Below are 144,179 nucleotides of genomic sequence, written 5' to 3' on the forward strand. Positions count from 1 at the left end.
GATGATGATGATGACGATGATGACAGTATTAGTAAAAATCAAGGTCTCTAGAAATAATTACTGTCACTTATTGAGAGTTTTGCATACATTGTTTCATTCAATCCTTGCACTATTTTATGAGGAAGCTGCCATTTGTATCTCCATTTTACAGATGTGGAAATTGGGGCTCAGGAGGAAGAAGCAACTAGTCCAAAAATCACACTACTGGAAAGTTGTGTAAATGATTCAAATTAAGAGTGTCTGATTCCAAAGTGTGTCCACCTAACCTCTATGTTACAGTGCTTCTTTCCAGAACTAGGGTAAGGGGTAGGCCTGCCAGGTCACAGGGCACTGAGTTACGACTGAAATAAGTAAGTAATATGATGTCAAGCGATTCAGGTTTCACATGTGCTCCTTATGTAACGGACAAAATTAGGTTGGGTGTGCTCCTGCCAAAAGGACAGTTGGAATGAAGGAAAGTAATTTTCTATAGTAAACAACCCATCTCTGTGGTGCATGTTTGCCACACATATGTTTAGTTCTGGTCAGTTAAAAGTCATCAGTCAGCCGAAATTCTGAAATTATCCCTCATAGAATGCTGCTTATCAGAAATGGGAGATTTGTTTTTATTATCTAAGTTGAAAACCCTTTATAATTTTCAAGCAGTCTGGTTCAGAATAATGTAAAAGAGAGAATTTTAGAAAAGTATAATATTTTACTTTTAGTATATTAATTCTACTTTGTTAAATGGAAATAAATAAATCTGTTAACTTTTTTTATTAAGAGAAAATCATTTTAATCTCATATTTAAATAAAAGTTATAAAAGTTGAGACAATATTTAAAGATTATCAGTTTGACAGAACACCAAATTATAAGCCAGTTTGGGAGTGATGGTGGTGGTGGTCTAGCCTTATCTATACAGCTGCGTGCACGTGTGTGTGTGTGTGTGTGTGTGTGTGCGCGCGCGCGTGTGTGTGTATAAAAGGGAGATATTTTTGGTGGAATTTCAAAGTCACAGAGGTAGAGAAACAGTCTCTTGACTGAGGAGATTTTGATGAGTAATAGTTTGGTCAATAAGATGGAGGCTTTTGAAGGATGTCTTCGAGTATCTAACTTAAGTTAGAATTGATTTAAGGTGAAAATTTCAGGAAGAATATTCAAGAAAGTGTTAACATTAGTTATCCTTAGGGAGTGAGGATAAAGAGTGTGGAGAGTGGTCAGAAGATATTTCCTGTTCACTTAATATCTTTTTGTCTAATTAAAAAATTTTTTTTCATGAGAATATATTTTATAATAAAAATAAAACAAAAGAAGACATAACATAAAGAACTAATTCAGGGAACAGCTAGAAGTGGGCATATGTTTTCAAGCAGGAAAACAACATAATTAGATATATTATATAATTTTGGCAGCTAGTTTTAGATTATAAGGAAAAGTCAATATGGAGAGAGCAGAATCAAGAGGTCAGTTGTTAGTATAATCTTGGAATAAGACATTATGTAATGACTTCTAAGCCAAGTATAATTTGTAGACAATATTCTAAAGCCCATGTGGAGGATCCACATTTTCTTCACATCAGAGTATTTAAAATAAAATGATTCAAAGCAATCATAATTTAACTTTGATATGACTGCACTAGAGGGAGTTACATTTTAATTAATAGATTAAATAAAATAATCTATAGGTAAACATATTCTCGGAGTAAAAGTAGGGGATAGACTATGAAAGGAAAAAATTAAGAAGAATATATATATCTTTCTGAATTACAAATAAATAAAAATGTACGAGTAACAGATGACAGAATTTTGCATTAGATTTTTTTTTTTTTCCCTGTGAATCAACCAGGTTTGATGGTGGCAGCACTGAATTTTTTGCTTTTTGTCATTTTAAGCATTTATTTACAGTTTAGTACAATTTAAACAGCATTTCATTAAGCAAGACTAATTCCTGAGAGTATTACCTTAGCCCATTAGCTTCCAGACAGTCAGTAATTCCTGTGACATATCTTGGGATGAGATCATTATTATTACCATTGTTATTTTTATCAATTAAGTTCATTTAAAAAAAATGTATGTAGTTTTAACACTGGATATTTTCTTTCCGAAACATATTTTTTAGTATCTGTGTGTTAGTGATTTCTTGCTTTGCCCATGTTTCCATAGACCCTCTGGCTACCACTGACGCTAAGCTAAATTCTCTAGGTTTAATTCTCATGGTTAACACAAAATTAGAAACAGCTTTTCCAAAGTATCCTGATAGGATATTTCAGTTTCTGTAATTTTTCTATATTGGGAATTCTGAAACAATCTCTAAAGGTCACATGACTAACTTCAGAAGTACAGGGTGGGATTTCGCAAAGGCTCTGAATTTGGCATTTCTTGTTTACAAGAATTGTTGCCACTGATGAATATGGTGGTTGTTTAGTCACAGTTCTGCAGAAGGAAAGGCCCGGCTTGACTATAATGGAAAGAGCAGATGTCACCAGAATACAGTGGCAAACGTCAAAATGAGGGCTTTGGCTGGCAGGGAGTGGTCTGTCCATTACCACTTTCCAACACTTTTGGAATTAGAGACAGAAAGAAAACTCATGAAACAACTGCGAAAATTATAAATAACCCCAAAAGGTAAATGAAAGATAGTGCTTGAAAATTCCAGGCTGCCCCATGAAAGTAGGAATTGATATTACAGATCTTATGGACCACAATGGAGAACACGAATGGGCGGGAGAGTTAGAGAAAAAGAGTTCTGACATGTTTGAATGCCAAAGATTTTTAAAGTTGATCTCTTTTGGCCTGGTAAGATTTTATGCATTTTTCTCATTCCAACCCAGAGGTCTGAGGATTAGTGGATGTTTCTACCAGCCTGGAACTCATGTGGTGAAGAGAATGTATGCATGTGACAGTGAAAAAGTGAATGAATAAAGACAAAAGGCTTCTTTTCAAGAATAAAATAAAAATTATCATTAATTTGGGTCCAGTGCTTCAAAATAATGTTAAATTAGTTTACTTAAAATGTTCTGTTTATGTACTCTAAATATGGCCATTTTCATCTCAGAGTTGCTTTTAATGCTACTTGCTTTTCAGAATCCTTAATCAGATAGGGTTTAACTGTTCAGGAGAATAGGACCTGAGCCCTATTCCAAATTGGTCTATATAGGGAACTAGCTGTTCATTAAAATAATAATAATATTAATAAAGGATTAGTAGCTATTTGGATGTTTGGATACTAAATTTATATGGGACTAATTCATTTATATCATTTTTTTTTAACCTACACACTTTATTGATAAGAAGGAAAATACATTCATTGGAATAGCTCAGAAGCATGCAATGGAGAAATTGGAGAAGACAGAGAAGTTCCTTCTGTTTCCAGTATTTGTTAAAAATTTACCTTCAAGCGAACACAGTACTAGCCGAACAGGATCGTAAGTTCTATTAATGATGGGCTTTTCATTACCATAGATATGCTTTTGCAATTTTCCTGGATTTCTGCTCCAGGGTCACATGGTAAGTCAATAGTAGTTATAAACCTCTCAGCATTGTGATCAATACCTTTGGCTGACGTAATCTAGATCTCTGGTGTAATTTACAACAAAGGACAGTTTGGGCAAGCCTCTATTTTATTACCTTCAATTCACCAACTGAAATATTTCACTGGTTTATGACTGAACTTATTTCCAATTTTTGATAGAGATTTAAAATAGTCCTGAATAAAAATGTCAAATATAAGAAGGGAAAAATATTTTTATGGAATTAAAAGGAATAAGCATTTCTTCTTTGGGGGGGCATAATGTCTGCACATCTTTCTCCTGAAGTTGTCTAAAGCACCACAAACGTGAATGATGTGTGACTGTGTGGATATCTGTTCATGTCATCAGACGAATTACAATACTAATAAAGTATTCCTTATCTTCCAAACACACAGCATATAACTAAAACAATATTGTACTTACTCTACTTTTTCCTAACTCTGAATAATCACTAACCATCCATTTGGGTAAAACAAGGGACAGTAATAATCTCTAGATACGAATACTGAGCATTGTGTCTCCTATCATTGTTCTTTTGTACAATTTTCCTATAATTTAGATGGACTGTTTCCCCCTGCCCCATGCCACGTTGTTTATATTCTAGGTCTGAAGGCTAAACAAGAAAAAAGGAAACTAAATTGGAGAGGTGATTAAAGGATAGTAGGGAGTTTAAAGAAAGAAGAAGGGATGGAGGTATTCTTCAGGGGTCCTGCACTAAAAGAAAAGGTGCCACCATCTTGTCATTGTCTTGTCATCATTCTCATCCCCCACTTCACTGCCATATCAATACTCAAGGATGAGGTGGAATCACAGCTCTGTTTCTACTGTATAAAGCAGATATGAAGTAAAGGATGGGATGAGGATTTGATTTTAAATATCTATCAGGTCCCTTTCAGTCAACTACAGGCTTGGATTTCCCTTTCAGTCAACTACAGGCTGCCTTTACATGGCTCATATTGTCTAAAACTAAAGACGATAATATCACAATGATTGAGCAATTATGTTGTGCCAGATGCTTTTATGCACTAATTTTTCATCCTCAAATAAGTTTGTGAAGTAAACAAGATTAACTTATTTGACAGATGAAGAAACTTAGGTTGACAGAGGTCCAGTATTTTCCCCAAAGTAAGTCAGAGTTTGATCTATTTGACAAGAGTCTTAACTTTGCTATGTTAAACTGTGATGCTCTCTCTGATTTCAAACTATATCACAAAACTATAGAAATCAAATCAGTATGGTTTTGGCATAAAAACAGACACACAGATCAATGAAACAGAATGGAGAGCCCAGAAATAAACACTTGTGTATATAGTCAATTAATATACAACAATGGAGTCAAGAATATACCATAGAGAAAGGACAGTCTTCAATAAATAGTGTTGGGAAAACATGCAAAAGAATAGAACTCGACCACTATTTTATACCATCTACAAAAATTAACTCAAAATGGATTAAAGACTTGAATGTTAAGATCTGAAACCATAAAACTCCGAGAAGAAAACATAGGTGATAAGCTCCTTGCAATGTCTTGGTAATGATTTTTTGAGTCTGATATGAAGCAAAGGCAACAAAAGCAAATAAGCAAGTAGGACTACAACAAACTAAAAAGCTTCTGCACAACAAAGGAAACCACCAACAAAATGAAAAGGAAAACTACAGAATGGGAAAAAATATTTGCAAATCATATATCTGATAAGGAGTTAATATCTAAAACATAGAAATAACTCAAAAACTCAATAGCAAAAATATATATATATATGTGATTAAAAATGGGCAGAAGATCTGAATAGACATCTTTTCCAAAGAAGACATATAAATGACCAATAGGTACATGAAAAGATGTTCAGCATCATTAATCATCAGAGAAATGCAAATTGAAACCATAATGAGATATCATTTTACACCTGTTAAATGACTATTGTTGAAAAGACAAGAGTAACAAATGGTGGGAATGTAGAGAAAAGGGAACCCTTGTGCACTGTTGATGGGAATGTAAATGGTGCAGCCAGTGTGGAAAACAGTGTGGAGCTTCCTTAAAAAATTAAAAATAGCACTCCCACATGATTCAGAAGTTCCACTTCTGGTTGTTTATCCAAAGAAAAAGAAAACATGAACTCAAAAGGAGCAAATAAACAAGTAGGACTACATCAAGTATATATGTAACGATATATGGATGTTTACTGAAGCATTATTTACAATAGCCAAGATCTAGAAACAACCTAAATGTCCACTGAGATGAATGGAAGGAAAACGTGGTATATTTTTATGATAGAATATTATTCAGCCATAAAAAAGGAAATGTTTCCATTTGTGACAATATGGATGGACTGAGAGGGCATTATGCTAAGTGAAATAAGTCAGACAAAGAAATACTGTATGATTTCACTTATATGTAAAAAAAAAATCCAAACCAAACTTGTGAATACAAAGAACAGATTGGTGGTAGCCAGAGGCAGGGGATAAGGGGATGGGGGAAGAAGGTGAAGGGGATCAGAGGTACGAATTTTGTTACAAATTGTGATGCTTCCATTACATTTCTTGGGGTAGGAGAAACTGTTTATTTTTAAATTCTCATTACCTAGCACAGTACCTGACATACATAGATGCTCAATAGATATTAATTGAATTAAATGAAATACTAATGTATTTATTTTATATAATACTAACTTGTTTTCTGAACTAGATCAGGTAAATTAACAACACGAGATGTCACCATTCAAACATTTGAATGGTGCTTATTCAAGTTTTATATCCCTTCTCCATATTTCTTTAAGGATGCAACCTGCTGTGTAGGTGAGAGAGCAAAAATATAATTGATGCCTACATTATGAAGTAAAAAGTCCTGTGGTAATTAAAAATCCAGAGCACTAAGCTAAACTTTGCAAAGGATTATTTTTTATTCCTGTCTCCCTAGAAAGGTCCCCCCTCCCCATGTCAGTGTTCATCAAACATCATGGAAGCTACATATGTAATAACTCTCTGTGGTGGCTTAAAGTGTTTGAGGATAATAAAATCCTGTTTCAGTTCAGCAATTACTTGAGAATCTATCAAAGTGCCAGATATTAGAGGTGTAAAGATGACAGGTCCTCATCCTCCAGAGACATGAAGTCTGACTGAACTTCCTATGAACATGCATCTTCTTGGCTGGGAGGGAGTTTGGCTGAATTCTCTCTCAGTAAAGAATCAGCCCCCACTGTATTTTATAGGTGTCAATTTAAACTTGTGCATTTTTTTTCTTATCAGATTGCTCCAAAGGGCCACATGATTTCAAGATGATTGAAATATCACCTTTGAATTCTCTTACCATTACAAGAATATTCATGGACATAACTTGAAGGTGGTTTTCTAGTAACTCGGGGCTCTGAGAGGTGGGATCCTGTGTAGTTGGAAAGGGTAGTTTTTATGGTGATAAGAAGGCCTCTCTCCTCCAACTCCCAAGTAGACATCTGTGCCAACTGCGGGGTTACAGGTCCATTGCCATATCCTCTGGTCCAAGGATGCACCATGCTGGAGGAAAGCATCATGCTAAAGTAGGAGCCAGGTACTCTAGCAGTTGAAAGATTGTCAGAAAAATGCAGGTAATTTGAGAACTCAGGACGAACCACTCTAGAAAGACAGACTTTCTGAGATTCAGAGATACAAATCCTTTTAGCTGCCCATGCATTAACTTGACTAAAGCTCTCATAAATGGATGCTCTTGATGCAGCCAGGTGAAATAAATCATAGGCTTCCTGCCATTATGTAAATGATAGTAATCAAGCATGACTAGCAATAACTAACTCTTAGTATACAAGATGATACATTATTTTATTTTAATTGTATGATTTATTACAACAACTATTAACATACAAAGTACCATTCAGCTCGACTGCAGGTATAGGCAGTGACAAGTATCTAATTCTTAGAAGATTCACTCCCACAATCAGTCCAGACACATTAACCTAAGGACACATTTATAAATAGCAAACATGATTTTCACATTGCAGCTTTCTCAAGCATATATACAGGTGTGTAGTCTTGTCAATGGGTTGTTTCCACAAGTTCTTTCTGTTCTTGATGCATTCATTCCCCTGATATCAGTAGAGATATTTCTTTCTGCAGAGGAGATTTATTTGTCATCCACCATTTACAACACTGTGTGAATTGGTATTACTCTTTACACTTCTGAAATAGTAACCTTTGAATTGGAACATCTCTGCAGTACAATTCCTTGCATTTTCTGGTAAGTTCCCCTACGTCAAACAACTTTTGGTTGTAATCACTCTCTTGCAACAACAGCCCAACTCTACTATTGGGTTTCAGTGTAACACACACTCTTATAGCTTGCTGTGTTAACCTTTGGCTTCAAGTCCTGATGATGTAATGAGGGTGGGATGTACTGGCAATCAGTATATTTCCTTATCACAATTTACAGCCATTTAAAATCATGCCATTATTAATCCAAGTCTGACATACCTTTTCTGAAATGTTCACAGTGCAGTATTTTTATGGCCTAACAAAAGTTTTCTATCATTAAAAATAAACATTTTTATAAAAATATAATACTTTAAATGTTTATATAGACAAAACCAGTTAGAGTATCCTGTGCCACATGCACTATACAGTAGTAAGCACAAAACCTCACAAAACAAAATATCACAAAAGTCCTGCCCAGAATAATTGTTCATTCAGGTGAAATGGACAGAACTGTCAATTGCCTTTTTTCCCTAAAATAGTTTTGCTTACACAGAACATGTCCTAATGCAAAACTGGGCTCCCCAAAAGTTTTATTGTCTCCACCTATTTGTTGGATAGGAAGCTGCCACCTGAGAGAGAGGCTAATATTTCCAGTCCATAGATCGTTTCTTTGTTCTATATATGAGCTGTGATTGGAACCAATGAACCTTTCATCAGATGTAGTCTGCTTTAAAAATATGCTAAGTTACCTTTAAAAACACTTATTATCACAAAGTACTTGTTTTATTCTCAGTTGTCATTAAAAAAAAAATACAGACAAAACATCTAAATATCCACATTCATTAGATCAGAACAGAATCATTTGCAAACTGTTGATTTTAAAATGACAATTAAACATTTCATTGTGACTAAAAACTGTTATGAAAATCTTAATGTTGTCTATGTACAATATGTAAATGTCCTTATTAAATTATGAACACATTTCTGTCCTGCTGTTTTGAAATGTTAACTCCATTGCCTATAGATATTTCTCCAATAAAAGGAATGTATATGTAAAAATTTAAAAGAGAATGTTTGCCTAATGGGCAAATGACAACATCAGTAATGAAAAACATTAGTGACCATACAATGTATAAAAGCTCTTTGAACACTTGAATTCTAAAGGAGTAGCCTGGTCCCAGGGCTGCCTTTTTTTGTCCTGGACGTTGCCACTTCTGAATTTTCTGTGATCAAGAAGCCCTTAAAATTCAATGCCTCAGTTTCCTGTATGAAATCAGGCAGGATCCTGATTTTTAAAAATTTCAACCCAGAATTCAGGTTTTGGCCTGAATTCGATAGGAGCGTCATCACAGCTGCAGGGTTGCCATTGGTCACCGGCCTGTGGGACCAAGCTTCTGGCTCTGATGCTTTGTCAGTTGAGAAATTCCTTAGAATCTGGTCATTTTAAATAACGATATTAGGTCCTATAATAGTGCAATTTTGGCAAAAGCAAAAAATATCTTGTGGCCTGTCAATGGCCAGGCAGTGAAAAAAAATATCAGAAAAAGTGTAGACCGTTGTTTGGAAAGTTCTACGAAGTTTCTCAGAAGGGGGCTGGCGGTGTATCCATCCATCATGTGTCTCCCTCACCATCAACGTTATCTTGTGATGACAACAGCGAAGGGTACGGAGCGACACATTTGACATTCACATACGTAGCGTTTACATGGACGTAGTGCTCCCCAATGAAAGTAGAGAATATGGCTGATATCCTGGAGACCAGTTCAGCAAAGGATGGACGCAGTTCAGCTTTAGGGTGCCAGCATTTTAGCATCACTTCATACCTGTTTCAGAAATAAAAACAAATGTTGTGAGAGACACTTTGAAGGAAAGCATTTCTGTAAAAGTAAAGAATATAAGAGCTGCAGAAGATTCTGTCGGAATTCCTACTTACAAGGGATCTGGGCAGTATTCGGGTTGTAAGAGCCTTCTGCCTTGCAACAAGTAAACTGTTATATCAAAGGTGTTGACGTCAGGATACGGTGGTGCTCCTCTTGTCATCAGTTCCCAGAGGAGTACGCCAAAGGACCACTAGTCAAACAAGGGAAGGGAGAATCCAGGTAAGACGCATGTCCACGCAAACATGAAAGGTGATCGGTACGTCTTGGTGACTAAACTTGGCTTAGTATATTCAATACTCGTGCTGTTTTGAGCAAAAATTTCCTTAAAGGCAATTAGTAAGCTATATATTTTGTGATTTGTTTAAACTAGAATTAGATAAAGTCTAGATTGTAAGTAAATGTAAAGTTCCAAAAAGAATATCTGAGGCCCACATGATGAAGATTTCATCTGTATTTAGTAGAGTAGGATTTCGAAGTTCTCTCTTGTAGGATCAAATCATTAACAGGTTGCTATCCTTCTCTTTTTCAATAGTTTCGCTACAATTTTAGATTATTTTTAAAAGAAGAAGACAAATGAGTGCTCCAAAATTTAAATCTGTGGGATTTCCAAATGATTGTAAGTAGTGTTTAAGAAATGTAACCATATCTAAAAGTTAATGTTAAAGAGGTCTAAATTGATATAAGTAAAAATTCATATTAAAAATTAGAAATAATAAAACTGCTAGGCAACAAGGCTCTCTATTGAAAACTAATTTCAATAAAATAACTAATTTGAAAATATTAAAGGAGGAGATTAATATAAAACAGCTGTATCAATTAATATAAAACTTTATAGGGAGATTGCAGGGATACGGAGAGATTAAGTGACTTGTTAAAAATCCCCCAATGAGTCTGAATTCACACTGGGATGAACATTTAAGAGTTCTTGGCTCTTGGATCTTGCTTGGTCTACTGAACCTCACCGAATATGCAATTTCTTGATTTAAAGCACTCTGCTTGGAATACATTAAGTCATATATTATCTCCTCCTGGAGATGTGCCAAGGTGAGAATGACACAAAGAGAATAAGTCAGCATGTACAGGTCAGTCACTTCTGGGAAGAGGACCTAGGAAGTCAGTTCTTGCTTAGCAACACTTCCAGGACAGTCAGAAGGGGTGGGGTGGGAATGAGGCCCTGAGAAAAGAAGCTTGGAGGAGGAAGAGAATACAGACTAGCCAGGTGGGGTAGGAGAACAGAACATTGTTCTGAACAGAACATTGAGAAGCAAATGTAGCTTGTAATATTTAGTAAGAAGGAGAATAAAGTACGCCTTTGAACACTGCAGCCTAAAGAAAGAAACTAGGTAGATTTTGTAATTGCTAATAAAAATCTCCATTGATGGCTCTTTCCCTTTGTCCAAGTGCAAGAAACCTGCAAGATCTTGATCCAAACAGAAAACAAACTCTTTCCCAGGTGGGAACTAGATAACTTTGGTGTCTTCTGTAGCCTTTAAAAATCAGAGTTTTCAAAGCCTGAAAATCATGAGTCACTTTTGACAACTTAATTGAGATAACCTTCGAGTTCCAGAATTTTCATTAAAATTTAAACCAATGTAACAAGTATTTGCTGACCTTTGATGGCACAAATTACTAGATAAGCCCCAAAGTTGATTTAACAAGGTTAATAGCATTATGTAATTAACTGTCATATAGAACAATATAATATAATAACTGTAATATAGAGCAATAATAGAAAAGAGGTACAAATGCTGTGAAAAGTCAAAAAGATAATTGTGGGGTACTGAGAAGGCTTCAGGAAGAAAGTGACAGTAAAATGGGTCTTGAAGAATGGGCAGAATTTGTTTTACAGGTACATGTAATATGAGCACAGACAGAGTGCTTTGGATGGAGGGAGTGGGCCCAGGGGCGATGGTACACGTGTTTTTATTGACCCGTAAGTACAGTAGGTCACTCTGTTTGGTGTATGGCCTAGGTAACGGGAAGAGAAATAGAAAGGGGACATGCTGTGGTGTTTGTGAATGTTGAAAGTGGGTTAAACTGAAATTGATGGGACACGATTGGAGTTGAGCTCCAGGAGATTGCATCTGTAAACACTATGCTTTATACAAATAGGAGAGGACGATCCACAAGGCAGAGGCCAGTTAGGAGGTTTCTGAACAAGAGGTGAGGGGTGCTGCTGCATGCTGGCAACATGGGATCCTATGAGACTGAACTCCTGAATTAGGGTGGTGGGAGAAGGTACGTGTCATATAAGGAACTGGGCACGGGCATCATGCCCTTAAAGAAAGATTATCTTATCTAATCCTTAAATAACCCTGTTACGACCCTGTAACGTAACTGGTTTTATAGACACTTTAAGGATGAGGAAATCAAAGTTCTGAGAGGCTGATTACCTACCTGATCGGGTCTCCCTAACCAATAGCCTAGGCTATAGGTTTGTCTGGAGGCAAATTCACCAAAAAGGGGACAGAGTTGGGTAAATTTCTGAGCAACAATTTGGATTCAGAGGACTCATGGGACAGAAGAGGTGAAGGAGGGCAGTTTCCAGGAGAAGCACTGTATTGCCTGCATTCTAAACTCTCTTCAACAACTTTGGACTGACAGGACAATAGGGGAGGGGCAGCAAAGAAGAATGATGCTGACCAAGAGAGGTTGGGGGTGGGGGAGATGTGAGGAGAGAGAAAGAGGAAGGTGGTAAGCAGTGCATGTACATCAAGATGACGGGAGCAAGTCAGTTTTAGTTTCAAGACAAGAAAGGTCTACTATTCACACATGCTGTGTTAACGGTCAAGCCATTTCTGAACACCTGAGCACCAGAAGTGAGCTTATCTGAAAACTCTCTGCTTAACTTTATCAAAGGTGAAGATCAAAGCAGTCGTTACATGTGAGAGACTGTTATAAGCTATATACAAAATGATAGAAAGGGTCGCTGTTGAGGTAAGCAAGGAAAAGACAGAGCTGAAGTTGATTATTCAAGAGTAGGTAAACTGGGGTGCAACACAATTTGTGAAAACCACGATTGATAAAAAATGGATAACTTGATAAAGTTTTATCAATTGGTAAATTGATAAATTTTCAATAAAATTAACTTCTACTCTTTGAAACATACCAGTAAAATAATGAAAGGATAAATATATTTGCCTTTAGAAAAATATATTTGCAAAAAGATGCATCTGATAACATATACCCATATCCAAAATATATAAATAATCCAGGAATAAAAAAATAAACAACCCAACAAACATCCCCTAGAAAATAAATTCTAAGCCTTAAAATATTGGGCAAGAATTTAAGTAGACACTTAAGAGAGGTATAAAGATGGCAAAAAAGCACATAAAAAGATGCTCAACATCATTAGTCATTAGAGAAATACAGATTAAAAAGAAAACAAGGTATCATTACAACCTATTCAAATGGCTGAAACCCCCAAAACTGATAATGGCAAATGCTGAACAAATGAAACTTATACATTACTGGTAGGAATATAAAATAGTACAGCTTGTGTGAAAAAACAGGTGGCAGTTTCTCATAAAGTAAAACATACACTTACCTTACAACCCAGTAATCCTACTTCTAGATATTTACCCAAAAGAAATAAAAATTATGTTCACATAAAAACCTTTAAGCAAATGTTAAGGCCATTATAATTACATATAAATAATTGCCTAGAGCTGGAAAGAACCCAAATGTCCTTCAGATGGTAAATGGATAAACAAAATGTGGTACATTTGTATGATACTACTTAGAAATAAAAAGGAATAAATTACTCTGCAATGGAAAACATTAAAAATAGAATCACCATATGATCCAGCAATCGCACTTTTGGGTATATAATCAAAAGATTTGAAAACAGGATCTTGAAAAGATATTTGCACACCTGTGTTCATAGCAACATTATTCCAACAGTCAAGAGATGGAAGCAACCTAATTGTTCATCAAGAGATGAACATATAAAGCAAGTGTGGTAGATATACACAATGGAATATTATTTAGCCTTAAAAAAGAAATAAAGTCCATTGTATGCTATGACATGGGTGAGTCTTGAAGACATTGTACTGAGTGAAATAAGCCAGTCACAAAAAGAGAAATAATACATGATTCTACTACATGAAGTATCTAAAGTAGCTAAACTCTTAGAAACAGAAAGTTGAATGGTGGTTGCCCAAGAGGCTGGGGGAGGGGAAATGGGGAGTCATTCAGTGGCTACAGAACTTCAGTTTTGCAAGATGAAGAAGTTCTAGAGATCTATTGCACAACAATGTGCATATTGTTAACATTCATGCACTGACACTTAAAAATGGTTAACATGGTCAATTTTATGTTTTTTGTTTGTTTGTTTTTTTACCACACGAAATAAAAAAGATATGAACTACTGATATATTGATACTAATGACACAGCATGGATGACTCTCAAGGGCATTACGTGAAGTGAAAGGAGAGAGACTCAAAGGCTACTTACTGTAAGATTCTACTTAGATGATATTCTAGAAAAGGTAAAACTATAGAGACAGAAAACAGACCAGTGGTTTCCAGGTCCTGGGGATAGCATAGAGCTTGACCACAAAGGAGTACTAGGGCATTTTCTGGAATGATGGAAGTGTTCCACATCTTGCTTGTGGTGCTGGTGCGTTCTTTAAAACTTGAAGAACTTTACACCAAAAAGTTTGAAGAGTTGGTAAACTGCATAATGGAGATACTATTAATAGAAATAAAGAAGTGAGAAACTGAGAGTTGGAAGGAAAGAATTTGACCTCAAACATGGCAAATTTGTGATGCTGATGAGAACATCCAGAAAGAGAGATTCAGAGGTGGTTGTTGATGGGAATGGTTGAAATGACTAGGGAGGCCCACACTGGGAGGGAGACTAAAATCCTGGGAGATAGTTGCATGTAGGATGTGAGAGAAGGAAGAGAAGCCATTGAGGGTAGAAGACACACAACTGAGAAGCAAGAGGTAAACCAAATGGTGCAGTGTCCCAGAAATCAAAGGAGGAGGAAATTTCAAGAAGGAAGGAGTGGTCAACTGAGTTAATGCTGCAGAATGAAGCTGGCTGAACCACTGAGAAGTCATAATGACTTTAATGAAAGCAGGTGTACTAAGTATGAAACACTGTACGGTACTGGGTATGAGTAATTTCAAGTGTAGTGACACCTCCATTTTGTTTGAATGGGCTTGAAGAGTATCCAGACTTTAGCCAAACTCCATCTGGGCACTTGCAACAAAGTGGACCTTTTTACCAGCAGGCAAGTTTTTATGTGTAGATCTTAATATACATATAGCTTATCACGTGCTTTTGGAAATGTTCCATGTCAACATTCAAAAGATTGTGCTATCCTGGAAATAAAAAATTTATGCAAATTTATCCATGCAATCAATAACCATTTGCTAAAGCAGCACTGTGTATGGATTACTCAGGTTCACCCTTTATGTAGTACAACATCCTGTCTTCCAAGGAGAGGGAGACATAGTACTACATAGCTATAAATTTCCAGTCAAGTATTTGAGTGAGGGTTGATCTGTGAGAAGTGTTAGCCAACATGTGGTATATGTAAATTTGTGGAGGTAGGTGTGTGTTTGTATGGGTAGGTGGCTGGGTGGCAGCCTTGTCAAAAAGCTCAGGATCCTAACTCTTGCCTTGAACATCCAAAATTTCATCAGACTTTTTTTGCTTTGTTTTAACAGCTTTCATGATGTAAAATATATGTATCATAAAATTCATCAATCGTAAGTATATACTTGATAATGTTTACTAAATTTATATAGTTGTGCAGCCAGCAACACGATTCAGTTTTAGGTTGATTCCAATACCCCAGAAAGTTTCCTCATGCCCATTTCTAGTCAATTTCACTCACACCTTCAGCCCAGGCTCTACTGTTTACTGCCTCTTCAGTTTTGCATCTTTCTAGAAATTTTACATAAGTGGAATCATTCAACAGATAATCTTTTAAGTCTGCCTTCTTCCACTTAATGTTTTTGAGGTTCATCCACATTGTAGTGTGTATCAGTAGTTCTTTGCTAAATGGTATTATTCCAATGTATATAAATATATGCCACACTGTGTTTAGCCATTCACCCACTGATGGACATTAGGGCTGCTCCTGGGTTTTGGCTGTTATGAGTAGTACTACTGTGAATATTTAGGTACAAGTCTGTGTGAGTGTATATTTTCATGTGTTTATTAGCTAACTTATCATACGCCTCTTTGGTAAAATGTCTATTCAAATCTTTTGACTATTTAAAAAAATTAGGCATTCTGTCTTCTTGTTGGGTTATAAGAGTTGGTTCTGGCTCTTAATGTTAGTCTAACAGTTAAGTTTGAATGAACAGTATGCACTTTGAGGATGGGTTAATTCTCCCTATCTTATACTCCTACCTGCCATCATCACAAACATGTCCCCAGCCTACCTCTCTAGTATCCTCTTCTTTCATCTCTTCCAGAACTTTCAGGATCAGAATTGCAGGCATTACACTCTACCATGTGCTATCACATTCTCTTCTTGCTCTAACCCACCCTGAAGTCCATTTCTCCATCACGTCCTGTGGTAGAGTTATTTATTGAAATTAAACTCCCTAGCACCCTCAGCTTGTTTTCTAATCTCTCTCCCACTTTATCGTAACTGAAACTTGGCTTTCACCTGATGATCACAATTTCTTTGAAACTCTTACCAATAGAGGCCATACCTCTCCCTCTTGACTCACACAAAGGAGAGTAAGATGGCTTCTGCTTCCCAATGCCACATTTAAGTCCCTGTCCTTGTTATCTCTCGATAGCTACCAAAGCTTTCTCTTTTGAAGTCTATGTTCTCCATTAGCATTATTTTCTGCCTACTTTGTTCACTGATATCACAGGTTTGTGCTTTTTCCTTTTTCAAGTTGTTATCCTCAAGGACAGAAATGTCAATGTCTCTCTATGTGCAGATAGCATAGTCCTCTTGACTTATTACTTGCATGTAGAATAAGTGTGCTCTCTAGTTCAGTCAAAACCCAGGCCCCTCAGCATACTCTAGACCTCTGACACTGCTCAGCTTCTAAGACCCTCCTTGTGCACTGAACAGCAGTGGACCCTGTCAAGCATCCCGTTTCTTCTTGAAACGTTATCTTCTCTGGCTTTCATGATGGTCTCTTCTCCTGGATCTCCTACCTCTTTGCTTTTCTCCCTCACTTCGTATATGTAGATTCTCTCAAATAATTGCTTTCAGACTCTTAAAAGCATATTTCCAAACTTGACCACTGTCATGGACTGAATTCAGTCCTTCCCAAATTCATAGGTCATAGCTCTAACTCTCTGTGTGAGGGTATTAGCAAGCAGGGCTTTGGGTAGATAATTAGGTTCAGATGAGATGAGATTAGTGCCTTTATAGGCAGACACCAGAGAGCTTGCTCTTGCCCTCTCCTTCAGAGGAGGACACAGTGAGCAGGTGGCCATGTCAAGTCGGGAGAAGGGCTCTCCCAGAACTGGACCATGCTGGCACCCTGATCTTGACCTTCCAGCTTCCAGAACTGTGAGAAATAACTGTGTGTTGTTTAAGCCACCTAGTCCATTGTACTTTGTCATGGCTGCCCAAGCTGACTAACTCAATGAAAGAGGCTGTATAAGCTGCAGAGTGCCTGGCCAACCTCTCTGCCTGGATGTCCTACACTCAAGTCAAACTCAATACGTTCAAAGCTCAACTTCGTATTTTTCCTCCTAAACCAGCCTTTGCTCCTGAGCTTCACATATTTGTTTCTGCACTAGTGTATAACTTGCTTACCTTTAACTTTTATCAATTTCTTGCTGAATATTGTTGATTCTACCTCCAAAGTACCTTTCTTTCCATCTCCTTTTCCATTCTTACAGTTTCTATATTACTTCAAGTTCTGCCTCTTACTTTGTCTTTCTGTATTTAACTCCCCCAAATCATTTCACAGAATGAAGGAAGACTGTAGTTTAATCTGATTATACTTTTTAACATGGCCAGAGAATAAATGACAGACTCCCTAGCTTGCTTTCCAAGGGTCTAAATGATCTATTATGAATATATTTTTCTCAATTTATTCTCATAACTCCTCGTTGTGCCCTCCATTTCTGCTAAATCACCCATTATTTACTGTTTACTTAGAACTTTAAAGGTGGGTCTACTTTCCTGCTCCCTTGCCTCACCTGGATTGGTATTTATTTAATTGCCATTCCATTCTCCTTTAAGGCCCATTTTAAGCACCATCCGTCCTACCAGGTGGCAGGGCAGTGTGGCTGTCCAGGTCGATGTCTTTCCTACCCTTTGTACTCAGGTTCATGCCTCTTGCAGCTTGATTTGTGAGCGGAAGATGATCTTTGCAGATAAAGGAGAGTGTGTTCTAACTAGGTGCAAGAACAACGTCTTCACTGCTAAACCTGCCTCGGTTATAGCTTCCAGCTCTCTCAAGGTGGAATTCTTGTTGCCATGAATGATCAATGAATGGCTGGGCTAATCCCAGTGTAATCTGTGTGACAGTTTTTGATGGACAATGCCTCTTCTTCTCTGCTGAGTTAAAGCTCCTGGAGGATAGCATCCTCCTGGTTCAGCACTGGGCTTCGTAAGGATCCAGCATGGTATACTGCTGGACAAATGCTTTTCAATAAATGAATTTATGAAAACATACTATGGGTATCTGTTAGAAAATCAATCCATTTTTACTTATAAAGAAAACTGAATTAGTGGTGTTAAAGGTCTCATTTCTTAAAACTAGTAAGTAGCCATAAAACTACTAAAAAAGTTGGGTATTAAAGTAATGCAGGAACAGGTCAGGGGTGGTCAGTACATTACCACATCTGACTTGGTGGTAAACTTCTGAGTCTGCAGACTCTCTAAGGCCATCCACTTCACTGGCAGTTTTGCACCTGTTTTGTTGTGTACACTGTAGTATTCTTTGTCATACATGTCTCTGGCAAGACCAAAATCAGCAACCTTGACAGTGAATTTTTCATCCAGCCTACAGAAAGGACAAAAATTATTACTGGGCTGAAACAGAATAATTTACAGTGATGCTGCATACCTATCGATTAGAACAAACGACTTCAGTATTTGAAATCCATAAATCCATAACTTCTGCAGAGAGGGCTTCCTCTGGTCTCAATTGACTAACACTAAATTACAATGATATTCTTTAATAAAAATGCTTAACATTTACATTGCAAATTCAACAGGTCAAGGAAAGAGATCATGAATGATGTGGTGTAAGAAAATTCATTTGCTTTAGTAGATCTGGAGAAATAGTGAAACTGGCTCCTCTCTCTCCCAGCTTTCTTTGGTTGCTAAGTCAAGTATGCCAACTGACTAACCAGAGCAATTGCCAAGATTCACTTCTCAACTAATTAGCAGTACTTAGTGTAATGGGGGAGACATGCCAGGGACTGTTATTTTGCTTTTTCATTCTCAAATGAGCTAGGTTAGTACACAAAACTCATATATTCCACCACTGAGGTAATACAGAAACAGAATACATATTTAAGCATCTAAGGAAAACATCGAGGTTTTTCTCCCTGAGGCTATGTACCCCTTTGTTTAAGCTGGCTTTTATGTTGTTACATTGACCAAAACCAAGGTAGGAAATTAATAGCACAGTTCTCATTCACACATACCGTAAGTCATGAATCAGTGCTATGCAAGGGAAAGCACTGGATCAATTACAAACTGTTGACTGCTGTATTACACAGCCCAGGCAGCCAGACACAAAGTTCTTTTGTATATTCATTCCCAAATACCATTTTTGGTAGGGCTTCTACAGGCTTGACTTCAAATCCACTCTCGGGGAAGTGACAATATGTTGGTATTTGTGTTACCAGCCCTCTCCTTTACATTGTAAAAGGCTGAAGATCAAATTCTACCTCCCAACACTAATGCAGTGTGAAACCGCAACATGGGGCGGGGCTACTTTTGGGAAGGACAAAGGAAAACAAAAGCACACAACAGCTGTTAAGACCCCCCTCTTGAGAATCCCTTTTAAATTCTCCATTTGATAAAGCCTGAAAGCCACCTACATCTCCAGTGCTTACATATCTATTTAAAACTCCAATGGAAATAAAGAGCTTTTGCAGAAGAAGAGAAAACATCCTCACTAGCCTTAAACAGTAGGAAAAAGATTCCTCTTTGTCACTGAATTTGGTTTGCAGGAAAAGAGATTCTCATACTTACATACAGTTTCTTGCAGCCAAGTCTCTGTGGACAAACTTTTTGCTTGCAAGATATTTCATGCCTTTGGCTACTTGAAGACCAAAGCCAATAAGATCTTTGACAGTTGGATTCTGCAAAGGGAATTGGAAATGCATAAACTAACTATCGACTGTTTTAGCTAGGACCTCAGAATTCTGAAATGTTTATAAGAATTGATCTTGTTTATAAGAATAACTTGTGCCCTGTTGATAACAGCAATTACTTAAGTATCTACTGTTAGCAAAGCACCTGGCTAGATGTTTTTATACATTTTGACTAATCCTTATACACTTCTGTAAGGCAGTTTATACAAGCTCCATTTTTCAGATGGGGACTTGGAGGTGTTTTAAAATGTAGGTTTTATTATTATTCAGGTATGTTGAGGCCCATTGATGGGAGAATATTACCATTGAAAAGGCAGTTTGCTAAAATTCTCAGGAAGAGGGGGTCTGCCCCGCCATGCAAACCCACATAGGGAAGCACTGCAGTTGGTCAGGTCTCAGAGAGAGCCTTCACTGTGGTTTCTGTGGAAATGAAAGGGTAAGGCAGGTTAAGCAGGTTTAGAATTGGCTAGTTTGAATGATTTTAACTGCGAGCTTCAGAGTGTAAGGGCTGCCCCTGGCTGTCTGGTACTGACACTTCGGTGGTTAGGGCAGGAGGAGATGTTTGGGATCTGGGTTCTGTATTAGTTGGTTTGCATGCTCTTCGAAAGTAAGGTGTATACCATCTCTGGAAATCTGCTAGTTCTGGGGAGGGCAGTCCCCTCAGAGCCAGCAAGGCCCCAAGAGTCAGAGCATCAGAAGTACAGGGTTAATGCAGGAAGTTCAGAGAGAAATAAAGCACCTCAAACCACTTAGATGGTAAATGGCGGATGAGAATTTTAACCTAAACCCTGTAGGCTCCAAAGCCCACACTGCAGTGAAGCCAACCATACCAGAAGCCCTCCTAGTGGTACTGAGCACCAGCTTACAACTCCAGGGCCTGGTCCCACACGGAGATCAGGAAACCTCATTCTTCAGAAGCTCCACACACAAACTTGGGTGGACAGAGGAATGTCTTTAGTAACTGTAAGAACTATAACTGAAATTGCACAGATGTTACTGTGGCCAGCAGCTCTACCGACCCCTGGCCATCAGGAACAGGGTATCTCTTCTTCAGCAGACACTGGAGTTTGTGAGCCTAAGAGGCAGACAATGGGGACCCTGTAAGGACGGGCCGCAGCTCTGCCTAACGCTCACAGCATGTTGACGGGCCAGTTCTTTGCATTTTAGGATTCTCTTCAAGATACATCTATATCAGTGGTTCATCAGTACGGGCTCCTCGAGTTATAAAAGGCCATAGCACTGCATAATAAGATATTTCTATCGTGCTTTAACCCTGGGCGAATGCGAATAACACCCTAGAGAAGGTAGCATATCCAACCAGATGAGCTTAGCAGGGTAATGACAGGAGACAAAGTGAAAAAGTGGGATCTGTCAAGGTAGCTTTGTGCTTTGTAAGGTAAATTCACCCAATTTGCAAATATTCCCTGCCAGACAGCATTTTATTCTTTTGGGTGAACACAAAATATTACTTTATCATTCCGGGGTTTATTTCCTCTGAAAAACTGGTCCCATGTTTTTGATCAAGAGTAAAGCTACTTCATGAACTCCCACATGGGCCTGAACACAGTAGATAAGAAGAAGGAGCCTGAGGCCATCTGTAACTTCAGTTTTGGGGACTCCATTCTTCGCCTGTTCACTGTTTAGGTCCTGGCATAAATGTCAGTAAGAAAACTCTCACTCGCAGGAACCTGAGAACCTCTTTTGTAACCCTGAGCTGGCTTATAGTGAGTTCATCAGTTAGTAAGCTTGGTAATATACTTACATGAGTCTCATTTCTAATGAAATTTCGAAGATCTCCATGTTTCATATAAGGTAGGACCACCAGTGGGGACCCCTCACTTCGAAGGCAGATTCCCAAGAGTGAGAGGACATTGGGATGACTAAAATCTTTCATGATGATTCCTTCAGTCAGAAATTGGGAAACTTCTCCTATGTCAGTGATTCCTGAGAAATCCGACATAGAGACATTGATTTCAGTATGGAGCAATGAAGACTTCGTCATGTTCAGATAGGGAGAGCAATGGAATGTAAAACCCTTAGGGCCCCATCTTGTCCTGACGCCTCATCCTCAGAGTGCTTTTTTACAGTACACCTGAGTGAATGATGTCACCCTTCACTGAACCTTTGAGTCACCATCTACACCTATTTTTGTAAGAGAGAGTTTAGCAATCAGTTTGTCTTGGTATAGAACAACAGTTCGTCTCATACAGAAAAAGGAGAGGAAATCCATTCGTATAATGATTGTGTGGGGCGGGGGTTGACAACCTTTTTGTGAAGAGCCAGACAGTAAATATTTTTTGGCTTTATAGGCCATATAATTTCTGTTTCTGCAAATACTCAACTCTGCATTGCGGTAAGTGGCTAAGCCTCAATTAACATTTTTTAAGAAAATAGACAGCAGGCCACAGTTTTCTGATCCCTAAACTGTGAGGATTTGAAGACCGATGGTTGTTATATATCTAAGTAGACTTTTTTGGTTTCTAATAATTTCTAATTATTTCCAGAATCCCGAGGGCTGGACACTAGTCAGCATCAATGAAGAGATAAAACCTTTAATTTACATATGTGACTAGTATCAGTATCACTGATGCTATCCTTTTACAGATGCAACACACTCTGAAATCTGGAGGTCCATAGAGATCAACATACACGAGGGACAGAGAAAGATTTCTTGGCATTAGACTTGTTCTTGGTGCAACTGGCAGGGGGACTCTCTCATGAGGCAAACTGATTGACAATCATACTTAATCCATCACAGTTCTATATAACTGTCCCTTTAATTACCTCATAGTCAGACTTCCAACAAAATCAGCCATGTAGAACACTGCTCAGCATGGAGATTTAGGTGTAAAAATAGGATGAAATAGTTCTGACAATGATGCATCTGGCAGAACAAACTTTTACTTGGGCATTTAAAGCTTATTAATTCCAATATAAATTTTTAATATAGTTGGTTAACATTTTTCAGGATAGTGCAAATTATGAGTATAAATTTGGACATTTAGAAAAGGCAAGAACACTGACGTGACATGTGAGACCTGTCAGCAAAGGTGGAGCCAGGAAAAAAGACAATGATTTATGGCTCAGTTATGGCTTTGGGTCATCGGTAAAGTCTTAGTTTATGTTTGGAAGCATTCCCTATTTCTTAAACAGAGTATGCATTTCATTTAAAAAATATTTTCTCAATAATTACTAAAATTAATAAATGTTGTAGCATTAAAGGGGGAGCGGTTGAGTTTCATTTGTTTAGGAAGTTCGTTTATGTGCAATATGTTATTCCCCAAAAATGTGGATAAATGAGGTATTACCAGATTTTCAATTTTTCAAGTCTCTGCCAGCATATTTTTCTCCTGTTTGTGTTGTTTCACTTTTTATCTTTTTAATAGAAGTTGTGGTTAAATAATAATTATAGTAATGCCGCTGGGTAAAATGAGTCATTACTATTGTATGTGCCAACATGCTTCCAATAGTTTCCACAAATGTCATTTGCAAAACAAATATTATAATCCAAACACAGTTAAATGATACTCAGCTCATCCAAGAGCCTCGTTTGTCTTATATTCTAATTTATGAGGGCTCAGAGGGATAATTTTTGAGGATATATTTCAGTAAGAATTTAGACCAAAATTTCAGGATTAGATCCATAATTGTAGCAGTAGCTATTCCCCCCCCCCCCAAGGAGAAGTGTAAATCAACATTTTATTATGAACTATTAGTCTGAAAACCACAAAAGCATACTCCACTGTTAAGTAAAATGTAACTTACTATTCAATGATTTCACAGCACAGTGAATTTTCTTGTCGTCACTGTCCAACAAAGTCCCATGATATACGCACCCAAAATGTCCTACACGAAAGAGAGAACTTGGTTAGTGCTGCATTACTTTTAATTAGTAATAATTATTTATTAAGCCTTTTATGTTCTTCATTTCCTTATTTTCTACATGACAAAAAAAGTACATTGTTTATTCTACTTTTGATTAACAGTATCACTGTGTATGTGTGTGTTTGTGAACATATGTAGATGTAATACATTTTTCCCAAAGATATAACCAATGATTATTTAACACACGGTAAATAACTTAGATGATACAACTGTTAATAAGGCTAATATAATAAAATAGTCAACAGGTGAAAACAGAAGTAACGTTTGCCTCATAAAAAAATTTATTATTTTTAAGGATCAAACAGTATCTTTTAAATATGAAAATAAAGTTTTGCCTACATAAAAAAATGCAATAAAATAAACTGAAATGAAATAAAAATGTTACTATTAGAAATAAGATTAGCATTATAGAATAAGGATTTCCCCCCTTAGTCACCAGTTAATATGTAATCCAGGTTGGCTGAAGCTGAAAGGAAAATGCCCAAATGAAGCAGACTCACTCTGAGTCATTACATCCAGTTCTCTCCGGGTCTAGCCACATTGCTTTCCCAATAGTTGCCTTTCATCCAGTGGCAATAATTTTCCCCAGAGGTGCCAAACTCCTGATAGCTGTGTAAGTCATTCATTAATTAATTCCTCTAGCTAGCCAAGACTCCCTGAATGCCTTGTATGTGAGTGTCAGGTATTAGTCCACCCTCTACTAATGAAAAGATGGATAACATAAACCCTATGCTCTCAAGGGCTCACATTCTACTGGGGAAAACATCCATAAATAATAGTTAATGTTTATAGAATTATTAATGATTATTACTCCAGAAGAAAAACAACTGTCATTTTAGCACCTTTCATAATAACAAATAAAAAAATTCTAATTTTATAATGTGTAGAATTAGTACATAATTAGTGAGGCCACACACCCTAAAACTGGTGCGCTTACTGAAATTTATAGGCTGGTAACAGAAACTGTAGATTACTCTAATGCGAAACATGTCATTAACTGTGAAGCTGCTATTAGGGAAGGGGAGCCGGCTAATGATTAAAATCTGCAGTATGTTCATACAAGGCAAGTCGTCCCATCAGCTTCTTCTACATCATTTTGGCAGATGCCTGTGCTTCTTCTTGCAGCACATATTGAACAAAAGGGATCAGAGGCCACACAGTATTAAAGGTAAAAGCTTTTTAGAAAAAAGGGAAGAGTGGAGTTCATTTCCTGACTTCTGGTTGGTTTCTTTTCCTGATCACTATTTCCTCCAATACTGTGTATGCTAGCTAGCTATTATTGCTGCTCTTTCTGGCTTATTACAAATATTCATTCTGCTTTGTATAAGGAAATTGGAGTGCACTATAGAGATGATATATGTTGTTTCAGATCAGGAGAATGCTGTAAATTCTCTGTCTTCTGATGATGTCCACCAGGGTACAAACTGCTATAAACCAGGACTTCACAAAGTTAGTCATTGTTTTCAGAGTAAAGAAAGACTTGGAGGAGATGTGAATAAAAATATTGGAACATAAAAGAATGATGTTTTAGAAGGAAGTAAAAGGTATCCTTCAAGAAATTATAGTTGTCATTGTGAAAAAGGCGAGGAAGGAATGTGATTTATTTCTAGTATGTCTGGGAGATTATCAAACTGGCTCCAGGTACAGGGGCAAATCCCTATGGGATATGATTCGCAGGCCTGTTTTTATGCAGAACAGAAATCAAGTACGCTTATTATCAATGCTCTGTCAGTTGCTTTTACCATTGTCTAAGTTCCTAATCTGTAAATGCGGAAGATAAAATGCTTACTGGAAAATGGTATTTAACAAAAAGCTGAGTGGAAATACTTACCTCTTCCTATGACTTCATTGAAATGCACAATCAGGCTACTGGGCCCAATCACTACGTGCTGGACTGCCTGAACCAGCTCTGGATTTAGAGCGCTGAGGTCAATGTGGACAGTATTTTGCAGTAATGGGCTGGATATATCAGAGTCCCCACCAGTTAGGATGGGGGATAGGTCCATCAGAGGATACTGCACTTGTCTGCATGATCCGTTCTGAGATGAGTTAGGAAACTGGTCTGCAAGATAAAGCAAAATTATTAGAAAACAATAGTAAAACCTCACTTAGTGTGGTCTGCACCAGGGATAGCAAAGCGAATTAATAATAAAACCTAACACTTAAAATTAAAATAAAAATGATAGTTTTATCACTGAATGAGGTTAGGAAGAACCTTTACAAAGGAACTGGTTTAATAAAAATAGTAAGTTGGAAAAAAGTATTGCCATACACACAAACACGCAAATGTTTTAAAAAAATATTTATAGATTTTCTTTTAAATAGACTAAACATTAACTTTAACAGCCTGTTTACTCTATTTCCTTAGACATTTCTCTTTTTATATATTACAAAAAGCCATGTTTGAGGTTTATTTTTAATATACTGTATTTTTAAGAATGCGAAGCACAAAAGTAGTCAGCCTAGCGTTTATTAATGAAATTAGTATTACTCAAAACAAAGAAAAATATGCATAATGAAGTATTTTAAACAAATATGATTAGAAATATATGATGGTTACAATTTCAGAACAGAAAGGTTTCACATTAGCAGTAACTTCTCGATTATGTGATAATGACAGCAGATTTAGTGTTATTGCTGTTTAGAGAAGGCAAATTAGAATGAGGTTAGTGTGCCATCCCCATTGCTAAGTTGAGGGCACTTGCAAAGGGATCAGCATTCCTGTATAAGTTGTTCTTTACAACCAAAGCCCTGTAAGAGCCTCAGGCAAGGTTCTCTTCCACAAAGTGATTTTTTTTTTTTTCATTTTAGGGGTAAAAAATTGTGGAGTCGAGAATAAATTTCTTAATACCAAATAGAACAGAGAAGCCACCAGTTGCTTTCCCTTTTCTACTGGGAATCTATATATGTTAGAGAGAAGGCATCATGCCTACAGCAACAGACCTGAAGAGAAACCAGGCAGTGTAGGACAATATTAGCATATAGGGAAAGGGGAGAGGGTTATGTGGGGGATCCCCACTGGTACCAAAAGACAGTACTGTTTGTTTGAAAATGAGCAGGAAAATCAGAATTTGAGACATGGGCATAAAAGGAAAGTTGATAGTAACCTGACTATTCCAAACCCCACTTAAGCATTTTTAGTATTTTCTCCATTGGATAGTTTCATTAATAACAAAATCAATTTGGCTGGAGAAGTAAATCTCAATAGTGGTTCAGAAAAGCTGCTGGGCCACCTACAGTTACTGTACTCATTATTTGTACATGAGAGAGACGCAACCTTAAAGGAAGGATGTAGAATATCAGAATACTTGAAATGTTGGATGGGTAAGAAGAAGAGAGCCTAGCTGGCTGCCTATTCTTTTAATCCCTGAAACAAATTCTTCGAACCCTTCCCACAGGAGGGAAATGTAAATGAGTCTCTATAAACTCAGTTCCTTCACCTTTACTTCCCAAACCTTTTCTCCTGGAGGTGGGGAGATGTAGGGAAATCCTTGGTGAGATGGGGTGAAAAGTCCTCTGGCATAGAAATTCTACTGGCCCGTGGGTTAAGCTCAGACATGTGCACAAACCATTTAAACCGTTAACGTGTGATTCTGGTGTAACACTACAGAGCATTCTGGGACTTCATGAAAGACAGATGAGGAGGCTGTCCCCAGCAGACAGAGAAAACCTCTGTAGTTGCTTCTTCCTTAGGTGCTGGCTGTGCATTTCTTTTTTCCCCTCTGGGTGAGCTGTTTTAGTCTATTTTACTGTTCCATGTCTCCTAGGAGCAAGTTCAGTGTAGGAAAGAGAAACTCAAACTTCTTAGCAATGATGACAGGGGTTTGGTGAGTAATGAGGTTAAAAGAAGAGTAAGTAAGCTTTAAACAAATTTGTGAATTTTAATGATCTCAGATTAGAGCTATTAAATGTGAATATAGATAATAAAAGCTTTAAATTTCAAAATTGTAAACTGGATTTGATTTGTTCATGTTGTTAAGGGCATGAATTTTTAAAGATGAATGGAGTCTGGTGGGCAAAGACAATATTTATGTGTATCCCTATTGAACTAATATAAAGTTCAAAAAATAAGAGGCAGTAAGTGTTAAAAAAAAAAAAAAGTTAAAATGTTACATGCCTCTTTGCTCTTGTACTTATTTTGAGGAACAATTTCTAAGTTTTCCAGTATCCTCAACTATCTGTGACTCATTTTATTTGTCCAATGGTAAATATTCAACCAGGGAAATGCTTGTATTTGACTCATGTCCTGTAACTTCTAAAGATAATGGAACAGATATAATGTAGACATTTTGGTTTTACCAGGAGATTTTAAATAAAACAATGTGAAATGCTCTGGTTAACTTGACCATTATTAGGCCTAGTGTTTTGCAAAGCAGATGATGCTAACCTCTCCTTTTAAAATAGCATTACTGGATAAGACTCAAAATATATTAAAGTCCTGGAATGCTGTGGGTGAAAGGCTGTTTACTAACAGTTCATTGAGAATCCTTCAAAGAAGTCCTAAAGGTGTAATTTAAATATGTGAGGATCAACATTCTGAGATAAAAAAATGTAGCGGTGCCAACTTATATTTAAATAAATATAAGTTTTGTATCTTAACTCTTCTTGGGTTGTTAAAGAGAGCATCACATTTTTTAAAGACTCTAAAAATCTAATTCATATATGAAGGAGTTCATTTAAAAATAAGAGCCCTGTAATCCTGTGTCAATTTAAGTATTTCTTTGAGTAAATACTTTTTTATATTTTTATAAAAATATAAATGCAAAATCAAAAAATAAACATCAATGCCACAACCCACTGAGGTATATGTATGGGTATTTCTCAGAACAATAAACTGAAATATACCTTCTGGAAAAGTAGCTCGGTAGTCTACAGATTCATTTGAAACCATTTCTGTAGTTGGGCTTACACTTCGGGCACTTACAAGCCTATCCAAATGAGGAGTGTATACTCTTGCATCATAGCGAACTAATTCACTGCCCAGATCTTAAAACAGAGAGAGAGAAAGAGCTCGTTAAAGACTTGGCTATCACGGGTCCCAGCAGACTTTGACCGAGTGACGAGAATTTATGGGTTTTATGGATTGCACATATGACAGAGCACATGAATTTATGACAATTTTAAACGGTAATGATTGTATTCTTAAATTAATTTCTTAAAACAATTAAAAAATTGTACCTTTAATTTGTTTTCTCCTTTTCAGCCACAGGAAAAGCCCAAGTAATAATAAGAGTATTATTGATATTGAGACAACACCAACAATCAATCCTGTGAAATTCTGATGTGGTTGAACTATAACTTTTCCAAGGACAGTTGAAGACACTGCTTGCTTCCACTAAAAATGACAAAAAAAGCCAGAATTTAGCTGGCTATTTTAGATAGATATAAAATACACTACACAGGTTGAATCAGTCTCTCTGGGCTCAAAATACCATCTGGTTATTACTGTTCTAGTAGTGGCATGATTGCCTTCAGAGTAATAAGACACTTCTCAATTCTGCTTCAGTGTTTGAATAGTTAGGGGCTACTGATCTCTGAAGTACTTACATGATACTCAGCTGTTTGTACTTGTAACTAGGTATTAGTGAAAAAAAAGGACAGATAAGAAACAGTCTCTGATCTCGAGGAACTGAAGTATAGAAGTGGAGACAAATACATAAACAGATAATTATAATACAATGTGATATGACCCATAGACGTGTAGATAAATGGTAAGAAACACCTACAATAGGGCGTAAATTCTGTCCGGAGGGTGAGATAGAGGCCAAAGGAAAATTCCTATAAGAAGTAAATAATCATATTATTATGGGTTAATAAGATCTCAAAATATTTTAATTTCAGTTTTGATACACAGAAGAAATCTTTGAGGCCCTTTCCAGCTCTCACATGGCATAATTTTGAGGATTTATGGTCCTTCTGAATTCCAAATTCTGATCTCATAATTTGGCCATAAATTTCCAATTTTTTTTTTTTGTAGTTTTCCATTTCATTACTTTTTAGAAGACTTCAGGAAACCTTTAAAAAGCACTAATTCTTGGATAAACAAAATGTGATATATCTGTACAATGGAATATTCAGCCTTAAGAAGTAATGAAGTTCTGACACATGCTACAATATGGATAAACCTTGAAAACATGCGAAGTAAAATAAGCCAGACATATAAAAAACACATATAAATATTATATGATTCCACTATGTGAAATATCTAGGCTAAACGTATTCATAAAGACAGGAAGTAGATGAGAAACTACCGGGGGCTGGAGAGAGGAAGGAATGTGAAGGTACTGCTTAATGGTTTCAGAGTTCTGTTTGGGGTGATAAAAAAGTTTTCGATTTATATAGTGGTGATAGTCGCACAACATTGTGAATGTAATTAATGCTATTGAATTGTTCATTAAAAAATAGTTAAAATGATAAATTTTATGATATGTATTTTACTACAAATTAAAAGATAATAATGTAATATACCCCAAACCAGTGAACTGTACATTTTAATGTGTTAATTGTCTGGTATGTGAGTTAATCTCAATTAAGCTCTTCAAGAAAAAAAAAAAGAATGAAAAATAATCACTCACTCAAGTTATCTGATTTAGCTGTCTACATGAAGAAGTTATTGTAAAATAGTTTAATTTCTATTTTACTTTGTTCAGCGTATACATATTCTTTTACTGCTGAGGCCCATGCATTTGAGATCACTGTAGAAGGAAGGAGTATGTTGGCCCTGGCCTCTTGTGGTGGTGTGAGGTAGAATAAGGGGTAATCCTGAATGTGTCCTCACCCCTCCTGAGAATTATAGTAAATTTTGGCAAGAGTGTGACACGATGGTGAGGGAATGTTGCTAGGAAGGACTTTTGAGATCTATCCTCTCAAGTTTAGGAAGGAGACAGTGCAACAAAAAACTCACTATTTCTAAAATAACAACTAAGAATCAAGGCTTAGCTGATGAGCCAAAGCCAACACATAAATGAGCTTTAATGATTTATTTAAAGCCTGCAAGTGACATAATTACACTGGCATCTTTATTTACATTATAAGAGGGATGCAGGAATCCCACCTCTATATTTAGCTCGCTGTTCAATTTCAGCAGGTCATTGGGGACTGTACATGAAACAGCTTCAGAATGTGAGTATATATTCTCACAGCTCTTATTTCCAACTTTTAACACTTCACCTTTAACTGCTTCAGGGTCAATGTCATTTCCCTGGAAGGAAAAAAAAAGAGGTTGTTAACACTTCATAGTTTTGGAAGAATGCTAACAATTGTGAAGGAATATAAATATACTGCAAACACAGGCCATGTTGTTTGCCAAGGCACATGACAGTCAGTTTATGATACTCATTTTCATGGGAATTTAGATGGTTGAAAGAGAGCATGACCATTTCAGGGCACTAATTAGTCAGGAATCACAGCACACAGCTTTTCTATCAAATTGGATTTAAGAGAAAAGGAAAGAGAGTCTTGGTTCACATCCTAACATCGAATGACCTCTTACCCATAATCACCTTATTAATGTTTCAGCAGGTATTGATGGTTGGCAAAAAAGGAAGCAATTTAGAGCTTTAGTTGTGCTGCCTATTGCTGCCTACTGCAGGAAACTCGGCTTTGGCTTCACTTTCAGAATCATAATGACAGTCTTACAAAATACTGATGCCTGGGTCCCATCTCCAGAGATTCTGGTTTAATTCATCTATGTTAACACATTCCATTTCTGTTTGAGTGGGGCAGTTTCTTTTCATTCCTCTTGCACAGTTAAATGCTATACATAAAATGAATTCATTTTTAAAGAAATTCCTGTAAGATGCCATGTGACCCTTGTTATAATTTGAGAGCATGATTACATTATTTTGAAGATTTTAAAAAAATTATTCAATTTGATATACTTAGTTAACTGGTTACCATTAGGCATTTATGAAATATTAATGTTTTATTGAAGAAAGCAATAATTAGCCTTGTGAGAGAAGTGAAAACGGGGAAACAATTTCTCATATCAACACTTAATAAGTACAGTTATTTATTAAAAAGCCATTATTTGGAGGAAAGATTTATTAAAACATACTACTACTTCTCTTATGGACAAAGAGCAGCCAGTAATAACTACGGCACTGCTACTTTGTTTTAAATGATCTTTAATACTTGGCAAACTGCTTTTACATACATTGTCTCATATGGATCTTAATAGACTGGTAGGTCAGATGTGATTCTGTGGAAAAGAGCTAGAAGAAAATACTTCTTTCTAACATGAATCTGGAGTTCAAGAAAAAATAGGATTTAACTGTGCGAGAGGGATAAAAGAAACTGCCCCACTCAAACACAAAAGGAATGTGTTAACATAGGTGGACAAATCCTATCCTTATGATATTTCTAGAGGCAGTATGTGTACTCCATTGAATCAGGTCTGCCACACGGGGCTATTTAACATAGAAGCACATAAATCTGATAGGTCACTTTGGGGCTTCAAATGACAACTTGTTGGTTAGGTCTGAGGAGGGCCAAAGCACTCACTCACATATTGGAGAGAATTCAGGAAATGACAAAGAGATTAAAGAGCTGGAGGGCTTGATTTATGAGGGAGTGACTACAATGTGTCCTGTTTGCTTAGATAATAACAAAAGATGGGGGAAGGGATAGACATTCTGCATTTACATTCCCAAGACTCCTTCTAGGCTCAGGGTCTCCTGGATATGGCATAGAGGCTTCTCTAAAACAAAAGCAGATCACAGAGCCATCTAACTGAACCTATTTTCATTTGTGCCTTCCAAGGAACACATGATAAGCAGTGACTAACAGAAGAGATTACTATTTGCTTTGTATGTTTAGTAATTATATTAAAGTGATACTGGCAGCCCACTGCTACTATATAACAGAGGGGCCTGAGTCAGAAAGCATATAAATGAAATATAGGCTACTTTTTATCATTTAAAATAAATACAGCATTATGGAGCCGTGGGGAAAAAGGTATAATATGTTTAATATTTTTATTTACTTTCTCATTATTTAATATTAAGTATTATTAAATAGAAGAAAATATCTATAAAATTGGCTCAGTTCTTCAGTCATTGAAATGGCAATTATATCAGTTTTTAAATAAAGCAACACAGAAGAAACTTGCGGTCTTTCATCCTTTATACACAAAGAGCAATTTAGAGGTATAATTATCTGATTTTATCCTGTAAGGACACCCTCCTAAGGCAGGTATTATTGCTATTCCTGCTTTACACATTGAGCAATAAGGTTCAAGACAGGACTTGGTCATGAAGCAAATTAAAATTGATACAAAATCTCCCTACCATCTCTTTTGTGTAAGATACATTTGTTTTTACTGAGAATCTTATAAAGATGAATAAGAGTTGCTTTCTTTCACTGTTATGTTAAAATGAATACTTTTCTAAACTAAAAACTAATTACTCCTAATGTGTTATATCAGGATGTTCCTTGTTCCCCTTCCTCCCTAACTCTGGTCAGGTGTTACACATGTTTCTGTCTAGGATTCAGGTCCAGGGATCCATATCTGAGCTGGTTACAGAACACAGAAATTGGCTCACAGTCTTATGGGAGCTCCCTTATAGGTAACTAACTGCTTTCCTCTTGCTGCTTTTAAGATACTTCTTTCTTTGTCTTTAACCTTTGGCATTTTAATTTTGATGTGTCTTGGCCTCTTTTGGTTCATCTTCTTTAGGACTCTTTGCAGTTCCTGGGCTTGTATGTTTATTTCCTTTCCCAGGTTAGGGAAATAGTTTTTAATTCCTTGCTCTTTCTCTTCTTCTGGTACCCCTAAGATGCAAATGTTGGCATTTTTGATGTTGTCCCAGAGGCCCTTTAAACTATTTGAATTATTTTGGATTCTTTTTTCTTGTTGCTGTTCTGATTGGGTATTTTCTGCTATCTTATCTTTCAAATCGCTGATCTGATCCTTTGCTTCATATACCTACTGTTGATTCCCTCTAATGTATCCTTCATTTGTTACTGTATTCTTCATTTTGACTGGTTCTTTTTTTCTGTGGTCTATCTCTATTTTTATGTTCTCTATCTCTTTGTGAAGTTCTCACTGAGATCATTGAGCATCTTGATAACCCGTGTTTTGAAATCTGGATCTACTAGATCGCTTGTTTCTATTTTGTTTAGTTCTTCTTCAGGAGCTTTGCTCGGTTCTTTGATGTAGACATGTTTCTTTGTCTATTTTGGCTGCTTCCTTGTGTTCATTTCTATGTTTTAGGTAGAGTTGATATGTCTCCTGGTCTCAGTAGAGTGGCCTTATGTATTAGGTGTTCTGTGGGGCCCAGAGGCACAGTCTCCCTAGTCACCTGAGCTGGGTGCTCAAGGTGTGCTTCTTGTGTGGGTTGTGTGTGCCCTCCTGCTTGGTTACTGTCTGCATATCAGTGGGTGGGATTGACCCTTGGGCTGATTGGTTGTGAGAACTGGCTGTGACTACAGTGGAGGAGTTGTTGTGCATGAGCTAACCCTATGGAGTAAGATTCACTTTAGCAGGGCTCAGATGCCTGCCCTGGCTATTTTTTAGGTGTGTTGTTTGTAGAGGTGGTTGGGTGGTGTTCTGGTGTGGTCTGAAGCTGGCCACCAGGTGTTTGGTTCTGGGGTCTCTTGGGAGGGGCTTTGTTGCCAGCCAAGGTCAACTGCTGCCTGTGCCCTGCCTAGGGTCACTTGGTATGAGTTACAAAGTGATGTGCAGATGACTGCTAGTTTTGTTGAGCTCGGAGTTGCCTGGGAGGGGCTAAACTGTGAATTGAGGCTAGCTACCACTAGTGCCAGACTTGGGGATGCTTAGCAAGAGGTACAGGGCATGCTGAGGCCAGACACTGCATGTTTGGGAGTTGTGAACCTTTGAGAGATTTTAGGGAAGTCTAGTGCTTGAGCCAAGACAGGTATGGAAAAGCCACTGAAAGTAGTTTCGGTGGGCCCATAAGTTGGATGGGGTGTGGTCTCAGGGAATTACCAGGGCTGGGTGTATGGTGTTAGCCAGGCTGATGGAGACTCAGTTATGGTATCTACATGCTGGGTGAGGGGAGGGCTCAACAAAGGAACAATGTTTCTGCCAGCACTTCTCTCTGGAAGAAAGCTGCCCCTCCAGCTCTTGCCCTGAAGCCAGACAGCTCAATTTTTTCCTGTGTGTTCCTGGAGCCTTTAGAGCTATTGCTGCAGTGCTGAAGCTCAGAGCAGGCAATTCTGTCAGAGAGGAGGTCCAAGTGTGGGCCCTTTGAGAGGAATGCCTGGGACTCCAACAGCTCACCTTGTCACTTGGTCACAATCTCCACTGGTTGATTTTCATAGCCAGAGTAATGGGACTTCTCTTCCTGCCACTGGAACACTGAGCTGGGGAGCCTGGTGTAAGACTAGGACTCCTCAGTGGAACCTCTGCAGTCAAGATAACCCTCCTGATTTTCAATTGTCACAAAAGTGTGTGAAATCAGCCTGTTTCCCATCTCTGCCTCTCCTACTAGTCTCCACATAGTTTCTTTTTTATATTCTTATTTAGAGAACTTCTGTTTAGCCAGACTTTAGGCAATTCCTAATGATGACTGTCCTTTAGTTTAATTGTAATATTGACATTGTCATGAGAGGGGGGCAAGCACAGTGTTTACCTTTTCTGCCACATTGATCTAAACTTTAGTCTCTGAAAATTTTTTAAAAACAGAATGCATGTTAACATGTACAGGGAAATACTGGTATGCAATTACCATCAATAGAAATAGGTCTTGACACTGGGCCAAATGATCTCTAAGAAAAGAGCCCTTCACCTCTATCCTGCCTGAAGATAGAATTGGCCTCACAGTGGTTGTGGCTGGTATTGGACCTATAATTGCAGGTAAATTAGTTAAAAGTGGGGAAGAAGACAATCTCTGGCTGGCTTTGGGCGGAATAGACTGGGTTAGCTCAGAACTATGCTCCTTTCTAGATACTTCTTATGCCTAGACACCGACGCAGGGCTCTCCCTAACCTCCCAACCTTTGTTTTTGTGCTCACAGTGTCACAACCCAAGTCCAGGCCTTAACTGATCTTCCTGCCTCCTTTTTCCTGTTTTAGCTGACTTCTCCAGACTGGCTTCTGAAGCATCTCTATTACCATATATATCAGTATAAGAGATAAGATAACCCCCCAGGGCAGTGTCAGGAAGTCCCTGTTCCAGCATTAAATACTGTACTTCTCTTTCCATAAAATATGCTCATACACAAAAAATCCATGTAAGATATTTAGGAAAAAATGTAGGGCTTCTTTAAACAGAATTGATTTTTTAGCTATTTGTAGAGTTTAGAGCTATTTAACTTAAAGCACTTTTCTATCATGTGATAGAAAAGTTTCTCTATTATAAAAGATATTTTAGTACACATTAAGTGAAAGTTAATATGAAAATTCTTGTAATTTAGTGGAAAAACCAAATTTGGAATCAAGAAACTTGAATGAGTCCTAGTTCTGCTATTTGCCCTCTAGGTGACACACAAAAAATCACGTAATCTTTTTAAACCTTTGTTTAGTTATCTATAAATGGGGATAATCATTACTGACCTCTCTAACCTCATAGGTCAATCTCAGGTGAAATAAGATGTATCAAAGTACTGTGTTAACTACAATTCCACACAAATGTGAGCTGCCTTTGACATAAACATTATACCCTAATGTGTACTCTTTAAGAGATATCTACTTCTGATGACCATTGTCCACCATTGGTGCAGGCTGCCTTGAAGCCTTGGTCATAAACTAGGCTTCCCATATTGATGGGAGTTTCTGATTTGTTCTGAGGAGTGACTGATCCTTGGTCTCTATTACATTCTCTGGATCCAAACATGGCTGACCCTCTTGGCCACGGTGTAGTCACTGGGCCACTGCTGACTGAGGTGGTTTTCTCAACTAGAGCTGGAAAGTATCACAGTCTCTTTCTAGCCAAGGAATTCTTGTATGCATGAATTCTGAGGAGCATGAACTCTTCCTGGCAATAAGGAGCAAATCTCACTCCAAACACATGATTCTCCCCATAGTGCTTTCATTGATGGAATGAATACAAACATACTTCACACTCATATTTTAAACGGTAATTGAATAAGCACAACATGAAATAAAATGGTATTCTTTCTTTTGATAAGAACAGTCTACTGCTTGTCTAGAAAAGGTCTTTTCTTTTTTCATGCTTTGCTTTCCTTTGTTTCTGCCCTGAGACAAAGGTTTTAATGTGATCAACTTTAGAGATTGATAAAGGGTTTAGCTGCTGTCACACAAATATTCTTTTATACCTTGCTTTTCCTCTTCTGTATAAGCAAAATGAAAAGACTGAATCATAATACCAAAATACTCCCCCTAAACTAGTCGCTTTTCCCCCAAATTGCCACTCTGTAACATGACAGGTGTTATACACTCATTAGAGAAAGGAGTCATTCTGTATACGGGCAAAAGAAGACAGTATTTTGTGTCTGTTTCCAGAGGTCCCTTGGACCGTGTTGGAAATAGCATTGAAAGGCTGAGGATGATGTCAAATCATGTTTTTCTCAGTCCAATAATTTTGTAGGACACTGAAAAATGGGTACTTAATTTACAGAAAAAGTTTTCTCTATATAAGACTGCTTGGAAGGGTAGATAAAGAACCATTTATTTCTAGTTCTTCCATCACAGATACAGGAATGGAAAAATAGAGTTTATCTAGGCGTAAAAATACTTGCTAATAAACCTTTATTTTTATCAAGAAAAACCAAATGGAATCTTTCAAATGGCAAACACAGTAATTGTTGAAAGCAAAAGGTCACACTAGATTAGTTTTATTGAAAAAAAAAAAGAAGAGATAAAAGTCTTTTTCCCTTTCTAAAACTAATTAAAGAAGGAGATGAAAGAACTTTGCTGTGGTAGACACGCTGCTCATTGAAGCTGGCTTCCATTTAATTTCATGCTGGGCTTGCTTAATTACCTTACAAAACACACTTGTGAGATTAGTAAACTTGTATGAGTATGAATGTATGCATGAGTTTGGCTGTAGATAAAATCTTGTTGAAAAGAAAAAAATTTCAGTAAAGATGATCTATGAGATCTTATTTATTATATCTAAACAACAGATACTTTTATCTAAATGATACACTATCTAAACAAGGACAAACTGCTTCGTATTTGTTCATAATTGCACCCAAAGTATCTTTTAGGAGAAAAAAATTCTGATTGTTTAAAACAATATGTTGAAGAATAAATATTTTTCTCTTTCTAGTGAAAGGTTATAGATAATTAAAGTCTGGATAATTTGCCTGTTTTATTACTATTTGAAGTAAAAATGATTGAAGCAATATGAGAGCTATATTCTAGTCTCTGTTCTGCTGTTATTTCATCATTTGCTAAACCATTTAAATTATCTGGACTTTAGTATTTTTTGTTTGCAACAGGCTGGGGTAGAAAAGATGATCTGTTATTCTCCAATTGAACTATATTTAGAGGCTAATATATTCCTAAGGTAGAGGAAACCCAGCTCCATTTATAAACTAACTTAGAGATGACCACACCCAGACACAAAATTCCAAGTATTACAAGGAAGTACAGAACTATAATTGATGCATTTATTTTCATGGCTCTTACCTTTTATCTTATAATGAACACACTTAGGTGTTCAGGAAAATATATACATATCAGCAGGATAACTGTATCACAGGCAGCCTGTTTAATGGATTTGTGTCTCGCATTTGCTATTTCTTAAATATATACACAATAAAGAGTTGTTAAATGCTTCATTAAAAAGCAGTCCATGATTATACTTACCTTTTAGTCTTATGTCAATAAGATGTGTTTTTCGGAGCTTAGATATTTGCTGATGTAGTATAAGACCAATCAAGTACAAAAATTCTATTCACATAGCTATACAGTCAATTAAGTGCTAGCTGATGATTTAAGAGAGCATTTTAAGCATTTCTTACCTTAATTTCCAGTTTGTTTTCATTGCCTATTGAGATCATCACTGGCTTTTCAAGAGGCTTAAACACAGGATTATGTACATAAATGAGATCAAAGTATTTGGAATGGATCCCATCTAACATGAAAAAGGCTTTGGTTTTCAGAGGGAGTTGCAGATTCAGCTGTTGTAGTGAAGGAGTTGTACAGCAGATTATCTCTGAATTAGAGCGATGTTGACATGCCTATATCAAGACACAGTTATTCACTGTAAACAAAATATAGCTTGACAACATCAATAGCAACTTTCACATTTCATGGTTTCAATCAATTGAAAGATATAATTTTTGAAAAATAATCTGCATTTAATTTCCTAATGTTGAAGAACACATTTCTGGAAGCACGAGATACAAAATTATCTAGACAGTGTAGTCTTCAAAGAAACACAGAGCTTCACCTCCCTGGAGTAAGCTACATTGATTTATCTGAAGCTGGCTCACCCTCTATCACTTTATTTTCCTTAAGGAGATAGGACAGTCACCTGGAAGGACTATGAAACAGCTATGGCAGAGTGGGAGCTGAATTTTATGCTATTAGAAGTCCTTATTCACTTCCTAGCTTTAAACCAAGCTATGAGAATCAGGGCAAAACCTTTACTTGGAGACTCAGTTTCCTCATTTAGGAAGTAAAATTAAAATGTCATTAACAATGTGAGATATTACATGGTAGAGTGCTTTGTTAACTGCCAAGTACCATAAGGTTCACGTTATAATTAACTATGTTGCTAGGTCATTTCGTTAACATATTTTAAGCTATCAATTACTGAGTGCTGGGTTCTGTGCAAAATACTTTGCAACGTTGATCTCATTTAACTCTCACAACAATCCTGTAAAGTAGGTGCTATGATTACCCACATTTTACGGATGAAGAAACTGAGCTTTTTGAGCTTACATCATCAGACTAGGCCACACAGCTTTCAGTGACAGAGTATGGAACATAAATCTTAGGTCACTGGCTCCAAAATTCAGTGTCTTAACTCCCACACTGTATATATTGCTTCTTCCTCACTCTGTAGTCTATGTTGGTAAATCTCTTACTATACTCTCTATATTTACAAAGTCTCTGCTATTATTATTTTATGCTCTTTCATCTCTCATTTCAAATATTCTTCTTTGGAATTCTGATTTATGGAAGTTTGGAAAATGTGGTTTCCTCTTGATTGTGCTCAGACTACACCAGCAACACAGAGTGGCGCGGTTAGGGTTAAATGGTTGTGCTTTTTTCCCCAAGGAAAAGACAAACAAGGAACAACATCCCTTAGATTTCCTTTTCTTTGACAAGTAGAGCTGGAGATAAAACAATTACTTATGCCACAATAGAAAAAAGACTCAGGATATACATAAAAAGCACAAACAAAATTTGAGTATTTGACACTTTCTTTTAAAAATAATTTTAAAAATTATCCTATATTTTAAATGTGTATTTTAAATTTTAAAGTGTATGCTGTGCAGATTAAAAAATAATACATAGGTATAATATGAATAAATGTCACTTAGTTTTATAACAAATTCATATTATAACACTAAAAGCGATTTATTCCTATCATCTTGAAAAATTAAAATGATCAATTTTACTGCCATCACAATAATTCTCTACATATATATAACAAGAAATTTGAAAACTATACAATAAACTTCTGGCTTCTGAGACATAACACACATAATGAATTAATAAAAGTTTTATTGAGAAGGTGATTAGTGTTTTTATTTTTAAGGATTTGGGTTTATTGGACTTAAAGGATTGTGGCTGGATGATTATATAATGAATTCCTTAAATAATCATGGTCAGTTTTAAACTCTACAAGCAGCAGGAAACATGGAAGGAATATGTGTCTCTTGATGAGATAGTTTCCACACACAATAGTCAAACAGATCCACCAAACTTTTCATTTTTGTCCAATTTTAATGCATAGCTCTATTGTACTAATATATTTGTGGCTAAAACAATAGAAGTTTACATTTATGGATATATGAACAGATAAAATTTTTATCTTCTACCATTGTTTGAATCTTTCTTGGGAAATACCACTTTTATGTCTCACATCTAGGAGATTTTAATAAATATTTGGTTACAAATGAATGAAGAAAGCCAAGAGGTGTTCTGTATATTGTTATAATACTGGTGAGAGAGAAGGAAGAAAATTTAGCTATTTTTTTTTAATAACTCAAGCTTGGTGAGAATTAGATAAACTAATAATTTCTCATATCTCTACTTTAAAAAATCATATGCCAACACCAAAGAGGTTACTGTTATTCTTATTTGGATAATAAAACAATGTTATACTTCGTTGTGGAGAACTTGTCCTTTAAATTAATAGCAGTGGTATTCTAACTTTGTTTGTGGCCATGTATGGGGATTGGTTTCAAAGCTCTCTACTTCATACAGTGACTCCCCAGAGTACAATCTCTCAGGAATATGATAAAAATCTAATAATACTCTTTAGAGGTGATGCAATGTGGCTGATTGAGAAGGTCAAGAAAAATCTCATTTGAGGTGACCTTATTGTTTGGTGATTTGGCTTGACATTTTTAGCCCCAAATTGGTTTTTGTAATTAAAGAACACTGTGACCTTAGTCTTCTAGAAATATTGGATGGGTAATCTAAAAGAAAGTACTGTAATTCAATCTGTCACCTTCCTAGTCGAGACCCTGCTTGAGAAGGGCCACTGAGAACTTTCATTCTAAGTTGAGTGGATGAGTCCAACTAGATTATGGTATTTTATATTAGAGAAAAACAACAATAATATACAATCTTTGTAAATAACTCCAATCTTCCTAAGGTCTAAACTAAAACCATCATTTTAATGTGACCTATATAAATGTTAGAGCATAAAACAGGTCAATCACTTTCAAGCAGGCATTTCGTTAAATTTTGATTGACCTTGCAAATAAAAGAAGAAAAGATGGAGAAACACCAAAGAACATACACACTCTAGGACATAACAAGTACTCTAATGCTCTTTCTCATTACTTGATAACATTATAACAAAGGGACAAGAAGAATGGGAAAAAGTGGATGCAAGAAAACATTGTGTGCCTGCCGCTTAGAAAGACAAGGATGCTCCTTCAAGAGCAAACACTTTACTCATGGGTTTTATTTGAGCAAAAGGGTCGATGTTCTATGGTGCATTAAGAAAAGGGGGGTGAGGGAATATAATGAACTGAATATTTATGTTCTCCCTCTGAAATTCATATGCTGGAACCTTAATCCCCAATGCGAAGGTACCTGAAGGTAGGGCCTCTGGGAGGTACTTAAGTCATGAAGGTGGCATTCTCACTAGTGTCTTTATAAAAGTAGACATAAAATAGCATGCTTCCTCTTTCTCTACTCTGTTTGAGGTTTCAATGAGAAGATGGCCTTCTGAAAATGAGGATGACACTCAGATCTGCTGGCATCTTCATCTTGGACTTCCCAGCCTCCAAACTAAGAAATAAATTTGTTTTTTATAAGCCACTCAGTCTATGGTATTTTTGTTAAAGCACCCCAAAAATACCAAGACAGGAAATGATGTGGTTTTTATGTGCACTGTCTTCAAAAACACTGTCTCAAGTTGGTAATCATCATTTATCTTAACATATGTGTGTATGTGTTGTTTTTTATAATGTTAGCCTCAGACTAGATAATTTTAGTTGCTGAATAAAAAAACACTATTTGACCTACACCACAAGGAAGGTAACTAACAAATGTTAAAGGCGAATGAAAATGTCCTCTGAACCGTGAAAGCCGGGGGTAGAGGCAGAGATGCAGAAATTTAAGCACAACCATCACTCAAAGGACTTACCACTGTAAAGTTCCTTTCTGCTTCACGCACATTTATCACCATCCTCAGGACACTAACGGAATTTAGGTTTTTTCCAACACCTGTTATTGTGCTCCCACCACTGGCAAAATAAAAACAGAAAAATAGTAATACTGAGAGATTCTTTTCCTACCAAGTACTTTGAGAGAGAAGTTCAATTAAATCACATGTAGTGATTGCAAGTTTTAGCCATGGCCAAAGTCTTCTTGGGAAACAATTTATTTAACTTGAAAATATTTCATAAGTTGAAGAAATGCATTTGTCTTTTTATTCATCAAATAAGCAAAAGAAATATTTTTTCTCTCTGAAAAAAAAATACAAAGAAAAACAAACTATAGACTGACAGAATTAAAGGAAACAAGGCAGATTGAACTGAGTCCAATGAGATATTGATTCAAAGGGACTCTAGTACAGGGAAAAGCTGTGTGTAAAGCAGGCAGGGCAATAATGCACTGAGGAATGGGGGGAAAAAGGGTGATTCTACTTTTGGGCACTAAGGTTATTAGTATAGAATCAACATGTACAGAATATAAGTACATAAATAGTAGAATGTCATATTAAACTGTTTTACTGAAATCCATTCACAATGTAAGAGAATAAGATTCTTGGCACAAACTAGTACTGATAAAGTCAAACTGCACTCAGAACTAGAATGCACTCTTTACTCCTGAACTGGAAAGGCAGCCTTCAAAAAAATGCAACAGCATCAAAGCTGGAGATAGATCCTCATTTCCTCTTGACTATTTGACAGCCAAGTTATCCTTATGTTTGTTATTTTCTTCTATCTATTAGAAGGTTTACTTACCTAATAAAAGATTTGGTTGGATGAATTTCATAGACAATGGGGTCTTCCCGGTAACTGAAGCTGGTAGTCTCTCGGTTGGCTAAGTCAATTTTCAATTTAATAGGAAACTCAGTTGGAGTGGTTTGGGCTGGGGTATAACATTCAAGAATACTATCTGACACACTGTACCAAAAAAAAAAAAAAAAAAAGAAGAAGAAGAAAACGTACCTTAGCTTTTAAAGATACACATATTTAAAAATTATATCCATAAATCAAAAGGATATCACTCAATGGCTCCTAAATGGAAATTTTCTGATGTGGTCTAGAAAAAAAGCTCTTTTAATGTAGGTTGTTTACATTTGACTAGATTTCAAACTTAGTTTTGTTTGGGCTCCTTGGCATCAACACATTTAAGAAATTTTAAGGTATCCTTTTGGCATATGATTAAACTGAGCTCTTCTGACTCCAAGAAGCAAAAATATATCTTCCCTCCAAATCCATTCTCCCCTGTTTCTCACCTCCTCAAAATGATTTAATCTAATTGTAAATGTTGATGGAAATGTTTATTTTAATTTATTGTCAATTATCAGAATCTCACAGGTCATAGTATAGCTAGGATACTAATATATAATAGGAGAGAAGTGAATGGAAAGATAAAACTTAAAAACAGAATCAATAAACAATGAGAAGGATAGAAAAATGAGCAAAAGGGAGTAGATGGTTTGGGAAGGAAGAAATTTTATCAGGAAGAGAGTAAATGATAAATATCTTGACTTTTCACCATAAAAAAAGAATATTTTTGTCTTGATTTATTAGATTCTATATTAATGCGACATGACTGATGCAATGAAAAATAAATTTACAACACCTTTTCAAAGTACATGTTTTTCCGCCAACTGAAATGTGTCTAGAATTCCCACTGTTTAGGTACTTTCCAGTTAAAGTAAGTAAAGTGCCACCAGTCTTGGGACCATAACTTGGAGAAATACTTGTTATTATAGGATCCTGAATGAGAGATAAAAACAAAACAAAACAAAAGTAACTTGTTAATTTTATAATTTTAAGTAGATTAACAATTAAATATCCCACTTAATGAGATAAGCAATGCTTAGACCTACCACATAAGAAAATATACTATATTGCGCTGTCCCTCGACCATTTGAAATAATTATGGACATATTGAAATGCTCATTCATTGCAGGACCAACTGTGCATTTCAATCTGAAACAAAACAAAACAAAACAAAGTTTAATATGTTACAAATGCAAAGGCATTTTCTGGTTTGGCTGTTTTATATGAGGGGAACTTGACTCCAAATCGTGAACTGACCACTCTGACTAGCAAGCAGAGTTTTGTGGTAAGCATTAGGGCTGAAAGTTGTATAACTCTATTTCTATACTATTAATACTAAATTTCATATTGACTGTATTGTATTATTTATACAGACAAAACAGGAAATGTTCAAACTCATCAATGTAGACCTCGTCAATTGCAAAGTTCATAATCTAGGTCTAATTTTATAAAATGGTAGGCATAATATGTGGCGTACTTAACAAACGGTATGTCAACAGCATATAAAACCACAGCTGATACATGTAAGTCAAATCTCTTCATTCGAGTATGTCAATAGGGAACAGTTCCGTGGTTTTACTTGTCATATGTTTATTGAAATTACTTAAAAAATAATGAACTTGTGATAGGTTTTCTATAGGATTATTTTGAATAATCTTATAATCTTAAAACAGTAAAATATAATTTATTTTATTAAATAACTTTTTAAAGAAATGTTTCACTTTAACGGGTTCTAATTTACTCATGCAGTGAGTAAGAACTTACAAGGTAGATTTCCAGAATGAATTTGTCTTGCTATTAAGCTAAAGAAGCATGACATTAATGGATGTTTTGGTCTCAGTAAAAATGAATCGATTTTGACCTTTGTGTAAACTTGAAAGGTCTACTAGGCATAAAATAACCACTTGATAGTCTAGGTCCAAGCATAAAACTTTAAATGTCTGGTTGTTGTTATCACATGATAGCTAAAAATTTCTGGATTCTATTATGGGATTCAGATCTTATAAAAGGTATGTATAGAATATAGTAGAACAGGTCTTGGATCAGGAAAGCTAAGTTCAAAGGCTTGTTCTGCTCTTACTCTCTGGATTACCCTTGCTAAGCTACACTTTACCTCTCTAAACTTCAGGACCCACCTTTGTAAAATAGGAATGGTGTTGCTATCTCCTGGAATTTGGGGATGGCTAAATGAGATATACTCCTTACACTACACTGCTTATAAATATCAGTGAATGTAAATTTCAACTCACCAAAAAAATGTCCCAAAAATGTGATTCAGTTGCTCCATCACATTTCTGAGGTTTAAAAAGTCGATATAGAAGAGAAGATCTATACTCAGCTATTTACTGATTTTTAATAGAAAAGGCCATTAGATAATATAATTGAAGCCTATAAAGGTGGGGTGACCCCAACCAGTGCTTTCAAGGGTACTCAACTTCTGATGAGTTGCTATAAAAATGGCTGAAAAGTACTATACGCCAAATTCTTCACCTAGGTAATAACATCTTTCTCACTCATCAATCCTGGTAGTAAATAGGTAGTAAAACAAAGCAAAACAAATCCACAAAAGATGTGATAGGCCAAGACTCTTTCTAGTTTAAGAAATTAACTTTTAGGAAAAATTTTTAATAGCATTCATTTAAAAACAAAACTTGTCTTCCAACCACACCCCAACAAAGCATTTAAAAATCCTTACGTATTTGTTGTACTCTCACTTAAGGTCAAGGTGCAGCTCTCATTTCCAAGGAGAATTCTGGTTTTCTTTAAATCAAATTTATTATTCCTCCTGAATCCAAAGTCCCAGCCACATATGGTCAGCACTGTCCCTCCTTCCAGAGGGGCACTAGTTGGGAAAACCTACAAAGGACAACAAAGAACTTAAAAATCCCAATATATTATTTTTCATATGTGTTGAAAACAAAAAAATACCTATCCTTAAATAGTCTGAAATTTTACTCTCCCATTACCTAAAAAAAATTGAATTTTCCCGAAAGGAATAATGGTCACAAATTTCAGAGAATCTGGAACAAATATTAAAACTATCTGAAAGCAAACATTAAAACTATCTGTACAAGCCCAGGAAGTACAGAGTCCCAAACAAGATGAACCCAAAGGGGTCCACCCAGATACACCATAATTAAACTGCTGAAGGTTAAAGGCAAAACAAGAATCTTAAAAAGCAGAAAGAGAAAAGCAGTTAGTTATCTATAAGGGAGCTCCCACAAGACAATCAGCTGATTTCTCAACAGAAACTTCGCAGGCCAGATGAGATTGGCACAAAATATTCAAAATGATAGAAAGCAAAGATCTACAACTGAGATGTCTTTATTCGGCAAGGCTATCACTTAGAATTGAAGAACAGATAAAGATCTTTCCAGACAAGAAAAAGCTTAAGGAGTTTATCACCACCAAGCCAGTATTTTAAGAAATGGTAGAGGAACTTCTTTAATAAGAAGGTAAAAACTATAATATATTAAAATGGCAATAACTACATATCTATCAACAATTATTTTAAATGTAAATGCTCCAATCAAAAGACATAGGGTGGCCAAATGGATAAGAAAACAAGACCCATACATATGCTGCTTATAAGAGACTCATTTCAGATTGAAAGACACACAGACTGAAAGTAAAGGGATGGAAAAAGATATTTCAATGTAAACAAATAAACGAAAAAGATGGGGGTAGAAATACTCATGTCAGATAGAATAGACTTTAAAAGAAATGCTTTAATGAAATGATCACCAGATTAAGTCTAGTTAATATCCATTACCATTAAAAAAAAGACTTTAATAAGAGACAAAGAAGGACCCAGTAATCTCGATTCTGAATATTTATCCAAAGGAACCCAAAACAAAACTCGGAAAGGGCATATATGTGCATCCATATAATGCTCATTGCAGCATTATTTACAACAGCCAAGATATGGAGGCAACTTTTGTGTCCATTAATAGATAAATGAATAAAGAAGAAATGGCACATATGTATATATATAATGGAATATTACTCAGACATCAAAAAAGAATGAAATCTTGACATTTGCAATAACATGGATGGACCTAGAGAGTGTTGTGCTGAATGTAGTGAGACAGAGGACAAATGCCATATGATTTCACTTACATGTGGAATCTAAAGAACAAAATAAATGAACAAAAGAAACAGAAACAAACTCACAGATACAAAGAATATTTTGATGGTTGCCAGATAGGAGGCGAGTTGAGGGGATGATTGAAAAAGGGATTAAGAAGTACAATTAGTAGTTAGAAAATAGTCATGGGGATGTAAAGTAGAGCCTAAAGAATAGAGTCAATAATAACGTAATAGCTATGGAGTCACATGGGTATTAGATTTATTGGAGTGATCACTTTGTAAGTTATATAAATGTGTAATCTCTATGTTGTCCACCTGAAACTAATATAATATTGTATACTAACTGAAATTGAAAAATAAAAAAATTACTAAAAAAAAACCTATCTGACATGCTGATGAAACAAGTTGTTTTCAGGAGATCCAGAGATGAGATAGAGAGCAGATTCATCTTGGGTGTGAATGAAGGGTCTTCTTGGGCCACTCTGAAATGAATTTGTCTTCTAGGAAACTCCTGAGCTGAGGAAGACATACTCTAGACGCAGATTTCTACATGCTTGTAACTCTGATTATAGCTCCTTCATGGGCCTCCATATCACACTCTGCCCCAAACTCCTTCACGAGCCCTAGAAGCTAAGCTCCAACATAAGTCTTGCTTGTGTACCAGATGGGTGTGTGTGCTACATTCTTGAGAAGAAAGTCACATGGTAAAAATACCAGCAGCTTTCATAATATCAAACATATAGATGGTATTCAATACATATCTGCCATTCATTCATTATTTATAAATCATCTAGTATGTGCCAGACAGCAACATGTGAATAAGTAAATCTATTTTTTTATATTTGTTAATTCACATTTATTGATTTGCAATTATTTCTTTAAATATGGTCACTATTCGATATATACCAGTTGATACCATTTAATACACTCAATATATTATTGCTATTAGAAAGAGATAAAAACAGAACTGGAGAGAACCCCAATATGATCTTGTAACTGCACCCAGCACTTACAGCCTTTTCTTTGTTTCGAGCTGCTTTTGCCTAGATAATGGCATTGTGACTCACTTGGTCTTTTTTCCCTCTGCCCTTATCCTTCCATCTTTGTACGCCTACTCCCTTAACCATTAAGCCTTAAGACATAAGATTAGGGCCACTGTCAAATATTTTAAGACTGAAGCCTCAGGCCTATCTATCAGGAAGACAGTAACTCAGTTGCACTAAGGATAACATCTTGGCTTTAGGTGTGTTTCAGCCCCATACCCATCCAGGAAGAACAGCCCCACAGGACCAGGACAGGACGGGGGACCAGGACTGGATGGGATAGTGCCATGGCTGATTCCAGAACTGGACATGATGATGAATTATTCCATCCCTGTTTAATCAGCAGCACCCACAACTAAACTCCTTCAATTTCCATGACTGAGGATTTTCCCCCTAAATAATCCATTCCCTGGAGACACCTGGGGGTGGGGTATCAGGTCTTTGAGTGGTAGCTCACCTGTGTCTCTGGGACTTGCAGCTCTTGAAGCCTTACTTTCTTTGCAGCAAAACCTGTACCTATCTCACTGACTTGCACGCAGGCAGATGAACTCCTTGCTCCGATAACAATCAGTATTATAGTACTGTTTCTAATTATCTCCCTTGGCAATATTTTACATCTCATTTCTAGGCTTGGACCCTCTCCCCCTTGTTCAATGTTAAATAAGTAATAGGTTCATTTTATCATTGCAGGTTCAGTTTTGGTGTGTTAGAAGCAAAATTTGGAATTATTAATAAAACTGCTAACTGTAAGATAGCATTAGACTCTTAGGAAGTCTATAAGACAAAGATTATTAGACTATAACTATTAAAACAAAACAAATTTCCAAGTTAAAAATAAGCTTCTCTTCAGCAGCTCTGTGACAATTGAGAAAGGAAATGCTCTTTTGGGGGGACATATTGTAAATTGTGCTGTAAAGCACAATGGTGGGAAAACAGCCCCGCTATAGACACAAACACCAGTAAAGGTATTTGTTTAAGGCTGGTTAGTGAAAGTCTAAAACTGTTCTTTCGTAATTTAGAAGAGCTTTTAGCAAAATTCAAATTTGCAAAGGTTCCCATCCCTCCCAAGTAAACAGTCGCAAACCAAAGCCTTAACTTATCCTTGTTTACCAAACCTCTTCAAAATCTTAGCTCAGTGCTTTAATAATAGCTATTTTTCCCATTAAGATCCATTATGCAGTCATGCCTTTCATGAAAACTTACCTCGTCTATGTCTAACCAAATGAGAACTGCTAGGAAAAAAAATATATTTATTATTATGTTAGAAATCCAGCAGAAGAATGAGACACCTAACCCTTCCAGACTATTCAGCCTGAGGCGGTCACATAGCTGCTGTTCTTTCTTTTAAAGAGGAAGTTTCCCCATAGAAAATAGCTGCCTAAGGCCTGATCCCACTGGCTAGAACCCCTTCTCTATGTAAAAACTGAAGTCTGTCACTCTACATTGTCACTTTCTACATAAGGTAAAGGGACCGGGTGATGCTTTGACAAAAGACACTGAGAGGTGTTCAGCTGGTGCACTGGCAACAGAAATAGCCGCCATAAAATCTCAGCTAGACCATCAGGTTTCAAAAGACTGACTCTACCTAGCTTTTTTCTCTAGACTGAAACACTAGAGGGGGACATCTAGGATTTCCCGTAGTTTATGGGGGTCATGTTTTCTCTTCCAGGGGAAAAGGAAGGAAGCAGAATTGGACTGCACACCTTTGGACAGAACCAACAATAGCTGGCACATTGAATTATCCTGAAGGGCAGAAAGACTCTGCAGGAAGGAATTGAGTGTCTGGCACAATTCAACAGCGGCTGGGTCTCCCACCTGTCTGGACTGGGGAGAAATAGCCACAAAAGTAGCTATCACCTCTAATAGGTGAAAATGCTTTAAATGGTCATGTTTTCAAACCTCATCATGCTAATACATAAGGAATCTAGAAATGACAAAAAAACTTGGAAAATTAAAATTTGAAATGTATCATAGTAACATAAGAAATGAACAATAAGGGAATCGGGTTAAGGAGTATATAAGGAAAACAACAACAACAAAACTTGGAAAACTAAAATTTGCCTCTTCAATAGGAAAAAAGTCACAAATATATTGGTGGTAGTGTATTGCCTGTATGATCCCTCCACCCACAAGATATTGTTCTTGCTTCTTATCTGAGTCTTCTGATCAATTAATAAACTGTTTTATTGTCTCACTGGTACTGAATTCAATCTGACAAGATATGACAATTTTATTTTGATAAATTCAGAATACATTGGAAAGTGCTCTCCCTTTGCAGAAGCATTTCTTATTGCTCTTTAAGATCAGATAACACAGTTTGAAACAAAATAATGGGCTTGCAATCTTGAAATCTCTCATATGCGGAAATGCAAAGAATTTCAGCCACTGAACATCACGTACCTTGAAAAACAGGTTAACTTACATTTACCAGAAAGTGAAACTTTATACATTAGCTGGGTTTTGTACCTATAGAGTTTAAGACAGATAAGAAAAAGATGAGTAATCTGTCTTATTTTTTGACAGTATGCTGAATGTCACGCTCTGGTGCAGCATGAAATCTTCCTAACAACGATGAACTGAAAGGGGTTTATGGGCTAAGCTGCAGTACTTTTTTTCTAACCATATAAACCGCACCTCCCCGACTGGTGCATGACACAATGCAACCATTTAAAATTGCCAACTAGAGTGCTGGAGGTAGGAAAGGTGAGAGAGGAGGAAGATTCAAACATTACGAGAGATTTCCTGGCTCCAGAAAATTCTGAAATATTTACTCTGTTTTTACCCATTTTAATATAGCTTTCATGACAAATAAAAAGAAGCACATGGGTCAAAATTCGATGTTTCAAATGTACAGGTTCTCAATCTGCTCTTTATTTAAAACACAAGCTTGGATATATTTGAAATAAAGTTGTGATTTAACTGTGCACACACACACACACACACACACACACACACTCCTCATATCTCTTTCATGGAATAGCTGAGCTCAGCTTTCTAGTGTCTCAGATTGCCAAGGCTGCGTGTTTAAAAAAGCATTAAATTGCATGTGGTTTTAAAAGTATATTAAAGAACAACAAAAAAAAAGGGTATATGAACACTATAGTACAGATTTAAATTTGTTTTCATACCATCTTCTAGTTTATTCTCTGGCCAATTAAGCTAAGTCTTAATACTTGTGTCACACCCAACAGAACATAATTTTGTTTAAAACCCAGTCACCCAGCGCAAATCTTGTCCCAAACCGTAACTAAATGAAAACAGCCATGCGCTTGGGGGTGGTTCCTGTTCTGACTTGTACACTCTATTTACTTGGGCTCGAGTCAGGCGACTGAGACCTTTAACTTGAATCTTTCACAAGAACCATTTACTAAAGTCCAAATGCTCTACAATGCAGACAGAGAAAATACACACTGGGTCCTTAACAGGGAAGCAAAATACGTTTGGATCAAGACTTTTTAAAAACTGCCAGGGAGATTTTCATAGTGCCAAATGTATGCTTAAGCAAGTAAGGCAACAGGGAGAGACTGTGGCTACAATATCAGGGCTTAGGTCCACTGCAAGAAGCTAAGTTCTCTAATGGCAGGAGGCACTTCTGTTGCGTTCAGGACTAGAAGAGTGCCTCCTGTGTAGTATGCACTCAATAAATATTTTTGGAATAAATTAAAAAACAAAACGCTTCACAGAGTACAGACGTTAGTATAGCTGCACCTTGATGGCTCTTCCAGGAACTTTGAGAGAAGGTGCAAGCCACCCATGGGTGTTGACTTGCCTTCCACACTGCTCTGGCAAGTAACTTCTTATCTGTGACAAGATGAGGCCACTGTCTAGGCATCAGACAGGAAGAAACCTTTTGTCCTGTCTGCCGCAGCACTGCTGGGATCTCTAGCTTGCAGAGTTCAGGTTAAGGCTCTAGGTTATGCCATGAGCAGTCTCTGTCTTTGGTGGAGGCTCACTTCCGGGCAGCTGGTAGATAAAGGGGGTAGTGAGGAACCATAGAAGGGGTGAGTCATGAGGCAATAGGTCCTAGTGTGAGGACAGGGGGAGCCATGCTGCTTGTTAGCCACCACTCTTTTATTCATATAGCACTAAGGAAGAGCAATTAATTAGCAAGGAGAGAATCTGCTTAGAGAGTGTGAGGCAAGCACTTTAGGTGCAGGATTCAGGACGTGTGGCCAGACGCCACCCCAAAGGAAACACCAGGAGGCAGATAGGCCTTTCTTTGGCTGATGTCTCACAGATAAATCAGTAACCTGACTTATGATTTTTTTTTTAATGGAATATGTGTTTACCAAAAAACATATTGATAGTTGCCAGAGATTCCTACCTCGTAGATTGTAGGACGACAGATGTCCTGAGTCCAGCTTCCACTGGGGCATTCCTCCAATCGCACACATTTGTTATGGCACCAGCCACACTGCACGAAGGGAGGGGCAGAGAGACACTGACTGCAGGACTGGAAATGCTCACAGCCCAAGCCATTCAGTGGGATCTTGGTGATCTGTGAAGAAAAATGATAGGGAGGGCTTCTAGAAGGTTTCTTGTTTGTTTGTTAAATAAAAACTAAATACATCAAAGATACATGTAAATATGATTTTACAATATTTACTAGAGAAAGCACCTAGGTGTGCAAATCATGTAATAATAAGTGATAAAATTTTAAAAATCAAATTCCTTTCTTCCCTCTACTGTTGGCATGATAGAAGTTAGCATTGTCCTGAAATTCTAGAGGTTCTATTAAGAAGAAACATTTCGCTCTGTCTGAGACAATTTTAAAATAATAAGAGAATATAATTTAAGCAGCTGGAAAAAACACTGGGAAATTCTAAGTAAGTTTACATATCATTCTGCATCAAGATGCACTTCCTTCTCTCGAAGAGAAGGGGTTACCGGCTGGCATATGCATTTTTAGATTTATCTGCCTGCACTAGAGTTCTTCCCTTAGGACTGCAATTCTAATTCTGTGTGTTTGTTTTTTTCATTGAGAAATATAGGACAAAAGGATCTCCCTTAGGTCCAATTTTCCTTGAATAAAAATTTAACTTGATTTCAGAAGATCTCTGAAATACTCAAGGAAGAACTTGATAGAGGAGAGGTGAATCCAAGATAAAGAAGTTAAAATAGAGTCACGTGACACTGGTTATAAATATCCACAAATACCTCCTTGTGCAAACAAGGCTTACCTTCTTTCCAGTGACAACCAGTGTGTAGCCATTTTGGTTTAAAGGGTGCTCCACAATTACTTCAGGAGACACAGGGTGGGAATCCAGGCGAAAATTCACATGAGGGGTTGATGATCCTGATCGAGAAACCACAACCTGGCAAACAAAACAGAAAACACCTCTGTTCCAACAAGGTCAGTTTAAATATAAGTGGAAAATACGGAAGATAATGGTAATAATAGATAAGGAGAGTTTGTGAGTGTCTGAACTAAAGGGCCAACAGTTTATCTTATGTAAATCAATACGGCATCTTCTAATCTCCTGTCTTGAAGACAATTCATCTGAACCCCCAAGACAGATGTTTCCTATGATCTTTTAATGGTGTCTAGAGGAGGGGATCTTCCAGTCGATCAGCCAGTACGTACAGACAAATCCTCACGATTGTACTGGGAACTGGAGGACCCAACACTCTCTCCCGAACAGAAGACCTCACTTATGTTCCAAGAATTCTGGATTATTTTCTAATCTATCCTTCTGAATCTCCTCACCAGGCAGCTTCCCTTGACGTAATGGAAAGTGTAGTGGATGGGATTCTGGAGACCTGGATCTAGTTCCAGCATTGCTACTCTTAAGCCATATTTATTGATCTTTTGAGGTCAAAATAGGCCCTTGGCTACTTTGAAATGATGGGTTGTCATTTTTACAAACCATTGTCCAACCACATGGAATCACTTGGGTTATAAATAAAGTTCTGCCTCTTAGCTTGGTTTTATAATAAGGTCTAATGGTTTTAACAATGCTTTGGAAACGAGATTTAATAACTGGTGTCGTTCTTGCTCTCAGGTATTTCTAATTTGGGATACTTCTCAGTTAGATAGTTTCCATCTGTTCTGTTGCAAAACTCAGTAATAATGAAGTCCGGGGGTAAAATCAGGATGACTATCTGAGATGAACACTGTCTTTAGAATACATATGACGTAGTATTAAATAATGTACTTGAAACTTATTTGATTTTATAAACCAATGCCACCCCACTGATTTTAATAAAAAACAAGAATGGTGCTCAGAGAGATTTTCATTCTTAAACGGAGAAACAGGAGGCTGAGCACAGCTCTGGGCTTGAAATTGACTTTGTGAAATTTCCCTACATCCCAAATACCCTTTTAGGTTGCATTGCAAGTGTATCTATTTGCCATGGGTATGAAATCACAGGATAAGCATGGGTATCTGAGAGATTAGGATTAAATAATCACTCCTTTTATTACCTCAGCTTTCTCATCCATTAAATGGAAATGAAAATCACAAGACTATATTACTGCTTAGTACCCTAACAATGTCGCACACAACATGTAAATGTTCTGGGGAATCAGTAGTAAATTTTTTTTTAATACAATAAAGGAGGCAAGTAGCCCGAAACAACTTGGGAAAAGTCCCAAAGCACCTAATTTGCTCCCAGAGAATGAATTGTTGATAGAGAAACTAACTAAGTTCTTATAGAGGCAAAGAAATTAAACATCATGACTTTTTTCCCTAACATCTGTTTTACCCCAAATATTTAAAACATCTCTGTTAAGCAGGGTGATGGTCTTTGCACAGAAGTTAAATGATGAATCAAAGATCATCTGGTCAGGATGGAAAAGGGTGGAAACTATTGTTATTCCTAAATTAGGGCCAAATAGGTATTCGTGACTTTTGCAGGCAAAGTAAAAAGAAGTTCATTTACCAGTCCTACCTCCCTCAGGGTGCTGGATATCAGCAGAGTATCAGGACATCAGACTACTAAACCCTCTATCCCAATTATCCAGATTTCAGTTATCCAATTTTTCCATCTTAACTCACTTCTGGTGCTCTCCGCCTCTTGTTTTTCCTAAACCCTACCCCCTTTTCTCATAGTTTCCTGATTGCTGCCAATTATTTCGAATTACAAAGATTAAAAACCAATCAACCAACCAACCAACCAACAAGCCAGCAGAAAAACTTCTATTATACATGAGTCAAAAACAAAACACAAGTCTCTCTCAATTCCCTGACTCTGTTCTCTGCCTCCTTCTGTGCTTTCCACTTCACTGAAGATTATTAATCCCTATTAACTCTGCTACAGATATTTGCATTTTGAGTCCAACTCTCTTGCATCTTCCATTCTATTCAGACCTGCTACACAATAATTACCTGCTAGTACCCTTTTTCTCCTGTCTTCTTGCTCTTTTTAATATATTTTCCTGCATCCATAATAAGCAATCTCTTCTTAATAACTAGGTCATCATCTTTGACTTTATCAAATATCTGAAGCCCATCCAAATATTCGTTTCCCAGAAAGGATTAAACTTTCTCTTTTTCTAAAGAGGTTTTTGTACCTCTGGAATGTGGATGGATTGATTTGGTGCATTCCCTGACTTTTCGTCTGGAGAGCATTAGATATATACATATGTATACATATATGTGTGTATATATATGCATATATATGTGTGTATGTATGTGTGTGTATATATATATGTATGTATGTATGTAAGGAGGGATCTGAATTTACTTAATTTTGTTTTCAATTAAGCTGTTTTATATATATCACTCTCATAATAGTTAACTGAGCCAGGCATTGTGCTAAGTACCTTATATGGATATTTCATTTACTCCTTACAATAATCCTGCAAGGTAGGTACGATTATTTCCCACAAAGAAAATACAACAGAGAATTTTAGCTGGAAAGTACAAGGAGCTTTATCTAATACTTGAATCCATGTGCTTGACCTCTTCTTAAACACTCAACTGCTACACTCTTGGAGCACCAGAGTAAATACCAATAAAAAGTTTCAACTCTGAGCTCCTAAGAGCCACTTGAGAGTCAAAGCATTAAAATAAATTTCACAATATATTTGCCTTGCCAAATACTCCTTGTTTTAGTAATACTGGCTGCACAAGTTAAGTGTGCCTAAGGAGAAAGACTCCACATCTAAATTATTTCCGAGGGCATGAGGATTCAAATGTTACTAGCCCAGCTGGCAAGCTCTACTTATGAGCTAGGATGAGTGTGGCTTGGTAGAGAAAATGGGATGAACCAGAGAAGACAGGAAGGCTGTGTGGAAAAGTGAGATAAGTGTTTGGAATTTTGAGCAGAGGTCATATTACAGAAGCAAATACCTTTTTAGTTGATCATTAGCCCTTTCTCTGCAGGGATACCTACAGCTATAAAACGCCAAGAATGCTTTTCTGTTAATTTCTCACTTTCTCTAACTGCCTGTCTAAATAGAGTAACCACTTTTAACTCTCAATACACCCCTGAAGCAATGTTTGCAAGAAATTAGGAGTTCCTTTTCATTGTCATAGAGATAGTTCTAGGGACAGAACTGAATCTAGCATCTAAATTTAATTCTTATGAAAAATCACCTGGCAATCGTAAGTCAATTAGTATAAAACTGAAGACAGGCAATTACCTTTTGAGTTTCTATTGTGTTGACAACTTCAGTGTTTAGCTCTCAAAATGTTTTCCTTTAATGCTCTTGAAAATATAAGACTAATACGTTTTTATAGCTGTGACCTCAAATTATCTAGGACAGGATATGGGGAGGAATGTGTGTACAAATAAAATAAAACCTTTGTGGCTAGGCCCCAAAATTCAAAAGTCTGAACAAAGTAACTTTGTGTGATATATACAAGTACATATAGACTAGATCCTCTCATCTCGCACATAAGACTCGTTTTTAATTAAACTGTTTCAGAATTTAATTTCCTTTAAGAGTGGTGAATGCAATTTAACATAAAATATTTGTATGTGGCTTTCTGTCTAGTCTCCCCATTTTTTAATAAAAGTGGACAATTCAGCTGTTTTTAGTATATTCACAGATTTGTACAACTAGTTTTGGAACATTTTCATTACCCCAGCCAAAACCCCATATCCCTCAGCCATCTTCCTCCCATCTTCTTGTGTCCTCTAGTCCCTGGCAACCATTAACCTACTTTATATCTCTACAGATTTTTCTATTCTGGATATTTCATATAAGTGGACTTCTACAACATGTGGTGTTTCATATCTGACTTCTTTCACTTAACATAATGTTTTCAAGGTTCATCCATGTTGGAGCATGTATCAGTACTTCATTCCTTCTAATTGTTAAATGATATTCCATCATATAGACATATCACACTTTATTTATCCATTTATCAGTTGATGGATATTTGGGTTGTTTCCACTTGTTGGCCATTGTAAATAATGCTGCTTAGAACATTCTTGTACAAATTTTTATGTGATCATGTTTTCATTTCCCTTGGGTTTATATCTAGGAGTGGAATTGCTGCATCTTATGGTAAGTCTATGTTTAACCTTTAGAAGAACTGCTAGACCTATCTCTGCAGGGGCTGCACAGTTCCACATTTCCACCAACAATGTATGGGGGTTCCAATTTTTCAACATCTTCCCTGATATTTGTTTTTTTCCATTTTCTTGATTACAGCCATCCTATAATCAAGTGGTATCACTGTGGTTTTGGCTTGCATTTCTCTACCAAATGTTTTACTAAATTAAGTAAAAGGTAAGTTTGCTTTTGGAGGTTCAGCAGCCTTCCATTCGTTCCTCCTCCCTAAGACTGAGTACTTGGCTGGGCATCACCTGCTCAGCTTCCCAGTATTCTAAAGAGCATCCGCTCATGATCAGACTAAACTTGTAAAACAGGGTCCTAGAGAAGTAGAGGCGAGGGAAGGACAGAAGGAACAAAACTGGAGTCTTACTGGGAGAATCAGTCAGAGTGGGAGATGCAGCACACTCCTCAAGAGCTACTGATTTTTGAAGACTGAAGTGAATTTTCCTTTTATAAGATCAGAAAACATACAGTTCTATTTCTAGGCAAATGGGACCTTTGGTATCATCTAGATTGATTTTATTTAATTAAATTAAGAAAAAGGCAATGACACCAGTAAGAAAGAGACTAGGTTATAAATGGACGAGGTCATAGGATCCCAGAAGTAGGTCTGCTTTCCTGGTTCCCAGTCAAGTCTGGCACGTGGGAGATCCCAAAGGCATGTCTATTGCCTACACATTTGAATAGACTGAAATAAGAAGCTCACTCAAGCCTGATGAAGGGATGGGGTTTTAAAATATTTCGAATATTTAAATAACCTTCATAAATTTGATCTGCATTTTCAAGGCATGGCTTCTGATACCTCTTGCTTCTTGCCTGTTGCAACGGATTGATGTTTGTGTCCCACCAAAACTTACATGTTAAAACCCTAACAGCAATTTGATGGTATTAGGAGGTGAGGGCTTTGGGAGGTGATTAGATCATGAGGGTAGAGTCCTAATGAATAAGATTCGTGCCCTTATCAAAGGGATCTCAGAGAGCTCTCTTGCCCTCAGCAAGAAGATGGATATCTATGAACCAGGAAGCAGGTCATCACCACATGCCAGACCTGTTTACACATTGATCTTGGGCTTCCCAGACTCCAGAACTGTGAGAAATATGTTTGCTGTCTAAGCCACCTAGTCTATAGGAATTTGTTATAACAGCCTGATCTGACTAAGACACCTGCTTTGGGTTTACTATTTTCTTCAGTATGTGAGAGAAATTGGTGTTTGTTTAGAAAAAAATTGAATATGAAGAGTAATTTGTTTCAATCAAGGTAAACATCTACTTTCCTGGAACAGAAAAAAGATGAAACAAGAGAAGTAGAAATTGATTAGTACTGACAACTCAAAATTAAAATGTGGTAAAACAAAGGACCAAGTAGCAAAAGTTGAATTAAATGAAGCTTCACTCTGTTCTTCCTTCACTCTTTTCGGTAAGGGCACAAGTGTTTCTATACCAACTTGATACTACAAAGGACAGGTATATACAAAAAGCAAAACAATTTTCCTTACTATAATAATCCTGATGTGTGTTTCAACTTTTCAAAATGAGTCAAAGTGAGTCAAAATGAGTCAATACCAGACTAGGCCCTTTGTAAAAAAAAAAAAGAAAAAGTCAAAAAAATCAAGCATCTAAAAAACAAATAAGCTGGTAAATTGGTAAAAATTTTAAAAAATAATACTTTCAAATCAATATTCCAAATATAGTGATTGTAGAATTAGCCAATCTATTCAGAGTATATCTGTTTCTGAGTTTTAAAAGTGACAAAAGTTAAAAAAATAACTACTGACATATATATTTCATGTCTTAAAATATCTTTCCACTCTTTCAAAAATGCACCCAAACAAGAAATCCCAGTTATTCAATGCTATTAAAAACAAACCAAAGTTTAGCATTTTCCCATGGTTTCAAATATTTATAATGTTTTAAATTTCTATACACGTAACAGTGTATAACTCATTGTAGTAGACTATACATTAATTTTTAATTATAGACATAACTCTGAAGTTATTATTTATAATGGATTCTTTTTCACACAAAAGAAATTCCAGAACTCGAGAATATTTTCTTCTGAAGAAATATACCCAAGCTACCATTCTCTAGGGATGTAACTAAATCAATAATGTGCACGTTAAAAAAGAGGCAGATGATATTTTTATCTGAGTATTTTATAAAGGAGATAGGTAAGTCAACAATCCATAAAGAGAAATGTTCAAGTTCAAGCTTCATTTGGCTCTGTCTCTTGCCGGATGCTCACAGCATTGATGAATTGATGATCTGTGTCTACATACTCTAAAACAGCCGTAATCTCAAACACAATGTATGCCACAGGCTTCCAACGTAAAGCACTGACAGGCCATGATTGTGGCATAGGAACTGAAGGAATCTGAAGACAGAAGGTCACTAGATGAATGGATTCAGTTCTTACTGGAAGCAAGTAATTATTCTCAAGTTTACTGATTACTAACATAATTCTTTAAGTAATGGTCAGAAGTAATGACCACGAGCTAAGGATGTCTTTTTTGGTGATCCCTACTTCTTTAAATTTCTTGCTTAAGATGCAATGAGTCCAGTTAAGAGGCACAAGAGAAAAGGGGTGATGAGTGATAACAGCAATAAAAAACAGGATAGGGAAAAGGGGGATTGGAGAAGAGCAAGGAAGATGCCAAAGGGCCTAATGACAGCTGTGATAGTGCCCAGGTGGTGGCCACTGTATGCAGACGAGGTAGCTGTCCAGGGAGGTTAGTGAAACTGAACTTGAAACAAATCTTGAAAGCGACTCCCCACCCCCACCCATCCCTGATCCACTCACTCTCTGTCCTGACAGTCATGCACAAATATTTTAATAGCAATGTCTTGCATCTAGAGATTAAAGGCCTTATACAAGTGCCGTAAAAAAAATCAAGCAAGCATTGTTTTTGGATGTAGATTAGATGAGGAGCTCAGAAGGGGAGACGTGGGCAATCCCTGTGATTAGTCCTGTGATCTTCACGAGTATCCCTCTTCCCTCTCCCACGTAGCCTCGCACACTGCGCTAATGTTCCTGAGCCTGATACTTTCTAAATCCCCACCCCCTGCAATTTTGCAGGAAGGCGCGTTCTCATTGTTTATTTATACTCTCGAATATTGCTTATCATATTATTTTACTTTGGAGCATCTCAAGATAGTGATCATACAAATAAAAATTGTTTTTGAAATCTATAACTATACTGACGTGGCTCTACAGATAGACTCAAATATATGTACACGTCGGTATATTTAGACATAGTTGCTCCTGTATAAGTTACACATGTTTAAATATTAGAAACATGTCAAAAATGTCTTCTCCACCATACATATAATATTGTTAGCTAAACAATATAATTCTTTCTAATCAAATAACCACTGTGAAATACCTGATTCACTTTGCACCCGACAGCTGGGGCTGTAACTTGTATTCCCAGCCAGGGCAGAACATAAGCACAATGGGAAAGGCAGAAACAGCTGCAAACTCTTGGGAGAAAACATTTGTAAAGCAACTTTGCCTTCAGGCTTCAGGGTAGGAAGGAAGTAAAATCATTTTACTGTTCCTTTTCATGTATGGCAGCTGTTTTGGGGGGAAAAAAAATCATGTCTATTCTACTTTGTAATAGAAACTCTATAGTATTATTAAAACATGAGTTGTAGAAACTTAGGTCTGACCACAGATTTAGCACGTGAGTTCAGTCAAAACATTTATAGAGATGGTAGGTAGTTACTGTTCAGCTGGATGAAACTAGAAAGTCCCCTTGTCTTTGCTGCACTACTGACTCCTCTACAACATTATTTGCTGTAAACAAACTGGATCTCAGTAATGTTGATTGTTTGATCCTTCAGATACTTTAGGTTTATTTACATAAAATTTAACAGAATGGAATTCTCTTAGGCAAGTGTCAGAAACAGATTCTGTGGGTGCCAATAGTCCTTTGTACGCTTTGTTTGTAGTCTTGGTATTAGTAGGTACGATTTTATCTCCCCTACCAAAATTTTAGTTCCTCAAAGGCATGTTCTATGTCATTGCTTTCTTTGCTTCACTTCCTTGCCTAGTAAAGCAAAGTTAGTGCTTCCGGATATGTATTTGATGAAATAAAAGCCACCTGGTTTTGAAAAAAAACAGTGATATCAGTACTTTCCATATATAAGTATCTACTTGTTTACTTTTCATCTTTAATGATTTAGATGCACAGGTAATGAGCATAATATAGCTTCTTTCATGAAAATGCTGGGAAACAAGAATAAAACATTTGCCACAGCATTTCTGTTGTAATGAGCCTGATGTACGACATATCACTTAGGTGGTGGAATCTGTCACACAGCAGAATTTACATAGCTATTAAAGCAACCTATCTAAAAATGGGATTTTATTAGAACTTTAGACACTGGAAATAGGCCAGGAATCTTTTGATATAAAAAAAGTATCAGAACTAAAATGTCTGTAGAAAGCTTATTCATATGAAACTGGATTGGTGAGGTAATAGATAATTTAGAAAAAAAGAAAAGCAGAAACAAAGATAAAGGGAAGCCAATCAATATAATGAACACATTAGGAATTCAATAGATGCTAGCTTCTTTCGTCTTCCATCAATTTTTTTTTTTGGAATTCTATAGAGTAACAATGTAAACTAAAAAAATATATAAACACAACATAACAGTGTTAGGTAGTTAGTCAGACATGATGAATGTGGGGAAGACAAAGGAATGAAGTCCCAGCTCAGAGACCACTCAAAGAATACCACATTTGTAGTTAAAGAGTCACTCTTGCATCCCTGAGAGACAAAGGACTGGAGGGCCATAAACCTATAGCTGGTTTAGTTTGGCCACAGGCACTTGCTTAACCTGTCCATAACCTCAGCCTTATTATGCTATCATTATAATTTCATGCTTATGCCCAGAAGTTCATGAATCTAATTATAACAGACTGAATTCTGGGTTAGCACATGCACAGCAGGCAGGGAGTTATATAACAGCCATATGTCAATCAAAATGACCTCACGTGCCAATCGCCTAGAAACATCTTTGTAACCACCCATTGCGGCCTTAATATACAGACTTTCCCTTCCACGGTGTTACAGCCCTCTTTGCTGTAATCCACTCCTCATGTGTAGTATATTTTCATTTCCACGTGGTTAGCCAATTTAGGTGTGACTCATTTCTACCTCAAAAAATGCCCTTACATAAGTCTTACCTCTCATAACTCTTGCTCTGCTGGAATTATCTCTGTGTCAGCAAAAAGAATTGAGACTCTCCAGTGTTACTGGGGCAGCACCAGAGATCAGAATGCCCCATATGGTAAGAATAGCACATATTTTTATAAGGATAATAAATACGGCCATATTTCCAATATGTTAGAGTGCTCGTCTGTGTGGGACAGGACTGGGCATTCCTTCTTCAAATTTTGAAGAATTAAGCACAGAATTAAATGGTCTGAGGTGGATAAATAAAAACACTAGACTGGTTGAGAGGGGGAAGGGAGCAAAACGTGTAGTTACCTGTGAAGCAATGGGAGGAGAGGAGACTGAGTGTGGGAATATTTAGATAACAGGATCTGTATGATTCTCTTTGAGCTAAGAAGATTTTATTAACATGTTTTATGACTTTGAAAAAATTCCACCATGCCCACTAGTATAAGAAAAACACGATTTAAAATATGACAATGGCCAATACCCAAGCTGCTATAAAGACAGTGGTAATTTTAAAAAATATGTTTTGTAAAAGAATACAAATGGGCAGAGAATGTATAGATGGGTAAGTGATAGGAAAACGGCATCATCCTCAATTGGTTTACTAGAAATCACTGTCTGATGAGGATGTTAATCATATCAGGTAATTATGAAATAAAAATCTCTCTTTAAAAGGGACTTCTAGTATTTGTTGAAATTCAACATTTTCATAGATGCCATTGTCATTCTGCATTAATTGAAGACTCTATTAAGGAACTCATGCAGAAAGTACTACACAATCACAATTAAAGCAATAAAATAGCCAACTTAAGACCATTTTAATTTCTGTAAAATGCTATGATTCTTGTATCTAGGAAACACAACTTCTGAAATGTGAACTTTTACTGTATGGAAATAACTGTTGCTATCTGTTAAAAGCACTTCTAACCAAAAATCCAGATTTTTTTTTCAGTATTTGAACTTCTTTGTGTCCGACCCCATCATTTTGCAGAACCAAGAAAGCTGAAGTTACAATGGGATTTTGATGATAGCGTCCCTTCCTAACTGCTGCCAATATTTCTCAATGATGAGAACGTTCCTTCTCATGGAGACACACGGTTCACACAATAGCTCTCCTTTGATCCGTAGCTTCCCTTAAAATAGGAAAACATCGCCTGGAAGTGCTTTAATTGTTTCATTTTATTTTCCAATCATGTGATAGAAATCATGAATGGAAAAGAAAAAAAAAAAAAACCCAAACCATTCTGGGCAAAGAAATTAAAAACAACCACATTTAAACCGAAAGCTTCAAGAATTTAACAAAAATAGGCCACACGCTTCATAAAAAAGTGGATCAGCTTTCATTGTTTTGTTTTCAGTCTTGTCTCTAGCTTCCATTATGATTTTCACTTTACGATATTTACAAATACCTTACTGCAAAAACAAAAATGAACTAACTGCACAATAGCAGATAAAACAGACACAGCCACTCTCAGATAGCATTTACCTGCATGAAGCGACCCTCTGATGTCCCAAGGTTAGCGATGGTAAGGTCTCCTTTAATGAAGGTGGAAATAGACGTTAAGAGGACTTGGTTGAACTGGCCCATGAATAAGTCAACGCGCTGCAAAGCTGTGGTAAACTCTGTTCGATATTCATCACTGTGCACTTCACAGCCCGACGAATTTCTCAAAAGTGTCTGGAATAAAATATGGTCATTGAATTAATGTGAGTTCAGATGTGAACAAGCTGGTAAGATACTTTTCAATGTGTCTTTTCAGAGCTTGGAGGGGAATGGCAAGAACTGTGCAGACAGGCCCAGATAGGCAGAAGTATTTCTTGTGACCTAAATGGCTCTATCATCATTTAGATACCGAACTGGGGCAAACCTTACTATCACAGTTTGTACCATGGTTCACTACATGAATAAAGATGGAGCTTAGCTGGTACTATTTACAGAAAAATAAAACTGTTAATGTCTCAGCCCTTGAAATAAAGGCGACACTTCTAGCAGGCAAGTCCAATGAGATAAATTTCAACTGGAATAGTAATAAATGTTAGAGTCATACTGGGATATTGTATTTTAAAATGTGTGCCTGTGTGCATCTGTGTACACGGAGTTGGTGTGGAGTAGTGGTTGACAGATGATTCATGGGGAGGCAGCACAGCACAGACCCCAGATCCAAGTGTCTGGGTCAAATCCTGGTCCCTGGTGCTTATTTACTTCATGGAATCTCTGCAATCTCTCTGTGTTTGTGAAACTCACGTTATCTCTGTTTCAGTTCCCCATATGTAAAAAAGAGAGAATTATAGGAATATGCCTACCTTACAGAACTGTTGTAAAGATTAAATGAGCTAGTTAACCAACACGCAGAGAACACCACTTACATATTCGTCATCATGAAAGCGAAAGGCTCAAAAAATGTAAAAGTTGTACATCAAATGCTTCAGTAACCAGCTACTAAAAGGCAATTACCACTCAATCAGGTATATATCCTTTAGGTTCAACTTCAAATGGAAGGATTTTAAAAAATACTGTTCAGTAATGTGACAATTAAGCACTGTGGATCACTCCCTTCCCTTAACATTTCGATCTCTCTGTTCTCCCTCTACTTTGCAGACTGTAACATTTATGTCTCTTCTGCAGACTGTCCATGCCTGGCTATCAATGTCAGGGTTTCTCAAGGCTCCATCCCAAGGCTGCTTCTCTGCTCATTTTCATACTCTCCCCAGGCAATCTCAGTCTCTCCTGTGGTATCTGACTATTCAGTTGGTATCTTTGTACCTCCAGGCTATCCCTCTACTCTGAGCTGACTATGTATTTATCCGCATTCAAATATCTCAAAGGCCCCAGGCTCAAAATAGCCAGAGTGGAAACCACAATCATCCCTCATTCCTCCAGGTGCACAAGTCAGAAACCTAAGTGTCATTCCTGATTATTCCCCACAGACAGTTCATTACCAACTCCTATCAATTGTACTTTCTAAATATCTCCCGGATTCATCCAGTTTTCTCTGTCTCTACATCATCCCTCTCTTTCCTGGACTACAATATGGCTTCCAAACTGGACATGCCACATCCAGTCTCATCCAATCTCTTTTCAGGTCCAGTTTCTACACTACACCCAGATTTTCTTCTTAAAACATAAATCTCATCATATTTCTCTGTTTAAAACCCTTAATACGTCTTCCCATTGCTCTTAGGACAAAATTTTTAACATGAACTGTAGGGCCCTGCATCATCTGGATACTAACCAACTTCTCCAAACCCACCCTGTACCATGCTCTGCTTTGTTCTCTGCTCCAGTGAGCTGGCCTTCTTTCAGTTCTCCAAATATGAGTCCTTAGGGTCTTTGCATATGCTGTTCCTTCCACTTCCATTCACCTTGTTAACTGCTATGATGCCTCTTTCAGATCTCAGTTTGTCATCATTTACTCAGGAGGCCAGCCCTGACCCCAATAGCTAAGTTGAATTCTAACACACACACACACACACACTGTTACAGCACTTGTTATAGCTGCAACTACTATTTGGTTTTCTAATTATATGATTGATGTGACACTTCTCCAAGTAGCTCCTTAGGATCAGGAACTCTGCTTGTTTACTGCTGTAATTGCTTATAGTAAATGAAATATCACACATAGTAATTTTGCAGTAAATATTAATTGAATGAATAAACAAGTGAATCAATTATGGGTAGCTAGGAAATGATTGTGGAACTATGAACCAATACTACTAAAGCTATTTATTTCAGGAATAAAAGTAGTTAAGAGTTCATAAGGTACAAATAGAGTGGTTCCTAACTATCTTGACAAGACAGTTTAAAACTGGTAAATCTGGGGACAGATAACAGGGAGCAGAAGAATGTAGTAAGGAAAATGAAAGCAAACTTATAAGAAAAAGAGAAAAAAAAGTTCATTCTTACACATCTTTGTATGTAGTTAAAAGTCCAGGAAAATGATTTGAAGACTAGAAATGCTCTATTATTATCCTATTATATTTACAGTAATCAGAAAATTGTCATGGAATATTGTAAAACAACTCGTTGTTTAAGAACAAATTGAAAACTTTAGTTATGCTTATATAAAGTAACTTTACTCCTGAAGGTCAAACTTCCATCACACGGAATACAAAATTCTTACATCTACTGACTTTTATGTTTAAGAAACACCTAAAATGCTGTTTTATATAACTGTCTTCATTTTAAATGGTTATAAATTAGCCAACAGAATTTCTGAAATGCTAAAACTACTGACTCATAATTAATGAAATGTTTTAGTTCTAGACATTTATTTTGATACATTAATGAGTGCTATTTCACTATTTAATTAGAAGCTTTTCTTCACTAAAGTATTATAGATTGCTCTGAGTAGCAGATAACTGAGATGTACCAGCGGTTCAATAACAACCAATTAATTGGTAATTAAGTTTCTATTGGTGATCAATCATCCATTTTGAAGAGATAGCCAGAACTAAGGGAATTTGCTTAAAGGAGCAAAGACCAGTTTTAAATCAAAGGCCATCTCAAGCATTCCATTACAGAGGTGACTGCTCTTCAGGGTCAGCTTCTGTGGTTATTTTGTTCCTTCTCTTGCTTGATCTTATTCTTTTTTTCTATAACTAGGTGGCATTCTGGGAACTCTACAGCCTCAAACTTGACCTTGAGTTCGGCGCTGGTGGAGATAAGAAAAAATCGTTGGAATATGAAACAGTTTGCTGTATGTAGTGGACTCTTTGACTGTAAACTAGTAGCAGCTTTCTATCAACAAGAGGCCAAGAATTGTCTTATTCATCTTTTATCTCCACTGTGTTTTGTGCCCAGCACACAATGTGTATTAATAACAGCTTGCTGGAAAATGAATGTAGCTCCAAAGTTACTAGACATATAGCCCATCTGCCTCTCCAGCTTGCTTTGTGGTCTGCCTTGCTGAACAGGGTGAGCAGAATGGAGGTGAGATGGATCTCAGAGTGTCTTTAAACCTGCAGGAACTTGCTAATCTTTTTAAAATGAAGGAAGAACAATACCACCAGAACTTTAGCCTCTTATTTCCTCACGTGTAAGGTATAAATGTAGAACTCTGCAAGTAACATTTATATTGTGTACTTCAAGGCTTGTCCTTCAGGAAATAGTAAGGCCTCTAAATAGCACCTCTTTGAGGACTGATAGGATTAAGTTATGCCACTTATTCCCCCTCAAAACAAGTTCCTAAGTATAGAAACATTGCATAATGTTGGAATAGGATCTACAGAACTCCTTGATTTTGAAAAATTGTGCAACTTGGAGCCAAAAAACAAACATCATGTCAGGTTCAGGTAGCATTCAAATTCATAAGCCAGGGGACCTCAACCTTTTTCTCTTTCTCCATAAGCAGGAGAGGGGTAGGGGCATTAGCTTCCAGGAAAAAGCAACATTCCAGGGGTCACTGCAGGGAGAGGGGCTACTCCTTGTCTCTTCCTGCTGAGACTCCAGATAAACTCAATGACTGGGGTCAGGGTGGCAGGAACTGGCTTACAGAGCCACATGCTGTCTTTCAGCTTGAATAGTAGAACTTTAACTATCAGAAAGCCTTGGTTTTAGCTCTCAGCATCGCAAAGATAAAGCACTGTGCAAATATGATGAAATCTCAGTCTGATTCACTGTGTCTCTTAGACAATGAGTGAATGTATTTGCCGCTTATTTGTGCAGGAAAGCTGGGGTGGCTTCTTTTTACCATTTTATACACAGTTAGCTCTGTGCTGTCTGGGGTGGGATTGGGTCCAGCTGAAAAAGCAACACAGACTTGCTGAAGGGGTCTTGCCACTCATAGCTCCCTCAAAGCTAGGACATCTTGAGCTTTGGGATAAAACTAAGCAAGGCTGGTGGAAAGCAGTTCTCTGGTACATCAATTGCTTTTGGGGACCACAGGAAAGTCCACAGAGAAAGTTTCACCCCAGCACCAGTTTGGGAGCCAAGACTAATGCTCTCCATTTTGGTAACAAAGGGAGGAAGAAGGAAGGAAGGGAGGGAGGAAATCTCTCTTTTTCCTGTACCTACACTGTGCCGGGCACCGAGCTGGGCATTTTCACACACAACCAGACTCACAGCAGCCCTGTGAGCTTTTATCACACTCAGCTTTCAGGAAGAAGAGACTCAAGGCACCCAGAGGGGCAGCTACAGTGGAACTGGTGTTAGAATTTAGTTCTCTGATTTTCAAGGTCATGAATTTCTTCTGCTACTGTATACTATTCTGGGCAAAGTTCTGAAAGTTGCACAATTACAAAAATGAAAAGGGCCTTAGAGACCATCTTACTCCAGCCCCTAATTTCATGCATGGGAAACTAAAAGTCAGGGGAGTCTTAACTGTCAGAGAGCTGGAATCACAGAACAGAAGTTTATCATTTATATGTAAAAGAACCTATGATTCTTGAAATGTAGATTCACCCGCCTCTGATTCCTTTTCTGAGAGAAAGGCTAGAATTAACTATTAGTTTCTGGATAATGGCACAGAGATGACCACTAGCATTTTGGACTGTTCTAATCAGCTTTGTCAGCTTTGTTTTTGTTATTACCTATTTTGGTTAATTAACAGTACCATTTTTATATTCAGGTGACTTTGAAATTTCAGCCATTACCACCTCCTCTTTCTCTGGCATTTTCCATATCCAACCAGTTGTGAAATCCCACTAACCCCTGTCTGCAGTGTGTCTCCTGTGCAGCTCTCCAGCCACACCTGCGGCTCCGCACCTCAAGCTCGTATCTCTTCACCGGCCTTTGGTCTCCCAGCTCATCTGCCTTGAAGCAGTTATGCATTGTCACTCCCTTCTTCGAATCTTAGTTGCTTCCCAAAAGCCTGCAGGAAAAGTCTAAATTCCTTAGTAGGACATCCAAACCTGCCTTGACTTACATTTTTAGGCTTTTTTTTTTCCATTAAGGTGAAAAGTCAGGTGACCATCTAGGACACCAAATGAATCTCAGAGTGCCTATCCTGGCACAAGACTCTCCCCATCCTTGGATTCTTGCATGGGCTCTGGCTCCTCCCGCTAGGTCACAGACACCCACTCCTGCTCATGTAAACCTGAAGCCTGGCTCTCTTCAAAGTCTCTCTTTACAAGGTCTTTCGAATGATGGAAGTAATGTGTTCTAATGAGTGGGTAAGGGGTATAGCGACAAAGAATAAGGTGGATAGTCTAAGGGTACAGGAAGATATCATATACCTTGAAATATGTATAAGTCAAGAGGGAAATTGAAAAAATATTCACCAATATATTGTTTAGACAGAGATATATGTGTTGTACAACTAAAGGAAAGTGAAAGATGAGCAAACTGTTCACAATCATTATTTATGCACTTTTCTGGAAGGGAGAGGGGTATTACTGGACACACGGGGGGGTTTCAAAGACCTTGGTAACATTCTCTTTTTTAAGCCTGGTGGTAGAGGAATCAGTATTTTATTTTTCATATTCCCAACACACATACATATACATATAGTACATGATTCCTTTGCATATGTTAATAGATTTTAATAAAAATAAATTTTAAAAGAAAACAAGTCTGGGAGTTGGGTTTGTTTTGATCATCGAATTTCTACAGAGGAAGACACTGGGGTTCAGAGAGTTGTCAGTAAAGATTACAGCTTACTGATAGACTCCTACAGTATTTGAGACAAAGCCACACTCTAGGGCTGGTCTAAGGACTTGGTAGAAAAGAACAAGCATGCCTTTAGGACAGGACCGGGCCAGGGGTTGATGAGTTGCATGGGCTCAGGTAACTTGGTCTTTCTGGGTCTAAGTTGTATTTTATTATTATTTAACAAACATTTGTTTAGAGTGTTTAAAATGTGTCAGACACTGTTCTAAGTACTTTACAGATATTAATTCACCTAGTCCTTATAATATTCCCAGGAGGAAACTGAAGCACTGAGTGGTCACATAACCAGCAGGGGCAGAGCCAGGACTAAAGCTAGGCCATCTGGTCCCAGGGCCTTCACCCCAGCACCAGGCTACATATTCCTTGTCTGCAGAGAGAGGGGTAGACCGAGCTGAGCGCAAAGTTCTCTATGGCTTTCCAAAGCCGCCCCTGAGCTTGGAATTGCCAAACTGCCATTAGCCTGCAATCGGACCAAATGATCACTCAGGATGCTCAGGAGGCCATAAGTAAACAGTCCCTTTCCTCCAGCCACCAGGAACGACTCCAAAACAGAGATTCTGGAGACATATGCCTATTCCATAAGAAGTTTTGAGACGTTTTTAATTTTTCAAGGTTTATCCTCTTCTAAAATAATTATATAATGTCAATTTTGAGAATCAATGGTAAACATTTGTTTCATTTCGTTTTTAATTTTGAAACTCGTTATAAATTGCTTCCTTAACTCAAAGGCTTAAATATTGTTATAGGGCTAACTAATAGAAATTATTCTATAATTTTTAAGCCTTGAAATAATACTTTAATTATTTTAGTCTCTCTTTACCTTTTCATGAGTACTTGCCAGATTTTTTTTAACTTGGCTCAGACACACACCTTTTTTATAAAAAGAAAACTGAATCTATTCGATTCAAAATGTTTCCCCTAATTAACATTATGATGCATGCAGTGAATATGCAATTACATTTAATTCAGTATAATTAAGGATGTGATATATTTAAAATAGTGATTCTTTTAATTGATCTATAAGACAGATTTAGCTCATCTATAGATAATTTAAATCAGTCTTGCAGGTAGATTTTTAAAAATGTACTATCTTGCAAAATTTCTGCCAGTTCACTCATACCAGCTCTCTTCCCTCCTTGCCCATGACCAAATTGACAAAAGCAATTTAATATAAATTTTATTCATAATTATACTTTTTAAAGATTCTATGGACACATAGTAATGGCTTTCAGGAGGATACATATTTCAAAATAGAAAATCCATCTTTTTCCCAGGGATTTTCATATAGTTGGCTAGAAACTCTACTGCTTTAATTTCAGGAATTAGCTTATTTTCCTAAATTTCACTCCTGTGAATTTTCACTCATGTGCTCCCTTCTCTTCATTAAGTGGGACTGGGAGAGAGGTGGTCTGGAACTGACCACAGGCAAAGGCATAGAGCTTCAAACTTCAGTTTCAGGTTATGTTTCTTTCAGAGATATTTTAACTTCTCTCAGTCTGTACTCAAATGTCTAAGATGTGAATACTGAAACCTGATTCTTTGTAAAATGCAGAAGAGTCGGTTCTCTTGGCCAGACTGTTAGAGTGGTGTGATCTTAAGAATCCGGTTATGTTGTTTTGTGTTATGAAGAGGACTCAGACTGATGATGTCCTCAGTGCACAGTTTAAAAGAAAGCTGCTTCCTTAATACTTTTACTGCCACTAACTCCCCTTGATGAAGTAATCCTGTCTCACAACTTCAATAGCTATGGGGGTTTATGACGAGCTGAGATCTCAGGTGGAGTTTTAGCAGGGGAGGAAAGCTGGGGAGCAGTTAAAGAAGGGTTGATCAGTTTCTAGGAAGGAAGAAAGGGCATCATCTTTGGCTTGTGTTCATTCTCAGATGGCCATGAATGTAGCACAACTAGGCATGAGGCCAGCCAGCTGCTGGCTCAACACTGGTGATTCACAGGATGATGGATGCTGCCTCGTGGTGATGACCTAACTTCACACAGCCACTGGCATTCTCTCTTCTGAAGACCAGCCCTGTCTTTGCAACTGTCTTCAGGCCAAGTTTAAATATGCCTGATAATACTGAAACTCATAATTTTTCTTTCTCAACTGACTCCCTCTTCTAGCTTCCTATTCCTATATGACATCAATTGCTACCTTCTTCCCAGGTATGAAGTCTCGGCTCTCTTTGACACATTCTTCTTCTTTATTGTTTATATCCACCTAGCAATACTTACAATCTTGTACTTGGCTTCTTATAGTCTGATTTCCTTGATTCCAGAACGTCCTTGTTCCATTCCACCTCTATAAATATTTAGTGTAATGTTCCCCAAACACCTTCTTAGTCAAGTCTAGTGGTACCACCCTGGCCTAGTGGAAAAGAGCACGAGCTTGGAGTGGTGCTGCCCTCATAAGCCCCAGTTTTTCACTTACAAAATGGAGAAACACATACCTAGTAGAATTGTTTTGTGGTTTAAATGAAATGAATCCAGTGTCAGCAACATATTAAAGAGTCACTTCCTTCATTCATTTAGTTATTCAAAAATAATTATTGAAACCTGTACTAGGTTGAATAGTGTCTTCTCCGGAAATTGATGTTCACTTGGAACCTCAAAATGTGACCTTATTTGGAAATAAGTTCTATGGCATGTAATTAGTTGAGAATATTGAGATAAAATCATCCCGAATTTAATGTGCATCCTGAGTCCAATGACTTGTACCTTTGCAAGAGGAGAGGACACACGGACACACACAGCGAGGATGACCATGTGGAGGCGGAAAAAGAGACCAGAGTTATATGCTGCTACAACCTGAGGAATACCTGGGACCACCGGAACTGTAAGGAGAAAGAACGGCTTCTTCCCTAGAGCCTCTGAAAGGAGCATGAACTTAGCCAACACCTTTATTTCAAACTCTAGGCTCCAGACTACATATATTCTGTTGTTTTAAGACACAAAGTTTGTAGTAATTTGTTACAGCAGCCCTAGGAAACTAATATAAAACCATACTATGTGACAGATATTGTCCTGGGTACTATAAGGATATAGTCGCAAATAAAAAAATTTAAGGCCCTGTCCTTCTGAAACTTAAATGCTTGTCGTTATTATTATTACTGTTGTTGGTCTAATGATTCCTTATACTGCTCACAAGGACAAAGACCAAAAGTCTAATTATTTAGATTAACAAACCTTGGGTTCCTCATCTATATAATGGAAACACTCATACCTATCTAATAGAATTACTTACACCTAGTAAGGTGGAACCTGTTATTTGTCCACTATTAATTTCCATTATTCTCTAAAGCAGGGGTTGGAAATCTTCTTTCATAAAGGGCTAGATAGCAAATATACTAGGCTTTGAGTACTGCAGGGTCTACATAACATATATTAGTTTGTATGTTATTTTCTAATCGTTTAAAAATATAAAAATAGTCCTTAATTTGCTGGATGTGCAAAAACAGGCCACAGTTTGCCAACTCTAGAAAATGCTTCCAGCTAGAGTGGCGCCATGCACACAGGGAGACAAGAGCTAGACACACAAAACAGCTAATTAGTAATACAAAGCACACGGAATATAGTTCACAGGTAAGTTCTGAAGACACTGGTACAAGTAGTAAATACTAAAAGATGAGGAAGAGGATAAGATCAGTGTGGGCTTCAAAAGCTGAAGAGGGCTCACGGTGGAGGCTGAAGTTGAGTCAGGTCTTGACAGAGGTTGGATTGTTGAAGAGGAAAGAAATATTTGGAGCAGAATATATTTCACGTGTATGTGTGTCTGGGTTTATACACATATGTACACCAATGCATTATGTATAAATGAAATAAATATGTATACAACCAAGGTATATATCGGATATCTCTTTTTGAGGTATCCTCAGGATTCAAGACTCAGAATTCTACAATGAGAGGGCTTTGGCAATTCTAAGAGCTAAAATTCTGCTTCTTTATCATCATTTCCTAAGGTGAATCAGACCTGAAACAGACCGAGTCCATGTGGTTTTGGTTAGCAGGCTTCATCCTGCACTTCAGTCACAGCCAGGAGTGACAGAGTGATTCATCAAGAAAGTTGTTCCCAGTGAGGCAGATTTTAATGCTTAGTGTGTAGAGATTTTCTGCTTTTCTCTATTTAGTTAAAAGAAAAAAAAAAACACAAATTTTAACATACTTACTCAGAGGAGTATGAGGTACTCAGAAGACAGAACACCGACTACCTTGCACTGACGGAGAAAACAGAAGCTGTTCTTCCTGAAGGTGATGATATGTCTGTTTATGTGCCCAACAGTGTCATGCTCAACAGAAACAGGCTGACGAATGCCTTGGTGGAGGGCCAGGAGAGGTGAAAGACGGATGAAACCAGAGTCCTTCAACTGTGCCCAACATATTGTTTAAGCCCATGACTGTCATCCAGCCCGCCAGCACTGTTGGCACCTCTTATCACCCCTTTCCATCTTACCATTGAGCAGTGAGACTCCTCACTCGCCTTCTCTCCATGTTCCTGACTAAAACTGTGCATCAGAAATCTCAATCTGTGAGCCACCCTTCTAACTGCCGGAGTCCCTGAGGCCCTTACCAAACTCTCTTTCAATCTTTTTTGGTTCTGAAGGGTTTTATTTGAAGGATCCACACAAGAATGCCGACTTCCGTGCCACAGCTTCTTCATGGACATGTTTCCCTCACTGCCCTTCTGCGTGACCTTGGCTATCTCAGAGTCCTCCTGGGTGACGTGCACCCACCATTCTCACAGGGCACACCTGCCGGCTTTGGTGCACACAGCCTTTGCTTCAACCCCTGATGCTCCTGGCATGAGCTTAGAAATTTTTTCTCAGGTTAATCCTCTGGGGTCAGGTTCATTTTTCAAGAATGGCTCTTTAAAATGTCCAGCCGAGCTTCCTCACGGGGAGGGGTGGGGAGAGGGGAATGCAATTTTTCTGTTGATGCACCCTGGGCGAAGCAGAGCCGAGTCCAGGATATCATTATTAGCAGCCATGAAAACCTTGATATTCTCGGTGGCCTCAAACCCATCCAGCTGGTCAGGCAGCTCCAGTGCTGCATGCTGCACTGCCTGTCCCCTCCAGAACCTCCCTCCTGCTGTGAGGAGCAGACGGAGTCGCTTCTGTTCATGACGATGATAGATGGAGTGTGTTCTCATGCTGTGACAAATAGCTCTCTCACCATTCTTGCCCCTTCCCTCATGAAGTTCTGTACAATTCAGAGCCAGATGATGAATAAAGGAACCACTGCCACCCCAACGGTGTCTTCCCAGTGCCTGAGGTCCATGCCACGGCACTCCCTTGGGCTGCGTGATGCTCAGGGCTTCAAAGATGCCTGACGGGCAGCTGGAAGACTTCTGTGATCTCTTTGATCTGCTTGTCCAGTCCACCAATCATCTTGCAAGTTGACTCTGGCACCTTCTTCACCATCATTAGTGACAATAGTGAGTCTGCTTCGTCTGGAAGAATCTTGTGCAGAGTTTCACTGTCATTTCTTAGAGCCACCTAGCAATTGGGTGTCAATCATTGATGTTGACATTCTTGTCCACATCTATGACAAACTTGCCCTCAGGATGTACCCTAACCAACATTTCCTCTTATCCATGACCCAGACCACTCCCTCCACTAGGAGCCCTATTTCCACAGCAGAGTGGCTCCTCCTGCAGTAGGTGGACTTTGGGATTAAACTCATTCCTCTGTGCCTGCAATCTCTGAAAATTTTGGCTCTTATTCACATTCAGCTGGAGTTCTTCAACCTTGGACAGATAATACTGGTGGAATTCACAGCCTGCCTTTCCCTCTCCCAGCTCCATTTTATAAGACTTTCAGGAGGATCAAGAGATGACATATACGGGAGTGCCTTGTATTGAGTCAGACGCTATGCAGACCTGAGGTGTTATTACTACTGGTAGAGCCAGCAGGAAGGACTGGTGCCTTGTCTTCTGTGACTCGCAGACAGGCCCATTCCGGCTCCCATCCCTTTTCTCCCGCAGCTTCCACTGTGTCCTCCTCTTCTGGCTCCCTTTCTTCTAATCTTACCACATCTACATCAAGGCCGAGCTTAGGAAAGCTCTCTGTATCAAGCATGTACTTGGTGCCTATGAAGTGGTGCCACCGTGGAGTCTAATCCTATGGTCACTGTAAGGGTGGTATTGAAAAAGACCTTCTACTTTTCCTTAATCCAATCATTATTTTCAACTTGAAATCACAGATTGGTGGTCAATAGTCAAAATCTGTGGTTTGGAATGCAGACTTCATGGTTGTGGGGCACCTCTCCTAGTACCACTGCTTGAGCAATATCCACCAGAAGGTGTTGTCTAAAGTCCCTCACACAGACAGCATCACGCACTAAAAGGGCAACTTTGTTGGCAAGCTCCAGAAAGCCCTAAAGAGCAGGGAAGCTACTCTGTCTTTTTTCTTTTAATGGCTTTAATTGTGTTTTTCCAATTTTAATTACAAAGCTCTGGAATTCCTGTCTAGTCACCTTTCTATAGTCATCTTTTTTTCTCTAGTTTTTCTCCTCTTTGATCCATCTTCATCTCAAACTGGTGGATGAAGGAGGGTACGTATGTGTGTGTGTGTGTGTGTGTGTGTGCGTGTGTGTGTGTGCATGCGCATATGCACACACATGCCCATGCAAGAGCATGTGCATGTAAGGAAGGGGCATAGGTAATAGTGAGTGACTCTTTCCAGAATTTATTCGGTGCTAATTTAACTTTTGGAAATGCCTCAATTCTATAAGTTAGTTTTTACAGATTTGGAGGAGAAAATGAAAAACTGTTTTATATAAAAATTATTTTTACTAGTCAGCATTTTACTACATTATTTGAAATTTGGAGGCTTTGTGATTATTTACTCATTTGATACATACATGTGTTAGGTACTGGGGATGTGGTGATAAAAGCCAAATTTCACATCTTCAGGGGGCTAATGTGGGAACCAGTGAACATATTACAAGAGTATGGTAAGAGATATGATAGAAATAATCAAAGAGTGCTACCAAGGTACTCAAAAAAGGCAGCTTATTCAGAATGGGGCACAAGGGGAAAGCTAGAGGAGATTTCCTAGGGAAGAAAATGCTTGAGTGGAGTTGTAAAGAATAGGGAGAAAGTGTTAGATGAATAAAATGACTGTATTAGGGAATTTGAGGCAAATGAAGTATTATGTGTTAAGGCAGGGTTGTAAGGGAGACTGCTGGATTCTGGAACTACTAGGATAGGTTGATATACATATACAGAATATACAGGGAATTCATACATCACAATAGCGAAAAAGCAAATAACCCAATTAAAAAAATAGGCAAAGGACCCGATAGACATTTTTCCAAAGATGACATACAAAAGGCCAACAGATACATGAAAAGGTGCTTAATTTACTACTCATCAGGGAAATGTAAATTAAAATTACAACGAAATATCACCTCATATCTGTTAAGATGGCTATTATAAAAATAATAAAAGATAAGAGATAAGTGTTGGAGATGATGTAGAGAAAAAGGAACCCTTGTACACTGTTTGTGGAATATAAACTGGTACAGCCACTGTGGAAAGCAGTATGGAGGTCCCCCAAGAAATTAAAAATAGAACTACCACAGAATCCATCCATTCCACTTTTGGGTATATATTAAAAGGAAACAAAACTATTATCTCAGAAGGATGTCTATACTCCCACGTTCATTCAAGCACTATTTATAAGAGCCAACATATGGAAACGACCTAGGTGTCCACCAATGAATGAATGGGTAAAGATGTGGCATGTGTGTGTGTGTGTGTATATGTATGTATGTGTGTGTGTATATATACATGTACGTATACACACACATATACGCACACAAACACACAATAAAATATTATTCAGCCTTAAAAATGGAGGAAATCCTGTGGTTTGAGACAATATAATGAACCTTTTATGCTAAATGAAATAAGCCAGACAGAGAAAGGCAAATAGTACATGGTATCACTTACATGCGGAATCTAAAATGAAAAAAGTCAAACTCATAGAATCCGAGAGTATAAATGTGGTTGCCAGGGGCTAGGCAGTGGGGTCAAGGGGCAGGTTCGTAAAAGGGTACAAACTTTCAGTTAAAAAATGAATAAGGTCTGAGGATCTAATGTATAATATGGTGACTCCAGTTGATAACGCTGTATTGTATAACTGAAATGTGCTGAGAGTAGAACTTAAATGTTTTCACATACACAGAAAAAAGAATGATAGATTAAAGGTAGGGTGGGGTGGCAGGGGTGTGCTTGAGCCATCTTGTACTAGATTATAGAGCCAAGCGTGAACTTTTTTTCCTAATTCTTATTCAGTGCTTTTACCTTGGTAGATTGAAATTGGCTTGGTGTGGGTATTTACACCATGGAAATTTGTAAGCACTACAAATCAGGGGCTCTACTCCCTCTCCCCTCAGAGTTAAACACCTACCAGTACAACACTTGGTGTGAGGGAAGACCAAGAAATAGCCAAGGCTCAGGTACAAAACTCTTTAAAAATCACACTAAAGAGTGGGGATTTTACTCTGAAATCATTGGGGAATCCTCAATTTATTTTAACAGATGCTATTACACAATGAGTTTGTTTTGGGGAAAGATTACTTACTCCAGCTGCAGTATGGAGACAAATAGATTGATTGGAGATGAGGATGGAGCCAGGGAGATCCGTTTTATCTTCCCGGCATTATTTTCAACACACTAATAACTCAAAACCTGTCTGGAATGATAACAGTTTTCTGCATCTGCTTTGCATATATGTAGAAGGAAAGAAGCAAAGATCTTTAAACTTCATGTTTATTATGAATGAGTCCAGGTTTTTGGAAGAAGGGATAGAAAAAGCAGACTGAATTAGATCGTGCTAATGATGAAGGCTGAGACAGGCTGAAGGGAAACAGTAAGTTTCTTGATTAAATTAGTTGCACCCAAACCAGCAGCCGGATAAGGTGCTTAAGAAAGTCTTAAATAAGGCTGATACACAGAATGAGAATGTCACATGGGTTAATGAATGAGAGAGGTTGTATAAACTATTACTTAAACCCAATTGAGGGTTTCCTGAACCATTAGGGAATTAGGCTGAGGGTGGCAGACAAGAATAAGACTAGAAGGAAACAGAGCATTAAACAAACAAGAGTTCATTTCAACTTGTGATTTACCCAGAGTTTAGAGTATAAATTGAAGGACTTACAGTAATAAAAAAGGTAAGATAAAGCTATGCCATGACTGTTATTAGAATAATTGTCCCATCATTCACTGGAACAGAGATTTTATTATATATTGGCAGAGAAAATAAAAAATTTGACCGTTTCTTAACTAGTTCTTGAATCCCTAGTGTACAGAGTATTAAATGAGGCATTGGAAGTTATAACAGCGGATTCCAAAAGCCCAGAGAATGCAAGCAAAGCTTTAATATCTAAAGCTCACACAAATACTAAATTAATATTTGCTTATGAAAATTTAGGTGTTTACTTTCCAAATATTTCATAATCCTTCTCTTTTCATGAGTTCATCTGCATTCAATTGGATTGTTATCTTATCACTAGCATCATAAGATACTCAATATCATATAGTTTACACCATGGCTACCCTAGATCCTGTAATAATTTAGAGGGTTTTCTTTTCTTAAATGAAAAACTTTCTTTTGTTAGGTATAGTAAAATCCGGGTGTGTATTTTTCTATGATCTATAACAGTGCCCAAATGGTGAACTTCAAAATTTCAATACTGAGGTGAATATGTTTTCCTGTGCAGAATCTACTAAAAACAAATAGAGACAAGAGAGAAGGCAAGGGGGGTGATTAGTGTGCTACTATGCTACACACCCAGGATCATAAAACACGCTGCTTCCCTAAAAACCTGAAATTGCTGCTTATGTTTTCATAAGCATTTGATTCTAAAAAAAGTATCTAGACAGAAAATATAATTATTTTCACAACTTGACCATGTTATTTTTCAAAAGCAGGCACATATTTTAGTTCTCTTTGTACATGTCAAAAACTTGTACTTTGACCTCTCAATGCTAATTATAAGTTATACCTACTACTGTTAAATTATTTATCATTTTGCAAACACTGATCAATATCCTGAATATTGGGCTAGTAACAGAATTGATCTTGTACTTTGCCAAATTCTACGTAGAATCTTACCTTTTCTATGACTCTTCTGAAATGAGAGTGAGTTTATTTGAGAGTAAAAAACACTGTCCATTTTTTTCCATATCAGTTACATTTCCAAATCCAATGTAACCGATGTTTTTCGAAGCAAAAATATTTCTCAATTATGTTTACTAATATATTTACTGATTCTTGTTTATCATGATGTTGGAGCCACAAACAAGTTTATATTTAATGACTCATCAGATATATTCTATTCTATTATAAATTCCTCTTCTTTATTCATTTAATTCAATTCCTTAACTACCAGGATCACCTAATTTGACCTCATATTCACCTTTACTATTTGACCGTCTTATGTTAGTGAATATATGAAGAAAAATAATCTTACCCCCTATTATCTTTCTTGAGGTTTAATGTAACCCTTACACACACAGTACTCTCATAAACAATCTCTTACATTCAAGATTTTGGTCACACTACTGAAAAATAAATAGTCCTCTGCCTGTAATTATAGCTTTCAGGAAGGGGCAAGCCAGTGACCTCTCTGACTTGTAGGCACAGGAATAAGCCCTGAAGATTAAATGCCTCTTATTCTCTCACCTTTTCCCTTGGCAAGCTCCAAACAAAAGTGAACCCAGTGGAAACAGAAGAAAGTGAGTCCATCTTTTGATTCCTCATACATATTTTTCTTTTGCATCTGCATTTCAAATCTTTGTTGTTTGTGGAAATGACAAAAACAATGATCTAGTCATAAAAATACATTTGTGGATTTTATCAAAGACTTTTATCCAAACATTTCAGCAATTAGGATGGTCCCTGTTTACTGTGTAAATATATAGATTTCTTTTGGAAGACAAAAATTTTTTTTTTGTCAAGTAACATCAACACTATTGTCTATAGTCTGCAAAGCATATGCATAGGTTTAGGTATAAAAAAGCATGACAAACTGTCTGCCCTCTAAGACCTTAAACTTATTTAGATATCTGCATGATTAAATACACACACACACACACACACACACACACACACACACACACCAATAAATGATTAAAATGAGAGAAAGGCAAAATATGCCTACAGCCAGAGATGCATTAGAACATAAAGGTAGCACGAACTAGACAGAACACCCCTGTACATTCAGTAGGTACTCATGACATCCTCGTGAGTCCCTGGAACACTTGTCTCCTCCTTGGCCCTATAGGCCACATGATTCACATGAGAAGGAAATCGTCTAAAATGGATACAGTTGTGCAGAGGACAGTACACAGATGCAGAAGGACTATATGACTTGGGCCACCTCAGCATCGCATTCCCTTGAATTCTATCAACTTTTATAATTTCAATAGTTTCCAAAGAGCCAATTTTATGTGTTCTCAGGATTATATGATTCACTTTTTCATATAATTTACAGGTAACAGGATAATTCCTTCCACTCTCAAATAACATGGGTTCTTCTGACAAGTAGGGTCACAAGTGTTAGCCACAGAAGAAAGGAAAGGGGGATCAGAAGGAAACAACTCGAACCCATATAAGAAGTAACTATTCTCGAAGACGCTGATAAGGTCATAGGCTGAGAGGCAAAAAGAGTGAATACTACCTAAATTACATCCTTAGATTCTAGAAAGTTATATATTATCTTCTTCATACTGAAAATCACTTAATGAAAAGTAACAATTTATTTAGAAATAAAAAAGTTTGAACATGTGACTTTTTAAAAAACAAAATAAACTATTTAAGAAGTTTAATTCTCTAGCATTATTCTACTCCTCTGTGATATGTTTTTGAAAGTGTAAAGTAATATGCACTTATGGCCAGAGTCTACTTTAAAAAGCTGCTTAAATGCAGCAGCATGTAGTTAAGACCTGAAACTTATGAATAGGTAATAATTAGGCTATGTAAGTGGTCATGCACTAAAGATATATTGCATTTTCTAAAATTTTGAGCTTTATGTAAAAGTTATCTTTTAACCTTATGTAAAAGTTCACATCTTCTGGGTGGCCTTTTATGACTGACTATACTATGAAATTAACATATTCCTCCTCATTTGCATTTACAGATGTTCATTTTCCCTATATTTCATAAATCATCATGATGTATTTGTTTATTGGTGTGACCAATCATTTATGGTCATCTCCTCCCCTAATATGTTTGCTTCATGAAGACAAGAACCATGCCTATCTCATTCACCACTGTGTTACCAACAGGGTATTAAATATCTGTTGAATTTCTTGTTGAATTTTGGTTGTATGAATAAATCCTCTGCTGAAAGGATTTTTGGTCATTTCATACACTAAATAAAATAGGTTTCTAGCATTTGACAGACTAATAAGATGAAAGAATAAGAATAGCTTAAAATAAATGGAAGATTGCACATTTTATTATCAAGATAATTTTTAAAGATGTTCGTTTTTGCTATTGACTGCTACTGCAGTAGTACTTGTAATCTGCTTAGTGCATTAGCACTAAATACTATTGATTTACTTTGCTAACAGACTAATTTAATCTTTGCACTTTTCCCATTTCCTGAACACCACTTTACCTATAGTTTAGTTAGTAGACTGGTTGCTAGATGAAAGTGTTAACAGGATTTTAAATTTAAAATGTCATTAGGAAATTTAATAGTACGCAGATTTATATTTTTCTGGTACATGGACACAAATTTTAGTAAATCATAAATAATACATGTATTTTGAAATGACAACTTAACAAAATTAATTTTCATAAAATCAGTTCTATTAAAGACTACTTTACAAATCAAAACTGACCATAATTCGTTTTACCTAGAGCGCAATTTGAAATATCACCTACCATTTTAATGTCCTCTAATTAATAATTTTTTTTACCCAAATAAGACAACTCAGATCATATTTTAGTCTGAATTCATAATTTTTTTGTTTGTTTTATATTTATACTATTCATAAACTATTTCCTCCTCTTTGTGAACATCAAGAATAATTAAGATAGATTTTATTCTATATTAGCATGCATTTGTAAGACATATTTCTATCCTCGTATTGAAAAACTAGAGAATATATTTGAAGTAGAGAAGGCAGACACACTTCATCTGCTTCACTGTTGTTAGCCCAGGTCTAAGGTGAAGGGCATTCTGCCTCTTTCCCAAGGCTTTTAGGATAGGAAGACAATACTGCTCAGCAAGTTGAACCTGACTGGAATATTTTAGTTAGAAAAATATATAATTAGCAGAATGGAATGTATTACCACATTCACTATTATTTAAAAAAAAAATCAGGGGAGTTTTAATGACTTTAAGAATAGCCGAGTCAGTGGTTTCATTTCCCTGATAAATGTGCCCTTTTCAGCCCTCCCTGGCTGGTGGAGATGTGACTTGCAGCACATATGTGGGCACTGAGTCACTCTGGACGCCGTGTGCCCACTGTTCAGTATCTGTGCCAATCCATGAATAAGCAATGGCGGAAATTCCTGGTGGGTCTTCTATCCAAATTCTGACAGATTCTCATTTTTCTTATTAGACTGAAGAGATAAGAATGCAGAGTGGGATGGCCTTGATAAGAGGGAATTCTGAAGTAAGGGTGTAACACCTAAAATTTAATATATTACTTTAAGCAAAAAAAAAATCCATTATTACTCAAGGAGATAAATATTTTTATCAAAATGCAGGATCCCACATGCTTTCCGAATTCTCTAATCATGTGGCGGTGTGGCAATGACAATATCATGTATTAGAGCTGTGTCTTCAAAGTTTTACTAACACTGGCTTTTCAAAAACCAACTTCAAGATTTTTTTGCACAAACTCCTCATTGTTTACTACATTAATGTTACCAAATGAGTCTCCATATAGAAACCAACTACTTAAATAAAACAGGCAACATCTGCTTCAAAAGACGTTAAGAAGAATAAAAAATTAATTTTAATGCATGCGACACAGTTAACTCTTAATTACTCACATACATGAGAAATACTACCAATCACATTATGAGTCAATATAATACACAGGTGTAGCCTACCTATATTTTTAGTGACATTTTTAACTGTTTTTCTTGGCTGTTAGCTTATGAAAACACCATGCCTTTGCTTTTTTATTCTTTTCTGGGGTAGACCTGTGAGTAAGCTATGAAATGGTTTAAAGACAGGTTAGAAGGAGGAAGAGAAAAAAGCAAGAGCCATTAATGGCTCACTCTGTAACACATTTTCTAATAACCCCAGGGTGTGCCCAGTGATCTCAGATAGTGTTACAAAATTCTGGAAAAAAAATTTAAGTTCCTTTTAATAAAACAATACAATAAGGGCAGCCTGCAAAGTTCAAATAAGTTAGGGAGCAGTGACTCCCTGAGCCAAGGAAAGAATGAAGAGTTTACAAAAGGAAAAGAATCAAGTATAAAATTAATAAATTTCTACTTAGATTAAAAACAAAAGTATATTAAATCCTATACTTCACAGATTTTCTTTCTTGCAAGATTTTGCTTTGGTAGCTATTACATCTGACATATAGCCAAGATATTTAGTGTTTAGAATAAAGAATCTTCAATAAGATTTTTCATATAGGATAACAGTCTCTCATTTTGGAGCACAGGAAGTGAAAAAAAAACCCTGAAATCTGACTTCACATTTTTCATCCCTAATACAAAATACATTCTCTAGAGATTGGATTGTTTAAATAAGACATGCCAAACTAGTATAATGATATGGATATTATTTGTAACAGTGACTCCACGTTCCCAGTTCAAATGGTGGCATGTGGGAGATTATAGATACATGGCCTATAAAGAGTTATAAATCTTTGTTTATTTTATTAACTATTACAAGACATGCCCTGAGGATGACAGATCAATAACGATCCTTGTGGTTTCCTGATGGAAGGCTGCAATTATTTTCTTCCATTACAATTTAAATGTAACCCAATTTTGCTCATCTATCATCTTTATAATAGTAATAAAGAAACATCACCGTATGCTTATTTTTCTGCCTATTCCTGTTATTCCTTGTTTGCATCTTTTGATTTTGTTTTCATTCAAAATTGTTCTAATGACTTTGCTTTCTTCCTTTGATGCTTCTGAGTGGTGACCCTTTAACTTTGGCACTCTGAGACGGAGATGGAAAATTACTACTTTAAGTTTCCTTTATTTTGGGAAGCAGTTGGCTACTCTTTGAATTTGAGTATAAATGATAATTAAAAACAAGGAAACTTGATACAAACAAACTGTGAGGTTGAGTTTTGTTTTGTTTTTTAACTGGATTTTCTGCAAATTCTTAAATGGACAGTATAACTTAAACTATATGGGCATCACACCTAACAGTGCCATGGGTAGACAGAATTGAAAGTCGGGGAAAGCAGCACACCTTATACTGTCCATCTTGACTATAGCACATTTCTGATTCAAATGTCTTTCTCTCCACACCTAATCGCTCCTTTTTCTTTCTTTCTTTCTTTCTTTCTTTCTTTCTTTCTTTCTTTCTTTCTTTCTTTCTTTCTTTCTTTCTTTCTTTCTTTCTTTCTTTCTTTCTTTCTATCATTTTAAGGACTTACACAAATTAAGCATTGTGGAAGTGGCTCACAGGTAGAGAGAGAAGTGAAAGACCTTCATGAGCAATAAAACCAGAATGTGTTTCTTCCAGAAAACAATACAATAATTTGATTTTGCCTTTTTTTACACAAGCTTTCTTACTATAATTGCTGCTATTTATTATGTGCTATTGATTCAGTTAGGTCTTTTATAAACATGGTTGCACTTGTCCACCCAATAGTCCTGCGTGGAAGAAAACAGATTCAGAGAGTTTAAATCATGTTCTCATCACCAGATGGGTAGCAAATGATGGGGTATAGATTTAAATTCAGATCTCTTTGACTTCAGTCTTGTTCCATTAGGCCATGCGGACTCCCAAAGAGCTAAATTTATGGTCATATTATTGGGCCAGGTACTTCATATATATTATCCTAGATTTTTTCAAAACATCATGAAGCAGATATTGCTACCTGTATGTTACAATGAAGAGACTGAGGCCCTAAGAAGCTAAGCAATGTGGCAGAAGTCACACAGCTGGTACGCCAGAGGCCAGGACTTCCATCCAAGTATCTCTGGCACCAAATGCCATGCTTTTCTCTTTCAATTGATCAACCATTGGTCATGAAGATGACCATGATGTTGATGAAAATATCTGCTCCAGTTCTACATTTATTCTTTAAAATGCTTACAGATAGAGCAAAACTTTGGTAATGAGATTATGCAAAAACAGTGTATGTAACATGATGACTGTAATTTTCTGGGTAGGTGAGAAAACCCTTTTTAATTTTAACCTGGATTAAAAATCTTTCCAAATGTATTATTCCACTTCTCTTAGTAAGTATACTATAATTTAGGAAACAGGATCTTTGCTGATTTGGGAATTTAAAAAAAAATCCCTTATTTGATACTCTCATTTGTATGAGATTGGGCCAATGCATACTTATTTTAGTTTTTTTTTTTTCCTGGAATACTGGTCATGTTAATAAATCCTTTACATGATAATATGGGAGATTCCAGTTAATATGGTTACAATTAACTGAATTTTTAATACTGTTTATCCCAAACAGAATGTGAGGTTTTTTCTTTTCTTTTTTTTCCTACTCAAATTGGAGCTTTACAAAGTTTCCATATTGTGGGACATTTTCTCAATTACTTTATTTTGAATAATAATGTGCTGTTTAAGGACTATGCATTTGTCTAAAACAACCTTAATCAATACTAATAATTTAGGATGCTTATAGAGGACCACTGATGAATGGGTAAAAAAGTTAAGATAGTTAAGATACTCGTGGGCGTATAATCTCATGATTCTAAGTGTTGGAAGTCACTCTAAACAAAGCTTTTAAGAATCACTTTCAAAAGCAACGCACAAAATAGTTACATTGTGAAGATTAAGAATATATTCTTACAGAAAACGGATATAATCAACATTAATATGACATAAATGGGTACCAGTCTCTTGAGATCAGTTCCCAGAAAAAGCCTCACAAGAGGAGTCAAAGAGTTCTGAAGCACAAATAACTTAGAGGTGAAGATGCTGTGCTCTGGAAACTATAAGACGACTCAAAAGAGGGCTTTAGTGGTGTCCTTAATATAAGAAGATGTATATGAAGAGTCTGTACAGCTAGTAGTTCTTAAAATGTCAGCGTCAGAATAGCAAGATAACGAGTGATGTTAAATAAGCAAGTCAGGCCTGATACACCTACAAGGGCTCTAAATTTAAAAGACCCTTTCTTGGCACTCACTCTGTCTGATCTTGTGATAGAAACCCTTTCTGCACATGGAGGGAAGCTCAAGGAAGACCAGAAACCTCTGCTGTGGCTGTGCTCACACTGAGGACTGGACAGAAGCCTCTGCGGAAAGTCACTGCTGCAGCTTTCTTACTTTTGTCCACAGAACACACAATCGTCCCTCCATAAAGATCTGGTTGGTTAGACATGTTAAAAACAAAACTACAATGTATGTGCCTATTCACGAAACTTTATGCCAAACTACAAACTCAGTTCCAAGAAATTGTTAGAACGGTCAACTGATACCTTGCCAAGTAAATTTGCCAAGACAAAAGGGAATCATCTTATTGCTTAGACTCTTTCCTAACTGGTTTGATCTTGTAAATCACCTTGTTTTTGTGTGAGTAATAGCTCTAGATGCATTCATTTAAAATGTAGTGGGAAATAATTGTATGCTGATTATTGGTTTTCTGTGGAATGAGTATATGAAAACTGAGAATGTGAGTAGTCTGATTCTTGGAAGAATTTTGATCTTTAGTAACGAGAGAAGATAAACAGGCAAATAAATAGAGGAGGTTTGAAGGTATTTGTCTTTATGGAATTTTGCCAGTGTAGAAGTTGGCTTCTCTTGTAAAAAGACTGTGTTGGCAAGTTCCATCTTGCTTTCCACAAGAATTTTTGTGATGGGAGTGATAATAGTTTCAGGTGTGGCTGGTACATTTTGGGCATTTTTCCTGGGCAATAAAACTGACCTAAATTTCAGTGGATAACGCTGCTTTTTTGTTCCCCTTGGAACACTAAAAAAGTCAAAGAGGTAAGATAAAGTTCAGATGTGTTTTGAGAATTTCAAGAATTGATAAATACTTTTATATCTCTGGGCTGACATGAACAAAATAAAATAATAAGATATCAATATACCCTCATAAATTCTTTTTAATTATTAAGATAATAAGATTTAAACAGCAAAGTCATGTGCTCTAGAGGACCTGGAAGAATTCCTACTAGACTCTTTTTAAACTTGTATTTCTGAAGCAATTATTGGATACAGGAAAAAGTGTTTTTCTATAATGATATTAATATTACACTTTTATTTCCCAATTCTAGGTTTCTGAAAGTCCTTTTGTTTCCTTTTGTTCTTTTGTATTTTTCTAGTAAAGGGGCAGCCTCCTGAGGAATCCCATTGCTGTTTACAGAGTTTATAACATAGAGTAAACATATTCAGGAAAAAAAAAACAAGTCTTAGTTGAGATATATATGTATGGATATTCTTCTACTTTGGAAGGGGAAGGAGGAAAGCTATGTCTGTAGTGCATCAAAGATGAATTTGTTTTCTCAGAAATTTCTAAGCTTTATAAAAAACATTTACTTGGAGTTTCCATCCGGGGAAGTATCCCAGACACGTCAGCAAAAGTGAACCAAACATTTCTGAATTCATATGCCCCTGGTCCCCCTCAGTGAATTATTTACTTTCTTTCATCAGGGACATGTTTAATACTTTTCCTGCTTGCAGTTATAATCTTTATTACTTAGATTGAAAATTGCGAGAATAGGTGAGATGCATATTTCTAAAGTCAAAGTGTCTTTAGAAAAGCTATACTATTTGCTCATTCAGTGATGATCACTAGTGGCACAGGCAGGTCCATATGTTCAGATCTGGTTCCAGACCAAGAAAGCCCAAGACCACAATGGACTCAATTCAGTGTTCTTTCCCTGGCCCCAAGTGATCTTATGACTAGCAGGATAAATCCCTAGGTGTAACTGGTAGCTTGTACTATATCTAAATTGAAGCAACAAAGAATTTCCCCAATACCTCCTGTGAAAACACCATTTCATGCAAGTATAAACAATCATTGGTCAAAAATATTTATATTTATAAATGTCATTACCAGCCAGATAAAAAGTACCAAACTAGAACTCAGTCAACACCTGTCTATTCAAGCAGGGAGTCCACGACTGAAGTTAAAGTCCAAAGGAGGGATCCAGGAGCAAAAATTTCCTCTCTAGTTTTCTAGATTATTTAGAGAAGTATATTAGCTAATTTAAAAATGTTTTATTTAGCAATGCTTTAGAAGAGAGTTTTAAAAATTTATTTTTAGTTAAGTTTCTTTAAGTAATGCCACAAATACAGACCATTTGTTTGCATATTACTGAGCAAACTGGGACTCATAAGAAAAAAAGCCTTTGAAACACAAATTAACTTGAGTGTCTAATTTTAAATGTTGTAAAGACTGCATTGGGATCTCAATAACCATGTTTTACAGGAACTGCTGTTGTGTTAAACTTTGCGCAAATCTGACTGGAATTACTAAAGCTTATATGAGAAATAAGTTTAATAAACTGAAGTGCTGGCAAATGTACAAACCCAAATTGTAAAAATATTTTTTTCTTTTAGTTACCACATTAAGTTTTTCTCAAGCTGTGATTTTACTTTTAAATAAAGATCCAATTTCTAAATTTTCTTGGGAAGAATTTGCAAATATTTTGGATTTGGATCATGTACCAAACACCAACAAGCCCTTAAAATTCTTTTGTAGACTGAGTTATACATCATAATTTGTAAGTGGGGATCCTGTACGACTTACCCTATTAAAGCAGTGTTCATGGTTGGGTCCGTAAAAATGCTGGAGACACCTCACATTGTTTTTGTTGACAATCTTGTTGAAGAATTCATTGACATACTTGATGGGGAACGCACAGACGGCAGAGCGATTCATAGGTTCGGCAGAATCTGGCTTGCTTTGAGCAAACACCCCGTAGAGAATGTCATCATCCAGGTTGGCACCTATTTGCCTAGCGAGATGGGCCCCAGGCTTACCGACATACGCGGCTTGGAGAATATTAAACACTTCTTCCCTTGTGGATCTCTTTCTTCTCTTTTCTGTGAGAATACACTCCAGAGGCATTTCCATGTAGGAATGCAAACCAGAGTCTACGGAACAGAACCTGATTATTCTTGTGTGAAATGTCTGAGCATCGAGAGTTTCCCGTTGGACCGTCAAAAAGTAAATAAAATGGTTGCTTTCAAAGGCGTAAACATACTTAATGGGGTAAGAATCTCGGAACTCAGGTAAAACATCAATATAGGACTGGTCTGTTAAAAACTTAAAACCATCTTGTGTTTCCTTTAGTCTTCTCACTGATATGGAATGCAATGAATGATCTGGTAGATAAGAAGAGTTTATGGTATTGCCCACAAAGAAGTTGATGAACCGGTCCTTTTCAGACAGCAGGACTTTGGTTCCCAGGGCACTCACCACACAGTCAGGACATTGGCTGGGGTCTTCATCTGCCTGTGGGGAGTACATGCAATGTACCTTGAACTGTATGTCAGCAGTATTAGAGGGTGGAAGGACGTGTCGCTGGCAGGTCCCCCTGAGGACGCTGCCGCAGCTAATAAGTTGGTCATCGTAGTACGTATCAACAAGAAGAACCATGTTGGTGTTATCTTTCCAAACGCCCCCTGAAAAATTGGTTTTGTGGCTGCAGTCCTGACATGGTGAGCAATCTGGGTGTTCCAGCACAGGCCCAGTCTTATATTCAGCAACCTTCTGAAGGTCTTTGTCATTTAAAACGTAAATGTAGTTAATGGCACCAAGGTAAATGTGATGCTTGTGTAAAACAACATTCTGGATGGGCGTTTCCGCGGTAAAGTTGGGGAGCTGATACTTCATGTTCACGTTCATCTCAGACTTGACTAGTGCCTCTTTGCATTCCCCATCGCTCTTATGCACCAAGGTAAACAGAAGCACAAGGATGCCAGGTGCAAGCACAGCGTGGGCCTTCATGGTGAGACGTTTATCTGCCAAAACATGTTCAAGGCAAGAGAAATTTAGTTATCATTAGGAACAAAGAAGAAATGGAAAGAGCTATAACAGTTAAACTATAAGAAACAAAGCTTCCTAACGAAATTTTACGTCAAGTGAAAACAGAAAAACTCTAGCTGGATTCACATAAAAGATGCCTTGTGCAGTGGACATGACTCTACATAGTTTAATTTTAGAACTCAAGCCATGAACGAGTAATTTTAGAGAACCATTATGAGATGTAAACAATGTTCTGTATTAAGGACGCGAGAGTGACCAAGTTAGACTCATTCAGCAATGAAGTCAGAAACATAGTCAATTTCTTTTTTAACCCCTTGCTAGTTGTTTAATGTGGTTTAATATCTGTGGTAATGACTAGGTTGATATTTAAACTTTCTCAAGTAAAGAAATTGTGGTTCAGATTCATTTATTCTAGAAATCACAGCAGGCATTGTTTCCTTGGGAGCATGTAGAATTACTAGGCTAAATTTAGCTTCCTTTTGGAAGAAAACAATCATAAATTCTAGAAGCAATATGATCACATGCTGTTTATAATAGGATTTTGTGTGCAGAGGAAAGGTATGGTTATAATTTGGCGATAGCTGACCTATTGTTTTGTATAAACAAATGCTTAACTTAATGTAAGATCACTGGGAACATAAAAACGGCAAGCTGAAAATGTATAAAATAAAATATAATCTTCAGGACTAAAGTCCTAGAATTATTTCACAGGGAAAAACAACATCTTGTTCATTACCAAGTCGAAAGCTATTTAGTAAAAAGAACATCATATTAACATTCTGTTGTATGCACATGGACAATATTTCTACTACGAAGCATGAGTGCATTTGTTATTCAGTTTTTGAAAACTTAAGGTACACAAGTTATAAACATTGTGAGTTCTACTTATAATAGTTATTGGTAGGGCAGGTTGAAAGGAGAGGCCTTAGAACAAAAAGAAATTAATGGCTATTATTTTTTAAAAAATACAATTCTGACAGGAAGCATCTGAAAACATACCAGGTATTATAACTATTCTAAAATCTAACCCTGGGTCTACAAAGTCACAACAGAATTCACTGAGTAACTAGTATGTGCATAGCTCTGTGCTTGCACTATGGGAAATAAAAGACGGTCTCAACCCTTCAGTGAACCTACAATGTGGCTGAAAGATAACATGCATCTGTGAACAACTATAACACGTGGCAATATAATGTGCTGCTTGGCACAAACCAAAGCTACAAGCAGCAAGACAGGGAGGCATAGCCTGTACTTAGGATTACTATGATTATGAAAAATAGGGACAAGTCTACTGTGTTGTAAGGTCCAAGACGAGGTCTGTTTGGCTCATCACCCTATCCCAAGTACCTGACATAGAGTCTAGAACACAGTAGTGTTAAATAAATACATGCTGAATAAAGGGGTGAATAAAATTTAAGCAATAAGTTCAAAATCACAGAAGAGGTAAGTAGAGTAACCAGACCTCAAATCCAAAGTTTTGACTCTGAATTCAAAGATAATTTTACTCTATTAAATTTGATAGGAATTGGGGCTTTATTTAAGAATTAAAAGAAAGTCATTAAAGGGTTTTGGGCTGCATAGTCACATAATTAAGGTTTTACTTTGGGAAGATTGATCTGGAGGCGAGCTGGCTTAGAGCAGGGAGAACCTGGCAATAAGAAGACCAGATGACAAGATATTATTATAGCCTATAACCAGGTAAAAAGGGCCAGCCAAAATAGTGGCCCCAAGAAAAGATAGAAAGGGATGAATGAGAGACATATTTGAATAAATAAGGTTGACACCAAAGTTGATGGTTTACAAAAGAGAAAAGGCAAATATGCTTAGCAGTCATCTGAGGAAAAGTGGGACAAGCTACAAATCCAGGGTAGCCAGTAGGAGGAAGCTGAGCTGAAGGCCAGGGGATACCATTAGTTTCTTTTAAATATGTCGAATGTGATGTGGTATTGAGAAATGAGTGAACATGTTCTACTACGAGGATGACTAGTAGATTGTTCATTGTTTACCAGGAAGCAGGTATCTGGAATAAGTGAAGATGAAGATTCCAAGCAGACAGGGCTTTTGAGTCAAACAACAGAGGAATATAATGAGAAGGATTCTGAGGAAAAGCCTGCCCTTACTGGGAATCAGGCATGATGGGTCTTGGGTGAGACAACATCCATTTTGGGTGAGACAGTGGCAAGTGGAAGCATGAGTGCCAAGTTACTGCCATCTCTGCACTAGGGAGAATGATCATTCAGGACTCAGTCTTGGTGGAGTAAGTGGGATTCTAGTTGGACTAGAAATAAACTTTTCATCTACACAGAGGTGATGGTTAAAACCAAGACTATGTTCATGGAGAGACAAGTTGAACAAAAAAAAAGGCAAATGAACCAAATCCTGGGGAATACCGGCACTGGAAAAACTAGTGAAGGAGTCAGTGAAGGTAAGTAGTGAGGTGTCAAGTGAACCTATACTACAGAAACTAGGCCAGGCAAGAGGCTCAAGGAAGATACGGTTCACACGGAAGCTCTTTGCTGGCCTTCGTATGTAGTTTCAGTAGATTCGATAGTGGTATTGGATGCTAAACTCTGAGGGAATGTAGTTAAGAAGTAGAATGTTTGTGAAAGGAGAGACAAGCAGAAGGCAATAGGCAGGTCAAGAGGAGTTTATCTCTAAATTGTAGGAAAGACATGCTTACTTGTAGATCTCCCTTTCTTCTGCTAACATTCCTTGGTGTCTACCAAGGGCCAGGCAGTGTGGTATGTGCTGGGAATACAGAGACATGGTACCTCTGCCCAGGAAGTTCACAGTTACTTGGTGGAGGCAGTGGATGACAGTCAGTTATGGAAATGTGTAGAAAGGGCAGCCAACCAGACTGGAAATGATGCTAGAGCTGAGTCTTGAAGGAGGCTGGAGAATGGAAATTCCTAGGTGACAGAGCAATTTGCATGACGATATAGAAGCAGGTAGGTGCATGCACATAGCCAGGTCAGAAGAACTGCAAGTAGTTGAGCCTATAGAGGTGGGGAAACCAAAGCAGGCAAATGAGGGAGATAAAAATTTGGGGGGCAACCATCCAAAAGAGCAAGAAGCATCATTTCTAAGAGCCCTGGAACATAAGACCTGTCACTGAGACAGAGGGGAGGATGAGAAGTCAGATGAAGTACAGGGACACTGAAGGAGTTCAGGACACAAGATCTCAATGTTTCAAAAGCAAATGAGAGTATATGACTGTCTGAAAACGATAGATATAGAGAGGGATTAGGAACCTAAGAGTGTGTGTGGGGGGGAGGGGTTTAGAATTGCTACAGGACATGCAAACTGAGGTCAGCAAGAAATGAAAGAAAAAATCGCTTAGTAGCTCTAAAGGTTCCTCTGAGCTAAAATACAATGTATTATGACTTCCTTTCCACATTTATGAGATATGGAAGAAACCCAAAGCAGAAGGTCAAGGACATAATGATTTCAGGGTCTAAATGAACGCATGTGATGAGAGATATAATCTTTGAAGGCTGGGAAATTGTAGTAGTCCAGAGGAGGGGGCGGGGAGCTTCATTAAGGTAAAGAAGTGGAAGAGAAATCATATAACAATAAAAATAACATGTATTGAGTGCTTACCATATGCCAGGCATTCTGCTAAACCCTCTAAATTACTCTTTATAAACACCCTGTGAAGTAGGAAGTGTTATTCTCCTCTCGTAGTTGAGCAAACTTGCCAAAAGTCACACAGTTAGAACCAGACTCAATCTCATGTCTGGCTGACAGGAATTTGTCCAGGCTCTTAAATGCTTCAAGAACACTGCAGTGGCTTCCTGAGCTAAGAGGGGCAGTGCGCTAGGCAGAAGGTAGACAATCAGAGCTTTGGTCCTGGCCCTTTCCCTCTCTAGCTATGCAACTTCAGGGAATTCATCCAGGTCTCATATCAATACCCTCACGTGATTGTTTTAAATATCAGAAAGAGATCTCATCTTTGAAAGCACTTTGTTATATAGTGTATATAAATGTAAACGTAGGGTGTTGTACTTGCTATTTTTATCTAGAGGTCTCATCGTTTTGAAATGTACTAGAAAATTTCTGGCACTAGTGGGGGGAATGATAATGAGTAAAAGAAAAGAATTTGGGACAAGTTATCTTATTAGGAGACAAATACAAACTACAAACGAACTGTAAATATGTATCTAAACCTTCTAGACCATATTAAGCAGAAAAATTAAATGCATTCTCAGTATGGTATTGGTATAACTTTAAAACTGGCAATATTAGCCTAATACATTATTTATCACTGTATTTTCTCTAGTTGAAAATAATAGAAGATAATAAATTAACCATTACCGTCAAAAGAAAAAAAAGGCATAACAATCAATTTGCATCATACTTGATGCCTATTAAGTACTGCAGAGGGTGAATGACTTTTGTTCAAGGTTTTTTAAAGAAGCCTTCAAAATTAGCTTTAAGAAAATCCAAGGAATTATATTAAATCATGTTTTAAAAATAACGTTCATATCTTAAAAGGTTAGTGCATAAGACAGTCACCATTAACTAGAATCCAAAAAAAAGTACAAATGTACTAATGGGCTTTTTGTTGTTGTTGAGATGGCAAATCATAAGAAAACAATTAAGGAAGGAGGATATTTTTTCTATTAAAAAAAAATTCTTGCAGAATACCCCTGGTATTAGTAACCCAGTCTCCTGTACCTTCTTTACATTCTCTTGGTAGCGAATGGTGATGCCATTTTTCAGGTTGAAAAACTAAAGAAAAGATTAATTTTTTTATTAAAGCAAAAAAAGATGAGCAGAGGGACCAGTGTCAGCAACAGGATTTTAAATTAAAATACGGGTTTCTATTTAATTCCCAGATAATGAGAAAACTTAAATGCCCCATTTCCTTGATCATTTCAACTAATTTAGGCTCATCCCCATTAACAAAGGGGTGTGCTGATCAGACTAGAGCTCCTGTGGAAAATGTCTGTGTCATTCATAAGGAAGGGAGAGGGGCCTTTTGGAAGTATTGTTGCTGAGCTTCACACCTGATGACACTGCCAGTTAATTAAGTGACAGCTGAATGGTCAAGTGCACAGACTCTGGAAACAGACTGCAGGGTTTGAATCCATTCACTGTCTGTGTGATCTTGGGCAAGTAATTTCTCTGAGCCTCAATTTTATCACCTGAAATATGGGTATGATTATAGTACCTACCTTACTTGTGATGGTTACTCCGAGGAGTCCATGAGTTAATGCATGCAAACCAAGAGCAGTGCTTGGCACATAGTAGGCCAATAAATGTTTTCTATTATTGTTGTTTGTTCATGCCTTCAATAAAGACTTTTTGAGTATCTACTATGTTTCAGATACAGTGCGGAGTGCTGAAGACATAAAAATGAATAACAGTTGTCAGTGAGATCTCAGACTTGTAGAAGAAGCAGACAAACAGACCACAGTTTAAAGTCAATGTGAAAAAGTCTATGGGGACCTAAAGGGGAACTTAATCAGGTTAGGGGAGTCCTGTGGGCTTACCAGTCCATCAACCAAACATGGTCCTTTTCTCATAATGCATTCACAATACTGAGGGGCAGTATGGGGAAAGAACCTGAGCTTTAGTAGTGGTAGTGCAATTAAATAGTTAAATGATTCAAAGCCAGTCACCCAATTCCTTTGGCTTCAGTTGTTTTCTTATTTGTAAAATTATAGCGCTGAAGCCCTCTGGCATTGGCTCACGACAGCCTATTGTGTGCATCTCTTCCCAACTCACGTTCAGTGATCTCATCTCAGTAGCTTGAAATCAACCATGGTGGGAATATTTATAACATAGAAATAAGCTAGCACTACAAATCAGGGCTTTTTTTTCTCCCCTGAAGTGATGCTTATTATTTATTAGAATACTCCTGGGTTGAACTAATGAACTCCTAAGTATTTCCCAACTAATAATTTTCAACTCTGAGATGGTTTTCTACAATTATAATCTATTGCCATTGAGTTGGCTTTCTTTTTTCCATCTATATAATTTGCCTGATAGAGCTGTGAGAGAAATTTTAATATTTATATTTGTAGTGACTCCAGAAATACTTTCAGTTTTCATACATTTTTATCTTGATAATTTATTTCTGTGATTTGCGTGGGTTAGGCTTTCAATATAGTATGTCTTTTTAACAGTTTGGTTTTTTTTTTCTTTCTTTCTGAAATAGTGCTGGTCATTTAACCAACTTTGAGTTCCTACTAAAAGGAACACGTAAAGATGATTCGAACAGGCTGACTAATTCATTCTCTTAAAATTTTGTGCACATAGCAGGTGAAACTGAATCATCCATAAAACATTTATTTCTTTTCAGTTGATAGTTAAGATAATTTCACTGGCAAAACATTTCCTGGGAGTGATTATATCAATGGCACCTTGGTCATTAAACTACTGGTATTAAGAGTATTTCCTATAAAAAGGGCTGCTCTGTTAGATACAAGTATCAGCTCAGCCTAACCTTAAGACCAGCTACTCAACTCTGTCTGCCACCTATCTATCTGCCTCTAGTTTTCTCATTAAATTAGCTTATATTGGTCTTTTTTTTTATCCCTTAGGAAATCTAATAATACATTCTCTAAGAATGTATTGAGTAGTTATCTATGCCTATCTTCGCTGCTGCTGTCATCATTGCTGTCCTCATTATCAACAAAAACCTGTCACAAAGCATCTGTGTGTGTTATAGTCAAGTACTGATTCCTCAGAAAAAAACACAACAAGTAGTGAAATACATTTTATAAGAGAGAGACTTTCCAAACTTTGATATAGTTGCTTTCTTTAGGAATTAATTTTCTTAGAAATCATATTTTATAACTATACAGTTAGTATTTTATAGTTTATAACACACTGTCATTTATATCATCTCTTCTAATTGGCATGATTGCTTTGAAGGTACACATTATTCCCATGTTTAGATGACAAAACTGAGACTCAATAAAAATGAAATATTATCTAGAATGTGATAAACATCTAATCTATTTCTTCTGAATGTATTTCTAGTTTTTTAAAAGTATGATTCTTACTTGAATTGTTTCAAATCATTTGTATTTCCTGGAAAATATTTTTATTCAAAAGGCAAATTTTAGTAAACATTTGTTTTCACCTGCCCAGCTGACACTGTCTCTACTGTGGGCAACTTTTTGAAAACTCTCCTTTTGCTATCTTAAGGGTGAGCTTGCAGACCAGGCTAGCCTTTCGATGAACTCTAGTTTTTTAAACCAAAGCTTGGTCTGGGGTAAGCATGTGACCAAAGCAAGGCCAATCAGTATCTTTTAGGGGATTCAATATAGATACTGTGAGAAGACCTCTCTCCTTCAAAGATCACACAAACTAAAACTGATGTCTTAACTTGGAGTGTCTGATGACCGTCTTTGCCACTATGTGGAGAAAACCTGCCTGAGCATGACACTGACCCAAGGAGAAGATCCCAGACATGGAGAAAGGCAGGCTCCTGTTATTGCTTGAGTATCTGTATCCATTGCATTTTAAGCTAATGGGAAAGAGTAAAATTTTTTCTTTCCTCTTTTTTTTTTTCTTTATCAGCAGTTTCACTGTGATTCATTTATTCCTTGCTCCTAAAAATGTCCTGACTAAACAATGCCTACTTGAAAATACTACAAATCTATGAATTCAAACACAGTCAAATACATAAGCAACTTTATGTATTCCAGTAATCGGAAAAAGATGATTTCCTTATTTACTTGAAGAATTACTTTAAATATTTCACACTGCATTTCAACAAATCTATTTGTTAAAATTTCTGAGGTGGTGTACTAGCTTTTTTCTCCTATATAATTTCATATTCTTCTAAAATATTTACTTAACATAATCTTGGGATGGAAATAATGTATGAGTGAAGTCAAGATATGAAAATTAGAAAACATTTTAATCCTGCTTTTAAGTGTATAAAAGGGATTTATGATGATGGAATATGGCTGAGGTCCCATATTAAGGAAATTACAGTCATAAAAACAGTCACAGTTAAATCTCCAGGAAGATTTGCCAGAATGAAATCCTAAGGCAAATTCTTAGCCTTCTCTCTATATACATTATTTCCATTAACTTTAGAAGTAGGCCCATAAAAACAAAGTTAAGGAAAGAAGATTCCAATAGATTTCCGATGTCATTTAAAATACTGCATTTATACACTCACTGCTTATGAAGCCATATTATGTCACATAACGTTAACCAAATATTTGTGAACACCCACTGTATACCATGCCATTGTCTAGATACTGGGAGTTTCTACCCTCAAAATTGTACAGTCTGTGAATTTGAACCAAATGCTTAAAATTAAAATGTGTAACCTAAAATGAAAAGTGAATGGATCTACTGGGCTGTTGAGAAAGCTTTGTTTAAAAATTGATTCTTATTCCTTTAGATTTAATATTTAGTGTTGCATTCATCAAAAATCCGAAACTAACTTTAGAAAGATGAAACAATATACCATGTCAAAAATCTCTTCTAATGTAGCTGGACATTACCTTGACAATGATTTCTAACATTAGTTGAAGGGATGAAGAAATCCTCAGGATTTTTTAGCTCAACTGCTCGTTTATATAACTACATTGAAATGATCCATAACACCCACAAGTCAATCCTACATCTACTATTTACAGACTAGTTTGCTTGACAACATTCTTCGCAATACCTCGTAAAACCTCTGGAGAAGAGTTGGGGTGTGGCAGAGAGAGTACAGGCTTCTGTGTCAGACAGACCTTGACGTGATGTGAATTTGGGCTTTACCATTTACATACCTTCTGACTCTGAATGTCTATTTCTTCATTTAAAACATGGGAATAATGGTACACATCTTGTGGGTTGGTCATTAGGGTAAGAGATAAATTATGAGAGGTACTGACATTCACTTATGTCACAAACACTGGCATCAATAAATGCAGCTACTATGCTTATCATTCTAAGTTGTGTTTTAGCCAGTTTTTGCCTGCTCTTGTCAAAAATGAGGATCTTGGCACAGTCCACTGGGTGAGTCCACTCCAAATAGTTGGTGACTGTTTCACCACCTTAGTCCTCTCATCTACAGATTAAATAGTGTTATTTCTTAGTTTCCCACCCTTTAGCTATCTTGTGGTTTTCATTAAACCTGTTTCAAGTTCTTGAAGTCCTTCTAAAGTTCTCCTCCAAGAAAAAGGCCATGAAAAGGGCCTTCTATATTTAGGCAGAACAAATGAGTAACCATTACTTTGTCTCTTTAGGGAAGAACAAACTCATATTCCCACTGAGGTTTAGCAAATAAAGATATGGGATGCCCAGTTAAATTTGAATTTTAGATAAACAATGAATAATTTTTCTTAGTATAAATGTCCCATGAATATATTTTATATGACAATGCCAGTTGTAAGCAAATGGAGAAAAACAAAGTAACAATCACTCTTTTCACTAACAGGACTCTGACTGAAAAGATTTTGGCTGAACCTAATTAACTTATGGAGTAGCACAATATTTTAAAGCTTTTTGTAGCACACACGTTGCAAAATTGCATATAATTTTATTGCTGTTATTTTGTTGTTGTGTGTCTAAATCATGCTGTTTTCAAAATTATCATGGTAACCCATTCCTAACAGGTGGTCTTAATTATCATGAGAAGGTATAACTATGTGAATAGGAGTAAAGTTCTTTTCTTTTTTTTACTAAAAATGAAAGAAAAGACTGTGTGCTTACGGAAAAAGTTATACTATATATGGCAGCTTGTCACTGACATGAAAATTCTGAAACAGAAAAAATATTCCTAGATGGATTTGCATTATTTATAATAAGCAAACTTATTAAAAATTCAAATATAGGTGGCAATAGGAGAAAAGTTAAATATGATACCAGAATAATTTTCATGTGTTATAATATTTCCAGGGGCTCCTCTAAACACTGATTCTTGATTATAATTATCACACAAATATTGTTTCTGCAAGTGAGACCTAAATTGTACTTTTATTCAGAAGCTTATCCAATATTGCATCCCTTCTTCTTTCAATAAACATTTTAAAAGTTGAAAATGACTGAATTATAGCACAAGAAAAAGCCAACTATGCATTTGCCAGTTGTAACATATGATTGTGATCACTGTCCAACTTGGATGTACTAAGAGTAAGGATAAAAAGAATAGAATCCCATTGTATTCTCAAGATTATTCCTCATACATTCATATTCTGTTAGTAAACGTCTTTGTCCTTTTAAGAATGGCTAAAAGTATTCAACTTCTGGGTAAGAATAAATGGACATTTGTTTTATTATTGCACATATTGTAAAAAGTCCTATTCAGAAAATATATTACATTGTCAGAGTCCTGATTGATGGGCAGGCTTTTGTCCCATTAATAAGCTGTCAGTCAGACAAGAATGTTTCACCGCCCTTGAAAATGTGCAGATTGAACTTTCAATGTTAAGAAAGTGCTGAAATACTTGAAATCCTATAAAACTATTTAAAAATATTTTTCAGCCTAATGGATAGATATAATTTTATAGAAGTGCGACCAGATTTTGTACAATTAATCCAGGAACACTAAACAACATGAATCCACAAATAACATTTGAGAAACATCTAAGTATGTAAGTTAAAATAAGCCTAGCAACCTTTTCCGGTTGCATTCAAATACAGGGTCTGAATAGGTTAAACTTGACTGGAACTGTCAGAATGTGAACCACTGAAAGGAGACAGGTTGGAGAGGAAACTGGTACATTACTCATTAATGAATCAGATATTTCCCTCCTTCCATGTTTGAAAATGTCCTCAGCCTAAGTTATGGTAAATTCCAAGTGGGGGAGACTGTGTTCAGGACTGGGTTTACATAACTGAGCAACCTCCTGTCATGTTCCCTAAAGCATAAATCAAATGGCTGTAGAAGCATGCTGATGGTGAGTGGGCCCTATTCTTGTCACGGTGGCTGTCATGTAAAGAAAAATCAACATCCAGGGAAAGAGAGGCAAAGGGGAGAGGCATCAAGGTTCCATAGGCCAGGCCCTGACCCTGACCCTGACCCTGAAATACGGAGTGGTCAGATGAGGTGGGTGTTCCCTGTAACATGATTTTCCCTTAGTTCTTAAGGTATGTCTGAAAAGTTCCTGAGAACTTTTCTTGGAAATCGAAGTTAGCAAGTAGACTCTCTGGCAGTAGAATAAATGAGGAACCTTTTTCAAGATGAATTTTGTCAGTATATGACATTATCTTTTTCAGGTAAAGGAGAAAAAGAAAACTTTTAGAAATCATGAAAATACTCTGAATGGAAGGAAAAACCAAACCAAGCCATATTTTTGTATAAATGTGGATTCCTTAGGTGAACATAATGCAATTCTAACAGTGCTGGGAGAAAAATTAAAAGCATATAAATATCACTGTGCCGATACCAACTGTAATCAGAGAATAAAAAACCAAACAAAACATTCTCTAAAAATCTTAAATACTTTTAAATGAACAGAGAATGCCAAACAAAGCTCTCTTCATAAAAATAGAACAGTGCAGAAAAATAAGTATATAAGTACAGAATCAAATTTCTAAAACTCAGTAAACACTCTGGATCCTTGAAAAATCAATAAACAAAAAGGTTAGCACACCTCAAAAACAACTGTGCTCAGGATTGCTTTAACTAATCAATTCAAGGAAAAATAATTCAGGCAGTCGTGTGTTTGTGTGTAGAGGCAACATGTGCTTAAGGGAGAGAAGGAGACAAAAACAGAAGAGAGAAGAGAGAGTAAGACATTTAAAAAAAAATAACTTTCCAACCATATAGGTGTTGCCCACTGGCTGGCAGTCCCAGCCTCCTGCCCCACTGCACTCCAGGTGATTCTGTAAAGATGGGCATGCATGCCTGGAGAAGCACAGAGGGAAGAAAGCCAACTTTGGCAGATGGAAGCAGGGCCAAGGAGTATTTCAAAGTGGAGATATTGACCAAGCTGGGACTTGCAGGACAAGATGGAGTTGCTCAGGCACAGCCGAGGCAGGGGACAAACACTTTGGACAGAAGACTCACACACAGACACCTCAGGAAGAACATGCATGGCTGTTCAGGACGCCGTAATTGGATAGAAGCGGTGAGGCCTGGGTGTGGATGAAGTTGGAAGGTTCAGCTGGGGCTACATCACAATAAGCTGGATGTATATGTCCCGCTGAGTGGTCTGCACTTAACACCTGGAGTGGTGAGTCACTGGGAGGTTTTAAGCAGGAGAGGGAAATCAGCATACTTCATATATTTGACGATTTTGTGACTCTGTAGAAAGTGGACTGGAGTAGGAAGGAGCTAGACACCGGAAGACATATAGAAGGTCACGGCATCTGTCCAGGCAATAGGGGATGACGATTAAGAACAGAGTGACTCTCAGATCTGTATCTTCATCTAATTGCTTCCAGAGTCCAGCAATCCATCTCTTAAGCATCAGTTTTGTATGTCCAACAGCTATTTAAGACTAAATTTGATATGTGTATATTGAGGCTATACTATGTGTGAGGTGCCTGGGGTACATCAGTAAACAAAATCAACATTCCTGTTCTTGTAGAACTTACTCTCTAGCAGGTAGATCCAGACAACAAATAATTCATGTAACAATTAAGTAGATCATGTAATGTATTAGAAGCTGATGAGTGTTATGGGGGAGACAAAAGAGCAGGGGGATCAGGCACATCCAGAGCAAAGGCAGTGGGAGAGGATTATTGCTTTGAAAAATGGAAGATGACTTTTGAGAGAGTTAACAGAGGAGAGGAGTTAGCCATCTGGGCAGAGACAAGAAGGACCAAACTGAGAGCCTGCCTGGTGTTTGATGCACAGTGAAGGGGCCAGCAAGCCTGGAACTTGGTGATGGGAAGATGACATCAGAGGACAAAGAATCAGAGCATGTAGGGCCTGTAGGCCACTGCGAGGCTTAGGCTTTTACTGGAGTGACATATGGAGACACTTCAGGGTGTTGAACTAGTGATTATGGTTGAACAGCATCGCCTCGACAATGTGAGGGAAAGACTGCTGGTGACAGGGGGGTGACACAGGGCAAAGATGGAGAAGTGAGGCAAATTTGGAGGCTGCTGTAGTAGTCCAGGTGAGTGATGGCGGTGTTCTGGGCCAGAAGGAAAAGGTGAATGATAAGAGGTGGCTGAATGCCTGTTATATTTTAAAGACGGAACTAACAGGATTTACTGATAGTTTTGAATACAAGGTGTATGAGGAACAAAGAAGTCATGAATATTTCAAGGATTCTGGCTTTTTTAAAAGGGAAAACAGCTTTACTAGTTACTGACATGGAGAAAGTGGTGAGTGAAGCAAATTTGGTAGGGATATGAGACTTATCAGCAGTTTTGCTCATGTTTGAGGTAGTTTTTAGAAATCCAGGTGGAGCTGATGTGTGTGCAGTTGGATATTTATTTGAGTCCTGAAGTTAAGAAGAAAAGTTTAGAGATTTAAAGTAGGAGGCTGTCTGCATATCAATGGTATGGAAAGCTTTGAGACTGGATGAGAACACCAAATAAAGGTGTGTAGAGAGTAGAGAGAGGAGGAGTACACACTGGAGCACACCAAAGCTCGTAGGCTGGGGAAAAGGTGAATGAGACAGAGGCTAAGAAGGAGCAGTCAGATATCCTTTTGACACCTTCCTCTATTCCCATGAAACTTGCTTTCCCACTCTGTATCCTAGTTTAGTGCCTAACATTTCCCACACTTACAGTACATCATCCTTAACTCACACTTGCAGGCGTTCTGAATATGTCCATCTGCTTCCATCATGACTGCCACTATAATTCAGGGCAGTGTCACTTCTTGCCTGGATTACTACAACAGCTTCCTACCTGGTCTTCCTTCTGCTTCTGATCATCTGTTCCCCAATAGTAGAGATATCTTTCTAAAACGACAGTCTGATTAGGTCACCTTTCTGCTTAAAAACAATTCAATTCCTTAGCACAGCTTAAAAGCCATGCGTGATTTGGTTTCTGCCTAACTCTCCAGCCTTGCCTCTTGCCATCATATCCCTAGAAATCTAGGCTGTAGCCACTCTGCCCTTCTTTGTTTGAGCTGTTGAAGCAAGCCATGTGTTCTCTCACTCTGGGTCTCGGTACATGCGGATTCCTCTTTACGGAACACTCTTGCTGTCATCTTCATCTGGTTAACACTTTCTCTTCAAGTTTCACTTTAGGGAACACTTCTTTTAGGAAGCCATCTCCAGTGCCTCTCTTACCAGGTGGCAAGAGATTAAGAACTCTCTCATTGCTCATACATCAGAAGTTATCATGTTGGATTGTAATCTACTTATCAGTATCTCCCACTAGACTAAGTTGTTTTCAGTCCTTAGCACAGTGTGATCATATGACACTTTATAAAAATTTGTTGAAGAATGGATAGATAATAGAATGAATTAACACATGAAAGAATAATCCTGAACAAAGACTCTGGAGGTATGGATATGGCAGGAAAGAAAGGACAAGATTAGAAAGATATTAACAAGATAAAATTTATATGACAATAATTCAACATGGATTTTGATTATAAGGCAGACTGGGAAGTCAAGGATGGATGTTAAGGAAAATAGGCAAAGAAAAGTTTTGAAGCAAAAATGGTAGATCCCGTTATAACTGAGGTATCTGTTGGTTACTGAAGCGCAGATGCTTACAAGGCAGTTAATAACACTGGCACAGTGGTCTAGAATAAGGAGGGAGTCAGAAATAATGATCTGTGAACAACTGGTCCCTCATTGTATTCAAAGTCATAGAGATAAGTGAGATCATCCATGGGCGTGTTCAGTAAGTAGAAAGAAAGGACCCAAATGGAACCCTAAAGACCAGTATCTAACCTTTATATTCTAAAGAGAAAAAGTTTGAGTGGTATTTCAGAAACTTAAGGGGACATTTCAATAAGGGAAGCACAAGATATATAGTATCAAATTTCAGAGGGGTCAAGTGGGATAAAAACAAGAGTATGTCATATTTGGCGATGAGTGAGTTACTCATTACAGGGAGGACATTTTCTTGGGAATGTGAAAGGGGGGACACTTTATTGGGAGTGCGGAACAGATTGCTTGAGTTGAATGAGTTAAGGAATGATTTGGAGTAGAAAAAATGAGTTAGAAATTTATTTTCAAGAATTCTTTACTTAAAGGATAAGGCGGAAATAGCAGTGAATATTTAAGGTAACTGTGTATTAAGGACCCTATCAGGATATTGGACATATGTGTTTTCCTTTTCTCTAGAAGAAGAGGTTGAGTAAGGGTTGAATGAAAAAAAAAAAAAAGATGAGGGAGACTATAAAGATGGGAAGCACTGGTAGGATAGATGTAGCAAAGCGCTTGATGATGTGTGAAAGTGCAGGATCAAGACCATAGGTTGAAAAGATCATTTCATCATTTGAGAAAGAAGCAGTGAGGTAATAATAGGTGACAAGAAGACTACTTGGGCTTCTGTTTACTCTCTAAATTATAAGAATATCTTATGCTGAAAATAAGGGGAGCCAAAGAGATTCAAGAGCTTGAGAGGATGGTAAAAGTTTGCAATTATTGCTATGAGTAGAAGGAAAATGGAGAATGACCAAAACAAGAATACAATTTCTGTTGAGGTAAAACTCATCCAAATGCCCAACCATTTCATTGAGTGCCTAAGCAGTCGACAAAGTAGATTTGGGAATTAAATGGTTCCATAATCATGACCTCTGTAGTAAATTCCTTGGAATGTTTATATAATGCAACAGATTTATAAGTCTTTAATAAGAGAAAATACCAGCATTTGATTGTTTTTATTTCAAAACCAGTTTTATTGAAATCTACAAGGAATAACTTCAGGGAAAAGAAAAACATTGAAACAGATACTCCGCTCTCTTTTCAATAAAACCAACAGTCTAAAGATGCTAAACGAATGAATCAGATATAATGATCGTCTAACTCTGAAAATTAAAACCCATTTAGGAATTGTGAGGGAGTCCTGATCCCAAATACCAGTCTAGTTAGTCATTCAGAATCTTTAATAACATTTGGAAAGTAATTAATCAACTTATGACACAGATTCAAAGGCTGTCACTTTTCATTTTTGTTAATGAAACTGTCTGGGGTTTTATCTGCACTTTTCTGGTGATTTAAAGAACACATTTTATTTTTGTAAGCTCTTTGAAGACCAGAAGAATGTTTAAAATCACTGGACCTTGATGTACAGATTTCACCGAACAATCCAAGTATGTGTTAGTGACAGTGAAATAAAATTTAGAAGTATCTTAATTCTGACATGACGGAAAGTGAATTTTTGAAAAGTCTAAAATGCATATTCATTTCTGTCAGTAGGAAGTTTTTTTTTTTTGTCAACAAACTGTTTTGACTGCTTCTTTATATAATTCAGTAGAACTTAAAATATTTATTGTACTATTTTATACTCAATTTAAAAAAATCAAACAGCTAGGGTAATATTTTAAGCTCAGAGGTTTATATAGGCCCTAAACGATTCCAGTCTCTTTGTCTTAACTAGACAGTAGTCAGACTACGGGCTCACTTTGGACAGTATAGCCATCAGTAGGAGCTAGAGGGTTTCTGCCTGAATGTGAGGCCAGAGTCGGATGACCGCTGTTCACCTAAGACTCTTAGAAGAACAAAAAGACAAAAAGTGAAGGCAGGCCCTGATATGAGCTTTCTTCAAATCTTTAGACCACTGTCTGGGTTCGTGTTTAGAACATAACAAATACAATTCCTACATACACTCCTGTATGAACTCTGTATAATCAAGGCCCAGAGAAATGGCCTCAAGATAATATTCACAAGGAAAGCTAATATACATCCAGAGCAGATGATATCCCAATGGAAAGTGATAGTGGGTACAGTTTTTAGGGATCTAACTTTTGGTTCCAATAGTAACAGATACATTATAATGCACTGATGTGTTAGAAAATTTTAGTCATGAAAATAGTGTAAAAACATTTATAAATAGATTTGGTTCTTCTTTTAATACTATGATTTCCTCTGAGAACATGGAATTTTATTTAGAGTATTCATAAGTAGCTCAGAATAAAAGTTCTTCCTGCTTCTGCTGTGTATTCCTGCTATTCTTACTGGTAGCGGTAAGAGGGTAATGTAGACTAAGGGGTCTGATTTAGGCCTGGACAGATAATAGCCTAGCTTCCCCCAGAATCAAGCCACCCTGTGATAGAGCTGGAGGAAGTTTAAACTTTGCTTATCATGTGCCCTACCACCTTCCTGTGAGCTCCCCTTGATTCCCTACTCAGTTTTGACCAATCTTTTTCCTATTTGTAAGGCAGCAGCCTGATTCCTAATGGGAAACTCTGTTCATGACTTTCAAAGCATCCAGCCCATGACCCTTCAGAGCATCTGCCCACCTCTTCCCTTCCTTAACTTTGTGGATCCAAAACTCTATCAAAACCTCCAGGTCTCCTCCTTCATTATCTATTTTTTATATCTGTGGCATGAGAGTTATACCAAACATTTTCTTAAATTGAACTGCATTTTCACAAATGTACAAATACAGAGGCATTTGACTGCTCATTTGTCAAATTGAGAGACTTTTTAATTGAAGTTAAAATCATCTAAATATGAATGTGTACAAACACACAAATATATGATTATTACTGATACTCTAATCAACAACTGAAATAAAAATTGAGCATGTCAAAACTATATAAATAAGTTACTCCTTATACCATGCTATTTATAATTAAATTTCCTTTAACGATTTTTATGATGATATATGTATTCTGCAAACACTCAGTTTCACCCAAAAGAACTTCCATTTCAAGACCATAATAACACAAAATTCCTTTATCTTCCCTGCCAAATTCTGATACCTCAACATTGCACAAAAACAAGACACTTTGAATCAGGAAAGGTTTTCTGGGAACCGAATGTTAGAAGTTCACAACATGATATCAAAAACATCTCAACATCCACATTTCAGTACTATATCTTCTAAATTCTACTTTCTTTTGGACAGAAGGAGCTGCTGTTTCCATAGCCATCAAAACTCTAAGCGTGCATTTCAGCTGCACTTAAAGTTACATATTTGAGCCGAGTCCACATGGGAAGTCTAGTTACCAGAAAACAGACTCACAAACAGGAAATCTAACTACAGTAAGAAGGTGTTTTCCTCCACACAATAGAGTTTAAAAGATGTGTCATCTATGTAATTTGGAGCAAAACTCAACACCACTATTATTGTTGAGTATCCCTCTCTTTCCAGTCTATATTATGGCAACTTATGGTTATAGCATTATGTTTTCTAAGCCTGTTTGAATTTGCTGCTCTTGCTTACAGATACAAACGAACTGCCCTTTTCTGTGCATAGCTTTCAATCAGTAAGCATGTCAAAGCAGGAGGAAGGATGGCAGGAAAAGTAAAAGGGAAAAAAAATCAATTTGCAGAAAGCATATGGTAACAACTGAATACTTAATCAAATGAGCCTAGAAATTCCTTCCCATTTTCAGCTCTCTTTGTAAGGCAGTTGTTTCATGGTACAGAATGAATTTCAATAAATGTCATATATTTAGTTAGATGGTTTATTTAAAAAATTTGTACAACCAGGTCATTGACTCAGAATAGATCTCATTCCAAGACATGACAGATGGATATTGACACTGAATAAAGAGTAACATTAGCTGGAAGATTCTGGGTAGAAGAAAAAGTCATTCACTTAACATTCAATGATGTGTTTACTGAGTACCTACTGTGTGCCAGGACAAAATTATAATAAATATTTGGACTTTATTTTATATTACAATAGAAGGAGCTGTGCCAACATAATTTCCTTGGGGTTAGTAAAAATTATAATGAAATACCACTGGTAAGTAAGGTCTTTAAAAGTACTTATATTTTTCACATTACATCAGAAAAACGCATTAGTACTCATTCAAACATCCACTCTACCACGGTTGCAGGATTTTAGACCTAACTCAGATTTTTGAAGATGATGTTTACTGACCCTTAGTAAAAACCAACTTCCTATTTTTCTGGAACAAAAGGGCCTTACATGGTTTCAAAGATTTCTTAGACATCAAAGAGCTTAGAGAGACATACAGTTTATGGGTAATGATTTAGGATTTAGTGAATCAAAAACACATGGATTAAATTTCTTTTAAAAGACCCCTAGGTTTAAATTTTAAGAGCTAAAATGTTGGTCTAAACGCATGTTAGTCCTAAGCAAAGCCAAAATTTATTTTTAAAGATAGTTTGAGTTGTCTTATAGATTCACAACTTGGCTGGGTTTTCCTTTCCCACATGATTACGCCTCAAAGGAAGCAACCTGCTTTCTGCTGACCAAATTTACTCTACCTCTTTCTCTGACTTGTAAAAACTACATTGTTTCAAAGGTCTCCAGCTTTGAATGCTCTTCTTGATATTTTCAATAAAATATTAAAAACCCAAAACATCTCATGGTCTATCAAACAAATGGAGTACTTTTTAATTCCTCCAAGTAAATTGTTCTTTATTTTTAACTTACAACTTTAAAATTGGACTTGAGATGTCAGGTACTGCCTCAGATTTTCAGCTATCAGGGAACACAAGACCATTTCAAAACAGGAAAAGGCTACTGATCTTAATATGTACACTGTTTCATGATATATTATTATATTTGCATTTAAAATAGTAGGAAGAAATACAGTACATAATCTTCCGTTCTAACACAATGGCCTTCCGGAAGGCCGCTAGCCTGGGCATTTCACTGAGTTTTTAGGATTAAAGGAAACAAGTTAGTGCACAACCTGTGAGCTTTTATTCCTTTGGAAAAATAGACTGCAACACTGATCTGATGGCTTTTAAAGGGCACTCGAAACCAATGCCGTGTGCGTTTTGAATTTCAATGGTAGAGAAATAACAACTAGTGAAGTTTAGGCAGATCTAAAAAACAAAACAAAACAAAGAAATTGCCAGTATTCCAAAGAGAGAGTTTATTCTGAATGAAAACTTGGAAATGAAATATAAAATCTGCATATAAACTTATGATGAATTTAAGTTTCAGAAAACGATTGCTTCCGTTTAAGAATGAAATAGCTAGATGACCCTTTAGAAATATACATAGCTTGATTAAAAAGTGTGTGGGCTGATGAGTTTAGAAAAATATGTGCTAATATATGATAAATTACAAAATACCTTTTCTTTTTTTATATTGCTAAGCTAATATTCCAGAGAGGAAAAAACCTAAGAATGTTAGAAGCTAAAAAACTTTGCAGAAGTGGTCTAGGGCATCCTTGGCCATGTATACTGCTGAATTCAACAGCACCTGAAGGTCACACAGGGGATCACTTGCCAAGTACAGTTGTGGCCAATACTATAAACGGGACCACCAGGAAGCCAAATCTGGCCCACAGGCAATTTGTCTCTCTAGCTGCATAGTTTTAAAGATGATGAGTCAACATTTTACTATTGAGAGATTTCTTGCTTCTTCTGAAAATTTGAGAGACAACACCACATGGGTACATAGCACACTGGGCTTCGTGGCAGCTCAGATGATGCCAAGCAGTGCAGCTCCCTCTTAGGCAGGGCTTTTTCTGAGCAGGCTGCTGGCCCCTGGCGAGAGGGTTAGTTTTACTCATTTAGGTCAGCTGTCTGCAAATCTTGATACAGGATATAAAGCATAAGGAGGAAGGGAAAGAAAATGAAGAAAATCCAACAAAGTGGTTTAACATTGGAGAGGGGTAAAGAAGGTCAGAGAGAAAAGGAAAGAAAAAAGCGCGCGGCAGACAGAAGCTGTGTACCATCAGCAACTGCCTCCTGTGCTGTCTACAAATTTATACTATGGACAGGATCCATGACAAAGGCTATGGGTATTGCCCTTAACAAATCCCACTGGGCTAGGCTCACAGTACAGAAAATAATAATTAAAAAAATTGTCCAAATGGAGCAATATCCCTATCAAGGATGGGGTATGGGGATGGGACCAGGAGAATAAAAGAAAATACCAGGGGCCTCTTCTTCTATACCTCATAAGCCAAGGGATGTGGGCCACAACTTCACCTTCACTTTTGAGACTACAGTGAACTATGGCAGGCACTGTCCAGGTGCTTTCCATAAAAAACCAGGGACTCCATGTACAGCTGTGCAGGCTGTGGACTGCACGATTCCAAAGAAAACGAGAATGGCACTCCTTAGGAATGCAAAATAGAAGCCATGATCCAGATATCTATGTGTGTTGTCTTCTCAACCCCTTCAGGTTCTAGCTCAAAGGCCACCTTTGAAGTGAAGACTTCTCTGACCTTACTACTGAATTTTTTAATCACCACCCCATCCCCTTATCCTTGACGGTATCTACTCCTCTTCACCACTTTATACTTCTTTATAGCTCTTATCAACACCTCATATACAACACGTTTTATTTATAGATTTTATTTATTGTTTGCCTTCCTCGATATAGAACGGAGCATCATCAGGTCAGAGACTTGTCTATTTTATTCTCTGCCGCATTGGCAAAATCTAGAATTATGTCTGGTAAGTGCACAAGTTACCCTGAATGACTAAATTCTCAATTGCATTCTTAGAGTACAGGAACTTAGCTTCCATTAGAACCTGTGATTCTCTGAACACATTTCATAATTCCTCTGACCATATTTCATAATTATCCTTCGTTATATTTAGAGAAATACATTTTCAAATACTATGGACTATTACATAATTTAATGGCTCATAAGCTCTTATATAATTTCTATGGACCCTATAGTTACATAACTTATTACAGAAATTAAAACCAACAAGAGTATCCTCCATAAACATACTTGCACAAATTCTCAGTCACGGAAGAAATACGTATACCTGGGTATGTGATTAGCCAGTTAACTTTTTATTTTTTTAAATTTCACTGTGCTTATACCTCCTGTTACAAATGCCACATGTGTGATTTTTCTCCCAATTATGTTTTACAGCTTATAAAAACACTTTTTAATTTTGTTCCTTGAAAAGCAAAGTAGTCAGATTTTACTGAATGTTTTTATTGAAACAAATCCCAAAGGGAATATACTAAACTGTTAAACACAGCTGAAGAGATATCTGAGAATGCACTTTCTGATAGAAGGGTAGATTACAAAATTACTCACAACTCTTAATCTGATAATAGGAGAATGCCCCACACATATGAATGGGGCCTTTCTCAGTATGCTTTACTATAAAAAGAGAAAATGAGAAAAAGAGATCTGGAGAAAGAGGTGAGAAAAACGCCAGAAACTAGAATTGTACGTTCATCATTTATTACTAACCTAAGGATTCCAACCTATTTCTCAGTGGAAATGCTTCAAATAGTTAACTTTCATTGATGGCTGGGCAGAGGCTGTATAGTGCTGTCGAGATAGCACAAGGACTAGGCTCAAGCACAGTTTTATTGTTTATAATATGGTGAAATTAAGACATTGCCTATCTTGTAAGGTTGTGGTAGTATCTGAAACATGATATATGCAGATGCAGCTTAAAAACTTTAAGAAGTCTTTAAGTTCCGATCTTTTGAAAAAAAATTCTATTTAATAGCAAATGAGATGATTTCTAACAATATCATTCTTGTGTGATATCTCCTTAATAATTATGGATCTTGGTTTCCTTTTGTATGTATATTATTTATCTGTATATCTAGACTGTAAACTCCTCAAGGGCAGATATTTCATTTCTTCCTTTTTAAAAAATGTTCACCTATTACCAAACACATATGATGCTCTATATACAGTTCTTAGCTATTTTTGGTGAGGGAAATGTGGGCCTGGCAGCAACTCAGTGTCTGTTAAATCAAAGTGATGCTGAGTTGACATTAGTCAGTATATCTATCATTTATTACTAAGAGGTGACTATTTATTTTGCACTGAGCAAAGAAGAAATTCTGTCCCAAGGGCTGAATCAAAGACAACAGTTTCTACATACACTAGCTAGGTGTACTCCCTGGCACTTGACTTTCTGCATAGTTTCTCCACTTATGGCGGCACCTTTAGGACATTCAGTATCCCATGAACAAAGACAGAAGCCCAAGAAAAATATTAGGAATAATGAAGGGGAAAAAAAGCTTAGACAGTTCTGGTGAGAGGCGTTCAGCCTAGTAACAGTGAAGAAGAAACCATAAAAAAGGAGTGGAGAAATGGGGACACAAAAGGGCTTGGAAGCAGCTCTGACCACACTAAGGGAAAGAGATGAGGAGGAAGGGGGCCGGGATAGGAGGTGCTCTGAACATGTAGAGAGCTATGTACTCATCATGGTGTGTCATCATAGGCACTGATGCAGCCACTAAGAGAGAAGTGCCTGTCCTGAGAGAATATTAGCCTTTTTGAGTTATTCAGTTTCTTCAGAGATGACTACTTTGAGAAAAAGTTTATTTGAGGTTATTGTATATATTTGTTAAAAGAAAATTAGAAGAATACTAGATTGAATTTTTTGTTTTACTAATAGCTGAGGAAATTGATTTCTGAAATGTATTTCTTAGTCTAATCCTCATTAAAACAAATTTAAAAATTTTAAGATTATAGTGAGACATATGCTTAGTCTTAAAATGAATTTGTAAGATAAGGGTATTTTTTCTTAGAAAAGTGTCGTTTTTCATTTATTATAGGTTTAAAATTCATGAAAATACTATTTATGACTAGTTATACTAGTTATATTGACTGGCTATGGCTAATTTTGTACATCTTTATCATTCAGAAAAACCTTATCCACTAATTCTGAAGACAGAGCATACATCTAATGTAAACCCCTATAGTGATATAAGAACAAAGCAATCTTTGAAAAAGCAGTAGTCAGCAGACTATCTTCTATATGCCATGAATTCCATTATGTTAAAATCAAAATATATTTAGGTTAATAACTACAGACTTATGCACTCTTAAGTGTGAAACCTGAACAGAATTATAAAAACACCAGTATATTTTACAGGCAATCAGACACATTTTTGGTACTACAGAAAATTCTTATGAGTGATATAAATTTTACCTGTGTTATTCAGCAGTTCAAAAATGAATGCTGAATACACCACATACAGTCTACGACTGGAACCAAAGCACCTCACTTTTGTTCCATTATGGAAGTTTACATGTTAAAACAAAGCCCAATAAGCTTAGAGCTGAAAAGGAAAGCTATGTACCTGTAAATAATCCAAGCACCACTTACAGTTTACATAAAAGCATAATTTATGTTCCAGTAGCACAGAGAAACACGATGTACATCATATTCAGATCGCCTTCATGCAGAAAAATTTCATTAGTCAGCTATAATAGTTTAGCTATAAGGGAAAATAATGTTTTTCTGAATCCATTTGCATGGCAATGTGCATGTGTCTGGCTGATGGAAACCACAGAATAAACCTCCGCCCAACTCTACAAAATGTGAGCCGTCTTCTTAAAATTCAGGAGAAGGTCCAGATAGTCTACAGTCTCTCCAATGTCAGTTTTTACAATCCTTTCATATTTATCGACCATTTTAACTTGGCAATTAAAGTATCCTGATTATTTTTGCCTAAGAGAACGGACAATATTTCATTCTACTACAGGGCTTCTTTGAACATAAAACTGTGATAAGGTAAAATACATTGGGCAACTATTCATGCATGAACCACTGGAACCCTCTTCAACTGCCAAATTTGTAAATGGCTCTTTTGAAACATAAAAAGTATGAAATGCGAAACCATACTTTGGAGTAAACTCTGCATTGGCAATAGTCAGTGAAAATATTTTCATTGGTGCTTTAATTATTGGGTCAGTAACAGTACTAGCCAGCCTACCCAATCTCTGGTTACAATCTTTTTCACCTAATAAGACAGATGTCCTCCACAGAGCCCCAGCAAAGAGGTAAGGTACAACTGAAAATGATGGATCACAAGTCATGTGTATTTGCTAGAAAAGAATTCAGACCTTCACAGAAACACCTGTCTCTTGGAAGGCAAGGCCCCCACGTAATACAGATAAAGCAGGGTTAGGAACAAGGAAATTGGGTTCGAACTCTGCCAGCTGCCATCACCGTGGGACAAGGTGACCCAGTATCCCTTTTGTTAAGGACTGAGTCAGATCACAGCCTTGAAACTGCTCTGGCCATAAACAGTCATATATCACCTCCTACCTCAGAGCCCCTCTCTTCTGAGTCATACAGGTAGCCCCTCAGAAGCGACCCCCTAAAACGAAAAGCCCCATTCTAGTTTCGACCTCTTCCCTGGCCACATCCCTTGAGTTTCTGAAGCCCCTAAACTCTCGCCTACCTCTCTGGTCTGGTCCTCTGGAACAGCAGTCGGGTCTCTTGCGGGAACAAAGAGAGCAGAAGCGCTGAGGCGAGGGGTGGAGTGCGGGATCTAAAGAGGGTTGCAGTTTTACCTTGCGGTGCCCAGGAATCCGCAGCGGCGAAGTGAGCAGCGCAGAGACCACCCGCGCACTCTGCGCCTCCCCCTAGCAAGTCAGCTGTCGTCCCGCATCTGGCTCGCGCCCTCCGCTGGGCTCTGCATCTGGTCACAAAGCACTCAGAGAGAGGCTCTGGGTCACCTGCGGCCGGGCCCAGCGAGCGTCCCGTCTGCTCGCGGGCGGCGCTCCCTCCGCCCCTTCCCACCCGCGCGCTGACCTGCCCGTGACTCAGCCGGCTGTGGGCGCGCGCGGCCCGCGGCGGCCCGGGCGCGTCCAGGCGGGAGGCACGGCCCCGCGACCCGACCCAGGAGCTCGGCCTCCCGCCCGCCCCAGCACGTGTCCGCCTGTCGGGCGCGCTGTCCGTCCGCCTCGTCGGCGGGTCCAAAGACCGCTGAGGTGAGGACTGGCACCACCCAGAGGGGGAAATCGGTCCCCGCCCTTCCTGCCGCCCGCGCGCCGCGCCTGGCCCCGTGGGGGTCGCGTTTCCTCCCACCCCTCCCCCGCCCACGACAAGGTGAAACTTTGTAGGTGGAGAAGTTTTCTCGCCCTGGCTGCGCGCTCTCTCCTCCTCCAGCTCGGGCAGTTAGAAGTTAGCACAGCGGCAGATAAGCGGGACCGCGTCTCCCCCTCCTGGTGCTCGCGGGGCGAGCGTCCCCGGGCGCGCAGAGCCCACGGCGCGCACCCTCTGCGCGCTGCCGGCGGGAAGGGCGCGAGGCGCTGCCACTCCCACGGCTCCCGTTAGCCGCTGGGCCCTCGACCCGGGTGGAGAAAGTTTTGGGCACCACAGAAACAAGGAATTCATTGTCAGGGAGGGAGGTAGGAGTGGATGGACGAATTGTCCCAATGATTTCATTATGCAGCGATTATCTCCTACTATAATAACTCGGATTTCTGGAAGGAAGAACAACGCAGGAATTTAACCCCGAGGAAACCTCAGTTTCTTTAACCTTTTTTTTTTTTAAATATACATATATATGTATATATAGCAGGAAACAGGCTGATTAAATAACTTGGCAAACATCTATGAATAAGCAAAATAGAACAAAAGTTTAATTCTTGAATGTTGAAATCTTATGATTTACAAAACGGTTCGAAGGGTTGGCGAGTTGTATTAGGTTTAATTGTGTTAGCATAACTACTTTTTATATCTCACATGTCTGAATATAAAAATTGACATTAACCTTCAAGAGAAAATAAGCAGTCAACGGTAATGGGATCTGAGAACAGTATTGCTTGTTAAGAGAGCATTCTTTCTGACTCATAAGGGCATGTTCAAATAATGATATCTGTTAGTTATTGACACCCATGGGACAATTTACAATTTATTGTGCAGGTTCAGGAATTATTTACTACAGAATGAAAAATAGAAAAATATAGGAAGAATAGCATTTTCCCAAGAGCTTTCAATATGCCAGACCCTTTACCAGAAACTACACAGAGCAATTTCAGTCCTCAAATGTAATTACCTTATGATTCCTCAATTTTATGGAAAAAGAAAGTTCCTGTTATATAATAGCAGAGCCCTGAATTGAAGCATTTTGCAGGTGAGGAAACTGAGTGCCTGAGTCCTAAAAGGATCCCACAGCTGGTTACTAAGAGAGGAGAGGTTAAAACCCAGCTCTCAATTCCCAGTCAGGTGTTCTTCACAACCATGCCAAGAGGCAGCAGCCTGGCAAGGCTAAATAATGCATCCTACCGAAGATTTCCTGATATCACATGGCATAATTTAACAATGACTATAGTTCATATTAAAATGCTAATTTAGTGGCTGAAAGGCACTGGGCCTATTTATGGACAGATCAATTACAGAATTTAAATTCAGCATCAACTTTCAATAAAAGGTGAATAAACTAATAAATTCACACACACACACACACACACACACACACACACACACACAAGCACACGCATACGCACAGTTAGCCATAGTTGTCCATAGGAATGATTAGAGTGCTGTTTCTATTTCCTGGTTTCCATAGCAATATGTTAACTGGGTTTTTAGATTGCATTATGTAGTTGCCTTAACAGGTTTTTTGAGTTTGTGTGCCATGATAAAAATATAAGAGAAAAAAATTACAATTAAAATGGTAGAAAGACCCAGAAAAGCCAATGCAAACTGGAAAATGAAATAGATCATAAATTTAAATAACGTATATTTTCAGCATTGAAGTTTCCTAGTTTCTAGTTACTGACAATTTTCAATCCTACTTTGAAACTATTAAAAATGGTCATTTTGATTTATTAACCATAAATAAGGAGATAACATTTTATAAAAATAACTAAGAATGCCATAACAAAAGTATATGTGAAAATCAAATAATTAGTTTTAAACACCACCTAGATAGGCTTGATCAGGAAAGGTGTAGAAGTAATTTCATATGTTTGGAAATAGATAAAAGCAGATACTTTAAAAAGACAATAGGAGTTCTACAATTCAATTTTGGTTTTGTGGCAAACTTCAATTGTTGCTGTTTAACTTTCCTTGGGTCCATGACATGGGTGACACTGTGTATGATGTAGTTCTGTTGGCATTTTCCTAACCCAACCAAACCCCTGTGGTTGGCTAAGCCAACACCTGTTCCCAACCAGATATTCCCTCGTCTGCCCCCACTTTCAGAGCTGGAAAGGAGATATGCTTACTTTCCCAGACTCCTTTGCAGTGAACATGGTCATGTAATGTTAGTCTGGCAATGAGGTTAAGCTAAAGTCTGTCGGGGACTTCCATGAAAGAGTTTAGTTTCCTGATTAAAGGGACCTAAGAAACTGGTGCTACCCTTTCCCACTTCTTGCTTTCTTGATATATATAATGCCCACCAGAGGGCTAGCCGTCTTGTGACTGAGGAGAGAAGTTGACTCTGACATTGATGAGCTATAGCACCAATGCCAGTAGACACCTGCTTCTGGATTTCTTTGTTTTGTGGAAAAATACTTGTTCTTGACACTGTTAGCTGGGGTTTCTGTCACCTGCAGCCAAAAATATTCAAAACTAATATACCCCTTATCATGTTAGCATGACATCTCCAAGACAAGTTTAGCATAGTGAATAGAGTGTGGGTTTTAGAGCCAGAAAGCCTGTATTTCAATCCCAGTTCTGCTGCTTGCAACCTCTGTAACAATAAGCTAGTGGCTTAACCTCGCTGTGTCTTTTCTGTAAAATGGGGATAATAATAGGATTATTGTGAGGATGAAATGAGGAGCTATAAGTAAAGCACATGGAATAGCGTCTGGTAAAATGTCAGTGCTTGATAGGCATGAGTTATCCTTATCCACATATTTGTGCATAACATAGTGTTAAACTATGGGCAGGATCTCATCTCTTAACCCTAATATGGGCTTACTAGTAGCCATGGAGAGGGGAATGGAAGTGTCCTGACACATTCTTTCTGCTCTCTCGTCAACATATTAAAATTGGGATCTTAGGAGGTATCCCTAAGTTCATTCACATGGTGCTGTTTTTGAAACAAAAGTGAAAACAATCTTAGAACAGGGGCTTTATGCTAGCAACCTGTGGAAGGTAGGGTCCACAGACATGTACAGGCCCACAGAATTTTTTTAAGAGTTTGAATTGCAGTAGATAGAACATATATTCTGAAGTTTGTTATTGTCCCATCTTGCATGCATCCTATCTCCAATCCTGATGTCGCTTTGTCCTGTAGACACTGGGATTCATGACACCTGTCTTAGAGTATTTATTCTTGGATTCTCTCTCGGAGCTCTCCCCAACTTCCTGACCCCATTGCCCCTATTATTGTGCTTATGGAAAATGCCTCTGCAAAAGTACAAGAAGAATAATTCAGGTGAAATTTCTTCAAATAATTTCTGTGGGCAAATACATTTTGGGGATATAGGAATCCTCTTAACATTTTAGAGATATGTTATCTACATTGGAATATTAAAGATTCTGAAAATTCACATAGAAAAACAGAACAAAACAAAAGTAAAAACATGTTTTTTCCCCTCTTAAGAGGTTCAGTAACAATGTTCTGTAAAATTAGTTTAATAAGTAACGTACTCTGGAAAACCTCTCCTTAAAGAATGAAAATGCCAGCTACAAAAGGTTAGAACAGGGCAATTTCAATTTCAAACTGCTTTTATGTCGATTTGTATTGGTCATTTTCTTGTGGCTTGGCTCTCTGAAAATAAAACATGCAATGTTAAGTTATCTAAAAATATGACTAAGCTTATTCAATATTGAGGACAAGTACAAGACTGTTATGCTCTTGAAGCTACAAGTATCATAATTTCAATCAGAAGGCCTATGAAACTGGAAGCAGGAAAATTAAAAATAAATTACTCTCTCCAACAGCGTGCAGCAATTTTGTTAGTGATTTGGTTTATTTTCATATCCAGCTTATTGCTTTTCTTATAAAACATGCAAAAGTATAATGTATGTAGCTCCCATTTATTAAATGTCTACTATCTATTAGTCATGTGTTTGAGTTCTACTTAAGTCCTTATAACAAAACTCCAGGATGAGGTATCATCCTTTAGTTTGCATCCAGGGAAATGAGGCTCAGAGAGATCACGTAACTTATCCGAGATCACACAACTGGCCTAAGTCTGTCTCTTTCCAGAACGACACTTCCCACTGCGACTATTTATTAATCTGTTCTTCCTCCAGCGGTGATGATGCAGTCATCTAACATAGAACAGCCAAACTTAAGCCTTCTTCTCATTTTCCTTTCTTCTCTGCAACTTAAGTTATAGTCACTCGCTGTTTGACCCTTGGAGACCGGATGTTGCAGTGCGGAATAAAGGTACTGGCACCACCTCTGTTACCTATCTGTAAAACACTGCACGGGTTGGAGCAAGGGTCCCAGACAGTCAGGGTGGCCTAGATGGTGGGCTATAGGTGCTTATGACCAAGACCTCCCAGATGTGAGAAGGAACTGGAATGCTTTTTCCCCACTATCTCTGTTTTCACAACCCTTGAGCCCTCTTTTGGGGACTTAGGGTATTTGAGGACTAAAGACCCTCTTTTAGGACTCCAGATGACAGAGTCTGGAGTCCTAAAAGATGATCTTTCAGAGGGTTTCTGTCTCCTCAAAAGATGAGATGTAATGGCAATAACTTGCAGAAAGGCTGCCTTCATAACTCTGTCAATACTTCCCTCCTCGAAGCTATGCTAGCTTTTTTCTTTTTTGTTTTTTTTTTCTGCTCTCATCTTTTCCATTCTCTTCTTTTCTTTCCCTTGTCTGTCTTTTACCTTGTGGTAAATTGTAAAAGTATTTTGGGGAAGAAAATAAATCTTTTGTTTTTATACAACATTATTTCCCAACTAGCATATTCATTCCATCTGTTAATTTAAACTATTTGGCACTAATACAAATAGATTAGCTTATCCTGGGAAATAATGCACTAACAAAAATAAATGTATTTCCTTCATTGAACAGAATTTCTTTATGGTTAGTTCTTTAAAAATGTGTGTGTGTGTGTGTGTGTGTGTGTGTGTGTGTAATTATTGCAGTTCTAACTTTACCACTAACTTGATCCCTGTGGATCGGTTTATTCGGCTAACAAAACGGTTCTAAAGTTTGATGAAAATGATTTTAAAAAATTAAGTATCAACCAAACTTTTACTGAAAGCAGTCCTTTTGAAGCAAATACATCAAACAATTTGCTAATTGTATTGCATATGGGAGACATTGTATTAGAATGAACATACTCCAGAGTGTGGTTCTTATTACTATTGCCTTGTCTAAATATGATGAAATTATTTTTTCTTTTCTAATTATTGATCGGTTTAATAATCAACTTAAGGATAGTATATTTGGTGCATCCAAAAGTAAATTAGGAAGTTTAGAAATGGTTACAATATTTAACAGTTTAAGAGGTAATATGTAGGTATTAGTGGCATTGAAAAAATGTTTGAAAGGTTTGAATAGAATCACTGGAACTATTACACATACCTAATGTATACTTAATTATAATAAATATGGTTCCAATACTCTACACCAGCCAGATTTTGACCTTTTGTTCAAAAACTTCAGAGTCTAAACATAATTACTATTAATGTGGGTTCAGAACACTCCTAAGAAATGGCAATAACTCTGGATTAACCTTGATTCGCCAATGACAAATTTAAAAATTAGCACATTAAAAAAAATCACACAAACCTTGGCCAGTCAAGGGTCATGCCTAGAAAGACATCAGTGTTGTAACTGCTTTAGACTTCAGTTCGCTGGTCTTATAAACAACCCTGCCTTTACTTACTTTGAAAAACAAAATCCAGCCAAACTGCCCCCAAGAGACAATTGCAAACTAACCTCCAGACAGAATTGTCAGAGCCAATAAAATCATCTGCAAACTTTCACGCTTATGTTGAACTTTCAAGGAGTGTGTAACCTGAATTAGAAAAGGCATCTTTTTAAAGCTTTCCTTGAAGTGTCTGGGCCATCTGTTTTGCCCCAAACTCTCCGTGTTAGAGCTGCTATCAAGTACTGTTGGCTTTCCCAATGCTACTGTTAAGAAACAGATTTGTCACCCCAAAGTTAAGAAAAACCAGATGTTTCCTTTGTTGTTCTGTATTCTGATGGCAGGTCAAGAGCATGTTTAAACAGCAGCAGTGAAATTGAGATTTTATAAATAATCTTATTAATCTGATCAATGAGGTCGTATGATTTAGTGCCATTTCACGATTTAGACTGAATTTCAATATTTGGCCATCTACATTTATTGGATTACCCCCAAATTAGTCAGGGTTTTTTTTTTTTTTTTTGTAAATATAAACCTATGTTTTATGAGAACCCTAATTTGTATGGAAGCAGTTATAAATATAGAATAAAATATTTAAACATGTCAGGTCTTATAATCCATCAATTAATTTATTAACCAAATGTTTATTGAGCCCCTGCATGCGCCAAGGAAGTGCTGGTGTCTGGGGCTACAGAGATGGATGACATGTGGTCCTTACCATTGCAAGGCTCATAGTCTAGCATGGAAAACCCACATGCCAATCAGCAGACATGGCACAATGTGACAAATGCTAACCACCATTAAGAGAATGTCTTGGACTAACTGGTGACCCAGACAAGGCAAGGGAACATGGGAGACGCTGCAAGGGAGGCCACATTTGAGCCAAATCTGAAAGTGTGAGCAGACTGTAAGTTCAGGAGGATGCAGGTGAGGAAATAAATTCTTAGCAGAGGGAACAGGCACATAGGCTTGAAATAATTACATATTCAGGGTTCTATAAAGAGTTCAGAACAGTTGAGTGCACAGTGTTTGGGATTAGGGCAGGGTTTATGGCTAAAAAAGTAGGTGAGGATTAGCATAAGGGGTCTTATATATCAACCACACCAAGAAAGAAAATCTGTGTGGCTGGTGATAAAAAGCCACTAAAACATTTTGAGTACAAATAATTGGGATTTTACATTTTAGAGAGATCGCTCTGGTTTACCGGAAATTTTGGAGCAGAGTGAGATCAGAGGCAGAGTGGCAAAAGGGAAGGCTATTTCTTTAATGCATAAGAGCAATAATAAAGCTTGATGTAAGGTGGGGAGTGCTGGGATTCAAGGCAGGGAGCAAAGTTTGACAGATGCTGAGGTCGTGGAACATACAGGACCATTTAGAGGTAGTAGAAATTGAGCCAAACTAAGAAAGGTTGCCTTTGGTTTGCTTTCTTTATTTTCCATTGTTTAATGGAAGTCTGGGGGCACAACGATGTGTTTGTTTTGGACCTGTTGAGCTTGAGATGGAGTATGTACATGTTCCTGCGAAATGAGTTGCGGCATTTATGTCAAAATACCAATGTGCCAGTTGTTCTGTTGACTACTTGGTTATGTTGGGAATTATGTTTTTCAGACTCTCCTTCTCCATATAATTCTAGGTTGTAGTTGGCGCAAAGGGAGGCTGTGTGAGTTTTGGGAGCCAGAAGAGAAGCAGCCGTCTTTATATTCTGAAGGCGCCACTGGCTTCAGTTTCTTCCTACTCTTTCCCTTCCTGACGCTGGCTTTACCCACCATAAGTGACCCAGGCCTCTATTGGATGCTTCGGGGACAGCTCACAGAGGTGGCAGCCTTAAAGAACCAACAACCTTCTGTAGACTTTGGAGTCCCACCCTGCAGCAGTGTGTGCTGGCTTCCCACAGCTCTCTGCAAGTTTTGACTTGTGACCTTTCTTTGTTTCTTCAACTACATTTTTCAGATATTTATCTTCCCAGTTCTTCCCACAATTAAGTACTAATTTCTACCATAAATTCTTTCTCCTATATCACTTACAATAGCTCTACTTCCCTGATTGTATTTTTTTTTTTTTGCAGCTACAACAGAAGTTTGTTTTCAAACAGAACCCCTTAAAAACCAAGATTTTCCACTCAAAACTTTTTATCACTTGAAATTGTTTTGATTTTGCAAATCCGTTTTTTAACTGACTTCCTGATAGTGATCCACAGAGTGATGATCTTAATGCATCCAAATAAGAGAAATCGTCAGGATAGCTATAACAAATTTCAAGAAAATTGCTTTGGTTCTTACACTGTTGAAAGAAATCACTATTTTTATTGTATGTGAACATTTTAATATAATCTAGTGCTTTAGAATTATCTGGGACACAGAGAGCCAGCCATGAAAGCTCTGAGGTGCCTTGGAGACAGGAAGGGAGGACGAGGGCAGGTGGTGGCAGGAAAAGAGGAGCTTTTCCTGCTGGCAGGTGGAGCCTTTCTTAGGGTGAAGGGGGATGAAGCCTCTTGCTGCAAAAGCAGCTGTGGAATAGGGATCCTGATACTGTTGATTCAGTGAGGATCCCCTCATGAGCAGGTTAAGAACGGGAGTGAGTGGGAGTTGCTGACCAGAACTCCAGAATAAGCATTTGGGTTGCTCTTCTCCATCCACTTCTACCCTGGGGGAGAGGGTGGAGTTTAAAGCCAAAGATGGTAAGGAGGAGATATTGACTTTGTGGTCAGTATTGGGAAATGCGGCTTGACCCAGAAAGGTGCATGGCCTGGGAAGTGCTTTCTTGTGTTCTGCTTCTTGACTTTCTTCCAAGGCCAGTGAGGGAGAACCTGGATGTCTCCTATTCCCAATAGAGTGGCAAAGGAGACAGGGCTGGCAGCCTTGTCAACAAAGGCCATGGTATTAGCATCATTTATTCCTTTGGTGGGAATGGCCTTCCTTCTCATACCTGCATGGCAAACTCTGACTCATTTTATAAGGTCCAAATCTAATTGGCTTCCATCACTGGCTGGCCCTCTCCCACTCTGCCCTATCCCACATCCTGGGCAGGCTGACAGGTTACTTCACCTGTTTTCCAGTGGCATTTTATACTCCTAATTTAGTATATCTAGCACTGTACTATAATTAGCTTTTTTTGTTGTTGACTGCATGACCCAATGATATATTAATTTGTGTGTTTGTTTCTGTCTTCTACTTTGCGGGTCAGAAAGCATTAAGGCAAATAAAATAAGAAAAACTGTGACTGGAGGCAGAGGGAGGTAGGCGATCTAACATCTCTTAGAGTGTTGTATTCAGGACGGGTTGCCTTGCTGCAGATACCGGATAACTCAGCTTTACATTAGCTTGGTTAGGCAAGGGTTCAGAAATAGTACTCTTTCAATCAGTTGACCTAAAAACCTTGATATCTGTGTATTTATAAAGATTTTTAAATTCATAATCAAATAAGTATGGAAACTGGGCTCCGTCCTTCAGAGACTGCTCTGTAAACATAGCAGGAGTCAGAGATCTGCCTTCGGGGCACAATTTTCAACATACGACCTGCTTCATGGGCCTGATCACCCCCGACCCATGCTGTGTAAGTAATAATCTTTCTCTTCTCCTGGGAAACAAATGAGATTAACAACTGTGACAGTTTCTATTATTCTTAAGGAAGTCACACTGAGATGATGTCTCCTCCCCAAAGGACATGTTATCCATAATGTACAAGAAGTGAGTCGTGCAACATGTGCAAAATTCTTGTGACAATTTTCTCTTTGTCCAGATAACATGCTTACTAGCTATTTTTTATTAGATATTCAAAAAGTATCACTACTTTGTGCCTCACATGAGGCAAAAAAACAGTGAGATTGAATGTATCTGTTAAACTCATCACAAATAAGGTAAAGCATGTAATTGGAGGGTACCAGCAAATCCATCTCATGGGCCTGTAGGGCCTGGATGTCACCTGAGACTCACAGTACACCTGTCCCCTTGAAAGCGCTTGCTGATCATGCCCAAGGCTCTTGGCCGAAGGGTGAGGAGGTTTCTTTTCTCTCTGAGATCAAGTGAGCCATGCCCACCAGAGGTCCTGCTCTGTTTGAGCAGACAAGACTCCACATCAGCCTGTATTTGTCTCTTAGGGTCCTGAAATTACTTTCTTATTATAATTTAAGATGGTGAAATTAAACCTGACCTAGAAATGATCCCAAATTTTGGCAATATTCTAAAACATGCAGCAAAGGCTGTATTTTTGAAGAACAGTATAATCCTTCCACAGGGGTGCTAGTGTACGATTCTTGCAAAGTCTTTCATGGTCATACGAGTCAAGTCCCATGGGCCTTGTCTGAGACTTGGGCTAAAGTAGCTTCAACAAAAACCTGCCCACAATGACTTGGGTGCAGCATAAGGTCCTACAGGTTAGGACAGCTCAAATAAAAAATTTACATATTTACCTGTCATGGCTATGGTAATGTAGCCAGATGATCTGAATTAAGGTCAAGGAGGGGAAAGACAAAGGTGGAAATTAAGAAGCAGCACTTTGTGTCAGGACTGAGGGATGAGGCAAAGTCACATCCAAGATGTGAGCCAAGAGGTCAGAAGCAGGATGATTGGCATTTCTGTCACCTCTCACCTGTTTCCCAGGTCTTTTATCTCTCTCTTTCATGGTTTAGTCTTAAATTTTGGCAGAACACTTCCTCCTATAGCTTCCTAAAAAAAGGTGCATGTGATGAGATTTTTTTGAGATTTTATAAGTCTGATTGTGTTTTTATTTTCTTTATTACTCGATTGGTAATTTGGGCGGATGTAGAATTCTAGGCCGAAAGACATAGATCCATTATCATCCAGCCTCACTTTTATTCTTGAAAAGTTTGATGCTATTTTAAATCCTGATTTTTTTTTCTCGTATTCTCTTTCTCTATTCTCTCTTCTGAGACTCCAGAATTGAGATGTTAAAACTGCATGAATTATCTTCTAATTTTTTCATGTGTATATGAAATATATCATATCCATAAAATAGTTACCATGTCAGGCATCTTGGCATCCTTGAAAATCGACAAAGTCCAGTGTGGACAAAGAAAATCAAGTGAGGAAAACAGCCTCAAATGTATTTGTCCCAATTATTCTAAATAAGTCATGAGGTCCTAATTTAGTAAATGATCTTTGACAACAGAAGTAGAACTTTTAAAAGCCCACCTTTTTGGCGTATTCAGTAAACATTCCCCCTTACTCTGAATGTTATCTATTTCATCTTTAGCTCTGAAAATTTGCTAGGGTAACTTACTGGGTAACTTTGAGTAACTTAACCTGTGGATTTGTATTTCCTGGATGTAAAACAAGCAATTGGGTATATGTAATCTTTCATATCATATTTGGTTCTAACAACTGATCTCGTAATACTAATGACTACTTCTATTACAAGAAGGCCTGGGACATGGAGAGGAAGTGAAACAAATCAGTTAATACTGGTGCTCATTCAGCATTTCTAGGAGAAGGGTTGGTTAGAAGAGACTCATACTTCAAAGGTCCATTTACAGATTCTAAAGTTCTATGTTTATTATATTCAAAGAGAAAAAGATCACAGATCCTACCTAGACAATGTGGTTCTCATTTGATGGATATAAATGAGATTCTAATATAGCTATGATCATTTCAAGTGCACAATTAATAAAAATTTTTGAAGCATTTAATGTGCAATTATACAGCATAGCTCACTATCACAAACATTGAATGAGTACTGTTGATAATAAAGAGTACATGGGATGAGTTCTTAAAATCCAGTCCAATATCAAGAGTCTGTACCCAAAACTTTTAATGCACATACTGTAAGCTGAAAAAAAGAAGAGTGTTTATTGTGACCTATCTTTTCGACTTTATATTCTATTACCTGACTCTCTACATTCTCCTTTATACTGCTCAGTATGTTTTAGACTTTTATGTGTCCCATATAAGGGGCACATAAAATTCTGTTACCATATAAGGATTCAGTTACCTAGAATCCTTCCACCATTACTGCCCTCTCCATGTCACTGGACTCCAGTTGCCAAAATCCTACCTGTCCATCAAAGCCCATATTAAATATTTCTTTGCGCAATCAGCCTTCCCTGATTCATACATTATTTGTACCTTTATAATGATTTTCCTTGGAAATGTACCTCCCTGTCTTCTTTTTACATCATAAACTTCTTGAGGATAGGAATTATGTCTCACTCATCTTCATATCTCCTACTATACTTTGTAGTAGACTTTTAATAACTGTTGTTAAAATGAATTTTATATAATACATATGCAGACAAAAGTCTATAGTCTTATTAAAAAACAAAAAACCAACAAAATCTTTCTAATGTATGTAGAAAAATATGTATATACCTTTCTTAAAAAGAGTTATGTCCCTGGATAAAGCTATTTCCCGTTCTATCATTAATGACTATCATTTTTTCTATCCATCTTTATTATTAGCATAGACTTTGCATGTTTATCAGGTTTTGATGACCAGGATTCTTTACCTTGAGTAAGTCATTAAAGTTAAACTTGATATTCTTTTGGAAAGCTCCTCTTCCCCTCACACACACACCCTTGCAACCAAACAAAATAACCCATAAGGTTAAACTATTAGCTTTGAAATGGTTTTCATTAGTTAGCTGGCTTATAGCCTTGATGTTCTGAGCATGTCAGCCATCAAACAGGGTGAGCCAGGTGGAATGGAAGCCCAGTTCCCCCTCTCTATTGGCCTAGCCTGGAGAAATGTCCTAGGGAAATTTTTCCAAAAATTTATTTTAAGTTTCTTGTGTCTTGGAAAACCAGAAACTTCAAAAGATTCTTCATGATATTGTCTTATATCTAAACTTTAGATTGCCCTTACTTGACGGTTTTTTTTAAAAGTCTATTTAAGGAGGTTTTTGGAAAGATTATTGATGTAAGTCTGAGCTAAAAGTCATTGGTTCATATTTCATTAGTCATGCTGTTTGTCACCAGTAAATCTTGCACTGGACACTTGTCCATTCCTATGAAAATAACACTCTTGCTTTTATTTCTATATGTTAGCTTCCATTAAACTGGGGCTTAGACCTCATTCTTTTTTTCAGACAGGATAAAATTTCCAGAATTAGTGTAATATTGAAACTTTTATTTAGTAACTGAAAAAAGTTATTGGTCTCTACAAAGAACTGTGGTTATATCTCCTTGTTTATCTGGAAAATTTCTTTGAATATATGAAATGTATATGGTGAATTTCTGCAATGAAAAACCGTAGTGTAAAAAACTTTGGGATTTTAAGTATTGTCAAGATATTTTATGCCTTACTAAAGAAGTTAGTTCTTTGATAGCCTATGCACAATAAATGTGTATTTTACTATCATTATTTACTATCATTATTTACTATATTATTTATTCATGACAACAACTCCAGGGTCAATTCAGAAAATACACATAATATACATTCATATATAATTTGATTATTTCGTTCAAAGAAATCTGATATGTGCTGTCCTTTCCTGACATGTTTTGAATAACTTTTTTTAGCAGCTGTTTTTCAGATTTAATCTAGAAACGAATTACATCAAGCTTGGTGCTAAAAGTCTATCTGATGAGAATCTTTCCAGTTTTATTTTTATATTTAGATTTATAAATAGAAGATTAAACATCAGTCACATTTAAATTGAAGTAGCATTTCAAAATAAAGTGTTTCTTTCTGTGTTTGTTTTAGTGATGTGGCTTTGCTTGTATTGAATATAGGGTAATAATCATTTGCCAGTCTAGAAGCGGCTAAATACCCAATTTTAAGATAAACATCAAATTTCCAGTGCTTTCTGTTTGATGTTCTTACATGGCTGTAACCAAGTAAGCTCCATATTGCTTGATTGTAATGTTCATCTGGCTTCCTGCCATGTAAATGGATATATTAATACTCAGTTCTCAAGAGTGTTGTGAAGTTCAGTTAATTAATGTTTATAAAAGCTTCTTGAGATTGTCTGCTGAAAGATATTACGTGAGTTAAAATTATATAAAAAGCAAACATGTGGAGCACTTTAGAAATTGTTGCTTAGCAGAGATAAAAGTACTCTGAATATCTATTAGCCACATCTGAATCAATGACTTCTTTAATTTATTACAGTATTTTATGGTTATACATAAAGATAACTTAACGATGCGTCATCTCTTTTCGTTGTAAAGAATTCTTAATGAAATTCTGGTCAGAGAAGTTTAGATAAAGCATTTGTCTGTTGCTCATTAGGGCAGAACATTCAAATCAAAGATCTCCTAAAAAAGTAAAACGTTAGCCAGAAGATTCATTCCTGCTCCAGAGTGAGTGCACCTGGTGGCAGGCGTTTTAGTTCCAGTCAAGAGGATGTGATCAGAATTGATCTGCGAAACTGCTCCATTGCTTTCTTGGAGGGTGTGCCCTTTTTTCACCCTCCTGATTGGAATGGAGGTGTGGTGACAAGCCACCTGGGACTTGTGTGTGAAGAAAACTACCTAAAGATGGAGGAGCAACAGGACAAAAAGAGCTTGAGTCCTTGAACAACTCACAGAACAGAGCTGCCATACCAGCCTTATAATGCCTACCTGTGAGTGTGTTTAAGACACAATTAGTTTGAGTCTTGGTTATTAATCGCTAACTTATGACTACCTTTACAAGAATGAAAAAGAGAAAAAAAAGTGATTCAATTTTTAGATCGTATGCCAAATTGCTCACTCATGGATCAGGTCTCATTAAAAAAACAACTGAGTACATTGAAAGTTTTAATTTAGGAATGTGATTCCCCATCCTAAGATGGATAAAGAAAAATTTGTTTAGTTGCACCTCCAAACAGACTAGAGAGGTCTACATTGGAATGACTTCCTCCTCTGAAAGCCCTAAACACTGCAAAAGTAGTAAAATTGAAAATAAAATATTTTAATTAAATTACACAATTCTAATATATTAGACAGATAAACCATCTTGACAGACCATTGCATTCTGTCCTACTCTATCTCATTCTTAGGTTTATCAGCTGAGTGGTTTACTGGCAGTAACAGACTTGTCTAAATGGTAAAACCCAACAGAGCTAACCCAACATTGTTCAGGAAAATGTGATCTCTATTTTAAGTTCCTTCTGAGTTTACAATTTATTCATAGCTCAGCAAGGTGCTACTACTATTTCAGATGTTTTTCAGGTATAGTTTTCGTTTGCTTCATAAATACTTTTTGCTTTCATGTAAATGGAGACTATACCTTCCCCAATTTTTGCACCAAATAATTATGTCATGGCTCTGTACATATAGTTAGATAAACTACAGTCGAATATTAATAATACATACATTTTGGCTTATTGTACTTAATATAAGTGGCATGTTCATGATGATATTTCTATTCTTTACAATCATTGAACACTAGAAATTCATCTATAATTACATTTCATTAAGGCATCATTAATTTCTTTCACTGAAAATAATCTATTGCTATGTAGCAAACTGGCTTAAAGCCATTACAATTATTTATGTTAATCACAGATCTGAAATTTGATCAGTGTTCGGAGGGGACAGCTCATTTCTGCTCCATTAGCATCAGCTAGGACAGTGCAACTGAAGCTGGAGGATCCCCTTCTAAAGTGGCTTACTAAAATGGTACGCGAGTTGGTGCCAGCTTTGAGCTGAGAGTTCACCAAGACTATAAGTTGATGGCTTTTTTCTTTCCCTGTTGACCAACTTGTGATGTTGCTTTAACTTCCTCCTAAAATGGTGACTGGTTTCTAAGAGAATGTATTTGAGAAGAGCCCCCTCACAAGTAGAAGTGTCACTTTCCTGAGTGCCCTGTCCTATACTCATGAGGGAAAATTTGGGCATATTCAAGAAGTGTGGGCTCTTTGTGCCAGAGTAACATTACATGCTGCTTACCTTTTATTTGCAGCATGTTGAACCCTGCTCAATAATGGGCAAAACAGTCCATCTAATTGACAGTACTGCATCTGGTTATAGCAAAAATAAATCCAGTGAAGTGCTCACAGTATATCAGTGATGGAACCATTATTATAACTAATGTAGTATAATTTTGGCTAAGTTTGGAAGATATTTTATACTACATAATTTTAAGGGCTCTATCCAAAGAGCAAAGTAGTATCAGTAGATGAATATATATTCTTAGTAAAGGATATGGATTTTACTGTTTTAACAGAGACCAAATAACAATGGCTTAAACATCATAGTTTTTTTTTTTTTTCCTCTCACATAAAAGTCTGAATTGTTAGTTTGGCGGAGGGAGGGTAGGCAGCTCTAGTTAACAAGGAAATCTAGAAAATTCAGTCTAGGCCATCTCTTAGACTAGAGCGTTATCGTTAACCAATGGTCAAAGCTGGCTCCCTGCCACCATGTCCCTATGCTAGACTTCAGGAACAGGGAAATTAGAAGCAATGGGCGGAATATGATCAAGATAGAAATTGCTCACATCTTTTCTGCATAGTTCTCATTGCCCACTTGTCAACAAGCACAACCAGCTAAATTGTCTGTTAAGGAATTGTTTTAGTGGGGGTCTCATGTGTCCGGCTAAAAAGGGGGAGGTTCTATAACCAAAAAGAAGGAGCATACAGATAAGAGACAAATATCTGTCTCTTTCACAATGAGCATCTCGTCTGCCTTCAGAGGAGGGATGGTGTAACACACTGACACTGTCAGGCCTTTGGCTTTTACAAGGGGTTGTCACAGTGAACACTTGTTCATCTGGTATTGAAAGCCTGCGGCCCTGCCCTCAATCATCATTGCTTTTTGCTTTCCACGTCTCATTAAAACCAGATGGCTTACAATCTCCTAATTTCCTCTTTTTCTTGGCTTCTGGATTCTTCACATTCAGTTACCATCACAGCTATCTTGACCAAAACTCAGCACTTCTTAGCTTTCAATATAGGTGTTGAAATTCCCAAGGGAATCATTACTTTAGCAAACTTTAATAAAGCCTGTGAGTGGTGGGAGGTGATGAGGATCGCGTGTTCGCAGAGTCTTCGGTGGTTTTTGCTCTCCCTCATTTCCCTCCCCACCTCAGCTCTTCACCCATTTGGTTTTACCCAGTTGCCCCATGGACCTCCAAGTTCCTTTTCCTCTATTAGGTAGACTAGTTTTGTGTTCCTCTTAAGCCTTCACAGTCCACACTGGATTCTTAGAGGATTTCTACTTCTGCCCAAGTGTTAGTCCCAGCAAAAGTTTTCTCCTTTTAAGGAATTATAGTGCCAATTGCTTAAATAATAATTTTCCCTATCTCATTATAAAATAAAATGAACTTTTGCATTCACTGTGAAAATGTTGTTGAGAACATTGACTATTACATCACTCAATTTTCCCTCTAGAAATCTCCACATTTGAAAGTTTTTTTAGATTTCAGTGCCAGAAAAAGCTTTGTTTCTTCTAAAGCATGCTTCCTCTTTTCTGATAACAAGAGCTATATAACTTATAGTGTTTTTCTGAACCATAAAACTCAGCCATATTTGCAGCTCTATCATTGCAATCATATTAAACATACAATTAGCATATTTGTATTTCCTTTATTTATTTGAACCACTTTATATGTCTATCATATTGGCCTGCCTTTTATCGTAAGCCATTTCAAGTCCTTTTAAAAGGATTTAAGATAAAAATAAGTTGATTGTTAACGAGTTAAGTAAATAAGCTGCTTATTTATCCAAGGCAATAATACGCAATATGTAGAGTTAGTAAGTATAGATTGGAAGTCAGGTCTGTCAGGCTTCAAAGCCTGAGCTTTGTCACTTCATCACATGGCCCCTGCTTATGTTTGTAGACTGTCAACTGCAAATGACAAGAGAATCCTGATGGAGTTTTTCTTTTGAGAATCCCACTATTTTATCACCACTCTAAAATTAATGTGCACTTGATTTGGAAAATTAAAATGAAACAATATCGATGATGTTCATTAAAATTATTTAGTGCTATCCATTTGAATATTGATTGTATTTAGAGAAGAAGAACAGGCAAAGCCCCTCGAAAACAAATTTGGGTTTAATAGGAAATCACATTGTAAAGTACAAAGTCTAGCCAAAGAACTGTCTTTTCTATATAGTGGGAATATTCATTAGAATAGGAAAACGAATGAGAAGAGATATGCTCAGTTTAAAGAAAGAATATAGTCTTAGCTAACTACCAGAGGTCTGAAAAGTCTGAAACTCTCCTACTGCATTAAGTAACTTAAACTCTTGGAAATGTGACCAGAAACAAGCACTCCCATTAATGGAAGCTACCACAATAAAATGAGCAGGAAAAGAAAGACCTAACCAACTTCGAGAGCTTTCTAAGCAAATCTGATCCCATGTTGGTACTAGAAATGTCCCAGTTAAAAGCAAAACATAGCTAGATACTTTTTGTAGCATTCTTTGTGATCAATAAATATCAATGGTTCACAAATGTATTATAGTTAGGTCTATTCTACAATAGAATGAGTTGATTAGATGCTTTCTAATTCAAGAGATTAGACATTAAAATAGTTAGGCAGCTGAATTTTTAAGAAGGTAGGACTGTTAGACTAGGTGTCTTATTAATTACCTATATTAGAGAATATTCTACTTTTTATATCTTTAAGAGTAACATAAGCCTCTATTTTCAACATAGAGCTTCATTTCATGGTTTAGCTATATCATATATCAAATCATATCATCAGCCACATTAAACTGTATAGAGAAATGCTTAATATTACACAGTTTAGCTGTAAGAAATATAGAAGGATTTATGTTTAATATCAGAAATCTTTTAGTTCTAATCATGGAAATATCTTTCCCCAGAAAATGTTGCTAAGAACTTTGTGGGATAACTGTTTAAAAGTAATCAAATAGACAACAACATAACATACATAAAGGGCTTCTTTATTAGAAAGTTATTTAGGGGATTTTCTTTAAAAAATTCCCAGGAAACAGACAGCTGAAGTAACTTGTAGAACACAGGAGTAAGCAAAATTTTCTAAGGAATTCTAGGAAAAAAAGCTAAGGAGAAGGTTATTCATGTGTGTTCATTATTATGTATGCAAATTTTCTTTTAAAAAATAACATTCAAGAAGAATATTATTATGATTTACTTATAGTCTTCTTTCATTTTTACACTAAAGAGTACCTGTTCTAATGTGGGTCACAATCTTATTCAAATGTCAACTCCAAATGGTATTATTGCTTTTTTTTTTTATCATGTCAAAAGATAATTTTTCTACAAATTTTCACAAGGTGAATTAAATCTATAATTTTAAAACAATTTCAGGAAACTGAAACATTTCATTAAATGATACTGTACCTTAATAGAAATAGGGTAAGGAAATGCCTCAATTGATGGAAATATTTGGGTAATATGCTGTTTTGTTTAATTATTATTTTTTTTAATTTAAAAGTTAAATATTTTATTTTCAATTCTTATGGAAAATCTTTAAAAAATAAATTCATAATCTTTAGTGTCATGGGAAATATAAAAGTGTATTAATCTTTCTTTAGCCACTGTGAATTTCCAGTGTCTGATATTGATCTTTCTGAATGTCAATATTCATTTTATGGTCAGAGATGGGGATGAATGTATGTAACTTCAGCATATAACTAGGGAATTTATTTGAATAAATCCTTGATATAAGCTTCCTATCTTAAGATGTGCTTAGTTTTCCTTCTCCTCAAAATTGAGTTCTAACAATGGTTTGAAATTGGAAATATTTAATTAGGGGCTCTAATCCATTAGATGTTTGTTAAAACAAGATTTTACCGTTTTCTTTCTTGATGGGATTTTGGTGAGTGCAGGAGGTAGACTGCTAAGACCTCATCCATCAGCCGGCAATGATTAACTCAACAAGGTGTAGCTCGCAGTGGAGAATGGATAGGAGGAAATCTTCTGGATATAGAGATGGGCCTTGAAGATAGTCTGTTTAGCATCCAAACACTACAACTTATGGCTTGACTTTGAAAAATGGAGTTCAGATATGATGGGACTGCTACAACCGGGACATCTGATCAGATGGACAGTGGTTGATTAGTTCTAGAAGACTTTTGTGTAGTAGTCCATGTGAGGGGAGGAGTCAATCTGGGAAGGAAGTTTAGAAAGAGACATTAGAGTACATAGGTACTAGCTGGACTTAGAATTGGGTCCCCATGCTAATGGGGCCTGGGATACTCAATAGAACCACCAGATGTAAACTACACAGTAGGAAAATCAATGCATAGATGTATCGACATGGTGAAAGGAAATGATGGTAAAAGTCTCTTCCTCCTGTTCCTAGTTATATAAATATTGGAAAATATGTACATTTTAAAAAGGAAATAACCAAATTTGAATGAAAGTAAAAAATCTCTGGTATCAGAAAGGAGGAAGGAATATAAGGTCAGATCTGCAAGAAGATGAAGCCATGGGGTTTTCCAGTCAGACAGATTTGAGAGTTGGGAGTTGAGTCCAGTTTGGAGATGTGAGACGAGTTCCCAGACTTGTGTGAGACAGACACCGGGAGACTTGAAAGGCTGTGCACTGGATGAAATGGAACTACAGAAACTCTGTCCTCTGAGGTTAGCCTGGGGAGAGTTGGAGAAAGAAATCTACAAGGAATTGGAAACCTAAGTTGGCAGGAACAGGTATGAGTCTGGCATTTACACCACTACTGGTGTACGAATCCCAAACTGAGAAATTCACACCATTGTTGGCACTAGAATTCCTGGAGCTCCAAGCCCCCTGGAAGAAACAGGAGTGTTGTAACAGCTCTGAAGAGATCATCTCAGGAAACAGCACATGGAAATTAAAAATAGAAAGAAAGAAAACAAAACAAAACTACACGAGGGAGAGAAAACAGCTGCAATAACCAGGAGAATTTGTGTTCTAAGAACTGGAGATTATAGAACAATCTGAAACATAATAGGCACATTAAAAAAGCTTAAAGAGATAAACAGAAAGAATAAAAACTATAATAAAAACAAAAAGTGGCGTGAAAAAAGAAAAGGCATAGTTATAAAGCAAACATAGTAAGTGAAATGAAAACTCGACAAACCTTAAAAGCAGATTAGGCCCAGCTGAAGAGAGGATTAGTGAATTGGGAACTAGCCTGAAAAAAAACAAGCAATGAGATCATAGCACAGAAGATAAAGAAATATATAAAAGTGATTAAGAGAGATGGAGGAAAGATAAAAAGCTTCAGTATAGGAGTTCTAGAAGCATAAAATTAAGATAATAAGGAACAGGTTGTATGGTTGCAAATTTTCTAGACCCGAAGCAAGACAGAAGTCTTGTTTAATAGCATATACTAATATCTGAATGAAATAAATGGAAATAAATCCAAATCTAGGCTCTTCAAAAACAAACAAAACAAAGAAAATCTTAAGAGCTGTTAAAGAGAAATGGCGGAAAATCTAAAAGAAATGACAATTAGACTGAAAGCAATTTTCTCATCGAAAAACTAGATGTCAGGAAGCAATAAAATGCATTTTTAAATGTTGAAGTAAAAAAGGATGGAGTGTATTTCTCTACTGTTTGATTTTGGGCCCAGCCACATGACTTGCTGTAGCCAAAAGGATGAAGAGAAAATGACAGTGTGCAGTTTCAAACCTAGGCCTCAATTGTGCGTCTCAAGAAAGGAGAGGAGGCAGCTGAAAATGCAAAGGAAAGGGCCTGCAGAAATGACCAACTCAGCTGGTTAAAGTCCATTCCTAACTGCTCTCTCCCGGCTTCTACCCTACGCTCTCCAGCTAACGTGTTTTCCGGTAACTACCTCCCCCACCTCAAGGACTTTCCAGCTCACATCTGTTGATTCATAGCTCGCTGTCCAACTAATGTTCTTCCTTATCTCTGTAGCTATGTAGAAATAACAAGACTGTGTAAAACTGCTTGTTATGTTACAATTGGTGCTCAGCCTTCGGATAGGGATCCACTGAGCAGGTGCCAGCATCAGTAAGTGCTACTTTCTGCTTGTAGCCTCAGTGTCCCATCTCTCCAAGAATCCTATAACAGTGTTAATAACGCCAGGGTCGTGGGTTCTACAAGGCAAAATGCCCTGTAAATAGATGAGACCAGTACTCTGGAAATTCCTCCCCGCTTCATAGACCCTCCCCACCCCCACCTGAAGCTCCTCCTTCCCATCCTGAATGGCAAAGAAATGCACATAGGACCTCAGACAAAGGAATCACGAGCCCCTTGCATGGACACTGCAGACGTATATAAATACACAGACGTGTATATAAATAGTAAATCTAACTAAGGGGAGCTCATGCATGATGTTGTTAACCCTATGCACTCTGCCGGCCAGCAAATTCTCTTTTCTCTACAAAGTTGTCTGAACGTCCAATTTCCTCTGTTGTGTGTTGCTTCCTGCAACATTCCGAGCTGATGCCAGTGCCGTGTGAAGAACATGCTTGAGCCACCTTTATGGTTCTAGGAGGAATATGAGAGACATGAAGAGCAGAGCTGCCCCAAACTGAGCATTGAGAAGATGAGCTGACCCCACAGATTCATGAGAATAAATCACTGCTTTTTAAATTCTTGAGTTTGAAGTGGATTATTATATTACCTTCCTCTTACACAATTTGTTACCTACCGAAGTAACAAATTAACACAAATTTAATGACTTAAAATAACACTAATTAATTTTTTTTTTTTACAATTCTGGAGGTCCAGGATGAGTCCAGGGCTAAAATCAAAGTGTTGGCAGGGCTATTTTTCCTGAAGGCTCTAGAGGAGAATTCTTTTCCTTGACTTTTCCAGCTTCTGGGGGGCTCCCACATACCTCGGCTCATGAAACCTTCCTTGTATCACACCAGTCTTTATTTTTGTTGTCTCATTTCCTACTTTTGTAGTTAAATCTCTTTTTACCTCCCTCTTAGAAGGACATGTGTGATTGCACATAGGGCCTACATAGATAGTCTAAAATAATCTCCCCATCTCCAGCACCGTAATTCACTCACATTTAGAATACCCCCTTGGGTATATAATATAACATTTACAGATTCTGGGAATTAGCATGTGGTAGTCTTGGAGGAATTAAGATGTGGTAATCGGCAGACCACAGTTGTTATGCTGGGTTTTATTTTTATTTATTTTTTTCACAAGGAGACATTTTTTAGAGAATTAAAGTCTTAGAGACTTACTAGGCAGAGAACAATACTAAAGGAACTACTAAAGGTTGTCGTCACTAGATAGCATTAATGTAGTGATTAAGCATGTGGATATTTTTAGGCAGACTGCTTGGTTCAAATACAACTTCTACCACTTTTTATCTATACAACTTTGAGCAAAATGCTTACCTCCCTGTGACCTTCTTCATCTGACTGAGTCTGGGCTCTCTCCTCATGTGAGATTTCCCCTTGACTCTCAGCTCCCATAAGGTGGAAGCAGTGCCATCCACCACTGACCCCAGCAATGTACTCAACAGATATATTTGTGGCAAGAGTTCTTTGTTTCTGAATCAAAAATCCTCAAATGATTTCTGTGTAACTCGAGTCCTCCAAGATGTTCTGTGAAAAAAAGATTTTATAGTCGAACATTTTAAGAAATTTTATATACAATATCCTCTTCTTGGAGGATTATAAGGTTATTAACAGATGAAAATTCTCAAAATAATTATAGAAAGGAAAGCCTATAAAGAAACTTTGCACTTCCCCAAACTATTTGACACCAAAAAGAATTTTTTTGGAAGGAAGGATCCTTTGATGTTCTGTGGAATTCATTTTGGTCCTCTGTATTTATGTTATTTTCCTCTTTCGAAATATTTTTAAAAGATTTATTTAAATTTTTTAAAATTATACTTTCATTCCAGTATTTCTATTTGTGTGTTTAAACTCCAAATTGTGCTTAAAATATTAACCAGAGGTTTAGTACAGTTCAGTTATTTTTCTTGACTTTATAGAAAGAATTAATACCATGAAATTTCCTGCAAGTTATTTTAGCTCTTCAAAATAATAGTAAGGCAGAGCATTTATGATGGGCATATAGATCATTGTACTTTTTGTAATTTGATTTTACGGTACCTCTTTTAAATGTCTAGTATAATATACTCAGTCTTCGGACTTTTGAACAAATATATCAACAGCCTTAAATCAAATGACCATGCTAAAATATATTACTGTGTCACAAACATTTGCAGCTATCCACTTAACTGCATCCTATAAAACGAACCAGGAGGTGTAAGTTTACAAACATAACATCTAAGGTGGTGGTAAGATTAGAGCTAAATAACATGTGTAGTTTAAATTCTCAATATAAAATCATGAAGGGCTGTAATTTTAATATACTGCTGACAGGAGCATTTGAAGATTAATGTGCATTCCCAATAAATATTTTCAGTATTAGGGGACATAATAAAGGTTCAGTTTTATATGTAATGCTCACACATGCATATATATATTTTTTTGTTTTTGTTTTTATTTTGCTGGAGCATGGGAATATTCAGCTAGTATACTGTCTAAGCTTAAGAAAATAATAAAAAATATTTTACTCCATAAGATACTTCTTGGCACAAAATGGTTGCTCTATGACTGTTCATTTATTATGTGGTTGAAGCTTCTTTTATTTGATTAATCTAACCCTCTCCTCCCAGAATTTAAAATAGAATTAATTAAATATGGGATATGAAAGAACTTCCATTTGATGAATTGTATTGTTATTTATTTTTTATTTTCACAATTACATGTTTTTAGTAAGTCTCTTAAGTTTCTCAAGTTAGTGAAAATTTCTCTTATGTGTGTGATCCTAAGCTGGGTGACATGGGGCAAATTAATCTTTCAGTGTCTGTTTCCTTGTATGTAAAACAAAGATGCTAATAGAATCGTTGCTACTGTTAAATGTTAACATAATACTTGTAGTGTTTCTTCATATGTTTTACAGTCATCATACATATATATAATTTTGTTTGTATTTTGAAGGCCATACTCTTAGAAGAAAAGGCAGAAGTTATTGAAAATCTTTGCTTATTAAACTTTAAAAGAAAGTAAGAAAGTGAGACTACTGCTCAAAAAAGTAGAACAATAAGTAGAAGCAGTGATGACTATTTTAAAAAGTTTAAAAAGCTGGATTGGGAAATGAGTTGCAGTTGCAAAAATATAAAGAACGAAAAAAACATTTCTTACATAGATTAGGGAACATGTTCCTTAACTAAATGGAAAAAGACAAAAAACAGTGCAAGTAGATTCCTATAATAATATGTATGTGGATGTACTATATATCAAATTGTATCTCTACAGTCATGAATACATACAAAAATATACTAATTATATTAACTTCAGGCCACTGCTCAAGACACAATAAGAGTGTATGGCATAGATTGAGATGAGAGTTAAAAGAGGTAAAAGATAAAATGTTCTAATCTTTATACTTTCTTTCTAACTTCCATCCTAAACTTATTGAGACAATAGTAGGTCAGGAAGTATATATATTAGAAGTCGAAAATCAAGGTAGGATTTGGAGGACCTGGCCTTAAACTACTAAATAACATAAAATGTATTAAGATATTTAGGCTGTATAACATTTCAATCAATAAACAAAATAATTATAGTGATATGAGTTACCAGTTTTGAGGATAGACGATGGAGAGGTCACTGAATTTGTGTGTGTATTCACACACACACACACACACACACACACAATATTTAAGACATAATTTTCAGATAAGGGAGAAAATATACATTAGCAAGAATATGTCATGGAACAATACAAGTGGCAACAATTTTAAGTGTTATGCTGTCAGCACAAGCAACACTGACCTAGATTTTTATTTTATTCTTATAACCATGCAGCTGACATGAGTCCCATTTAAGGTCACTGGAAACTTTGAAGCTGGATTGTCTCCAGGAAGACATTGGATAACACAATAATTGTTTCCCTGAGTGCCAGAAGTTTAGTAAGATTCAAACCGGTAATATTTTTAATAGAAATTCAGCTTACTGTTTCCTACCATTGAGCGATTCCAAAATTTATTTTATATAAATTAAAACTGTGACTACAAAAAAGACATGGTACAGAGACCTTAAGTATGAGTTTGCTCCTTAAAACCCTTGAGAAGCTAATTTCCATGCCCAAGATAATGTTTCAAAGAGATTTCTTTTCAATGTGTTTTCTTAGGAGGGCAAGATTTCAAAGAGGAAAATTAGCAAAGCAAGGTAACTGTGATACTGCCATCTGGAGTTTTCAATTAGCATTTCTGACAAAAACTTTGGCAAAATTACTCACAAATATTTCCAGAGTTGAGAAATAATCTTTCTGTTCTTATTTGAAGGACATCGAGGCATGTAAAATAATACAAAAGTCTGGCCGAAGGGAGTTGGAGTGCCCTGGTTTTACCATCACGCTTTGTCTTTCCGTGTTGCTTGTGTACAAAACATCTTAGAAATGGTAAGGGAAATGATTGGTCCAAATTCACGTAATTTAGTGACTAAAAATGATTACACATAAACAATTGTGTAAAAATTAACATATCAGATGTTAATTTAGAGATGGTTTAGAATATGTTATTTTGGGATATTAATTTAAAAAATTAAACATGTCGACATGGGCAAAATGGAAAACCTTAGTAGCACAGATTGTGAAACTGTAAAGGGACCTTAAAGATTGTTTCCAGTCACCTCATTTTACAGCAGCGAAATCTGAGGACCAGGGAAATGAAGTGACTTTCCTGGGGTCACATTGCACATCAACAGCTGAGCTGTGACAGCACTCGGGTCTCCTAACCTCCTGGCCATGCTCATTCACCGAGAGCGCTTCAAAGAGTGTTTACAGTGTTTAGTCACAGTTTGGCTTTTGGTTAATTCCACGTTTACTCCTTTTTGTGTGGTGGCGAAAATACCCCAGAGTGATATAATTTGCTCCAGGTCAAACAGATATTAAAGGCAAAGTTTTCCCAGTCATACTTCTCATGTGTAGTTCTTTGTTACGTGTCTGTATGTAAGTATGTGTGTATATGTGTGTGCAATCCTTCATCTATTGTTCGCAAATCCAAAAAGTTCTGAAAACTAAAAGTATTTT

At 37.0% G+C, this 144,179-nt stretch overlaps 1 protein-coding gene and 1 pseudogene across 6 annotated transcripts; both read right to left on the reverse strand.

The window, feature by feature from the left end:
* Nucleotides 1-7,291: 7,291 nt before the first annotated feature.
* On the reverse strand, nucleotides 7,292-117,659 carry MET (MET proto-oncogene, receptor tyrosine kinase). 6 transcript variants are annotated; one of them, XM_016119310.2, is made up of 22 exons: nucleotides 117,073-117,659; nucleotides 97,031-97,197; nucleotides 90,612-91,828; nucleotides 64,613-64,804; nucleotides 53,616-53,750; nucleotides 52,760-52,933; nucleotides 45,999-46,159; nucleotides 44,350-44,452; nucleotides 44,100-44,236; nucleotides 43,253-43,414; nucleotides 42,430-42,529; nucleotides 38,615-38,833; nucleotides 30,778-30,924; nucleotides 28,902-29,058; nucleotides 28,569-28,709; nucleotides 25,555-25,785; nucleotides 23,604-23,684; nucleotides 21,601-21,782; nucleotides 19,717-19,826; nucleotides 18,349-18,514; nucleotides 9,619-9,755; nucleotides 9,298-9,508 (listed from the first exon to the last, which is right to left on the reverse strand). In XM_016119310.2, exons 3-22 carry the CDS (start codon nucleotides 91,812-91,814, stop codon nucleotides 9,298-9,300), a joined length of 4,149 nt encoding a protein of 1,382 aa, XP_015974796.2. In that variant the 5' UTR covers nucleotides 91,815-91,828; nucleotides 97,031-97,197; nucleotides 117,073-117,659. The 6 variants fall into 6 exon arrangements, with proteins under 6 accessions (XP_015974798.2, XP_036086903.1, XP_015974796.2 ...); XM_016119309.2 differs by having other exon boundaries at nucleotides 116,961-117,659; XM_016119312.2 differs by lacking the exon at nucleotides 97,031-97,197 and having other exon boundaries at nucleotides 7,292-9,508; nucleotides 117,073-117,589.
* Nucleotides 71,811-76,534, reverse strand: LOC107497466 (annotated as a pseudogene).
* Nucleotides 117,660-144,179: the final 26,520 nt, after the last annotated feature.

Source organism: Rousettus aegyptiacus, unplaced genomic scaffold (genome assembly GCF_014176215.1).
Source record: "Rousettus aegyptiacus isolate mRouAeg1 unplaced genomic scaffold, mRouAeg1.p scaffold_m13_p_13, whole genome shotgun sequence".
Classification (NCBI taxonomy): Eukaryota; Metazoa; Chordata; class Mammalia; order Chiroptera; family Pteropodidae; genus Rousettus; species Rousettus aegyptiacus.

Coding starts and splice junctions, on each gene's coding strand:
- MET (XM_016119312.2), bottom strand. CDS start 91,814: ATGAAGGCCCACGCTGTGCTTGCACCTGGCATCCTTGTGCTTCTGTTT. Junction 46,160..52,759: donor GTCGTCCTACAATCTACGAG/GTAGGAATCTCT, acceptor TGTCCTTTGTAG/GTTTTCCCAACTAGTGCCCC. Junction 19,827..21,600: donor TCATTAGAAATGAGACTCAT/GTAAGTATATTA, acceptor TTCCCTTTGCAG/AATCCAACTGTCAAAGATCT.